The sequence below is a fragment of the Elephas maximus genome, chromosome 1 (assembly GCF_024166365.1).
Source record: "Elephas maximus indicus isolate mEleMax1 chromosome 1, mEleMax1 primary haplotype, whole genome shotgun sequence".
NCBI lineage: Eukaryota > Metazoa > Chordata > Mammalia > Proboscidea > Elephantidae > Elephas > Elephas maximus.
This window is the reverse complement of record NC_064819.1, coordinates 240,632,154-240,775,454: the sequence shown is the minus strand read 5'-3', so window position 1 is coordinate 240,775,454 and position 143,301 is coordinate 240,632,154. Positions and strand designations below refer to the sequence as shown.

The 143,301-nt window shown below is 48.4% G+C and overlaps 2 protein-coding genes across 9 annotated transcripts; one reads left to right on the top strand and one right to left on the bottom strand.

Moving 5' to 3' along the window:
• The first annotated feature begins 49,442 nt into the window (after window positions 1–49,442).
• FRMD1 (FERM domain containing 1) lies at window positions 49,443–118,111 on the top strand. 8 transcript variants are annotated; one of them, XM_049905677.1, is made up of 15 exons: window positions 49,451–49,527; window positions 55,533–55,697; window positions 56,534–56,638; window positions 71,831–71,941; window positions 76,558–76,648; window positions 100,003–100,082; window positions 100,583–100,659; window positions 101,251–101,437; window positions 101,832–101,987; window positions 105,036–105,101; window positions 105,308–105,376; window positions 106,606–106,780; window positions 109,185–109,475; window positions 110,393–110,472; window positions 110,935–118,111. In XM_049905677.1, exons 4-15 carry the CDS (start codon window positions 71,837–71,839, stop codon window positions 111,166–111,168), a joined length of 1,611 nt encoding a protein of 536 aa, XP_049761634.1. In that variant the 5' UTR covers window positions 49,451–49,527; window positions 55,533–55,697; window positions 56,534–56,638; window positions 71,831–71,836; the 3' UTR covers window positions 111,169–118,111. The 8 variants fall into 8 exon arrangements, with proteins under 8 accessions (XP_049761624.1, XP_049761634.1, XP_049761654.1 ...); XM_049905667.1 differs by lacking the exons at window positions 55,533–55,697; window positions 56,534–56,638 and having other exon boundaries at window positions 49,443–49,527; XM_049905697.1 differs by lacking the exons at window positions 49,451–49,527; window positions 55,533–55,697; window positions 56,534–56,638 and adding an exon at window positions 49,688–51,852.
• Window positions 118,112–119,073: 962 nt separating this feature from the next.
• Window positions 119,074–142,175, bottom strand: KIF25 (kinesin family member 25). The gene is made up of 7 exons (XM_049905715.1): window positions 139,668–142,175; window positions 136,274–136,423; window positions 128,415–128,591; window positions 123,933–124,084; window positions 122,009–122,197; window positions 121,017–121,172; window positions 119,074–119,391 (listed from the first exon to the last, which is right to left on the bottom strand). The coding sequence occupies exons 1-7, from the start codon at window positions 139,838–139,840 to the stop codon at window positions 119,234–119,236; spliced, it is 1,155 nt and encodes a 384-aa protein (XP_049761672.1). The 5' UTR covers window positions 139,841–142,175; the 3' UTR covers window positions 119,074–119,233.
• Window positions 142,176–143,301: the final 1,126 nt, after the last annotated feature.

Genomic DNA, 143,301 nt, shown 5'->3' with positions numbered 1-143,301 from the left:
CCCTTCGGGCACTGCTGGTAGGAATGTAAAATAGTGGAGCTACTACAGAGAAGGGTTTGGTGGTTCCTAAAAAATTAAACATAAAACTACCATATAACTCAGCAATTCCACTCCTGGGTGTAGGCCCAAGATATTTGAAAGCAGGGGCTCCCACACATACCTGTCCATCAATGTTCATGGCAGCACTATTCATATAGCCAAATCCAAATGTCCATCAACAGATGAGTAGATGAAACAGAAAGTGGTGTGTCCATACAAAGGGATATTATTCAGCCATAGAAAGAAAGAAAGTGTTGATTCATGCTACCACATGGACAAATCTTGAAAACATTATGCTGAGTGAAATAAACCTGACACGAAAAGACAACATTGTGTGATTCCATTATATGAAATCTAGAATAGGCAAATGCATAGAGACCAAAGTTTATTAGATGTTAAAAGGGTTGGAGGGAGGAGGGAATGGAAGTCTTTCTGATGGAATGCTGAGTTTTTGTTTGAGGTGAAGTCAAACTTTTGGAATTGGATGGTAGCACCACGTTGTTGTTGTTGTTAGGTGCCGTCATGTTGGTTCCAACTCATAGCAACCCTACCTACAACAGAATGACACACTGCCCAGTCCCGCACCATCCTCACAATTGTTGCTAGGCTTTAGTGCATTGTTGCATACATGTCTTTGAGGGTCTTCCTCTGTCTTGCTGACCCTCTGCTCTACCATGCATGACGTCCTTCTCCAGTGACTAATCCCTCTTGATAACATGTCCAAAATATGTAAGACACAGTCTCACCATCCTTGCTTCTGAGGAGAATTCTGGCTGCATTTCTTCCAAGACAGATTTATTCTTTCTTTTAGCAGTCCATTGTACAGTCAATATTCTTTGCCAACACCACAATTCAAAGGCGTCAATTCTTCTTCGGTCTTCCTTATTCATTTCCCAGCTTTCACATGCACATAAGGCAATTGAAAACACCATGGTTTGTGTAAGGCACACCTTAGTCTTCAAGGTGACATCTTTGCTTTTCAACACTTTAAAGAGATGTTTTGCCGCAGATATGCCCAGTGCAATGTGTCTTTTAATTTCTTGACTGCTGCTTCCATGGATGTTGATTGTGGATCCAAGTAAAATGAAATCCTTAACAACTTCCATCTGTTCTCCATTTATCATGATGTTGCTTATTGGTCCAGTTGTGAGGATTTTTGTTTTCTTTATGTTGAGGTATAATTCACACTGAAGGCTGTGGTCTTTGATCTTCATCAGTAAGTGCTTCAAGTCCTCGTCACTTTCAGCAAGCAAGGTTGTGTCATCTGTATAATGCAGATTGTTAATGAGTCTTCCTGCAATCCTGATGCCGCGTTCTTCTTCATATAGTCCAGCTTCTTGGATGATTTGCTCAGCATGCAGATTGACTAAGTATGGTGAAAGGTACAACCCTGAAGCACACCTTTCCTGACTTTAAACCACTCAGCATCGCCTTGTTTTGGAAACCCTGGTGGTGTAGTGGTTAAGAGCTACAGCTGCTAACCAAAAGTTTGGCAGTTTAAATCCACCAGGCAGTCCTTGGAAACTCATAATGACCCCATAGGACAGGCAGTTCTACTCTGTCCTATGGGGTCGTTATGAGTTGGATTTGGTTTTGGGGGGTTTTTTGTTTGTTTTTGGTATCCCCTTGTTCTGTTCAAATAACTGCCTCTTGATCTATGTACGGTTACAATTTCCTTATGAGTACAATAAAGTCTTCTGGAATTCCTATTTTTCACAATTTTATCCATAATTTATTATGACCTACACAGTGGAATGCCTTCGCATAGTCAATAAAACATACGTAAACATCTTTCTGGTATTCTCTGCTTTCAGCCAGGATCTATCTGACATCAGCAATGATATCCCTGGTTCCATGTCCTCTTCTGAATTCAGCTTCAATTTCTGGCAGTTCCCTGTCCATATACTGCTGCAGCCACTTTTGAATGGCCTTCAGTAAAATTTTACTTGCATGTGATATTAATAACATTGTTTGATAATTTTCACATTCAGTGGAATTGCCTTTCAGCACAACATGGTGAATATAATTGTCACTGGATCGTACACTTAAAAATGGTTAAAATGAAAAAGTTTTTATTATATACATTGCACCACAATAAAATTTTTAAAAATAATGTTTAAAGAATATAACTGACAGGCTCATGGAAAGGGAATTATACCAATGAGTTTGATAATGACTAAGGGCTTAGAGAGTCCTTAGCAGCTAAACTCAGGGGCAAATGGTTCCTGGGCCCTCTAGTGGCTGCTTCTAAGGAGAACCTGAAGTATTTTCATGGCTTCAGTGCTTTTCTAGTTCATTCCAATTATCCAGCTGATTATCCCGAGTTGTCTATGAGTGAGTCTGTCAGTCACTTATTGCTCACCAGTTACAGACCCGTTCACTTGTCCATTCATTTCAACAGTCTCTTCACTGAAGTCCTGTAGTGAGTGAAGTCCTGTGGTGAGTGAAGTCCAGTGGTGAGTGAAGTCCTGTGGTGAGTGAAGTCCTGTGGTGAGTGAAGTCCAGTAGTGAGTGAAGTCCTGTGGTGAGTGAAGTCCTGTGGTGAGTGAAGTCCAGTAGTGAGTGAAGTCCTGTGGTGAGTGAAGTCCAGTGGTGACTGAAGTCCTGTAGTGACTGAAGTCCTGTGGTGAGTGAAGTCCTGTGGTGAGTGAAGTCCTGTGGTGAGTGAAGTCCTGTGGTGACTGAAGTCCTGTGGTGACTGAAGTCCTGTAGTGAGTGAAGATCTGTGGTGAGTGAAGTCCTGTGGTGAGTAAAATCCTGTGCTCAGAATCAGCATAAATAAGGTATAGTTGACGAAGCTCATGTTGTAAAGGCAAGAGTTAGATGCAAATAGATAACTAAGGTAACATTGTTAAGTTATACAAAAAATATATATACAATTACTTTGAGACCAAACAGGAGGAAGAAACTTAAGCCAAGTTCCCGGGATGATCAATAAGAATTTGCTGGGTGCGGACGGCCCTTCCACACTAGGCTATGGTGCTTGGACGGATGTGGTCTGTCTGATGGGCAGTGAAGAATCTGATGTGGAAGAAGAGGAGATGAGAGATGGCAGAGGTCAGGACGGGCAAATTTTATAGAATCTTCTGACTTAGGAAGATTTAGGTCCTATTCTATAGGAAAAGGGGGTCCAGAGAATATTAAGCAAGCACAAGAGAGACTTGAACAGATCGGAGCGTTTATAAAAGAAAATCCTGGAGATGAGGTAGAGTGTGGGTTTGGGAGTGGAGGGAAGAAAGCCTGACATGGTGGTTAGGCGACTCTTGGAAAGGCCTGTATGGGAGACCACAGAAGCCAGCAAATGCAGAGGAGAAGCCATGATTTTACATACCAAATCATTCCCATAGCAACAGCAATGAAAACAGAGCTGTATGCTCCTCCACCGCTTCCCCAGAGCCCGCGGCGCACATATTTTGCTGTGTAGTGGAACGTGGGATGGTGCCCTACAGCAAGCAAAATCATTTAGTACAAAAAGAGGAAATCTGAACACAGACATGTTATGTAAACTGAGATTGCTGGGGGCTAATCATGACATGACATATTGGGGGGTTGTAGAGACTTCTGGAAGGAGAACATCAAGTATCCAATGAGCAATTTAGTGGCCCGTGGATAGCAATCAAACACTTCAGCTTTAATTGTAAAAAATATATATATGCATGATGCAGTGATAACTCTATATAAACATGCAAAAGAAAGCCTCTCAAATGAGCCAGAAGTTTTATACAGCAGATTGTTTTGTGAGTCCAACGGGAGAGCATCCATGCTCAATTCAAAAGGAACACGTGACTTTCCAGAAAAACCCAGTCTCTCCCACAGCCTAAACCATGAGGTTTGCTTTTGACTTTGGCACGGCACAGTGTGAATGAGCATGCGTATTCCTGATACAGCCCGTCAGGTTTCTCCCATTCTGTGTCATACCTGCTCCTTTTATACTCTATTATGACACAAGCCATCTTGTCAACTCTCAGAGTGTGGGAACAAGAATACAGGAATCAGTGGCTTTTGCCACATGATGATAAAGTACCATTGGCTTTGCGCCCAGATTAAATGAGTCACAAAGTACCCAGCATAGTCCTGGGCACATAAAAATTCTCCTTTTTTTCTCTATTCCCCAGCTTTGCCCTAAATACAGGCATACCTTGTTTTATTATGCTTCACTTATCTCACATCGCAGATAATGCGAATTTTACAAATTGAAGGTTTGTGGCAACCCTGCGTCAAACAAGTCTACAGGCACCATTTTTCCAACAGCATGTACTCATTTCGTGTCTCTGTGTCACATTTTGGTAATTCTGTCAATATTTCAAACTTTTCCATTATTGTTATATCTGTTATGGTGATCTCTGATCGGTGACCTTTGATGTTACTATCGTAATGGCTTTGGGGCAGCGCAAATCGCACCCATGTAAGATGGCAAGTTTAATTGATAAATGTTGTGTGTGTTCTGACTGCGCCACCAACCTTCCGTTCCCCTGTCTCTCTCCCTTTCTTTAGGCCTCCCTATTCCCTGAAATATGACAACATTGAAATTAGGCCAATTAGTAACCCTACAATGGCCTCTAAGTGTTGAAGTGAAAGGAAGAGTCTCACATCTCTCAGTTTAACTCAAAAGCCAGAAATGATTAAGCTTAGTGAGGAAGGCATGTTGACAGCCAAGGCAGGCCAATAACTAGGCCTCTTGTCCCAAACAGTTAGCCAAGTTCTGAGTGCAAAAGAAAAGTTCTTGAAGGCAATTAAAAGTGCTACTCCAGTGAACACACGAATGATAAGAAAGCCAAACAGCCTTACTGCTGATACGGAGGACGTTTTGGTGGTCTGGATGCAAGATCAAACCATCCGCAACACTCCCTTAAGCCAAAGCCTAATCCAGAGCAAGGCCCTAACTCTCTTCAATCCTGTGAAGGCTGAGGGAGGTGAGGAAGGGGCAGAAGTAAAGTTTGAAGCTAGCAGAGGCTGGATCATGAGAGTTGAGGCAAGAAGCTGTCTCCATAGCATAAATTTTCGAAATGAAGCCGTAAGTGCTGATGCAGAAGCTGCAGCAAGTTAAGTGATGATGAAGATAAGTGACGAGGGCGGCTACACTGCACAACAGGCTTCGAATGTAGATGGAACAGGCTCGTGTTGCCGAAGATGCCATCCAGGACTTTCACAGCTGGAGAAGAGAGGTCAGTGACTGGTTTCAAAGCTGCAAAGGACAGGCTGACTCTCTTGTTAGGGGCTAACTGAGCTGGTGGCTTCAAGTGGAAGCCAGTGCTCATTTACCTTTTGAAAATCTAGGGCCCTTAAGGATTACACTTAATCTACTCCGCCTGTGCTCTATAAATGGAACAACAGAGCCTGGATGACAGCGCATCTGCTTACAACATGGTTTACTGAATATTTTAAGCCCACTGTTGAGACCTACTGCTCAGAAAAAAAGACTCCTTTCAAAATATGACTGTTCATTGGCAATGTACCTGGTCACCCAAAAGCCCTGATGGAGACATACAAGGAGATTAATTTTTTCATGCCTGTTAACACAATAACCATTCTGCAGCCCGTGGATCAAGGAGTAAATTTTGACTTTCAAGTCTTATTACTTAAGAAATACATTTTGTAAGGCTATACCTGGTGGCGTAGTGGTTAAGTGCTATGGCTGCAAACCAAAGGGCTGGCAGTTCATATCCACCAGGCATTCTTTGGAAACTCTATGGGGCAGTTCTACTCCGCCCTATAGGGTCGCTGTGAGTCGGAATCGACTCAATGGCACTGGGTATGGTATGGTATGGTAATGGTATAGTAATGGTATGGTGTGGTGTGGGGGTGGGGTGGGGTGGGGTGGGGGTGTGGTGTGGTGTGGTGTGGGGGTGGGGTGGGGTGGGGTGGGGTGTGGTGGGGTGTGGTGGGGTGTGGTGTGGTGTGGTGTGGTGTGGTGTGGTGTGGTGTGGTGTGGTGTGGTGTGGTGTGGTGTGGTGTGGTGTGGTGTGGTGTGGTGTGGTGTGGTGTGGTGTGGTGTGGTGTGGTGTGGTGTGGTGTGGTGTGGTATACCTGCCATAGATAGATTCCTCTGCTGGATCTGGGCAAAGTAAATTGGAAACCTTCTGGAAAGGGTTCACACCTTTCAAAATGCCATTAAGAACGTTCGTGATACATGGGATGAAGTCAAAATATCAATATTCACAGGAATTTAGAAAAAGTTGATTCCAACCCTTATGGATAACTTTGAGGGATTCAAGACTTCAGTGGAGGAAGTAACTGCAGATGTGGTGGAAATAGCAAGAGAACTAGAATTAGAAGTGGAGCCTGAAGATGTGACTGAATTGCTGTGATCTCATGATAAAACTAATGGATGAGGGGTTGCTTCTTATGGATGAGCAAAGAAAGTGGTTTCTTGAGATGGAATGTACACCTGGTGAAGGTGTTGTGAACATTGTTGAAACAATGACAAAGGATTTAGAATATTACATAAACTTAGTTGATAAGACTGCAGCCTTCAGTATGGATTATACTTCAACATAAGGAAAACAAAAATTCTCACAACTGGTCCAATAAACAACATCATGATAAATACAGAAAAGATTGAAGTTATCAAGGATTTCATTTTAGTTGGATCCACAATCAACACCCATGGAAGCAGCAGTGAAGAAATCAAACGACACATTGCAATGGGCAAACCTGCTGTAAAAGACCTCTTTAAAGTGTTGAAAAGCAAAGATGTCATCTTGAAGACTAAGATGCGCCTGACCCAAACCCTGGTGTTTTCAATAGCCTCATATGCATGCAAAAGCTGGATAATGAATAAGGGAGACTGAAGAAGAACTGACGCCTTTGAACTGTGGTATTGGTGAAGAATATTGAATATACCACGGACTGCCAAAAGAATGAACAAATCTGTCTTGGAAGAAGTACAACAAGAATTCTCTTTAGAAGCAAGGATAATGAGAGTACATCTCACATACTTTGGACATGTTGTAAGGAGGAATCAGTCCCTGGAGATGGTCATCACACTTGGGTCAGTGAAAAAGAGAGGAAGACCCACAAAGAGATGGATTGACACAGTGGCTGCAACAATGGGCTCAAGCATGGCAACAATTGTGAGGATAGTGCAGGACCGAGCAGTGGTTTGCTCTGTTGTACAAAGGGTCTCTACGAGTTGGAACTGACTTGATAAAGTTGATAAAGCATTGGCAGGGTTTGAGAGGATTGACTCCAGTTTTGAAAGAAGTTCTACTGTGGGTAAAATGCTATTAAACAGCATTACATGCTACAGAGAAATCTTTCATGAACGCAAGAATCAATCTATGTGGCAAACTTCATGGTCACCCCAACCTTCAGCAGCCACCACCCTGATCAGTCAGCAGCCATCAACATCAAGGCAAGACCCTCCACCAACAAAAAGATTATGACTCACAGAAGGCTCAGATGATGCTTCGCACTTTTAGCAATAAGGTTATTTTTTAATTAAGATATGTACTTTGAAATTTTAGACATAATGCTATTGCACACTTCATGGATTGAATTGTGTCCCCAAAAAATATGTGTATCAATTTGCCTAGGCCATGATTCCCAGTATTGTGTGATTGTCTATTTTGTCATCTGATGCGACCTTCCTGAGTGTTGTAAATCCTATCTCTATGATGTCAGTGAGATGGGCTTAGGGGCAGTTATGTTAATGAGGCAGGACTCAATCTACAAGATTGGATTGCGTCTTGGGCCAATCTCTTTTCAGATACAAAAAAGAGAATCAAGCAGAGAGACATGGGGACCTCATACCTCCAAGAAAGCAGCCCTGGGAGCAGAATGCATCCTTTGGACCTGTGGTTCCTGCTCAGGGAAGCTCCTAGACTAAGGAAAGATTGGTGACAAAAATCTTCCTCCAGAGCCGGTAGAGAGGGAAAGGCTTCTCCTGGAGCTGGCACCCTGAATTCAGACTTCTAGCCTGCTAGACTGTGAGAGAATAAATTTCTCTTTGTTAAAGACATCCACTTGTGGTATTTCTGCTATAACAGCACTGGATAACTAAGACACCCCTAATATACTACAGTATAGTATAAACATAACTTTTATATGCACTGGGAAACCAAAAAGTTCATTTGACTCACATTATTGTGGTGGTCTGGAATCAAATTCGCAATATCTCAAGGTATGCCCGTACTTGGTTTTGGAGTAGGCAATGTTAGAATGACTTTCACGAGAAGTAATATTCTCTTTTAGCAGATTTTACAGGGCACAAAAAAAATTATTATTATTTTTTTTTAAAGCAGCCTACAAAAACTTTGAATTTAAAGGTTTTGCTCTAACACCCACCTTTAAAACTTAAAGCCTTTGGAAGAACATACGGTTCGTGAGATATATACTGGCTTCTAAAATAGGTTTCCAATAAGTAAATGTCTTTGATACACAAGGGGAGACCATGGATTGGCAGCTGTTCTCCATTATGACTTTGCTCTGAGATCACTGGCCTGTTTTCCCAGTTGTTAAACTGGAGTTCAGACCTCTTGTTGTTAGCTATCGTTAAGCGACCCCATGCACAACAGGATCAGGCCACTGTGAGCCACAGGGTTTTCATTGGCTGATTTTTCCGAAATTGACTATTAGGCCCCATGGTATCTACAAAATCCCTCTCAGTTGAAAATAAGAATAGTGGCGTCAGTGAAGCGAAAGCATCAGGGCTCCTCACATGGAGGGTCTCTTCCAAGGCCCTTGGAGTCACCAGCAATGTGTCCGTAGAGTTGTAGGCCTTCGTAAACTTTGGAAAGACGCTGTTTTAACTGCAGTTGGTTATGACAGCTGCGTCTCTCCCTTTAATCTTCTCTGCCACTCTCCCCTTGTGTCTGCTGGGTGGAGAGATCATGAGCATTTTTAGGACCTCACTTAGGTAAAGGTGAATTAGAAATACATTTCATTTGGGTATGACAAGATATTTCATGATTCACAGCCACTTCTGTGAACAGGTGAGTTACTGCCAGTCTCCCAGTGCAGAAATGACTTCTGAGAAGATCCTACCTTCTAAGTCTCTCTTCCCTGGCACCGTGACGCAAATGGGCAGGGCTGGAGGCAAATCCCAGCAAGGATACAACCCTGACGCACACTTTCCTGACTTTGAACTACTCAGTATTCCCTTGTTCTGTCTACCAGAAGGAGGTGGGTAATGGAGGAGGAACAAGTTTCTAGAAGCCATTCTGTGGAAAATTCTTTCAATTATCATCGATTATGAGCAGAGCTTACTATTTTCATCAAAGCCTAGTCAAAACCGAATCATTTTCTGCCAAGAATATTCTCAAGAATTCAACATATAAAATTGTAAATACACAACATATACATATATAATATATAACCAGTATAAAAAAAAAAACAGTATATATATAAAATACATAAACCCACTGCTGTCGAGTCAATGCCAACTCATAGCGACCCTATAGGACAGAGTAGAACTGCCCCATAGAGTTTCCAAGGAGCACCTGGTGGATTCGAACTGCTGACCGCTTGGCCAGCAGCAGTAGCACTTAACCACTATGCCACCAGGGTTACCAAAAAATATATAATATATATTAATTATATCTATATAATTGTACAGCAATTATACATACAGAATTTACCAGAATTCCAGTAACCACAGGCCACAAATCTGAAATAGTATTACAAACAGCAAATATTTCCGTATATGAAATCACATATTTTATGGGCACCAATTGTCGTTGTTAGGTGCCGTTGAGTCTGTTCTGACTCATAGTGACCCTATCTATGTACAACAGAACAAAACACTGCCTGGTCCTGCACCAACCTCACAATCATTTCGATTGAGCCCGTTGTTGCAGCCACTGGGTCAATCTATCTAATTGAGGGTCTTCCTCTTTTTCACTGACCCTCTACTTTACCAAGCATGATGTCCTTCTCCATGGATTGGTTCCTCCTGATAACATGTTCAAAGTATGTGAGATGTAGTCTTGCCATCCTTGCTTCTAAGGAGCATTCTGGCTGTACTTCTTTCAAGATAGATCTCGTTTCTTCTTCTGGCAGTCCATGGTATATTCAATATTCTTCGCCAACACCACAATTCAAAGGCATCAATTCTTCTTCAGTCTTCTTTATTCATTGTCCAGCTTTCACATGCATATAATGTGATTGAAAACACCATGGCTTGGGTCAGGCGCACCTTAGTCTTCAAGGTAACATCTTTGCTTTTTAACACTTTAAAGAGGCCTTTTGCAGCAGATTTGCGCAATGCAATGCGTCTTCTGATTTCTTGACTTCTGCTTCCATGAGTGTTGATCGTGGATCCAAGTAAAATGAAATCCTTGACAATTTTAATCTTTTCTCCGTTTATCATGATGGTGCTTATTGGTCCAGTTGTGAGGATTTTTGTTTTCTTTATGTTGAGGTATAATCCATACTGAAAGCTGTGGTCTTTGATCATCAGTAAGTGCTTCAAGTCCTCTTCACTTTCAGCCAAGGTTGTGTCATCTGCATAATGCGGGTTGTTAATGAGTCGTCCTCTAATCCTGAGGCCACTTTCTTCATATAGTCCAGCTTCTCAGATTATTTGCTCAGCATACGGATTGAATAGATACAGTGAAAGGATACAACCCTGAAGCACACTTTTCCTGATATTAAACCACTCAGTTTCCCCTTCTTCTGTTCAAAGACTGCTTCTTGATCTATGTACAATTTCCTCATGAGCATAATTAAGTGTTCTGGAATTCCCATTCTCTGCAGTGTTATCCATAATTTGTTATGATCCACACAGTCAAATGCCTTTGCATAGTCATTAAAACACAGGTAAACATCCTTCTGGTATTCTCTGCTTTCAGCCAGGATCCATCTGACATCAGCAATGATATCCCTGGTTCCACGTCCTCTTCTGAAACCGCCCTGAATTTCTGGCAGTTCCCTGTTGGTGTACCCCTGCAGTTGCTTTTGGGTGATCTTCAGGAAGATTTTACCCACATGTGATGCTAATGATGTTGTTTGATAATTTCCACATTCGTTTGGATCAACTTTCTTTGGAATAGGCATGAATTTGAAACTCTGTCTGTTGATTGGGCCAGATAGCTGTTTTCTTAGTCATCTAGTGCTACTATAGCAGAAATACCACAAGTGGATGGTTTTAGCAAAGAGAGATTTATTCTTTCACAGTCTAGTAGGTTACAAGTTCAAATTCAGGGTGCCAGCTCCAGGGGGACAGCTTTCTCTCTGTTGGCTCTGGAGGAAGATTCCTTGTCATCAATCTTCCCCTGGTCAAGAAGCTCCTCAGGGTGCAGGGATCGCAGGTCCAAAGGACTCACTCTGCTCCTGTTGCTGAGTTCTTGGTGGTATGAGGTCCCCAACTCTCTGCTTGCTTCCCTTTCCTTTTATCTTTTGAGAGATAAAAGGTGGTGCAGGCCACACCCCAGGGAAATACGCTTTACCTTGGATTGGGGAGGTGACCTGAGTAAGGGTGGTATTACAATCCCACCCTGATCCTCTCAACATAAAATTACAATTACAAAAAGTAGGACAACCACACAATACTGGGAATCAGGGCCTGAACAAGCTGATACACACATTTTTGGGGGGACGTAATTCAATCCATGACAGCTGTCTTCCAAATTTCTTGGCATAGACGGGCGAGCGTTTCCAGAGCTGCATTCATTTGTTGAAACATCTCAGTTGGTATTCCACCAATTTCTGAAGCCTTGTGTTTCGCCAATGCCTTCAGTGCCAGTTGGACTTCTTTCTTCAATACCATCAGTTCCTAATCATATGCTATCTCCTGAAATGGCTGAATATTGGTCAGTTTTGGGGGGTATAGTGACTCTGTGTATTCCTTCAATCTGTTTTTGGTGCTTCCTGCGTCTTTTAATGTTTTTCCTGTAGAATCCTGCACCAATTAATAATAATAAATTTCAAGCAATTATGGTATTGCCATAGAGTTGATTTTGACTCATAATGACCTTGTAGGACAGAGTAGAGCTGAACCATAGGGTTTCCAAGGAGCGGCTGGTGGATTCGAACTGCCAGCCTTTTGGTTAGTAGCTTAGTTCTTAACCACAGCAATTCAAATCCACCTTATTCATTTTGCTGTAGAATCATTCAATATTGTAACTCAAGGCTTGATTTTTTGTTTCAGTTCTTTCAGCTTAAGAAATGCCAAGTGTATTCTTCCCTTTTGGTTTTCTAAATCCAGGTCTTTGCATATTTCATTATAATACTTTACTTTGTCTTCTCGAGCCGACTTTTTGAAAGCTTCTGTTCAGCTCTTTTACTTCGTCATTTCATCCGTTCACTTTAGCTACCCTATGTACAAGAGCAAGTTTCAGAGTCTCTTCTGACATCTATTTTGGTCTTTTCTTTCTTTCCTGTCTTTTTAATGACCTTTTGCTTTCTTCATGTATGATGTCCTTGATGTCATTCCACAACTCATCTGGTCTTCAATCATTGGTGTTCAGAGTGTCAAATCTATTCTTGAGATGGTCTCTAAATTCAGGTGGGATATACTTTGGCACTTGTGGGCTTATTTTAATTTTCTTCAGCCTTAGCTTGAATTTGCATATAAGCGTTTGATGGCATCTTCCACAGTCAGCCCCTGGCCTTGTTCTGACTGATGACATTGAGCTTTTCCATCTTCTCTTTCCACAGATGTAGTTGACTTGATTCCTGTGTATACCATCCAGTAAGGTACACATGTATAGTTGTCATTTATGTTGCTGAAAAAGGTATTTGCAATGAAGAAGTCGTTGGCCTTACAAAATTCTATCATATGCTCTCTGGCATTGTTTCTATCACCAAAGCCTTATTTTCCAACTACTGATTCTTCTTTGTTTCCAACTTTCAATAACCAGTAATTATCAATGCATCTTGATTGCATGCTTGATCAATTTCAGACTATAGAAGTTGGTAAAAATCTTCAATTTCTTCATCTCTTCTATAATGTATTAAAAAAAAAAAAAAAAAAAAGCTCATTGCTGTGGAGTTGATTCCAACTCATAGCAACCCTATAGGGCAGAGTGAAACTGTCCTATAGGGTTTCCAAGGCTGTAAACTTCACAGAAGCCTACGACCACATCTTTCTTCCGAGGAGCGGCCGGTGGGCACAAACAGCCCGTCTTTTGGTTAGCAGCTGAGCACTTAACTACTGCACCACCAGGGCTCCTTACTATGGTATATATCAGGCATTACTTAATAAAAACTTTGTTATTTTTATGTGCAGTTTGCTGTTTAGAGAATTTGCTGTCAGAATTTTAAAAGGCATAACTTGTTGAGATTTATTTTCACGTTACACCCAAGTGTTTCCTTTTATAGCTCATTTCCTGTTTGCACTGTGCTATTGTTTTTCTTAAGGAGCGCTCCCTAAATCATTGAAATGCCAAGCTCACAAAACCTGAATCTAGCCTGAATGTGGTCACATAACTGAACGTTTATCAGATATTTAGACACGGAGAGATGTCTTACAGGGGCTTAAAATGACTTGTTTTACACCGCAGTTATGTGCATAAATAATGGGGTTAGTGCTTTTGGAATCCCTTTATGAGGTAACTGTAAAGCATCTAAAGGAATTACGGAGAGAAGTTAAACGGGAACAGAAAGTTTGGCAACATCAAAATCCTCTCTTTTGCAATGAGACGGCGCCCCCTGGTGTGCAAGCTTCATACTTCACCCAGCTCACAGTCCGTGGGGCAGCCTTCCCACACACCCGTAGGATTTTAGTAAAGCTGAATTTATCTGAAAAAATTTTGAAGGCACAAATGTGGTTTTCTTTTGTTTTGGTGGGAGGGTTATTAATTGTTATTTATTGTTTTCTGAGCCATGCAGCCATCGCTTCCCTTTTTTCTGTTTGTCCTGCGTATTGAAGCTTTCTTCTGCGTCCTTAAGTGTTTGGTGTAAAATCTATGGTCATATTCTCCAGGATGGGGTTACAGAGCTAATTGCCTGGAGGCGGCTGCTCAGGGAAAGGAGAATCAAGGAGACCCTGAGAGGGTGTCAAGGCAGAATGGCCTTGCCCAACTGTTGACCCTGCATCAGTCGGCTGCAGGAGCCTTGGTCTTTCTTCCACTCTGTGCCCTTCTGCAGATATACAGCTTTAAGCCCTGCAGTTTTAAATCCTAGAGTTTCAGATCCTTTAACCTCCTAGTCTCTCTTTGGTCCCAAATCACCAGGAACTCACTAGTCCAAATAAGAGAGGATTTGGAGTCAGGAGATCTGGGTCTTACTCATGTTTCCTTCACTTGCAGGGATTTGGAAAAGTGACTCTTTTTGAGTCTTTTTTTTTTTTTTAAATAGGGTAAAAGTCTTACCTTTCCAAAGGATTGCTGTGAAAGTCAAGAGAGAACTCATGTGGGAGGTCTCGAAAAGTCAGCATCGCTCTGTCTTTGCGGTGTCTCTTTTCTTGGGCCACCATCAAGACACGTGTGTTTCCAATCGTATGAAGAGCCATAGGTATACCTGGGCAATAGACAATGTAAAAGAATGCCACAGATACAATGTAGACATCAGCCTGTGGGCGTGCTATGCCCAGGGGTATCTGTTACTCCAGTGGCATCGCTGTTAGCAAGCAGAACATGTGTGCTTTGTTTCCGGAGTCGGAGTTCTGGAACGCCATTCCTGAGTCATTAACGATGCTGGCCAAGGTCTTTTGGGGACAGCGGTGGCGACCCATGACTCTTTTCTCCGGTGACAACATGACTAGCACCACCCAGTAACAAAGAGCCCACTGATCCCCGCTGAACAGAGCACTCTCAGCCAACAGCTAGTGGCTCTGCCTTCTCATTTTGTTAAACGTAGATTCATAACTCTGTATTTACGGCCCGTCTGTAGCTTGTGCTACCCCACGGTGCTTATTCCCGTCTGGCCGTAATATCACAGGAACAACAGTGCCGTTGATGTCGATGACTAGATTTATCACTTGAGAGGTGGGGAGGAAAAGCCGTAACTGTAAATAGAAAAATGCACTCTGGTGGCATTATTTATGAGTTGCTGACCCGAGACAGAGCTCAGTTTCCAGTAAGCAGTAGCTGTGACCTCATCAGGCCCTATCCCAGGTGGTAGCTGGCTGTTGGAGGCTGTGGTCGGCGGGTAGCTGGTGCTGCCCACCTCACCCTGGTAGTGTCTGTGGCCAGAGCACCATCCTTCCACCCTGACCTCACACGCTGGTCATCTGGCCCGATGTTTGCAAGACCAACCACCCCAACACTCCTCCAGAGCCAGTGGGGCCAGTTCTGCTTTCTCATTGGTCCCCACACGGGAGAGAGGATTCAGAAATAACCCTCAGGACTGATGACTCAAGAGCTGTTTTTATTTTTCTGTATCTAGTGAGGGGCCATCTTAGACAGTCTGTCAACAGGACAGTGTCCACACAGGCCACACTAGCAACGATGTTCAGGCCCACCCTAGCTCAGGGTCAGGCAGGTGGATCGAATTCTGTGCATATCTGTGGTTTATTTTTCTCTCTTTTTCTTTTTCCTTTTTCTCTTCTCTTCCAGTTTCAAAAAAGGAAAGTTAAAATGCATGACACACTGCCAGTTGTTTACAAGAAAGTAAAAATGCACAACACTTACTAAAAATACTGTTTAGACTTTCCTTTTGCATTGCAACTGGTGGTTCTTCTATACCAAGAGGAGAGCTCTTTCCTGGCAAACCAACAGGTTTAGCTGTACTGAAAAATGGGCAGATTTAGTGGCAGGGAGGTTTGTAGAGTTAGTAAACACTTAAAAGGTGATTCACGTCCAAATTCAGCCTTCACATAATCAAAATGATGTAACGGTCAGTAAGAAATATCCCAGGACATGACTTCAGTCACAGTGATCATGCTGTCATGGATTGAATTGTGTCCCCCCAAAATATCTGAGATGTAAAAGAGAGAAGTGAGCAGAGAGAAATGGGGACCTCACACTACCAAGAAAGCAGTGCTGGGAACAGAGCTCATCCTTTGGACCTGAGGTCCCTGCACTGAGAAGCTCCTAGACCAAGTGAAGATTGATGACAAGGACCTTCCTCCAGAGCCAGCAGAGAGAGGAAGCCTTCGCCTGGAGCTGACGCCCTGAATTTGGGCTTGTAGCCTACTAGACTATGAGACAATAAATTTCTCTTTGTTAAAGCCATCCACCCATGGTATTTCTGTTACTGCAGCACTACATGACTGAGACGCACACACTGAGAGTAAACAATGTGAGTTTTGTGCTCTGTTCGCCACGGGACACCTCACATTTTGAAACAGTCTGGAATCACACGTGCCTGACCTCCTTCCCTCTGGTTTTGTCTGGTTACTCATCTGTGACTTTTGTTTAACTTCTTCCAAAAGAAAACCCACACACTTATATCCTTGCTCTGTTTTCGCAAGCCTTCATCACTCAAGTAATGTTCCGTAAGCATGCAAAGCCCCTGGGTGCTGCAAACAGTTAAGGTCTTGACTACTAGCTGAAAGGTTGGCAGTTCGAACCCATCCAGATGTCCCTCAGAAGACAGGCCTGACAATCGGCTTCCGAAAGGTCACAGCCTTGAAAACGCTGTGGGGCAGTTCTACTCTGCACCATGGGGCTACCATGAGTTGAAGTTGACTGTACCGCAACAAACAATGCCAACAAAGCATGAGAAGAGATGTGGTTCACAAGTACGGCCCAGAGCCGCCCCCAACGTTCCGGTCAGACACAGACCCCACATCCAGGGGCTGCACCGTGGAGGCCCAGAGCCACCCCTACACGTTCCGGTCAGACACAGACCCCACTTCCAGGGTGGCTGCACCGTGGAGTCCCTGCTCTTCCGCAGTGCTCTCTTCTTGTGGACGACAGGGCGTAGACTGCCAACAGCACCAAGCCCGCCTCCAGTGGCTGCAGCTTCCTGCGCCTGCTTCCTCTCTGCCTAGGTGCCCTCCCCACTTAAGATGCCGAGGTGGCCCAGCTCCCAAAGGCTAACCCACCTTAGGACAGGAATGAGCTCAGCACCTACTCATCTCGTCCACACTTGGGGGCTAAGACCCCAGGTCCCGGGAATTTCAAGCCTCGTAGCCCCAACGCTGTCAGGAATACTTGGTCTCTGGTTAGTAATGCGTTTATCTTAGTCAAGATAGGGTGGGAAGTTTTGTCTTCTTTTATTTTTCGAAGGTGCTATGTGATGAAAAGATCTTTGGTCCTTGGATCCCAATCTCACATAAGAGCAAATTTGCTTTTATTCATCATTGTTATGCTCCCACAATGGTGGTGGTTCTGTGGTAGAATTCTCACCCTCCATGTGGGAGACCTGGGTTCATTCCCCAGCTGATGTGTTGCTATAATGCTGAGCAGGTTTCAACGGAGCTTCCAGACTAGGAAGAAAGGCCTGGCAATCTATTTCCAAAAATCAGTCTATGAAAATCCTAGGGATCACTGCAGTCCAATCTGCACCTGATGGTGGGGATGGCGCAGGATTGGGCAGCATTTCGTTTCATTGTGTATGGGGTTGCCATGAGTCAGGGGCCAACTCAACAGCAGGACACCATCTGTCTCTAGCAAGCTCACTTTCCTTGTCTCTGGATGACAGTTTCCCCACTTCTCTCCACTGTCACCTTCTCCCCAGCCCATTCCCATCGTGGCCCACCACCCGTCTCCATGGCCTTCAGTGGATGCCTTTCTGCTGTACCTTACGTGACCGCTCTGGTCCACCATTGCCCACTTTGTCGTCCCTGAAGTACCCTGATCCGTGGCCTTCACAGGCCCACACTCACCTTCACAGGCCCATGTCCGCCTCCATGAGCCCACACCTGCCTCCACAAGCCCACACCCGCCTCCACAGAGCCCAGACCCACCTCCACGAGCCCACACCCGCCTCCAGGAGACCACACTAAATGCCTTCACGAGCCCACATTTGCCTTCATGAGCCCACACTCACCTTCACGAGGCCACCCCCACCTCCACGAGCCCACACCTGCCTTCACGAGCCCACACCCACCTCCACGAGCCCACACTCACCTTCATAGCCCAGACTAAATGCCTTCACGAGCCCACACCCACCTCCACGAGCCCACACCCACCTCCATGAGCCCACACTCACCTTTATGAGCCCACACTAAACACTTACACGAGCCCACACCCACCTCCAGGAGCCCACACCTGCTTTCATGAGCCCACACCTGCCTTCACGAGCCCACACTCATCTTCAGCCTTTTCCTTCTCTGCCCCCTCCCTCTCTATGTTCTTCAGGCTCTTCTTCTCCTCTTTCTGGCCACCCAGTGGAAATCCTCAAGGCGCGGTCCTGAATGTTCTCTCTGGCCTTCATCCCTGGTCTCAGGGTGCCAGGTGTGACCTATAGCTCGAGCCCACCTGCATTCGGATCTCACTCGGAACCTCGGCCCTCAGCCCCAGGCTTGTGAGCTCAGATGCCATCTTGGCATTTCCAGTTAGACACCAGCCAAACGTCGCAAACTTAGTACTTTCAAAAGGCCTGTCACTGCCCCAACCTGCTCCTGATGGTTGTGTTCTCGGTAGAGACTCCATCATCACCTATTGCTTGAGTTCCCCCCCCGCAGTCAGTAACAGCAACCACGTCACCAACGCTTGCCCCTCGGGGGCCCATGGCAGCCATCCTGCTCCTCACACCAGCTCCACCAGTACATGGTGTTGTCCCAGTTTTACAGAGGACAGCAGGGCACAGAGGGATGAGATGGCCTGACCAGCACCTGTTGTTGGGTGCCGTGGAGGCAATTCCGACTCATAGTGACCCCATGTGACAGGGTGACACTGCCCACAGGCTTTTTTTTTTTTTTTTTGGCTGTAATCTTTACAGAAGCAAATTGCTGGGTTTTTTCTCCCATGGAACCACTGGTGAGTTCAAACTGCGGACCTTTCCATTTGCAACAGAGTGCATTACCCAGAGGAAATTGTGGGCCCTGGTTCGAATTCAGGCAGCTTCTCCCAGAGTCCACTCTCGGCCTCTGTGAGCAACTGAGTCCTGATGATGGGCAGTCCCATCGTTTCTGCTTTCAAACCCTCCCCTCCTTCACCCCCACCCAGACTCAGCTTGTGTTTTTCCTGCGGGCCCAGCAGGAAGGGTCTCCTTCCCAACCCCCTCCTGTCCCCATCCCTTGAGCTTCGCCCCCTCATGGCCTGGAGTAGGAACGTCATGACAGGGCCCTTCCTCCCTCACCTCCTCTGGCCCCTAGCTTCTCAGTGCCCACCCAGGTGTCCACCCACCAGCCACACTTGCCCACAGTTGCTTACCTGTGCTGGAGCCATAGTCCATCGCCAAGTGGACCAGCCCAAGGCCCATGTCCCTATGGAGAACAGGTGGGCACACGGGGAGCACATGGGGGGCCCCATCCTGAACCTTCTGATTGAACACCAGAAGCCCCACCCCCCAGAAGAGAGAGGCCTGGCACCCCCCGAGGCTGCCCTGGTATCTCCCAGTGATGGCGCTTGAGGCCAAACCCCCAGTCCTGACCCTTTGCCTCAGCAGCTCAGTGCAGGTCTGCCCTCAGACACCCTTCCCCTAGAACCTGGGACAGAGCCAGAAACGAAGCCTCAGTGAGCCAGGAGGGCCTCCTTCCTCACAAAGCTCCTAGAGGCTGCCCTGCGGGCGGGGTTTAGGAGCAGGTGTCCTCCTCCCAGCCTTCTAACCTTGGTCCCTCGTCTGCACCGTGTGGTCACAAAGCGGTGCTCTAAGATCCCACAGCGCCACAAGCATAACACTTGGTGTGAGAGGCAGTTTCCCAGCTCTTTAGAGTCAGGTGGGGATGGGGCAGCTGCAGGGGACAGGGCACTTGAGCTACAGGAGCCTGGGTTGGAGGGTCACGAGGCAGCTGAGTTCTCCCCCAGCTCCACAACCGTCAACCACCAGGGGTCATGGGCACCCACCAGGAGTCATGAACACTCATGGGGAGGATTGTGGGCACTCAGCAGGGGTCATGAGCACCCACTGGGGGTCATGGACTCTCACTGGAGGTAGTGGACACTCACTGGGGGTAGTGGGCACCCACGGGGGGTAGTGGGCACCCAAGGGGTGGTCGTGGGCAACCACAGGGTGGTCGTGGGCACTCACGGGGGGGTGTGGGCACCCATGGGGAGGTAGTGGGCACCCCTAGAGGGTAGCGGGCGCCCACAGGGAGGTAGCAGGCACCCACAGGGAGGTCGTGAGCAACCACGGAGGGTAGTGGGCACCCACAGGGGGTTGTGGGCACCCATGTGGAAGCGGTGGGCGCCCACAGGGGAATAGTGGGCATCCATGGGGAGGTAGTGGGCACCCACGGGGGGGCAGTGGGCACTGGCTTAAGAGGGAACGAGGCAGGAGGAGGCAGAAGTACTGAAAATAGGGAGTGTTTGGGGGGGAGTTTCTCAGGTAACCGAGAGCTTTGGGCACATTGCATATTGATATTCTACTGTATAAAAAAGCTTGTTGTGTTGGTGCCATCAGGCCTATTCTGACTCGTAGTGACCCCAAGTGACAGAGTAGAACTGCCCCATATGGTTCCCTAGGCTGTAATCTTTATGGTAGCAGGTCACCCGGTCTTTCTCCCATGGAGTCACTATGTAGGTTTGAACCACCGACCTTTCAGTTAGCAGCTGAGTGCTTAACCGTTGTGCCACCAGGGCTCCTTATAACAACAGCTCTCCTCATTCCTTTATCTCTCTTGAAAATCAATGCACCCCCTTTCTTTAAGGTGAGAGTCCCCCACCCCACCACCAACATGGCCCCCTGATTCACCCAAAGGCAATGCTTACTTGAACACGGCTGCCCCAGGCACCTGAGCGCTCAGACACCCCCAGTCCCAGCGTGGCGTCAGACCCTCATTCACTCTCCTGCCCTTCCAGACACCAGGCTAGAGGAGACTCAGGGAGACATGTGAGGTGGCTTTTACCAAGTTACAAAAGATGAACCAACGAGTCGGGAAGGTATCAATTCCCATCCTGAGTCTAAGGGGTTAAGAGATGTCCACCCAGATTACTTGACATTGAAAAAGCCAAAGGAACCCATTGTAGCTGCGCCGACTGTGAGGCATGGTGACCCCATGTCACAGCAGAGCTGCTCGGTAGGGCTTCGAGGCCGTAATCTTTACGGGAGCAGATCGCCAGCTTCTCCTCCTGGGCGGTCCAACCACCCGACCTTTAGGTTAGCGCTCGAGCCCAAATCACGCCATAAACCAGAACCCACTGCCGCTGAGCTGATTCTGACTAACAGAGACCCTGTAACAGAGTAGGCTGCCCTATGGGATTTCCAAGACTGTAGTTTTTTACGGAAGCAGACTGCCACATCTTTGTCCCGAGGGGCGGCTGGTGGGTTCAAACAGCCGACCTTTTGCTTGGCAGCCGAGCACTTTAACCACGGTGTCACCATAGCCCTCTTAAGCCTATTTGGTGAGGGCTGGGAGAGCTTTGTCCGATGAGGCATTTTGAAAAATCATCAGAAATCTCTGTGGGGACACCTGGTGGATGCTCCTTCCCTTTCCTGTGTCTACACACGCTTTCTGTCTTTTTATTTTAATCTTTGTACTGTGCAAAATAATCTATGAATGAAGTTAATCACTGCAATCAGGTTTATGCAAGCTAAGGGTGGACACAAGCCAGATGTCCGTCAAATAGTGGATTGGCTAAACAGCGACGGACAATTCAGGTAACGAACGCGCTACAGCAACACACAAAGGAAAGAACATAGGACGGGTACAAAAAAATCTCTAGAACATATTGTTGAGGAAAAATGAGAATATGTATTTGTATATAGTCCTGTAAAGAAGCAAGGGAAAGGCTCGTAAGACACGAATAAAACTGGTTACTCTAAGGGCGGGATAGATGGAAATTTCACGATACATACCTTTTCAGATCAATTTAAACTTTGAACTGTGACTGTATTAAAAAAAAAAAACTACAACATGGGAACAGGCTGCAGAGTGTCCGTAACCAGCTCATTCCCCAAGATATAATCTGCACTGTGGATCCTTAGGAAATGGAACTTTCTAGAAAAACTCCATCAGATTTGACAAAAAGTGCCTGAGCACACCATCAGCACTCACACACAGGACCCGAAAATCAACATCCGCCTAGTCTTTAAAATCGGTAGAGCTGGTGCAATGCATCGAATTCTCAGTCATTGTGAGGCTGGGGTGGGCAGCTGCTCGGGGCTGGGGGCACTGGCGGATGGGGACATGAGATCACAGGACACCAGCGTCCCTTTTAAACCAGACCAGCCTTTGTCCTGCAGGTTCCAAAGCCCTCGGCCCAGAGGCAAATGGAGCAGTTTTGAAGTCGGAGGGTCCTCATGACAGTGCAGGTGGCAGACAGGTGGCACCGCAGCCCTGGGATGGGGCTTCGTGGATTTAACCGTGTCCTCAAAAATGTCTGCCCACCTGGCTGGGTCACGATTCCCAGTATTGCGTGATTGTCCATCATTTTGTCATCTAATGTGATTTTCGTGTATGTTATAAAATAAATCCTACCTCCATGATGTTAATGAGGCAGGACTCAACCTACAGAACTAGAATTTGTCTCAAGCCTAGATCTCTTTTGATATATAAAAGAGAGAAGCTAGCAGAGAGACCGGGGGACCTCATACCACCAAGAAAGCAGCACCAGGAGCAGATACTGTCCTTTGGACTTGGGATCCTGCATGGAGAAGCTCCTAGACTAGGGGAAGACTGGTGACAAGGACTTTCCCCCAGAGCCCACAGAGAGAGAAACCCTTCCCCTGGAGCTGAAGCCCTGATTTCGGACTTCTAGCCTACTAGACTGTGAGAGAATAAACCGTTTGTTGAAGCCATCTACTTGTGGTGTTTCTGTTATGGCAGCACCGGATAACTAAGACAGGCAGGTTGGGGCAGTGTCTGTCCAGAGAAGGCAGAGCTGTGAGGGCAATAGAACCTTCTGAGACCAACACCCTCAGAGAGAAAGGCCACCTCTCCCCACAGTGAGCAAAGGGGTCCCGGAGAAGGGACGTGTTGGTGGGGGGGGGGCTCAGACATGCCACCCACAGCTACCTCACTGAGGGTGCCCCACGGGAAGGCCAGGGTCTGCCCAGGAGGGGAAGGGGGAGCTGGCTGACAGCCGCCTTCAGCCCACCCAGCCTGCACAGTCTTCAGAAGGAGGGTGCAGTGGGGTTCCTCACCCACCTCAGTGGTAGCAGTCTGGCTGACCGCAGCAGCCAGGGGGCCGAGAGCAGCGTCTGCACCCCTCCAAAAGATGCACAGTGCAGGCTGCCCTGGGAGCAGAGACAGGGGGCCCTGTGCTGCCTGCCACATGCCCTGCATTACAGCCTGCGTGCTTGAAGTGGAGGTGTCAGGGGCAGCTGTGCAGTGGCTGCCCCCGGAGCCTGGCCTCAGTGAGCTTCTTCCCACCACCTGCTACAGGTAAATCCAGGGGGTAGCTTGGTCAGGAAGTGCAGCAGACCTCTGGTAGGGGGTGGGCAAAGGACAAACCAAGAGGATGGGACACTCACAGCATGTTAAGCTCCACACAGGAACTGTGGGCCAAAGGTGTTCCCCAGAGAGACATGCTAAGGTCCCTGTGAAGGTAGCTGTGAAGGTGACCAGGTCTGGTTATCAGTTACTTTTCTAGTAACCCCCTCTCTCTCCCTCTCCTCCTCTCTCTTTCTTCCTCTCTCTCCCTCTGTCCCTCTTCCTCTACCCCCCTTCCTTCCCCCTCCCTCTCTCTCCCGTCCTTCTCTCTCCCTCCCCCTCCCTTTCCTCCTCCTCCTCCCTCTTATAGGAGGCCAGACTGGACTCGGATGGTCCTGATCCAGCAGGAGTGGTGTTTTATAGAAGAGGAGAAGAGACCCAGAGATGGGGAGATGCCTTCTCAAAAACATCCACAAGCCAAGGAACCCCTGAAGCACAGGAAGCTGGGGAGACTAGGAAGGACCCTCCCTCAGAGCCTCCAGAGAGAGCACATTCTGGCTTATACCCTGAACCCAGACTCCAACCTCCAGAGCCCAGAAACAATTGGTATCTGTTCTTATAAGACACCCAGTTTGTGGTGCTTTGGTTACGACAGCCCGTGGCCATGACACAAGGACTATGATGACATCCAGACAAATGAAATACTGGAAAAGTAAATTACCTGGATCAAAGAGCTGTGTCTCTCCCTCCCTCTCTCCCTCTCTCTCCCTCTCCCCCCTCCTTTCTTCCTCTCTCTCTTCCTCTATCCTCCTTCCCTCCCCCTCCTTCTCTCCCCCTCCCTCTTTCCCTTCCCTCTCTCTCCCCCTTCCCCCTTCCTCCCGCTCAGTCTCTCTATCCCTTCTCTCTCCCTCCCCTCCCTCTTTCCTCCCTCCTCTTCTCTCCCCCCTCCCTCTCTCCTCCCTCCCCCTCCTCCTCTCTCCCCCTCCCCCTTCTCCCTTTCTCTCTTCCCCCTCCCTCTTCCCCCCTTCCTCTTCTCTCTCTCCCCCCTTCCTCCCCCTCAGCCTCTCTATCCCTTCTCTCTCCCTCCCCGTCCCTCTTCCCTCCCTCACCTTCCCTCTCCCTCTCTCCTTCCTCTCACCCCCTCCCTCTCTCTTCCCCTCCTTCTTTGTCTCCCCCTCCCCCTCTCTCTCCCCCTTTCCCTCTCTCTCTCTCTTTCCCTCCCTCCCTCTCCCCCTCCCCCCCCACAGTGCTGGATTGTGAGGTTACCAGCTGCAGTGATAAGCATGTAAACCAAACAAAGAAACCCTTCAGAGGACACCTGTGGGATTTTTAGGCCTGGGCTTGGCCAGACAGGGCCAGAGGCAGGGTAGTTTCCAGGAGCAGGGGGGGCATGCTTATCTGCCACCTGAGCGCAGAGCCAGCCACTGGGTGACTCCCAGAGACCCTCCAAGAGTGGCCCCAGAAAGCTAGCAGGCCTTGAGGTGTTCCAATTAAAGGAAAAACTGTTCTGCACCAGTGCTGGTGTTGCGAAGAGGAAATGCCTGTACAGCAGAGCAGCTGTTCCTTTTGCAGGAGGGAGCTAAGGGGGCAAAGGATTCTCAAAGGAGGTCTGGGGCGCTTCAATACTTACAGGGCTTCAGGGTTGACTCTTTTTTGGCCCTTGTTTCTCTTCCAAGCTGTTTTTTTTCCCCCTCTTGGTTCAGGCATTCTGCAGAGAGGAAAGGCATGTGAACAAGCAGGAAAATGCTATTGCCCAACAGAGAATGCCTCAAGAAGGAATTGTGGAGAGAAGGCAGCAAACCAACCTGAGAGAAGAAAATTGAGAAACTCAAGTAGCTTTGCATGCTGCCACCAGGGGGCGCCAGAAACTCAACCATCTTGGTTCCTTTGGGTAATTTGCAAAATTATAATCCTTTCTAGTGACACTGTTCGCAACTCAATAAAACACAACATTGTATTAAAGGCCCATAATTCCATAAACACCGAGTGTGTGCTTCCCTTTTGGTTTTCCATCTCCAGCTCTTTGCACTTGTCATTATAATACTTTACTTTGTCTTCTCGAGATGCCCTTTGAAATCTTCTGTTCAGTTCTTTTACTTTGTCAATTCTTCCTTTTGCTCTAGCTGTCAATTCTTCCTTTTGCTCTAGCTGCTCAATGTTCGAGAGCAAGTTTCAGAGTCTCTTCTGATATCCACCTTGGTCTTTTCTTTCTTTTCAATGACCGGTTGCTTTCTTCATGGATGATGTCCTTGATGTCATTCCACAACTCATCTGCTCTTCGGTCACTAGTGTTCAAAGCATCAGATCTGTTCTTCAGATGGTCTCTAAATTCAGGTGGGATGTACTCAAGGTCACATTTTGGCTCTCGTGGACTTGCTCTGATTTTCTTCAGCTTCAGCTTGAACTTGCATATGAGCAATTGATGGCCTGTTCCACAGTCAGCCCCTGGCCTTGTTCTGACTGATGATATTGAGCTTTTCCATCATCTCTTTCCACAGAGGTAGTCAATTTGATTTCTGTGTGTTCCATATGGCAAGGTCCATGTATAGTCGCCATTTATGTTGGTGAAAGAAGGTATTTGCAATGAAGAAGTCGTTGGTCTTGCAAAGTTCTATCATTCGATCTCTGGCATTGTTTCTATCACCAAGGCCATACTTTCCAACTACTGATCCTCCTTCTTTGTTTCCATCTACCGCATTCCAATCGCCAGGAAGCATCAAAAGAAGATGGAAGGAATACACAGAGTCATTATACCAAAAAGAATTAGTTGATGTTCAACCATTTCAAGAGGTGGCATATGATCAGGAACCGATGGCACTGAAGGAAGAAGTCCAAGCTGCTCTCAAGGCATTGGCAAAAAACAAGGCTCCAGGAACTGATGGAATATCAATTGACATGTTTCAACAAACAGATGCAGCACTGGAGGTGCTCACTCGTCTATGCCAAGAAATATGGAAGACAGCTTCCTGGCCAACTGACTGGAAGAGATCCATGTTTATGCCTATTCCCAAGAAAGGTGAGCCAACTGAATGTGGAAATTATAGAACAATATCATTAATATCACACGCAAGCAAAATATTTTGCTGAAGATCATTCAAAAGCGGCTGCAGCAGTATATCGACAGGGAACTGCCAGAAATTCAGGCTGGTTTCAGAAGAGGACGTGGAACCAGGGATATCATTGCTGATGTCAGATGGATCCTGGCTGAAAGCAGAGAATACCAGAAGGATGTTTACCTGTGTTTTATTGACTATGCAAAGGCATTCAACTGTGTGGATCATAACAAATTATGGATAACATTGCTAAGAATGGGAATTCCAGAACACTTAATTGTGCTCATGAGGAACCTTTACATAGATCAAGAGGCAGTTGTTCAGACAGAACAAGGAAATACTAATTGGTTTAAAGTCAGGAAAGGTGTGCATCAGGGTTTTATTCTTTCACCATACCTATTCAATCTGTATGCTGAGCAAATAATATGAGAAGCTGGACTATATGAAGAAGAACGAGGCATCAGGATTGGAGGAAGACTCATTAACAACTTGCATTATGCAGATGACACAACCTTGCTTGCTGAAAGTGAAGAGGACTTGAAACACTTACTAATGAAGATCGAAGACTACAGCCTTCAGTATGGATTGCACCTCAACATAAAGAAAACAAAAATCCTCACCGCTGGACCAATGAGCAACATCATGACAAATGGAGAAAAGATTGAAGTTGTCAAGGATTTTATTTTACTTGGATCCACAATCAACAGCCATGGAAGCAGCAGTGAAGAAATGAAATGACACATTGCATTGGGTAAATCTGCTGCAAAGGACCTCCTTAAAGTGATGAAGAGCAAAGAAGTCACCTTGAAGACTAAGGTGCGCCTGACCCAAGCCATGGTATTTTCAATCACATCATATGCATGTGAAAACTGGACATTGAATAAGGAAGACTGAAGAAGAATTGACGCCTTTGAATTGTGGTGTTGGCGAAGAATACTGAATATACGATGGACTGCCAAAAGAAGGAACAAATCTGTCTTGGAAGAAGTACAACCAGAATGCTCCTTAGAAGCAAGGATCGCGAGACTGCATCTTACATACTTTGGACATGTCTGGAGGGATCAGTCTCTGGAGAAGGACATCGTGCTTGGCAGAGTACAGGACCAGCGGAAAAGAGGAAGACCCTCAACGAGGTGGATTGACACAGTGGCTACAACAATGAGGTCAAGCATAACAACGATTGTAAGGATGGGGCAGGACTGGGCAGTGTTTCGTTCCGTTGCGCATAGGGTCGCTATGAGTCGGAACCGACTCGATGGCACCTAACAACAACAACAACAACAACCACAATTCTATAAAATGGTGCTGATTTTTAAAAAGATACATGTGTCACATCAGGTCATAATACACCTTACCTCGTTCATCTACGTTGTTGTCCATTGTAACCTTGTTCATCTGCGATGTTGAGTCCATTGCAGTCTGTGTTTTATTTTCAGTCAGTCTCTCACAAACTCTGTCTGTCTTCATTTCAGTTTGTAGTTCACCATGGTCAACATCAGCACAAAATATGCCCTCAGTTCCAGTTTTGGCCATGGGAAGCATCCATCTGTGTTGAGTTTTGCATATTTTATTAGCCATTATCAGGTACTAAAAATCAAACCTACTTGGTTGAGTCAGGGACCGTGATCACGGTGTCATCCCACCCCGCCCCACTCATGAGGATGCTTTCGGCCCTTGGCTGAAGGTGCTCTTGTTGAGAACAAGTTTCAGCATGTGGAGGTGGCTTCTGCCTCTGGCTTCATGGAAAAACCGGATGTGAAACTGTCAGCAGTGACCAGATAAGCTTGCTAAGCAGGACAGCAATGCCCTGAGGCCTTTCTGGGGCTCGATGGCATTCATAATAACAGCCTGGGAGAGACCGGAAGTGTAGTGACAACAGAAGCCTGGTTCCAGGCAGCACCACCATCAGCACAGTGCTGGAAGATGAGACAGTGCTGTTGTGTGTCATCAAGTCAATTCCAACTCATAGCGACCCAATAGGACAGAGTAAAACTGCCCCATAGGGTTTCCTAGGATGTAGTCTTGACTAGAGCAGATCACCAGATCTTTTCTCCCTCTGAGCAGCTGGTGGGCTCGAACCACTGACCTTTAGGTTAACAGTCCAGCGCTTTAACCGTTGTGTCAACAAGGCTCCTTGAAAAGATGAGATGGATGCTCATAATAACAGCCTGGGGGACATTAGAGATCCAGTAATAACAGAAAGCTGGTTACAACCAACCGCACCGTCAGTACAATGCTGAAAGATGAGATGGAGGGAGAGGGCGACCCTCTCTCTATTTACAAGGAACCTGGAGCAAAATGTAAAGTCTCGCCCTGGATGGGGAACTGGACTCAGTAGCGATGGGGCCAGGGGAGAAGGCAGAGTACTCGCCCTAATAAACATAACTGTGTATACAAATCGGAGTATTTCCACGTGCCCGATGTGACTTGAGGAACAACCTCGCTGGCTTACAGACCCTGCCCACCAGCCATCCACACGGCTGACCTGCCTCCACAGTGAGCCTTTGGCAGCTGAGCCAGGAGACTGCTCAGGCTCCTTCACCTCTTGGGTCCTCCCAGTTTACTCTCAGGTACAGTGAGCATCCAACAAATGACAAAGTCTAATTGCTTTCTGTCTTAGCCCCATGCCTGGCACATCACATACACCCAATAAATGTTAGAAAGCAGCTCTATCAAGTTACTTTCTAAGCATGGTGTAATGGAAAAATCCCAGCGCTTCCACTTACTGGCTGTGTGAGTTTGGGCAAGTGGTTTAATGCCCCTGAACCTTGATTTTGTCATAAGTAAAGTGAAAACAGTAGAACCAACCACGAGAATTAGTGTAAGAATTAAGTATGACTTGAACAGATATATATTGTTAGTTTAAGCTTCATGGGATATTAGTAAAAGTATTTAGCTACATGCCTGTTCTAGACATCTATGACTACATTGCATAACACAGCACCCCAAAATTTAGTGGCTAAAAGCAACAAAGTACTGCCGTCTTTCGCAGTTCTGTGGGCTAACTGGCTCAGGTGAGAGGTTCTCCTCTGGGATCGCTCGTGGTTGAGATCACATGGCAGCTGGGAGGGACTCATCCAAAGGCTTGCTGGAGTAGATGTCCAAGATGGTGTCCTCTTCCCCTCCCTGGGGCCCCAGGGCGGGGGTCTGCATGGCCTCCTTCTCTAGCGGAGTGGGCTAGCAGTCCTGATATCTCAGGACCCCAGGAGACCATGACTGTACACAATTTGATCTGACACAGCGCTGCTTCCCCACATTCTAGGGGTCAGAGCAGTTGCAGACCCCCCAGATTCCAGGGATGAAGAGGAAGACTCTACACCCTGATGGGGGATGATGTGGTAGAGGAGAGAGCGGGGTGGGAGCTATTGTGCAGCCGTCTTCAGAAAACACAATCTGTCCCAAGACGAAAGGGAACTGTTGTTTTGACACTGACTAAACTAGACAGGCTCAATTCTTTCAAGGTACATGTGGAAAGACATACGTACCACAAATTCCACTCATTTACCTCAGTCCCTCAAGAAGGCTTCTAAAGAGCCAGCCTGGCTTCTAGCATCATCCTTAGAAGCAAGGGTAGTGAGACTTCATCTCACATACTTTGGACATGTGGTCAGGAGGGACCAGTCTCTGGAGAAGAACAGCATGCTTGGTAAAGTAGAGGTCAGTGGGAAAAGAGGAAGACCCTCAACAAGACGGATTGACACAGGGGCTGCAACAATGAGCTCAAGTGTAACAATGATTGTGGGGATGGTGCAGGAGCTGGCAGTGTTTCATTCTATTGTATGCAGTGTCTCTGTGAGTCGGAAAAGGCTCAACGGCACCTAAGAGCAACAACTTGAGTAAGTCTCATGTCCCCTCACAAGGAATGCAGTTCTGTCATGTTTATATATACCCCCGCCCCAGGAGACATATTTATACAATGTCTCAATAGCAACGCTAAAAAGAACTGAATTTCTTGGGTTAAATGAAGTGATGTGTGCTCTAGAATTTGCCTTCTAATTTGTTGATATTTTCAGTTCTGAAGAGAAAAAAAAATCTGGAGACTATTTTTAACCAAAAGCTACAAATTTAGACTACAAAAATAAACAAATAAATAAAGTTGCCCTTTGTGACTGTGGGATTTGCCCTTAGGAACCACAGCTGGGACGGTTACCCGAGCACACCGTCTAGGTCCTGCACTGAAGCTGCTCCCTGCAAGGCCCTTGGCTGGATGACAGAGGAGAAGCAGAGACTCGAAGCTGAAAAGGGTTCCCCAGCAGACAGAGGGGAGGCATGGAGACACAAAGCTAACAAGGGCCAGCCAGCCATTTGTGCTCAGTCATCAGGACTGGCCATGCAAACAACACGCTGAATTCCTGCTTCCCTGAGCATCTGTTGGGGAGGAAGTCCCAGGGGCCAGAGCACAGGTGTCGCCCTCATTTCTCAGAGCTGAGAGCAAGGCCCCTGGATATCTCACCTGTGTAAGAGTGGGAGTTTGGTATAAGGAACCTGAGAGCGACTTTGGTGTGGTGAAAAACACGTGAGCTTGTTCACTACAGATTAGCAAGGGCATAAGTAAGCCTGTGCTTACCTTGCTGGCTGGGTCATCTGCCCTCGTCAGGGACTGTGAATTTGAACAGAGGCTTTGAGTCTGGGGGAAGGTGCCGTGGGGTTGGGAAAGAGACAAATGCCAACCACACCTAAAAGCAGAGTCTTTGACGTGAAAAAAAATGTGGAATTGTTCACTACAAATGGTCAGGTAAGCAAAGTAAGCACTGTGCTTACCTTGCCTATTGGGTAATCTGCCCCTGGCCACACCTACAGCACCTGACCCCCTCAGCATACACTGCGGATTGGGGAAGAGAGGAAGTGACTCCAGGGAATCAGACTTGTCCCTACAAGTTGTGGACTCAGATCTGAATGTGAACTCCTCTGGCCTTCCCTCAAGGCACCATGAGTCTGTCAGGTAGAAGCTGAGCACAGTCTTTCTAGAAATAGTAGCCCGACAGTTTACTTCACAGCATCAGCCACATACCTCCCAGGCCCTTCCACAGACAGAAGCCTCAGGAAAAGACGTCCCAAAGCCCGGTGTCCCCAAAGAGCCATTCTTGAGGAGACTCCATTGCATCCCATTTGTAACGTTCAGCTCTCTGAGCCCGAGGCCCCCGAAGACTGACATGTGCTGGAACAAACACGGAGCTGGCCGGAGTGTCAGGACCTGAGGGGGACCATGGCAAGCAAGCAGAGGGCCATATTGTCTCCTGTTTTGTTCTGGAGAACCTCTTCCCTAGTGAGGGGTGGCAGGGCACAGGCAGTGGAGAGGTGGTCCCTAGGAAGGGGTTCTGCACAGAGGGGCACACAGAGGGGCAAGCACTTCCACGGTGAACCAGGTGTGCTCCCCTCTCAGTTGCGGCCCTTTCTCAGGTTGTGCTCCTCTCTCAGGTTGTTCTCCTCTCTCAGGTGTGCTGTCCTCTCAGGTGTGCTCCCCTCTCAGGTGTGCCCCTCTCTCAGGTATGTTCATCTCAGGTGTGCTCCCCTCTCAGTTGTACGCCTCTCTCAGGTGATACCCTTTCTCAGGTGTGCTCCCCTCTCTCAGGTGTGCCCCTCTCTCAGGTGTGCCCCTCATTCAGATGTGCTCTCATCTCAGTTGTACCCCTCTCATGTGTGCTCCTCCCTCATGTGTGCTGCTCCTTCAGGTGTGGGTGTGTCCCTCCCTCAGGTGTGCTCCTCCATCAGGTGTGCCCCTCTCTCAGGTGTGTTCCCTCTCAGGTGTGCTTTCCTTTCAGGTATGCTTCCCTTTCAGGTATGCCCCTTCTTCAGGTGTGCCCCTCTCTCATTTGTGCCCCCTTTTTTTAAGGTATGCTCTCCTCTCAGGTGTGCCCCTCTCTCAGGTGTTCTGCTGGAATGATGTGAGGCTTTAAAAACAAAACAAACAAGGAGAGGTACTCCCTGCGAGGCAGTTAGGACATTGCCATTCCAACATGGAAACCAGAGCTGAGATGAAATGTGGGCCTTAAAAGAGAGAATGCGTTGAGCACTTTTTCCTTTCTTTTCTTTGTTTGTTGTAAGTGGCCCATTTCTGTCTACTGAAGCACACCAGAACATTCTTATGTTCCTTCCCGGCCAGGTTCAGCCACACCCTGCTCAGCAGCTGCAAAGCCAGGATGTGGCGTCTCCATGTCAACTACAAACCCCGTGGGCCATGGCCAGCTGTCCATTGTGTGGCGGCTGGGGATGCTGCGTGGGGTGATGTCATGGGTGTATGCAAACGAGGACAGGCTGGTGGTGGGTTCTGAAAGCTGCCCACAGCTGGCCCCACAGCCAACACTGTACAGGTGGGCCTGCCTGTCCCCATGGAGCGTTTCCAACCCAAAACACTTCACTGAATGTGAGGGGGTTTTGTTTTAAATTCTGTGCTCCAGGTAGAAGGTTCTCGCCTCCTCCAATTCAGTGGTTTCCAGACTTCAGAATGTCAAAGGACAGGGAAATGAAATGGGGGGGGGGGGAGGGAATAACATTGATTGTTAACTATTTTACCAAACACAGACATAAAAAATAGAACTATTTACTGTCACAGACATTCCTTAGAGCAAATTTTAAATGGAAAGATGTAATCTCAGAATAAAGGATCGTCTAAAAGGGTGACCTAAAATATATATTGTGTGCATGTGTTTAACGCATTAATGTTCTCCATTTTGCCAAAGACTGCTGGTAACTTGACCTTTGACCCAGACTTGTTGGGGAGCCGCTGCACCTGGGAACACAGAGCTAGCCTCTGGACGCTTGCTTCCCCAGGTATGTCAGGGTCTGAAGGCCCTCACCTTTATCCCTGTCACCAGATGTGTCAGGGTCTGGGGACCCTCACCTTTATACCTACTCCCAGCTGTTTCAGGGTCTGTGGGAACTCACATATACACTTGCCATTTTGCCAATCAGAGTTTCAGAGTTCCCTCTGACTGAGCACCTGAGTCTAGGTCAGACCTGCATACAGGTGGCACCAAGTGAGGCCTGGGCTTCCCTGGGACAGGCGTCTGGTCAGAGAGAGAGCTGTTGTCGTACCTACTACCAGCAAAGGCCTTTGACCGAGGGGAAGAAGACAGGACCAGGAAGCCAGGTTTCCTTCCTGATGTTTGTAGGTGTGCTCCCTGACCCAGGGCACGTGGCACAGCTCCCCGGCTCCTTTCCTGTGAACAGCAGGGAAAATTACACTTGACCTTCACCTGAGCCTCTGTGACATTAGGAGAATCAAGAAAATTCTCCGAGAGGTCTGTGAAAAATGTTAGCTCCAAAGTGATAGGTCCTACCTGAATGTATAGAAAAATAGATGATAGTGTCTTAGTCATCTAGTGCTGCTGTAACAGAAATACCACAAGTGGTTGGCCTTCCTCACAGTGAAGTAGGCTAGAAGTTCAAATTCAAGGCGTCAGCTCCAGGGGAAGAATTTCCCCCTCTGTCGGCTCTGGAAGAAGGTTCTTGTCCTCAATCTTCCCCTTGTTGAGGAGCTTCTCAGGCTCAGGGACCCTGTGTCCAAAGGACGCGCTCTGCTCCTGGTGCTGCTTCATGGTGGTATGAAGTCCCCAACTCTCTGCTTGCTTCCCTTCCCTTTTATCTCTTGAGAGATAAAAGGTGGTGCAGGCCACACCCCAGGGAAACTCCCTTTATATTGGATCAGGGAGGTGACCTGAGTAAGGGTGGTGTTACAATCCCACCCTAATCCTCTCAACACAAAATTATAATCACAAAATGGAGGGCAACCACACAATACTGGGAATCATGGCCTAACCAAGTTGATGCATACATTTTTGGGGGGATATAATTCAATCCATGGCAGATAGATGGATGGATGGACGGACGGACGGACTGACAGTAGTTGTTTGTTGCCATAAAGTCGACTCTGATTCATGGCAACCCCACATGTGTCAGAGCAGAGCTGCTCCATAGGGTTTTTATGGCTGTGACCTTTTGGAAAAAGATTGCCAGGCCTGTCTTCCAAGGCACCATGTTTGAATTGCCAACCTTTAGGTTAGTGCTTAATCATGTATGCCACCCAGGGGCCCCACAAATGGCCTCCAGTTCCTTCCAAACCTAAACCACCTTGATTCCATCTCTAGCAATAACAGCCTCACCCCACTACTTCATAAAGGTGTCCATGCGACCAACCCTGATCCCTGTTCAGGGTCAGCATCCACACTACAGCCTGCCTGGCTGCCCTAGGCTGTGTGTTCATTCCCATTTAACCAATGATTACCCAGGAGGAAGAAACCCCAGGGCACTGCAGCAGATACAGGGGCGATGCTGTCAGAGCCTCTGCCCTCAGAACTCGGGGTCCTGTGGGGCAGAAAGCACATGGCACAAAGCCATCAATAATTTAATATGGAGAGACCCTGACAAGGGCTGCAAAAGGCACAAACACAACATGATGGACGTTTAGAGTGCTGTAAATGCATTCTGTTATGGGGACACGATTTCTACCCCACAGCTGGGGATCCCTCCTGACATGTGCGTGGAGGGCTCCTTGAGATCACGGCTCCAGGTGAGGATTCTCCAGGAAAAGAAAAAGTGTTTCCTTTGGCCCAAATCCCAGCCACAGAGGGTGTGACACGGACTCAACTCTGGCCCCAATCAGGCAGCTGTTCTCTGGAAGGAAATGGCGCCTATCCACTCACCTGCGTGGGTGCACGTGCCAGGAGGGCTCTGGGGTGCCCCTGAGTCCTACAACCTGGCTTGAGAGGTTGCTATAATTGGCCCCGCTAATTCTATCCTTGGTATCTCTTTACTTTTCTTGTAGACTTTTTTTGCATTTATTCTTTCCTGCTGCCTCCTGGGAGATGCCTCGTTCTAACGTTCTCCTTTCCTAATTCGTTCTGTTCATATCCTGCTGGGTGTTGACACAGCGGCCGCAACAGCAGGCTTAAGCACCACAGTGATTATGAGCATGGCGCAGGACCAGGCAGTGTTTCCTTCTGTTGTACTTGGGGTCACCGTGAGTCGGAACCGACCCAACCACACCAAACAACAACAGTTACTCCATCTCTTGTGTTCTCTGTTCCACCTGCTCTGTTTTTCATATCAAACGTTTCCACTTGGCCCTCTTTTATGGTTTCTTATTGTTTCATACTCATAATATCTTCCTTCATCTCTTCGGTGGATTTATCATGATGATTTTAAATTCTTGGTTGGTGTACTTTAATAACTCTGCTTCAGATGATAATAGTGACCATTTCGGGGTGGTGCCTAGCCCATGCTTTTCTTAAATGTAAAAAGGTAACCCATCCCTAAGTAAACCTTTGTTACATTAGTGCATTATTTATTCCTCAATAACTAGCGTGAAACATAAGGCCTCTATAAAGTATGCAAACCAAATTATTAAACATGAAATAGATATTTGAAATCTAAATGCAATAACCAGAAACTCTAAGTTGCTGGATATATGGTTGTTGAAGTGCCATCGAGTTGATCCCGACTCATAGCTACCCTATAGGACAGAGAAGAACTGCCCAGAGGGTTTCCAAAGTTGTCATCTTTACGGGAGCGGATCACCAGGTTTTTTTCCCATGGAGCAACTGGAAGGGTTTGAACCGCCGACCTTTTGGTTAGCATCCACGTGCTTAATTAGGATATATTATTTTGTTGTAAAGAATGTCTTGCTTTCATAGTGACTGAATTCTTCAAGTCCATTTCATTGTTTACTTGCTTCAGTGTTGTATTTCTTTTAATTTCAACTTGATTTGATGGTCTTTTTTATGACACTGTAGATCACAAACAGTTTTAAATATGTTTCAAGAAGCCACGCTTTCCACTAGCAAAAGATGCTACTGACAAAGTAACAGATGTCCTGCGGGCTCCCAGAGTAGTTAGAAATACACCCAACAACAACTGCTGCAAATAGGGCACAGCGCTGTGACTTGCAGCTTTCTCACTCAGTTTCAGAAAACCACCTGCGGTTTTTGAGCTTCTCATACAATGGCGCCCCACCGTTATCACAGCCTCACTGTACTCATCAGAGCAGCGGTGGTCCAGCGGTAGAATTCTCACCTTCCATGCAGGAGACCCAGGTCTGAATCCGAGCCAGTGCCCCTCAGGCATAGCCACCACCTGTCTGTCCCTGGAGGCTTGTGTGTTGCTGTGATGCTGAACAGGTTTCAACAGAACTTCCAGACTAAGATGGGTTAGGAGCAAGGGCCTGGCTACCTACTTCCCAAAATCAGCCAGTGAAAACCCTATGGACCACAACCATCCAATCCACAACCAATTGTGGGGACGGTGCAGGCGGTATTTTGTCCTGTTGTGCATGGGGTCACCGTGAGACAGGAGCCTACTCAATAGACACTAACCACAATGACAACTATATTCATCAATCAACTTCAAGAGAAAATTTTATGTGATGGCAGAATTTCTAATACGTCTAACTTTCCTGAAATCCATACTTCATCTGGAAAACTATAAAAGCCATAAAATTCTTTCAGGATTTCAAAACTTTAAGTTTGTATTGTTAATTCTGATATAGAAAATTATTCATTTTGAAGCTTCGGTGTGTTTCAAAGAACGGCCGAGTATAGGCTATGCCATTAGAACGCGTCTTCCTTTTCCTCTTCCTGTTATTTTCTTTTTTGGCAAAACTGGCATCAAACTCAAGAGCCTTTGTCATCTTTACTTTAACATTAATAACATGGCTTTTGGATAATATCATCTCTTTCTTTTTCTTAAAATAATTTAATCCTTCGGTGGTTTCCAGGCCATTATGTGCACTGCAATTTGACTCTTGCATAATTTTGCGCTAACATTCATTTTATTTAAACCAGTATCCCAGATTAGTACAGAGCACATGAACTAAAAGTGAATAAAAAGTATGTTTTTGACTTGTGTTGTGAAGTCTTTATCTTTATTACTATCTTCAATAATTTCCAGAACATTGCAGACTGCCTCAAGTTGAGTCCCTAGTGTTATGATGACACCAAGGTGACTTTCCATTTGTAGGTCCAGCCGAGGTTCCAATTTTATATTTGATGAATATGTTTTTAATACCCTCCAGCATTTCAATGAAGTCAAAAAATAGTGGCATAGTATTGGATGATACCTAAAAACAAACAAAAAAACAAACAACCGTGTCAGATATTTTGGGAGTATGTCTTACACTGACAAGTTTAAGCTATTTTTGAGGCACCCTGGCGACACAATGGTTAAGTGCTTGGATGCTAACAAAAAAATTCACGGTTTAGAACCCACCAGCCACTCCTCAGGAGAAAAGACCTGGTGATCTGCTCCCGTAAAGATTAGAGCCTAGGACTCCCGATGGGGCAGCTCTACTCAGTCATGCAGGGTCGCTATGAGTCAGAAATGACTCTATGGCACACAGCAACAACAAAGCTATTTTCAAGGGTTGTTGTTGCCATCGGTTGTGTTCACCGTACCTATTTGTGGCATTGTCATATCCCTGGCTACTTAAATTATTTTACTCTGGATTCATTTGTTGTAAAACTCTGAAAAGTGTATTTTTTTTTTTTAATCTGCTTATGTCATTGACTAGGCAAAAAAAAAAAAAAAAGATGTCGGTATGCAACCTATTTGCATATTGGAAGCTCATTTACCAAAGACTTGCATCTGTACTACCTGGATCAGGTCAGCAGGTGGGTCTCAAGTAACTGAGTCGTGTTTTGCATTCTTTACCTTTCTTAACCCCCCCTCCCCCCCCCCCCCCGCCAGTGCCATGGAGTCGTACTTAGAAGGATGTTATTCATCACATCTGGTGTTCCTGTTGGTATTCTATGTAAATGTTCTGCTGTAAGGCCATCAGACACTCTTAGAGTTTCTTTCTTGTGAAGGAAACCCCTACGGGAACCCTCAGGGAGTGTGTGGATGCTCCCTGGGCACTAGATTTTGCTCCGACACATACTGAAGCATGCACAGAGCACATTCACAGTGTACCAACATATCCTTCCCGTGTTCACGGTCTTGTCTGCAGCTTTGCTAGTTACGGATATTTCCTCAAATCAGGTTTAAATTTTGAGTACAAAGCATTCCCACCAATGCACATTTCCTTTCTTCATGTTTACTGAGAATAGGTGACAACCTTCACCCGCTGTCATTCTCCTGTCATCCTTGTCCACCCCCAGAGTTTGCAAACAGGCAAAATGCAAAATCGCTTGAAGGAGAATAAAGTCACACGTGTTTAAGTGATATTTTTCACCTTTGGTGAGAACATGTATAAGTATCCACAAACTTCCCATCTCTACTATCTTTCAGAATGTAAAAGTGTCTTAAAAGATGAGGTAACTTTTAGTAAGACTATCCCACTATTTAATATTGAAATTATATGACCAGACCTGGCTCACCTACCAGAATATTCAATTTCATGAATTCTTGAGAGTGTTTTTGTTACCAGTTTTCTAGATGTTTTTCTTGATTGAATTGTGTCCCCTAAAAATGTGTTGTAAAATCCTAACCCCTGTGCCTGTGGTTATAATTCTATTTGGGAATGAGTTGTCTTTGTTATGTTAATGAGGAAGTATTAGTGTTCTGTTTGTCTTAAGTCAATCTCTTTTGAGTAATAAAAGATCAAACAAGCAACCAAGGAAGCAGAGATGGGGAAAGAGGTGTGCCAAGCCACATGAAGATCACCCAGGAGCGGAAGCTCAAGAGACAAGGACCTTCCCCCAGAGCCAACAGAGAGAGAAAGCCTTCCCCTAGAGCCAGCGCCCTGAATTTGGACTTGTGGCCTCCTAAACCGTGAGAAAATAATTTTCTCTTCATTAAAGAAATCCACTTGTAGTATTTCTGTTATATTTCTGTTATAGCAGCACTAAATGACTAAGACACTTGAATTTTGTCAGTTAAGGTTGATCAGAGCTGACGTGAAATTCACCATCTTCATGATCATTGACATGTTTGAGTTCATTGTTGCAGCAATATTGTGTCAGTCCATCTCGTTGAGGTTTTCCCTCACCTTCGCTGGCTCTCCGCTTTACCAAACATGCTTTCCTAGACTACACATCGGTCTTACCTGATGATGCATCCAAAGTAAGTAAGTCAAAATCTTGGACAATAAAAATAATCTGTGATCCACAGGGTTTTCATTGGCTATGCCTACATGCACACTTAAAACCAAAAAAGCCCATAAAACCTTCGAGTCAATTCTGATTCATAGCGACCCTATAGAACAGAATAGAACTGCCCCATACGGTTTCCAAGGAGCACCTAGTAGATTTGAACTGCCGACCTTTTGGTTAGCAGCCCAGCTCTTAACTGCTATGCCACCAGGGTTTCCACATGTATACAAAAAAAGGGGGTATTATGCAGCCATAAAAAACATGAAGTTTTGATACATTCTGCGACATGGTTGGGCCTTGGAAGCATTAAGTGAAAGAAGCCAGAACAAAAGGACAAATATTGTATGATCCCTCTACATAAATTATCTAGAGTAGGCAAATGCATAGAAGCAAAGTTTATTGTAGGTTACCAGGGGCCAGGGGGTGAAGGAGTGTTACCCTTTTAGGGTCCATGCCCTGGAGCAGTGGACCAATGAAATATACTCCAAGTCAGAAAGAGTGAGAAAGTTTATTAAGGGTATCTATACATCATTTTTTTTTTTTTTTTTTTTTTTATACATCACTAGGGACCCAGCAGCACACAGGCTGTCTCTATGGAGTCCCAAAGAGCAATTTTACATTAGAGCTTATATAGACTCTTACAAGGATTTGAAGTGTCTTTGTAGTTACTTGGCCAGAGGTATGGTCAAGAGGAGTTATTCGTTACAGGAGAGTGACAAAAGATACCTGCCAGACATCTCTTTATTAAAGATATACATATCAGATACCTAGGCTCCAACTTTCCTGTGGGGATTGTAAGTCACAGGTGGTCCAACAGAACAAAACAAAGTTATTTGCATCAGTTTAAAACAAAGTCATTAACATTAGCTCAAAACAAAGTCTTTAACAGAGGTATGCTAAGGAGGAGGCAGGCAGAGCAAGGAGAAGAACTTATAGGTTCATCATGCATTAGTTATGTCAAGCTCTCAGTCACCCATTTTGAAAAAGGAAAAAACATGCTGGGGAGTATTAGGGTCACAGGAGGAATGGAGAGTTATTGCTGTTTGGGGTGATGAGGAAGTTTTAGAAATAAACAGTGGTAAGGGTTGTTTTAAGGGTTGTACAAGATGGTGAATGTACTTAACGCCACTGACTTGCACACTCAAAATGGTTAAAATAGCAAATTTTATGTTATGTATATATTTTACCATAAAAAAAAAATCCATTGCCGTCGAGTCAATTCCACCCCATAGCGACCCTATAGAACAGAGTAGAACTGCCCCCATTGGGTTTCCAAGGAGCATCTGGTGGATTTGAACTGCCGACCTTTTGGTTAGCAGCCCAGCTTTTAACCACTGCGCCACCAGGACTCCATATTTACCATAATAAACTTAAAATTACAAAAGCAGAGGTGTGGAATTGAAGTCAGTGGTGGTAGAATAATTCAGAGAAGGACGGTGAGAATATTTGCACAACCTGAAGAATGTAATCAGTGTCAATGAGTTGTACACGTAGAAATTGTTGGCCTGGTGTATGACTGTGAATATTTTCACCAAAATTAAAAAAAAAAAGAAAGTAGTGCTGCCAGGTAATTTCATAGAAATAATTTTTGGTATTCATCTAACTTTGGAAAAGTACTATCATTTGTGTATGTATTCCTGAGGAAGAGAGCTGGGAGGGACCCCAGAGCCCTGGCCCACCTCTGCTCTGGCCCCAGCCACCCTGAGTCAGCTGCCCAGCATAGTGGCAGGTCCTGGGTGGGCGGAGAGGTTGTTGCTTAAATTAGGAAGGAAACGTTATAGTTTCAATTCCAACTTTGCCACAAGAATGGCTCATTCTTGACTTTATTGTCTCAGGAGATGCCTGGCTTTCTGGTTTGAAGTCACCTGCTTTTCACCTCACAAGATACAGACTACGCTGGTTACATACCTAAAGGAAAAAAGCATCCACAGTGTTTGATTCTGTTAATTTGGGATGTTATCACGAGGACAAGCTGCAAAAGTGAGGAAGGTGGTCATTGTTAGGTGCCGCTGAGTCGATTTTCAACTCACGGTGACCCCCGGTGACAGAGAAGAACTGCTGGCCCCATAGAGGTTCCTAGGCTGTGATCTTTAGCAGCAGGCCAGGCCGAGGGGAGCAAAATAAAACCCTGCTTCTTGGACTGATGGGATTTATTCTCCCTGTTTTTAGCTAAAGCCGGAGTTGGCAGCACTGACACCAAGAGTTGGGTGTATCTACCTGTGATTAACGTTTACAATCAGCCGATTGCTCTCCATTATGTGGGTGGGCCTCACCCAATTAGGTGAAGGTTTTAAAGGCAAAGACGGAAGTTTCCAGAGGGAGGGGTTCTGGCTCAAGACTATAAACAGATTCCTGCAGGAATTTCCAGGCTACTGCCTGCCCTACAACTTTAGACTCAAGACTACAACAATTAGCTCTTCCCTGAGTTTCCAGACTGCTGACCTCCTGTATGGAGTTTTGGACTTGTCAGCCCCACAAATATTTGAGGCAGTTACTTAAAGTAAACCTGTCTCCCCTCCCCTCCCCTCCCCTCCCCTCCCCTCTCTCTCCCTCTCCCCAGCTCCCCCTCTACCCGCTTCTCTCTCTGACACCTGGTTTGTCCTAGACCAGGTTGGCCGTATTTTCTAGGAACAAGCCTGGCTTCTGACCCAGCTGAGCCCAAAAATTAATTGTAAAAAGATGACTTGCCTGTCGATGGCACTTAATCCTAGGATGGAGCCGGCTGCCTACTGGCCTTGCATTAATAATAGGGGGTGCCCACCTTTCCTTTCCATTCGCCCCGTGCAGGCATAGGGTAACACTTCAGCTGAGGGACACAGTGACACTATCAGCAACATCAAATACTGGTAAGTGCTCACCCTCCTGGGGTAACAGTTCAAAGTGAAACTTAAGACCCATTAAGGCAATGGGGCCAACTTCTCAGCCGCTCCAGTGTGAGGGTCAAAACAAAGGAAGGGGGCTCCTATTTATGGTCTTCTCAGTAAACAAAGAACAACATTAGTTTGGGACGGGTATCAGAGGTCTCGTTGAACTGAAAAAACAAACCAGCTGGAACTAACCTCTATCTCCATATCTAGAATTTAAAACATTACAGTAATGTATCCCTGGGACATTAAGTATTCCAAGTGAGCAAATGTCTAAATAATATTCAGTCACCAAAATTCAAAACTTTAAGAATATTGCCCATTATAAATGGATATATCTTTGTAAAATGCAAGGTACATCTTTCTGCCTACCGAAAACACAGACTAAACGCATTTTAACATTTTTCTGGATTACTCAGGCTTTTTTTTTTTTAATTTGCCGTGAAGATGGCACATTTTGTGCAATCTACGTTTGGAGTGGAAACCCTGGTGGTGTAACGGTTAAGTGCTACTGTTGCTAACCGAAAGGTCAGGAGTTCAAATCTACCAGGCTCTCCTTGGAAACTCTATGGGGCAGCTCTACTCTGTCCAATAGGGTTGCTATGAGCCGAAATTGACTGGACAGCAATGGGTCTGGTTTTCTTCAACAGAGTTGCTATGACGGCAACAAGGACACAGCGACAATATTTATACCACCTTCTGCTTCAGCATCGTCTGTGGATGTGACCGTCTCCACCTCTTGGCTACCGTGAATCCTGCTGCAGTGAACCATGGTGTGCAGGTATCTGTCTGTCTAGTCTCTGCGTTCAAGTCTTTTGGGATATACCTAGGAGTGGACTTTATGTGTGGTATAGATTGAATTGGGTCCCCTGAAAATATATGTTGTAAATCCTAAAACCCTACCTATACCTGCGGATGTAATCCCATTTGGGAATAGGGCTTAATTTTTTTTATGTTAATAAGGCCGTATCAGTGTGGGATGTGTCTTAAACCAATCACTTTTGAGATATAAAAAGAGCACATTAAGCACAAAGAAGGAAGCCGAAATGGAGGGGAAGATACAAACATGTGGAGATCACCAAGAACCAAGGAACAGAACCTAAAAAGAGGCAAGGACCTTCCTCCAGAGCCAACAGAGAGATAAAGCTTTCCCCTACAGCAGGCGCCCTGAGTTGGGTCTTCTATCCTCCTAAAGTGTGAGAAAATAAATTTCTATTTGTTAAAGACACCTACTTGTGGTATTTCTGTTACAGCTTGCTGTTGTGATGTGCTGTTGAATTGGTTCCAACTCATAGCAACCCTACATACAACAGAAGGAAACACTGCCCAGTCCTGCGCCATCCTCACAATCCTCGCATGTTTGAGCCTGTCGTTCCAGCCATTGTGTCAATCCATCTCATTGAAGGTCTTCTTCTTTTTCCCTGACCTTACCAAGAGTAATGTCCTTATCCGAGACTGATCCCTCCTAATGTCCAAAATATGTGAGGCAAAGTCTTGCCATCCTTGCTTCTAAAAGGAGCATTCTGGGTGTACTTCTTCCAAGGCAGACTTGTTCGTTCTTCTGGCAGGGCTAAGACAGTGTGGTATTTCTATGATTAAGTTTTTGAGAAACTGACAAACTGTTTTTCACACCAGTTATGGTGGTACCTTAAAGAGATCTAGTTCTACCCCAGCATCAACATCTGTATTTCAGCACCTTCTGGTAAAAGGAGGCCACCACAATCTCAGCGTGTTGTACTGTGGGGGTTTGCGTGTTGCTATGATGCTGGAAGCTATGCCACCGGTATTTCAAACACCATCAGGGTCACCCAGGGTGGGCAGGTTTCAGCAGAGCTTCCAGACGAAGACAGACAAGGAAGAAAGGCCTGTTGATCTCTACTCCTGAAAATTAGTCATTGAAAGCCGTATGGATCACAACAGAACATAGTGCTGGAAAATGAGCACCCTAGACTGGGAGGCATTTAAAATACACAGTGGCTACAACAATGGACTCGAGCACACCAAGGATGATGAAGATGATGCAGGAGCAGGCAATGTTTCGTTCTTTTGTGCCTAAGGTCACCATGAGTCGGAGCCGATACACCAGCACGGAACTGAGACAAGTATGGTGAGGACTGATAAAACTGTGCGTCTCGTAAGCTAGACCAAGTAGATCAACTGTTGCCCAGTTACTGTGACACTGGAAAGGGTCATAGTTAAATTCTAATTCACTGTCTGTATGTAAAATAATTGTTGCTCTGTATGATCACTTTTTGGAGCCCTGATAGCACAGTGGCTAAAAGCTCAGGTACTAACCAAAATATCAGCAGTTCGAATCCACCAGCTGCTCCTTGGAAACCCGATAGGGCAGTTCCACTCTGTCCTAGAGGTTGCTATGAGTCAGAATCGAATTGATGGCAACGAGTTTGGTTTCTTTTTTTTTGGGTTTATAATCACTCCTTCCGTGCATTAACATCAACACTTGGCATTTTATGACACCTTTATATCAGGTTTTTACCAAACAACCTGATATTCAGTTATTACATGAAGGGCATATGGTGACAACTCAGAGAACAAAGAGTCTCAAGGGAAAGGAGGTGACCTCGAGCTACTTTACTTGGGGCAGAGGTCATGGCTAGTTTCAGATGTGTGGCATTTGGAGCTTTACTCAGAGGATTGACGGGACCTGTCAGCCCACCCCACTGATGGAGACCCCTCACATCCTGTGAATTGTGACATGACAGACTCTGAGACAAGATGGGAAAGAGCCGCTCGACAGCAAGGGTGGCTAGGTCAGGCTGTATAAACACTCTTCAGAAACACGTGGGACAGACATGATGTCCAGGCATCAATGACACTGAGGAGCCCAAGCCCTTCTTCTGGATCTCGCTGGCCCCTGACCTCCTGTCCCTGTGTAACCAAACGAGGGTTCTTGTCCTGTCCTATTAGCCGATCAAAATAAGACGGACGCCACAGCACCAGTTGCAAGGGAAACAGAAGGTGGAAATTTACTGTCTGCGCAGACAAGGAGCAACGTGGGGTCTAGTGACCATAAGGCCACGTGCTCCTGGTCTAAGGGGCTGGGGAGCTTTTTGCTTCCAGTGGTGTCGGGGGTTGGGTTTGGCACCTGGAACTCTCCACCCTTAGCCCTCCCATGCCCATACTTGGAGGTCTGGATAGTAAATCATCTTCCGTTGGATGTGCGTGTAGTGGGACCCCTCGCTTCTAAAATGGAATCGGGTGAAATCATGGACTGGGAAATATCGTTCTTTCTGGTGCACTCGGGTCCGGGTGGGTTGAAGGCCGTGGTCTCTTCAATCTGCGCATGCTTCAAGGTGTAGCTTGGGCTAGTTCAGTGGATGGAGCCACTACCTGCTGCGACTTCCTGAAAAATGTTGCTCAAAACAAGCTTGTGGTTAGCAAGACAAAGAAAGGGGGTGGGGGGAAGGGGTGTTGATTGGGGTTTTCACCTCCATGTCCCAAGGCCTTTACCACCCAGTAAGTCCTGAGCACACACACCGGTGGATGGCTTGGACCATTGTTGCAGGTTGAAATAAAACTCCATTGCCAGCAAGTCAATTCTGACTCATAGCAACCCTGTAGGACAGAGTAGAGCTGCCCCAAAGGGTTTCCAAGGCTGTGAATCTTTAAAAAAGCCGACTGCCACGTATTTCTACCACAGAGCGGCTGGTGATCTTTCAGTTAGCAACCGAGCACTTAACCACTGTGCCATAAGGACTCCTTATGGGTTGAATCATGCCCCCCAGGAAAGATACATTGAAGTCCTAACCCCTGTACCTATGAACGTGGCCTCATTTGGAAATAGGATCTTTGCAGATGTCACCAGTTAATACAACATGAGGCAGTGAGGAGTGGGGTGGATCCTAATCCCATCTGCGGGCTGCAGTTATAGAAGAGGAGAAGAGACACAGACACACAGGGGAGAAGGACACATGAAGATGGAGGCAGAGACTGGAGAGATGTGGCCACAAGCCAAGGTGAGTGGGGGACAGTGGATGGGGGGTGCAGGCAGACTACCCGGCAGCAGGGTCCACTGCAGGCTGGTGACCACAAATTCAAGGGAGGCAGTCCCTGTGGCAGTGTGCTTCTGTGGTCAGAACATAGGTATCCCATGAGAATCCTGTTGTAGCGAGTTGTGAGAAAAGGAGTTTTCAGTGACTTAGAGGTAGAATGTGGTAGGAAGGGCAGAGGGAGTCGGGGGAATAGGAAAAGAGCGGGGATGAGAAACAACAGCGAAATGATGAGTTTGCGGAGGGATGGATCTCTTTTCTGTGGCCTTTCTAGCCATGGTCTTATAACTCCCACCCAAGTGACTGGGCGGGACTGTGTGGTGGGATAATGGTGGCCCACTAAGGGAACTGGTCAGTTTTGCCACCCTCCTGGGCTTGAACTGAGCCACCCCAGAGGCAGAAGAGAGAGGATCCCACCACCAAGGAAGAAGAGCCAAGAGCGGAGAGCATGTCCTTTGGACCCAGGACCCCTGCGCTGAGAAGCTCCTGGAACAGGAGACGGAAAGAGCAAGCTATATCCCTGAAGACGGTGAGAAGCAGTGGGCAGGAGGGGTCAGCAGGGGACCGCAAAGTGGGCTTCCTGGCTTACGGAACAAGAATGCTGAGTGCCTGGGGTACCTCTGGGGGCTTATTGGCAAGGGCTAAAAGAGCTTTGTAACACTTGCTTGAGCAGGGTAGAGGCCTAGGCCAGAAAGAGCACAGCTGAAAAGAGGCTGTCCTGATGAAAGAGCTGTATCCTGAGTGTTCCCAAGCCTGAATTGTAACCTGTAATTGTGAGGGTGGTCCATGAGTTCTGTGTGGCCTTCGCAGTGAATTATGAAGCCAGCAGAGAAGCAGAGAGTGCTGTGGGAGGGACGGCTGGTGTCAGAATTAGTAAAGATGGTAGAGAGAGGAGGCATGTCTGACCTCCGCCTCATGGGAATCAGCCTTGGCCTATTGATTCTCCTTCCCCCTTGTGAGGTCAGAGGAGGTCAGACTCCACCTCCACTGCCGGTTTGTTTTCTTTTTCCTCCCACAAGTTGAAGAAATAGGTTAGCACCCGATGTGTGTGTGTGTGTGTGTGTGTGTGTGTGTGTGTGGTGGGGCAAAGGGAGGGTCAGGAGAGACACTACAAACAGGAACAGGACATTTTATTTAAAATCTCCAGAAGTTGTGGATTGCCCTCTAGCTTGCATTTCAATAAGTCTTACAGAATCAGTGATGTTTCTCAGGACAGTGGCTGGGTTAGTCCCCCTACCCCCCAAAAAACAAAACCTGTTGCCATCAAGTCGATTCGGACTCATAGCCACCCTATAGGACAGAGTAGAACTGCCCCACAGAGTTTCCAAGGAAAAAGAGAAGGAAATTGGCCACATCAGAGAACGGAGCCTGGTAGATTCGAACTGCCAACCTGTTGGTTAGCAGCCGTAGCTCTTAACCATAGGCCACCAGGGCTTCCCATCAGTGTCCCAGCAGCTGGGAATCTGAAGTTGGTACCAAATGGGGTGGGAATGTGGGTGGGCTGTAGCCCTCCCACAGTCTTGCCCAGTGTTCTCTGCTCCATTCTCTGATGTGGCCAATTTCCTTCTCTTTTTCCCCAAACTAAAATAATGTGCTTTGAGAACACAACTTCAAAGCTCTCTGGCCAAAGCTCCTGTAGGGAATTTGAGGACCCTGTTGGTGGTTTTCTTTTTTTCAATCCTTTCTCTCAGTTCCAATGATCGCGCTACCTCAGTTTGGCCTGGGTTTTAGTGCGTGCTTAGGAGGACAGCAGAGTCTGCCTGGGGCTGCCTCTACAGGGAGGACACAGGCCCAGGTTCTGAGGTCCCAGGTGTCCGGGCACAGGTTAGATGGCCCTTACTGACCAACAGCACAGGAATCTGCACAACGACGTCCCCAGCAAGGCTGGCTCTGGGTTTGGAGCCACGCGTACATGTCCAGTGTGAGTTCGGGCCACACCGTGAACAATCTGATCACTAGGGTACTCTAACTAGTAAACCAGGTGCTGTTGAGTGGACCCCGACTCATGGCGACACCGTGTGTATCAGAGTTGAACTGTGCTCCATAGGGTTTTCAGTGGCTGATTTTTTGGAAGTAGATCACCAGGAAAAAAGGTGCCTCAAAATCTGTTGTTGTTGCATCAATTCCAACTCATAGCAACCCTATAGGACAGAGCAGAACTGCCCTCTAGGGTTTCCAAGGAGCAGCTGGTGGATTCGAACTGCCGACATTTTGGTTAACAGATGAGCTCTGAACCACTGTACCACCAACCTTTCAGTTAGCAGCAGAGTCTGTTCACCATGTGAAGCACCCAGGGGCACCTAAGTTCTCTACAACTTAAAAAACCCATTGCCATCTATTCCAACCCATAGTGACCCTGTAGGACAGCGTAGAACTGCCTCACAGGGGTTCCAAGGCTGTAATCTTTACGGAAGCAGACTGCCACATCTTTCTCCTGCAGAGAGAAAGGTTGAACTGCCAACATTTAGGTTAGCAACCGAGCACTTAACCGCTGTGCCACCAGGCCTTCTTACTTATTGGGAAAAGGTGGTCAAGTCTTAGTCTTTGCTAGGAAAGAGCACTCCCTCGAGGAAGCACCTGACAGCCTGGACACATGAGACAACAAATAAAGCGTGGACATCAGCACCCTCATCCCGGCTGATCTAGACCGACTCCAGCCTCTGCCTTTCTCTAAGGCCTGGTATGTCTCCATGGCCTTTGCCCTTGCTGCCCTTGGTCTGGGAAGTCCTGCCCCAGATCTCCACAAGGCTTCTCCTGAGCTCCTTGGGTTTCTGCTCCAGTCAGGTATCTCCCTGTGTGGCTCCCGCCCTGACGGCGCACACTGGCCAGGAAGCCCTCGAAGGTTCAGGCCCATCATGTCCATGGCGCCTCCAAGGCCCCTTGTCTAGTTTTGTAGCCTAGCATCACACCCCTCCCTAGAGGCCCCATGCTGCAGAAACACCATGCCCCACGAGGTCACCCCCATAATCACAGGGCCGCCCTCTCTCCAGCCCCTTGCTCGGGGCAGTCACTGTCGCCCTCACCCGAAAGGCAGAACTCTGCCTGGATAGCTCCCCGCTTCGCTCCCAGATCCTCCGGGAGGGGCGAGGGGCTGGGGCGCGGCCGGGCTGGGAGGGAACGGGACCCGGAGCCCTCGCGGGGCCCCCACGGGCGGGCCCTGGCGGCGCGGGGTGGGGCGGCGCCGGCCAATCCCGGTTGGGACGCGTCACCGCCGGGGTCAGGCCGCTGCTGGGGTGCCAGCGAGAGGCCGCTAAGCCGCCACAGGGGTGAGCCTCCTCGCAGCCGGAGCAGGAGGTGGGCGCGCGTGTCCGCGGGGAGAGAGGGGCGCGTGTCCGTGGGGTGGGGGGATGCGGGGCGCGTGTCCGCGGAGGGGGGAGCGCTGTCTACAGGGAGAGGGGAGCACTTGTCCGCGGAGGCGACGGGGCGCGCGTGTCAGCTTGCGGAGGGGGTGACACTGGTGGGGTGTGGCAGGTGGGCGCAGAGTGGGCGGACTGTCTCCTCGCTGCCCCTTGCAGGGTCCCCCAGACCCATCCTGAGCCCCCCTCGAGCGTCCCTCTGCGGCTTCCTGACCTGCAGCCGTTTGTCTGGCCGCATCCTGCAGCAGGGACCCCGCCTGCCCCAGCACCCTTCCGGGTCCCTATCCCTTCGGGAGCTGAGGCAGGTACTAGGCACGCGGGCGCAACCCCTCTCCATCTGCCTGTGCCTGAAAGTTGAGTTTTCCAAGTGTGTCTCCAAAGAGGGCTCAGCCTCTGTCTAAAAGCTGGGAAGGTGGACCTGAGGATCGGGTGAGTGCGGTCTGTCCCTGGACAGCCTGTGCGCCTGTCTTCTTGGCTCCAGAAGTCCTGGTGTGCGGTTGGGTGCTCAGTCACAGCCCGCACTCCTTGTTGCTGCCCTGTGTCTCCAAAGCCCCAGGGAGTAGTGATGAGGGCCTCTGACCTGTCCCTGCCTCACCTGGCCACACCTGATGGATGCTGGGACAGCTTCCCGCCTGTCCAGTGGGCACGTTTGTGTGACTTGTGTGTGAGGGAAGGAAATAAGGTGGGAAAACTACACTCACACTTAATGAAAAAGTGAGCACAGTGCACTTCTGCTCCACAAGGTCTGCTGAAGTTCCTCCTCTCCTCCTGCCCCAAAAGAAGGGTGGTGTGCAGTGAGCAGAAATGGAACAGGGGAATGCAGGAAGGGTGCCAGGGGCTTTGGGGTTGGAGTGTGTGAGTGTGAGGTATGTGAATGTGTGAGTGGGTGTGTGACTGTAATTGTGTGGGTGTGTGCATATGGGTGTGTGCTTCCTCCTGGCTGGCCTCTTCACCGCCATCATCAAAGGTAGGTAGCCAGGCCTTTCAAGCAGGAAGGTGAGCTGCCTGGGGGACATCGTTGACCAGTGCTGACCCCTCCCAGGAGCAGTCAGGGCTCCCAGCCCTCTGTGGCATCTGCTTTGGTACCTCCCTGGGGGCCTAGGGAGCTGTCCCACACCTACCCAGCAAATTCCGAGGGGTGGGGGAGCCTCAGCAAGAGGGGAGGAGAGAGAGAAGAGGGAAGAGGAGAGGAGAGGGAAGAGTGTCTGGGAGCCCAGGCCTCAGGAGCTAGCTAGAGAGCCAGCCACCTCAGGGCTCTGAGACTCACAGTGGGCGCAGGTGGGCCAGGGCTGTGCACAGCCAGCTACTGCCTGACAAAAGGAGGCTCAGCAAGCCACCTCCCAATCACTCTGTCCTGTTCTTGGCCTCGGCCTTTGTGGGGCTTCCTGGTGGCCAGGACCATGGGACTTCATAGCTGGACAGGGAGTCCACAGACTCCCTGAATCCCATGGACCCCTGTGTCTGGGGAGGGTTGAAATGGGCATGGGCTGGGGTGCCCCATGGGCATTTGTAAGGCTCACAGTTCTGGAACGTATCCTAATGGGGGTGCCCCAGAGGTTGGGTTTGGAGTAGGGGTTGCCACTGCTGTGTGTGTGGACTGGGGGAGCTACAGCTTATCCAGACCTCACTGAGAACTCTCCAGAGAGAGCAAATGTTTTCAACTGCTGACTCCCCAGGATTCTGATTCAACACCTCCCAACCCCATAAGCCAGCCTTTCCCTGGGCAGTGCAGATGGTGAAAGTGCCACGCTGCTAACGGAAAGGCTGAAAGTTTGAGTCCACCCAGAGGCACCTCGGAAGAAAGTCCTGACAATCCACCTCCAAAAAATCAGTGATTGAAAACCCTTCGGAGCACATTCTACTCTGGCACACGTGGGTTCGCCATGAGCCAGAATCCACGCCATGGAGACTGATTGGGTGGTTCTTTTGAACAAGAGACATGAGCTAGCCCCCAAGAACTTCTCATTCCCCAGTGGTCAAGGAAGACACGGCCCACTAGGAAGACATGGCCCTCAGGATTTTGGGCGTGTCTCAGCAGAGCGTGATGGGCGTGGAGGCCTGCTCACCTGGGGCCCGGGTGGCTCTCTGGTACCATTTCCAGAGCCACGCACCCCACACTCCTCCTGACAAAGACTGGGGAGGGTCATAACTGCACTTCCGGGAAGAAGGAGTCCTAGACACTGGGATCCAAAGTCGTGTCTGCAGCTTGTGAGGGGCGGCAGGCGGGTGTTGCTGGCTGGTGCAGAGGGCTGAGCTCTCCACAGTAAGTCCTGAGACAAGCGAGGGGTCTAGTGCCTTCTAAGGACTACCCAGCACTCGCGTGCTCGCTCACTTAATCCCCTGGGCACAGTGGGCAGTGTAGTAGCTGGTGCTTTATCAATCAGTGGGGGCCTAGCAGTTTGGCAAAAATACCGCTCAGAAACCAAGGGGAGGGGAGGGAGCGGGCGGGTTATGGTTTTAACAATGCAGACTTTGTCTGATGTTTCAAAAATACTTTCTTTGAGTGAGGAGTGGCGTAGCTAGCTATCTTACAACTAAAACCTGTCTGGTGTGTTTGGAGGTTTCAATACCCCAACAAGGCCCTGGTTCCCCGAAAGACAAGAACTTCCTTGCCAGGGTCGCTGTCTTAGGCTCTGTGTGAAGGACCCACACTAAGATGCAGATGTTTTCATTCTCCTTGTGAAAGGACTAGGTGTGGAGTGGGGGTCAGACCCCGCTTCGGGGTGGGAGCACAGCCCAGCTGCGCCTGGGGGCTGCTCCCATCACACCTCTTGTCCCAGTGGCCTTGTCAGCATGGATCACCCAGTCTGAGCTCTTCCGCCTGGGGTGGGGTGGAGGGTGGGGCCGTCGACCAATCCTCCGCACTCACCGTTCCCCTGGCCACCGTGCCTCACCTGTGCCATAGCTGGTGGGGGGGAGGGTGTCTAAGGCAGGGCCAGCACTTGGCCAGACCCCCAGGTGAGTGTCCCTCTGCAGACACCTGGTGATTACTCCTGTTCATTTGGGAGGGATGAGCGGGTGGGGTTGACTGGGAGGCTGGGAGACTAGCAGGAGAGGCCCCCAGGCAGCGCAGTGGGCAGATGACCGGTGATTCTCAGTGTTAGAATCTATACAAAACCAAAAAAAAAAAAAAAAAAAAAAAACCCAGCTGCTGTCAACCCTGACTCCTGGTGACCCCATGTGTGTCAGAGCAGCTTCAGGTTTACAGAAAAATTCCACAGGAAGCGCGGACAGCTCCCAGATTCCGTCTCCCTCCTGCAGGCCTTCTCCTGTTACTAACACCTTGCGTGTTGCTATGTTGTTATTTTAATTGTAGCAATTGAAATCCGTAGTCCATATGGGGGCCCAGGCTTCCAGTTCTACCATTTGTGGGCTTGTTACAGAATAACTTCCCAGCTGTCACTTCAGGCAGCAAGCAGTCCTGTGCCGTGTGAGTGAGTGTGTCTGTGTGAGTGTGGGTATGTGTACATGAATCTGTAGGTATGTGTAAGTGTGTATGTGAGCATGAGTGTCTGGACATGTGTGTGAGTGTGGGCACATGTATGAGTGTAGCGGGGTGTGTGTGTGTGAGTGAGTGTAGGGGTACATGTGTGGGGGCACATGTGAGTGTAAGCATGTGAGTGTGTGTGTAACTGAGTGTGTGGGTACATTGTGAGTGTAAGTGTGTGAGTGTGTGGGTGTGCGTGTAACTGAGTGTGTGGGTACATGTGTGAGTGTAAACATGTGAGCGTGTGGGTGTGTGTAACTGAGTGTGTGGGTACGTGTGTGAGTGTAAGCATGTGAGTGTGTGTAACTGAGTGTGTGGGTACGTGTGTAAGTGTAGATGTGAGAGCATATGTGTGTTTGTGGGCACATGTGTGAGTGTAGGTGTGTGTAAGTGTGTGAATGTGTGTGCGCATGTGGATGTGTGTCCATGTATGTGACTATGATTGTGTGGATGCATGTCCATGAGAAGGGAAGGACCTGGCATTGACAATGTTGCTGCCCTGTGCTCGCCAGGCTGCTGGAGGTTCACTTTGTCCCCAGTGGACTAGGTGCCCACGTCCTTCCTTAGTCACTGGTCTTCGATGTGCAAATTCACAGCATTAAGCCCCTCCTGTGGGTTTTTGGGGAGACAGGGGTTTGCTTTGCTCATGGTCGCAGTGCTTGGGACAGCTCTACATTCCCTGGTTACTTTCTCTGGTCTAGAGCTGCCAAGGCCCAGGCTTTAGAAGCTGGAGTGACTGGTGGTGTGAGAGGCCAGGATTGTGGTTCTGACTCCATGGACTGGTTCTGTTCTTGGGCAATTCTCTTACTCCTTTTGGACCTCAGTTTCCTCCAACTATAAAATAAAAATATCGTGAGACTTTCATCGTAAGGGATCGTGTCTATGAACATACTTGGGAAAGTTTACAGCACCGTACAAATGTAAGATCTTAGCCAGGTCCCCTAGGAAGTTAAAACTTGGATGAGAAGAGGGTTTGAAGGAGCAGATCGGGTGTAGACAGGCTTTGCTGAGCGGGGAGGGGCTTCAAGGGCAAACAGTGTGGAAAAGCAAAATGAATTGGCCAAGACCACCTGGCTCATGAGTGGCCAGGCAGGGACCCCAGCACCTCTAGAGCGAAGGCAGCCCCTGAGAGTGCCCCACACTGAACGCCTGAGCACAGAGCGCTGCAGTTGAGAATCTCAACACAAGCTGGAATGACACACACACGGAAGAAAGGCACAGGTCTCCATTCTGCCTGACAAAAGAGCTCTCTGTAGGAACCATGTGTACCAGGACTCACCTTCATGACTGCAGAAGGGGACATTCCTGGTGATTTATTGTTTCTGGTTGCCATCGAGTCAATCCCAACTCATGGCGACTCCGCGTGTGTCCGAGCAGGAGTGTGCTCCATGAGGTTTCTAGTGGCTGGTTTGTTGGAAGCAGATCACCAGGGATTTGTTTTGAGGCTTCTCTGGCTGGAGTCAAACCTCCAACCTTTCAGGTTAGTAGCCAAGCCCATTAGCCATTAACACCCCCTAGGGGTTCCACCGATGACTTTGAAGAGCAGCTATTCAGTTGGTTGTTCAGAGAACCTAATCTTGAAGGTCAAGATCAAATTTATTCTGCTCCGAACAAATGTGCAATTAAGAGTCTCTGAGTAGTTCCAAAGACATTTTGGCCTTGAAATCCTGTGGTTTGCTTGCTCCGAAAGATCTGAGAACCTTATTAGACTCTTATGTAAAAGGACTATGAGTTTGTCTTGGTCATTTTTGTTCACGTTTCTAAGATACAGCTACAAATGAACACCTGGGATCGTTCTAGGAAATTGGAGTCACCTTGCAAAAGTTAAGCAAATGTGTGAACTTGGAAGGATCCTTGTCCTGTTCAACCGTGACATTTCTCGTTGGAGCTGGTCACGGCCAAGTATGAGGCAGAGCTTGTGTTTCCTTGTAGTTAACGGTGCTTCTCTGCAGGGCAGCAGGGCCACGGCCAGGTTGTTGGACATGGGTTGGGAGTACTCTGGGCCACAGGTGCCCTGTTCAGTGACCAGGTGCTGTGTGCAGTGGACATGGGTTGGGAGTACTCTGGGCCACAGGTGCCCTGATCAGTGACCCGGTGCTGTGTGCAGTGGTAGAGGCCAGTCACCTTAATCCACCTCACTGCCTCCCGGGACAGCTGCTGTGGGGTTCACCCTGCTGTCACTGTTGTCAGGTGCCATACAGCGAGCTCCGTCTGCCTCCCGGGACAGCTGCTGTGGGGTTCACCCTGCTGTCACTGTTGTCAGGTGCCATACAGCAAGCCCCGACCCGCGGCGACCTCGTGGACAACAGAACGCAATGTTGCCCAGTCCTGTGCCCTCTTCGTGGTTGTTGGTTGAGTCCATCGTTGTGGCTGTTGTGTCAATCCATCTCATAGAGGGTTCCCTTCATTTTCACCGCCCCTCCCTCTGCTTTACCAACTGTGATGTCCTTTTCTAGGGACTGGTCTTCCCTGATGATGTAGCCAAAGGACATAAGGCAAAGTCTCGCCATCTTCACTTCTAAGAAGCATTCTGGTCGTACGTCTTCTAAGCCAGGTTTGCTCATTCTCCTGGCAGTCCATGGTATCTTCAGCGTTCTTCACCAGCACCACAGTTTTAATGGGTCAGTTCTTCCGTCTTCCTTATTCATTGCCTAGCTTTCACAGGTGTATAAGGCATTGACAAGACCATGACCTGGGTCAGGTGCACCTTAGTCATCAATGTGGTATCTTTGCTTTTTAAAACTTTAAAGAGGTCTTTTGCACCAGATTTGCCCAATGTAATATGTCATTGGATCACGGCGCATCTTAACTTGATAATATCTGCAAAGCCACTATTTTCAAACAGATCCGCATTCGCAGGTACTGGGTAGGGATTAAGACTTCTACATATCTTATTGGGGACACAATTCAGCCCATAACGGGGGAGCTCAGAGGGTGTCTTCCTAGTGGGAGGTGGGAAGGCAGGGTGGCTCAAGGCAGAGGGTCTGTCTGTCTGACTTCTCCCACTGCCCTGGGCTGTAGGTATGGGGTGCAGAGCACCCAGGCCTCCTCCCTCTGGTCCTGTAGGCTGGGGCCAAGCACCAGCTCCTGTGTACTTCGAATTCCTTCCTCCCTTTTAAATCCTGACTGTGTGGTCAGGGAGCCAAGGTTCAGCCAGCTAGTGTTTACCCCAGAATTCAGATCCACAGAGGCGTCTGCAGGGAATTCCAAGAATGCTGCTATCTGGGTCGAGGAGGGGAAAGTCCTCTGAAGCTAAGAGAGCAATAAAGGGCTGGATGGGCGGAACTGCAAATACACTCTCCTCCCTGCGCTAATTAACTGGGAGGCCAGGCTCACCTCCCTCCTGCCCTCCTCCAGGCCTGCACCTTCTCTCCAGTCCTAGAGGTAGCTCTCCCCCAGTGGCAACTCTGAGGAACTGGCTAAGAGCAATCCTGAGGGTTCTGCCCTGTCCCTTCAGGACTTGAGAAGCATTCAGGTGGTTTATGGCCACCGTGCTCCCTGTAACTCCCAGAGGCACATCAGCTCCTAATTCTGCCCTGCCACCTGACTGCGCTGACCTCAGGTAAGCAGGGCTCACTGAACCTCGGTTTTCTTACCTGTAGAATAGGGATGCAGATGACCCTTGCCGTGCAGATTGTTGGGGTGGAGGGCGCTCAGGTGAAGGGCAGGCCAGGAAGTGGGTGTCCTTCATGTTATTCAGAGGTTGCTGGGATGTCTAGGGAGCCCCTCTTGGGGGGGCCTGTATAAATAATGGGTACCCAGGTGCTGAGGAGCACCCTAATCTTAATCCTAGCCTTAATTATACCCCTAAACCTAATCGATACCCTAAACCTACACCTACACCTACCCTTAAAGCTAACCCTAACTTTAGCCCTAGCCTTAACCCTAGACCGTAAAGCTAACCCTCAATCCAGCCCTAGTCCTAACCATAGACCTACCATTAACCCTTAAGCTTGCCCTAACTTCAGCCCTAGCCATAACCCTAGACCTACTGCTAACCCTAAAGCTAACCCTAACTCCAGCTGTAGTCCTGAGCCTAGTTTCTAGCCTAACCCTATTTCTACCATGGCCTCTGTCCCAGGAGGGCCCCTCCTTTCTGGGTGTACCTCTGAAATAGACAACAACAACAAAAAAAAAACCAAACCTGTTGGCGCCGAGTCCATTCCGACTCACAGCAACCCTATAGGACAGAGTAGAACTGCTCAATAGGGTTTCCAAGGAGCTGGTGGATTTGAACAGCTGACCTTTTGGTTGGCAGCCGTAGCTTGCAGCCACCGTGCCACCAGAGCTCCTAACACACGCCTCGTTGTTAGTTGCCGTTGAGTGGGTTCTGACTCAGGCAATCCCGTGCACAAGAGAACAAAACGATGCTCTGTCCTGCGCCGTCTTCACGACCGTTGCTGTATTTGAGCCCGTTGTTATGCCTGTTGTGTCAATCCATCTCATGGAGGATCTCCCTCGTTTTTGCTGACCCTCTACCTTACCAAACATGACGTCCTTTGCTAGCAATTGGTCTTTCCTGCTGATACGTCCACAGGTAAGTGAGCTGAAGCCTTGCCAGCCTCACTTCTAAGGAGCATTCTGGCTGTATTCCTTAGGAGACCGCTTTGTTCTCTGACAGTCCACGGTATGCTCTGTATTCTTCGCCAGTATTCTTCGGTGCTGGCGATGAGTTCCTTAGAGGGAACTGTTTTAACGTCGGTGAGATCTGAGTTAACGGAACATGGCGATGTTGGTAGGAGGCTCTGTTTGTATCCTCATTCTGCAAGAGAAATGATTTGAGCAAGTTTACAAAAATCCTTCCATTAAAGATAAAAATAAGACCAAAAGCAGTGGTCGAAAAGAAGGTGAGAGGAAAATGAGGGAGGGAAGGTAAGTCACTGAAGGGGATTCGGTATTCCAAGTGCAGGGGTCACCAGAGGTTGCCCAGGGTTGCCTGAGGTCAGCAGGGTTCACCCAAGGTCACCAGAGGCTGCCAGGGTGGAAACTTGCTGAGCAGGTTTCCGTGGCTCTTCCAGACAGATGAAGAAGAAAGGCCTGGCAACCTCCTCCCACAAAACCAGCCAGTGAAGGCCCTGTGTCTGAAGCACAGCTCTACCCTGGCAGACACGGGATCACCGTGAGTCGGCAGCTGGCTTGGTTACGCGGGGACTTAGGCGAAGGCTTGGTCAGCCCATCCGCATGTTACTTACTCTCAAAATCCACTTTTAATTCCGGTTGTGGTTCTCAGACATTTCTCCTGTTCAAGTTAATTCATTTATTTCGTCTTTTATCTAAGTGGTTTGGATAATTTTTCTGAGTTCCTAAGATCGTGTTCACTGTGGTTCATTTCTCTGGAACATGACCTGTTCTGTTAAACACACACTAGAAGTGGAGATCGCTAAGATGTAATTTATCTCTTATCCTTGTGAGCACCCTGCTGCCCATTTCTTTTGTGTTCCCCTTTTCTGGAAGGCACCAGGACTCTGAGAAGGCAGGTGATGGGAGGGTACCCTGTGGCACGTCTGTTACAGTTAGATCCCACCCTTGGTGGGCGTGTGGGGCCAGAGAAAGACCCACCGGCCTGGCGACTGGAGAGGAGGCCGCAGCAGAGCAGGCTTTGTCTCAGGCTGTCCTGGGGCCAAAGTTCAGAGGGCACGTCAGCGGGCAGCAGGTCTTGATATTAGAGGACTCAGCAGATACCTGCACAGTCCTAGGGCCCGAACTTTGCTGTGTGTCTGTGAGGCCCCTGTGGCCTGTCCCTGCCCCAGGCAGACCCTGCTTTGCCCTCAGGGCCCCTGTACCCTTCTCCTGTGAAGCCACCACCTCCAGCCCAATGTCCCATCTGGTGTGGCTGCGTGTCTCAAAGACCCCATGGGAGTCCACCGTGACCAAGTCTGCGATCGTCCCCCCATGGGACTTCCCGTGATGCTAGTCACATCTCGCTTCCATCTGAGCATCGCACACTGGCCCTTGGCACCATGGTGGCACAGGGTGCCATGCACATGTGGCTGTGGGTGATGTGAGGTCAGGGCTATGGTGACACAGTGACACAGTAACACCATGCACACGTGGCTGTGGGTGGTGTGAGGTCAGGCTATGGTGACACAGGGACACCATGGTGACACAGGGACACCTGTGGGTGGTGTGAGGTCAGGCCGTGGTGACACAGGGACACCAAGCACATGTGGCTGTGGGTGGTATGAGGCCAGTGCTGTGGTGACACATGGATGCCGTGGTGACACAGTGACACCATGTACCTGTGGCTGTGGGTGGTGTGAGGTCGGGCAGTGGTACAGACCCCTGGGAGGCAATTCCGGCCAGTGAGGGGGGGACCGCAGGCTTTGCCACTCCAATGAATAAGGAACACTCCAATCCAGGCTGGCCGAGGGGGCACTGACATCCTGAGATGTGTCACTTTGGAACCCCAGCCAGTCAAACAGGACAGCAGGTCACAGACTTGGTCACAGTGGACTCCCATGTGGTCTTTGAGAGACGCGGCCACAACAGATGGGACATGGGACTGGAGGTGGTGGCTTCACAGGAGAAGGGCACGGGGGCCCTGAGGGCAAGACAGGGTCTGCCTGGGGCAGGGACAGACCACAGGGGCCTCACAGACACACAACAACGTTCGGCCCCTGGGACTGTGCAGGTATCTGCTGAGTCCTCTAACACCGAGACCGGCCTGCCCCCGCTGACCTGCCCTCTGGACTTTGGCCCCAGGACAGCCTGAGACAAAGCCTGCTCTGCTGTGGCGTGCCCTCCAGTCACCAGGAAAGCAGGTTCCTCCTCAGAGGCAGGTGACAGGCTGGACCTTGCTGACCTGTGTTTGTGGGGTTGGGGCCTTCATTGAGGGGGACATGGTGGGGGTCTGGGCACACCTGCCTTGGCTTGCTCAGCAGGGAGCACAACCCTAGCCACCTTTGTCATTCTGTCTGGGAGCTCTTAGGACTCCAAACAGAAACAAGAAACTGACCACCGCAGGCCAGTGACACTGCACATACTGTCGCCTGTGCCGTGTGGACAGGGCTCAAGGTCCTCAGCCCGATGCCGCCCAGGGGACCGAGCACCTGCCCACCTGCCCACCTGCCCACCTCAGACCACTGCGACCCCCCCCCAGGCTCTGCCTGGCCATGCGCTTGGTGTCACAGAAGACCAACCCCACCAAATCCCCAAACCTGACCTCCGTTGTTCTAGGGTGTGGACATCACGACTGGAGTTTATCACAACAGTGGGCTCCTCCAATATGGTTCAGGGGTCTCTAGGCCTGGAACAGCATCAGCCCAGGGCCTGAAGGATCACAAAGCTGCCCTGGCATCAGTTTCCCTACTTCTGACTTACGCACACCGCTGCATTGTCCAGCACCCTGCTCAGAAGGACTGTGAGAGCGAGAGAAGCTTTATGGAGCAATTTGGGAAGGACTCTCGATGCTGAAGGATGGAAATGCCTTACCTGGCTGTGGGGGAGAAGTGGGTGGCATTGAGCTTTTTTCAGTGTATATAGTTTTTTTTTTTTTTAATGGTTTCAAGAAAGTGGACAGGTGGCAAAAGGGAAAGGGCAGGACCTTGCAACCATTTGCTGGTGGCCATGAGGTACCTTTAGGTGTGGGGTGAGCGTGGAGTTTGCAGGGAGGCTGAGTTGGATGTCACCTGATTGAGCAGTTGGGCCTCTGAGCTCGGATCTCTCATCCATAGAAGGGGCTGTCGTCTCTGAGAAGGGCCCAGCGTGGGTGTGGGGCATGGGGAAGGACCAAGCCACGCCAACACCTGCGGGGGAGGGGGCAGAGGAGAGACTGGCAGCCCCAGTGCCCTTGGCCATTAAGGCTACACCATGCACACACACCTGCACACGCACACACACACAAACATCACACACTCAGACACACATGTCCTCATGCACACATGCTACACATATTGTACGCACATGTTTGTGCACATATACACCTGCACACACATCACACACTCAATGCATACACACACACACCTGATGGAAAGGGTCAGAGCTAGGGCAGGTGGCTGAGTTCCATGACATACACTGAGTGGCTTTCTGTGATGTTCTTGGAAGACAGCTACCAGGGCAACCAACTGGAAGAAATTCATATTTGCACCCGTTCCAAAGAAAGGAGATCCAACAAAATGCAGAAATTATCATTAATATCACAAGCAAGTAAAATATTGCTGAAGATCATTCAAAAGCAGCTGCAGCAGAATATCCACAGGGAGCTGTCAGAAATTCAGGCCGGGTTCAGAAGAGGACGTGGACCCAGGGGCGTCATTGCCGATGTCAGATGGATCCCGGCTGAAAGCAGAGAATACCAGCAGGGTGTTTACCTGTGTTTTATTGACTATGCAAAGGCAACCAACTGTGTGGATCATAACAAATTATGGGTAACACTGCAGAGGATGGAAATTCCACAACACTTAATTGTGCTCATGAGGACCCTATGCATAGACCAAGAAGCAGTCTTTCAAACAGAGCAGGGGGATACTGAGTAGTTCAAAATCAGGAAAGGTATGTGTCAAGATTGTATCCTTTCACCATACCTATTCAATCTGTATGCTGAGCACATAATCCAAGAAGCTGGACTATATGAAGAAGAACGGGGCACCAGGATTGGAGGAAGACTCATTAACAACCTGCATTTTGCAGATGACATGACCCTGGTTGCTGAAAGTGAAGAGGACTTGAAGCACTTACTAATGAAGATCAAAGGCCACAGTCTTCAGTATGGATTGCACCTCAACATAAAGAAAACAAAAATCCTCACAACTGAACCAAAAAACAACATCATGATAAATGGAGATAAGATTGAAGTTGCCAAGGATTTCATTTTACTTGGATCCACAATCAACGCCCATGGAAGGAGCAGTCAAGAAATGAAACAAGGTATTATTGCATTGGGCAAATCTGCTGCAAAAGACCTCTTTATTTATTTATTTTAATTTTTATTGTGCTTTAAGTTTTGAAGTTTACAAATCAAGTCAGTCTCTCACACAGAAACTTGTATACACCTTGCTACACACTCCCAGTGGCTCTCCCCCTAATGAGACAGCCCGCTCTCTCCCTCCATTCTCTTTTTGTGCCCATTTCACCAGCTTCTAACCCCCTCTACCCTCCATCTCCCCTCCAGGGAGGAGATGCCAACATAGTCTCAAGTGTCCACCTGATCCAAGAAGCTCACTCCTCACCAGCATCCCTGTCCAACCCATTGTCCAGTCCAATCCCTGTCTGAAAAGTTGGCTTTGGGAATGGTTCCTGTCCTGGGCCAACAGAAGGCCTGGGGGCCATGCCCACCTCCTAGTCTCAGTCAGACCATTAAGTCTGGTCATGTTCTGCATCCCACTGCACTCCTGCTCCCTCAGGGGTTCTCGGTTGTGTTCCCTGTCAGGGCAGTCATTGGTTGTAGCCGGGCGCCATCTAGTCCTTCTGGTCTCAGGCTGATGTAGTCTCTGGTTTATGTGGCCGTTTCTGTCTCTTGGGCTCATAATTACCTTGTGTCCCTGGTGTTCTTCATTCTCCTTTGATCCAGGTGGGTTGAGACCAATTGATGCATCTTAAATGGCTGCTTGCTTGCGTTTAAGGCCCCAGACTCCACTCTCCAAAGTCGGATGCAGAATGTTTTAATAGATTTTATTATGCCAACTGACTTAGGTGTCCCCTGAAACCATAGTCCCAAACCCCTGCCCCTGCTACGCTGGCCTTCGAAGCATTCAGTTTATTCAGTAAATGTTTTGCTTTTGGTTTAGTCTAGTTGTGCTGACCTCTCCTGTATTGTGTGTTGTTCTTATCTACTATCTAATTAGTGAATACCCCTCTCCGACCTTCCCTCCCTCCCCACTCTCATAACCATCAAAGAATATGTTCTTCTCTGTTTAAACTACTTCTTGAGTTCTTATATTAGTGGTCTTAAAAAAAAAAAAAAATTTTTTTTTTTTTTGTACAATATTGGTCCTTTTTCAACTGACTATTTTCACTCAGCATAATGCCTTCCAGATTCCTCCAGGTTATGAAATGTTTCACAGATTCCTCACTGTTCTTTATCGATGCGTAGTATTCCATTGTGTGAATATAGCATAATTTATTTACCCATTCATCCGTTGATGGGCACCTTGGTTGCTTCCATCTTTTTGCTATTGTAAACAGCGCTGCAGTGAACATGGGTGTGCATATATCTGTTCCTGTAAAGGTTCTTATTTCTCTAGGATATATTCCAAGCAGTGGGATTGCTGGATCATATGATAGCTCTATTTCTGGCTTTTTAAGGAAGCGCCAAATCGATTTCTAAAGTGGTAGTACCATTTGACATTCCCACCAGCAGTGTATAAGTGTTCCAATCTCTCCACAGCCTCTCCAACATTTATTATTTTGTGTTTTTTGGATTAATGACAGCCTTGTGCATGTTGGAGTGAGATCTCATTGTAGTTTTGATTTGCATTTCCCTGGTGGCATAGTGGTTAAGTGCTACGGCTGCTAACCAAAGAGTTGGCAGTTTGAATCCGCCAGGCGCTCCGTGGAAACTCTATGGGGCAGTTCTACTCTGTCCTACAGGATCGCTACGAGTCGGAATCGACTCGATGGCACTGGGTTTGGTTTTGGTTTGTAATGGCTAATGATCGTGAGCACTTACTCATGTATCTGTTAGCTACCTGAATGTCTTCTTTAGTGAAATGTCTGTTCATATCTTTTGTCCATTTTTTAATTGGGTTATTTGTCTTTTTGTAGTTGAGTTTTTGCAGTATCATGTAGATTTTAGAGATCAGGCGCTGATCGGAAATGTCATAGCTAAAAACTTTTTCCCAGTTTGGGCAATGGTTTATCAATTTTGTTGATTTTTTTAGAGAACCAGCTTTTGGTCTTGTTAATTCTTTCAACTGTTTTTCTGTTTTCTATTTCATTTAGTTCTGCCCTAATTTTTATTATTTGTTTTCTTCAGGTGCCTGAGGGTTTCTTTTGTTGCTCTTTCTGTTTGTTCAAGTTGTAGGGATAATTCTTTGATTTTGGCCCTTTCTTCTTTTTGGATGTGTGCATTTATTGATATAAATTGGCCTCTGAGCGCTGCTTTCACTGTGTCCCAAAGGTTCTGATAGGAAGTGTTTTCATTCTCATTGGATTCTCTGAATTTCTTTATTCCATCCTTAATGTCTTCTATAATCCAGTCTTTTTTGAGCAGGGTATTGTTCAGTTACCAAGTGTTTGATTTCTTTTCCCTGCTTTTTCTGTTATTGATTTCCACTTTTATGGCCTTATGTTCAGACAAGGTGCTTTGTAATATTTCAGGGTTTTGGATTTTGCTAAGGCTTGCTTTATGACCTAATATGTGGTCTATTCTAGAGAATGTTCCATGTGCACTAGAAAAGGAAGTATACTTGGTTGCTGTTGGGTGGAGTGTTCTGTATGTGTCTATGAGGCCAAGTTGGTTGATTGTGGCATTTAGATCTTCCGTGTCTTTATTGAGCTTCTTTCTGGATGTCCTATCCTTCAACGAAAGCGGTATGTTGAAGACTTCTACTATTATTGTGGAGCTGTCTATCTCACTTTTCAGTGCTGATAGAGCTTGTTTTATGTATCTTGCAGCCCTGTCACTGGGTGCATAAATATTTACTGTGGTTATGTCTTCTTGGCATTTTGTCCCTTTAATCATTATATAGTGTCCTTCCTTATCCTTTATGACGGATTTAACTTTAAAGTCTATTTTGTTCAGAAATTAAGGTTGCCACTCCTGCTCTTTTTTGCTTGTTGTTTGCTTGATATATTTTTTCCATCCTCTGAGTTTTAGTTTGTTTGTGTCCCTAAGTGTAAGGTGTGTCTCTTGTAGGCAGCATATAAATGGATCGTGTTTTTTAATCCATTCTGCCACCCTCTGTCTCTTTATTGGTGCATTTAGTCTATTTACATTCAGCGTAATTATGGATAGGTATTTTTTTTTTATGAATTTAGTGCTATCATTTTGATGTCTTTTTGTGTGTGTTATTGACAGTTTCTTTTTCCCACTTAATTTTATGTGCTGAGTAGATTATATATTGTCCTTTCCTCATATTCATTGTTGTTGATTTTGTTTCTGCTGAGTCTTTTTTTTTTTCTTGTGTTTTATTTTGATATGTAGGATAGTTTTACTACTTTGTGATTACCTTATTATTTACCCCTATTTTTCTAAATTTAAACCTTACTTTTATTTCCTTGTATTGTCTTATCTTCCTCTCCATATGGAATATCTATGACTACGTTTCGTAGTCACTGTTTATTAATAGTTTTAATGTTATCTTCCTTTACATAATAACATCGCCGTTACCCTGTTTTGAGTGTTTTTTTACTCTTGATTTATTTTTTTGATTTCCCTGTCTGGGTTGACTTCTGGTTGCTCTGCCCAGTGTCCCTAGTCTTGAGTTGATACCTGATGTTACTGCTTTTCTAACCAAAGAACTCCCTTTAGTATTTCTTGTAGTTTTGGTTTGGTTTTTACAAATTCCCTAAAATTATGTTTCTCTGGCAATGGCCTATCTTCTCCTTCACATTTGAGAGACAGTTTTGCTGGATATATGATTCTTGGCTGGCAATTTTTTTCCTTCAATTTTTTATGTAAGTCATCCCATTGCCATCTTCTTTCATGGTTTCTGCCAAGTAGTCTGAGCTTTTTCTTTTTGACTCTTCTTTGTAGGTAACTTTTCGTTTATCCCTGTTGTCATTCTTGCTGTTAGGTGCCATTGAGTCAGTTGTGACTCCTAGTGACCCCATGCACAACAGAATGAAACACTGCCCCGTCCTGAGCCATCCTTACAATCGTTGTTATGCTTGACCTCATTGTTGCAGCCACTGTGTCAATCCACCTCGTTGAGGGTCTTCCTCTTTTCCGCTGACCCTGTACTCTGTCAAGCATGATGTCCTTCTCCAGGGACTGATCCCTCCTGACAACATGTCCAAAGTATGTAAGGCACAGTCTTGACATCCTTTCTTCTAAGGAGCATTCTGGTTGTACTTCTTCCAAGACAGATTTGTTCCTTCTTTTGGCAGTCCATGATATATTCAATATTCTTTGCCAACACCACAATTCACAGGCATCAATTTTTCTTCAGTCTTCCTTATTCATTGTCCAGCTTTCACATGCATATGATGCGATTGAAAATACCATGGCTTGGCTCAGGCACACCTTAGTCTTCAAGGTGACATCTTTGCTCTTCAACACTTGAGAGAGGTCTTTTGTAGCAGATTTACCCAATGCAATGCATCTTTTGATTTCTTGACTGCTGCTTCCATGGCTATTGATTGTGGATCCAAGTAAAATGAAATCCTTGACAACATCAGTCTTTTCACTGTTTATCACGATGTTGCTCATCGGTCCAGTTGTGAGCATTTTTGTTTTCTTTATGTTTAGGTGCAATCCATACTGAAGGCTGTGGTCTTTGATCTTCATTAGTAAGTGCTTCAAGTCCTCTTCACTGTCATCAAGCAAGGTTGTGTCATCTGCATAATGCAGGTTGTTAATGAGTCTTCCTCCAATCCTGATGCCCTGTTCTTCTTCATACAGTCCAGCTTCTTGTATTATTTGTTCAGCATACAGATTGAATAGGTATGGTGAAAGAATACAACCCGTATATGCACCTGTCCTGACTTTAAACCACTTAGTATCCCCTTGTTCTGTCCGAACAACTGCCTCTTGATCTATGTAAAGGTTCCTCATGAGCACAACTAAGTGTTGTGGAATTCCCATTCTTCTCAATGGTATCCATAATTTGTTATGATCCACACAGTCGAATGCCTTTGCATAGTCAATAAAACACAGGTTAACATCAGAAGTAAACTGCTGGGTCCTTCTTCCTAGTCTGTGTTAATCTGGAAGCCCAGCTGAAACCTGTCCTCCATGGGTGATCCTGCTGGTGTCTGAATACCAGTGGCATAGCTTCCAGCATCACAGCAACATGCAAGCCCCCACAGTACAACAAACTGACAGACACGTGGGGCTTCATTTGTCCCTAAAAAAAAAGATGCTCTTAAAATTCTCTGTTTATCTTTGGTTTTGACAAATTTCATTATAATATGTCTTGGTGACTTTCTTTTAACATCTACCTTATTTGGTATTCAATAAGCATCTTGGATAGATATCTTCTCATCTTTCACGATATCAGGGAAGTTTTCTGCCAACAAATCTTCAACAATTCTCTCTGTATTTTCTGTTATCCCTCCCTGTTCTGGTACTCCAATCACTCGTAGGTTATTTCTCTTGATAGAGTCCCACATGATTCTTAAGGTTTCTTCATTTTTTAAAATTCTTTTATCTGATCTTTTTTCAAATATGTTAGTGCCAAGTGCTTTATCTTCAAGCTCAGAAATTCTGCCTTCCACTTGCTCAATTCTGCTCCTCTGACTTTCTATTGAGCTGTCTAGTTCTGTAATTTTATTGTTAATCTTCTGAATTTCTTATTGCTGTCTGTCTATGGATTTTTCCATGTTATTAATTTTTTCATTATGATCCTGAATAATCTTTTTAATTTCTTCAGTTGTTTTATGTGTGTGTTCCTTGGCTTGTTCTGTGTATTGCCTGATCTTCCTGATGTCTTGAAGGGTTCTGTATATTAATCTTTTTAATACTAATTCTTCATTTGTTAATTCCAGGAAGGCACTTTCATCTAGAAGATCCCTTGATTCTTTGTTTTGAGAGCTTGTTGAGGCGATCATCGTCTGTTTCTTTATGTGACTTGATATTGACTCTTGTCTCCGAGCCATCTATAAGTTATTGTATTAGTTTATTTTATGTTTGCTTACTGTGTTGTAGCTTCTTTCTTTGTTTTGTTTTGATTTGCCCAAATGGGTTGCTTGAGTGAGCTAGCTTGATTATTTTTACCTTTGGAGCTCTGACATCCTGTCCCCAGATGGCTAGAGCTGTTATCAGGTGTATCAGTCTAGGAGTCCATTCACTTTTCTTGTATGAATTCAGCTCAGATGTCCAGGTATCTGATCATCAAGTGTGTGGTACAGGCTCTGAACTACAGTCTTAGAGGGGCAGGGGCGATTGCTGTAGGTACTGGTATCTGGTTGCCACACTCTGAACAAGGCAGGGGGCTGAGAATTGTCCCCCACGTGTCTCTGAGGAAAGTGTATCCCTGTTCTCTAGAGTGTACAGGTGGGTGGGTTCTGTAGACGGACCATGGGCACCCAGTGTTTTTGGTTATAAGGACTGGGAGGTACCAGTTATCCTTGGACCCCTGTCGCAGGCGGCTGGGTGACCTGAGTGGAGCTAGCAGTCCTTAGGCCCCTGATGTAGGTAGGTAAGGACCCTGTTTAATAGGCAAAGCAATGTCAACCACACAGCTGAAATGGTTGGAGTCTGCCAACAAGGGCCTATTCTCCTGAAATAGGCCCACACAGGTCCATGCAGAGGGGAAAGGTACTCAAAGTCCATAGGCCGTTTATGCCTAGACAGGAGCCACTTCTGTCCTGAGCTGCCCTGGTTAGTGGAGCTGGCAAAGTATCTTTTCCCCCAGTTGCAAATTTATTCCTTCTCCAAGGCTGGGAGGATGGCTCTAGGTGCTCTACAGGGCCTATCTCAGGCCCAGGGAAATCAGCCACACAAGATGGCTTGGGAACCAGGGGGAGGGGGTTATGGTAAAATATACACAAGTACTTAGTTTTTGCCGAGATCGCTGTTCTCTGGTTCTGGAAGTGTGAGTAGGCTGGCTGCTTCTCCCTGAGGAAACTGCTGCTGAATGCTACCAGCCCCCCACTGCTGCTCCCAGGAATGGTCCCTGAGGACTCCCCGTGATTCAGGTCCGGTAACTCCTCTCTGCTTCTGAACCGTCTGTTCCTCTCCCTGCCCCTCAGTTTGTTTTCTAAGCTTGCCTTTGATATTCAGGGGTCCTAGCTTGTCATAAATATACTCTTTTCACTTGTTTTTTTGCGTCTTTGTTGTAAAGAGGGCTCACCGGAAGCGTCTATCTAGTCCGCCATCTTGGCTACACCTCACTTGAGATTCAAAAGACCTCTTCAAAGTGTTAAAAAACAAAGATGTCACTTTGAGGACTAAGGTACACCTGACCCAAGCCATGGTATTTTTAATCACCTTATATGCATGCAAAAACTGGAAAATGAATAAGGAAGATCAAAGAAAAATTGATGCTTTTGAATTATGGTATTGGTGAATGTTGAATATACCATCATCTGCCAGGAGAACAAATACATCTGTCTTGGAAGCAGTTTGACCAGAATGCTCATTAGCAGCCTGGATGGCGAGGCTATGTCTCACGTACTTTGGACATGTTACCAGGAGGAAGCAGTCCCTAGAGAAGGACATCATGCTTGATAAAGTAGAGGGTCAGCGAAAAACAGGAAGACCCTCAAGGAGATGGATTGACACAGTGGCTGCAACAGTGGGCTCAAGCATAGCAAAGATTGTGAGCATAATGTAGGACTGGGCAATATTTTGTCCTGTTATACACCTAAGAACAACAACAACACTACTTTGTAACTTTTTAGGCACTTTTTACTAGTTTCTTGGCACCGTTCTACTGTGTCACATAGGGTCACTATGAGTTGGAACCAACTGGACAGCATACAAGAAGAACATTGAGGTATATGTTATATACCATAAAATATGTTTGTTTTAAGTGAACAACTCAATAACTTTTAGTAGAGTTAAGAGTTGTGCAACCACCACACAACCCATTTGCCTTGCACCTGCCTTTGCCACCTCCAGTGCCATCAGTGGCAGGTCTGTTTTCTGTCTCTACATATGTTCCTTTTGTGGACGTTGCCCAGAATGGACTCACATAAAATGGGGTCTTTGTGTCTGGCTTCTTTCTCTTAGCACAATGCGTTTGAGATTCATCCACGTATCACTACTTCCTTCCTTTTTATTGCTGAGTCCTATTCCTGCCTTGCTTTCTCAAACCCGTATTTTATGGACTTATGTTTCAGAAGCTTTCATTCTAGGACTTTCTTAGTAGCCTCATCTAGTGATAGAAAATGAAAATCAAATATCCAGAGGAAAAGACACTGAGTAGAGAAGAAAGTATCCATGGCATCAGGACGACCCAGGGTTAAGCTCCGTGGCGTCTTTCCCCCTTGGCTACCCCACCCCAGACCTGAAATCACAACCTTTCTGCTGGGCAGATTCGCCTCAGGAGATAACGGTATTTGTAAGTGGTGTTTACTTCCGGGGCCATGCCACATTTCCTTTCTGTTTCTCAGAGGATGGGAGGGTGTTACCTGCCTGGCTGAGCCAGAAGACAATGGCTTTGAGTTTTGACTCCTCAGGCAGGTGAGGTGAGGCTGGCAGAGGAAGGGGAGGGAAGGTGACCCCAGAAAAGTGAGGTCCAGCACCTGAGACACACCCATTGTGGCTTGAAGCCACTGAGGCTGCTCAGGAGGTGACTTCACTTCCCAGGACTGCAAACGTGAAGTCACTCCCACGCAGGATCGCTTGAGCCTTCTCGGAGAGGTCACACCACAGTGGGGTCTGTGACGCCGTGGGCTGGAGGGAGGGTTCCAGCTTCTGCACGGACATGTTTACTGCATCCGTCAATAGGATTACAAGTGTTTCTTTTCCTCCTCCTTTCTCCTCACCGGGGCTGTTTGGGGCTCATATCCAGACAACACCACCGGCACCCACACAGGTAGGGGCACAGTCACCCCATTTTATAGAAGGAAAAACAGGCACAGAGTGCCAAATGCACCGCCAAATGCACTGTTGAGCCCTGACAACAGGCCTAGAGGAGCAGGGACCATTGCGAGCTTGGCTCTCTCGTTCCTGGGGAGTAGCTTCCTTCCTCCCTTGCCTCCCTCCCACACAACTTCAGGGGTTGCTGCTCCCCAGTGTTGAGCTGGCTTTGCATCATGCTTTGTGAAGTTCGTGCTCCTTCATCTGTGGCGTCCGCCCTGTTCCTGCTCAGATACTCTTGCAAAGAGCTGCCCCCACTGTCCTTTATTGTGATAGAAAGTTGTGACCTTTACTGGTGATACCAGGGCATCAAAGCCAGTGAGGCAGCATCTAAGAATGAAGGTGCCATACCTTCTAGGATGGTCCAGCAGGTGTCCAGACTCCTGGGGACCCAACCCTGCCTCCCCTGGGGCAGACATGGCTCACCAGGACCCCATTTGCCCCCCCAGCAGCTACAGGTGACCAACAGCCAGTCAGGGAGGACAAGTCGTCATGTGGCCCTCAGGGTCAGCAGGGACCCTGCGAGTGGCGCCTCTGCTTCAGAAGCTGGTGTGACCCATCTGACGTCCTTGCAGCAGATGGGAAGTGGACAGGGTGGAGGATGGGACAGTGTGGGGGAGGGTTTGACGCCTCTCTTCACGTCCTCTCCCCGGGCACCCAGCTCAGGCACCTTTCTGCTCGCCCCACGTCTCCACTTACCGGGGCAGCAAGCGGGGTCCTGCTCAGCCGTGATGCCCCTGCTCCCGGGCCTGAGAGGAGAAGCCCTGGCCAGAGGCTGCTCGGTAGATGGGGCCAGCTGGGTGTCCCCTGCCCTCTGTGAGACGCCGTGTGATTCCCGCCGTCCCTGCTGAGCACCAGGAGCGGTCTTCTGACCCTTGCCCTGCCTGCCCCACCCACTCAGGGCTTCTGCAGCCATCCATCCAACTGTCCGTCCATCTGCCCATCAGTCATCCCAGCCAGCCCAGGGCCATGTGTCCCCATGGCTAAGCAGCTTTGCTGCCAGAAGCAGGCACTTCACGGCCCTGCATGGCTCTACCCTCGGGCCTGGCGACACCACTGATGGTGGACACTGTCCCTCCTAGCTCCTCAGCCCGGCCCCCAGCTGATGACGACCCTGTGTCTCCACAGGGGGTGATGGCCGACACCCCGGCCCTGAGCCCTGATGGAGAGACGATCTCAGAGCGGCGCAATGTGGTCGTGCTGCTGCCCACGCAGGAGCGACTGCGGCTGGCCATGGGGGTGAGTGGGGGCCCTGGGGGCTGGCCATAGGGGTGAGTGGGGGCCCTGGGGGGTTGGCCATGGGGGTGAGTGGGGGCCGCGGGGGCCGCGGGGGTGGGTGGGGGCTGTGGGGGGCTGGCTGTGGGGTGATTGGGGTCTGTGGGGGTGAGTGGGGGCCATGGGGCTGAATGGGGACTGTGGGAGTGAGTGAGGGCCCTGGGGAGCTGACCATGGGGGTAAGTGGAAGACCCTGGGGTATGGCTGTGGAGTGAGTGGGGGCCCTGGGAGGGCTGGCTGTGGGATGAGTTGGGGGACTCGGTTTGGGGTCCACAGGATGCAGGCATGGGCACAGTGGGGCCGTGTGTGTCTTGGGCGAGGCTGCAGAGAGCTGACATGGGGGCGGTGGCAGGCTGTGTATCCTAGGTTGGGGGTAGGGCCCCCACAGTCACCCACGCTCACCTCCCCAGGGTCCCCCCCACAGGCCAGGGAGGTGTCAAGTGCTCTTTCATTGTGAAGTGTGCAAGGCTGGGTACTTGGTCTGTTGGCTTCTCCCCATTTGACAGATTGTCAATGTTTTTTCTTTTCCTACCTCACTGGCTGCCCCACAAGACAGAGACACTGCCCCCCTGGCTCCACCACCCTTAAATCTTGTCTAGTTCCCTCCTTCCTGGCCACTCTATGCTGTCCTTTTCCCCAGCTCCTGGGCCAGCCCTGCTCAGCGGAGGGACCTGTGCTCCAGACCACTTTCCCTGAGCCTCCTTCTGGGACCCTGGGTGTGTAGGGATGTGGGGTTGGCCCTGCCCTGGATGAAGGAACATGAGACTCAGAGATAGGACTCAGGAGACCCACACTGGTCTCTAGTTTTCTGTGGGGGGCTTTGTGATCTGTGGTAGCACCACCTCCCCACCTGGGAACGTGCAGACAGCTTGCCAGAACCAACTGGCTAGCAAAGGCCAACCCCAGTCACATGTCTGAGAAGCTTAGGAGAAGGTGTGCAGTGACAGAAAGTGAGGCAGTATGCTCAGGGGTCACAATCATCCCCAAAGGCTGAGGCTGTCCCATACGAGAACAACCATCTGACTCAGGCATTCCTGGAGAAGTGTGTCTGCCTGTGCCCTTGGACTTGTTGCCTTTGTGTTCTGCCATCACCACCAAACTGCAAGTCCACCAAGCTTCCTTGTTCAGCTTCCATTCTCTCCCTGTTGTTGTCAGCTGCCGTCAAGTCGGCTCCGACTCATGGCCACCCCATGTACAAAATGCCGCCCAGTCCTGTGCCATCTTCGTGATTGTTGGTGTGCTCGAGTCCATTGTTGTGGCCACTGTGTATTTTGAGTGTCTTCCAACCTAGGGGGCTCATCTTCTAGCACTGTATCAGACAGTGTTCTGTTGTGATCCGTAATGTTTTCATTGACTAGTTTTTGGCAGCAGATGGCCAGGCCTTTCTTCCTAGTCTGTCTCAGTCTGGAAACTCTGCTGAAACCTGTCCACTGTGGGTGACCTGCTGGTATTTGAAGTATGAGTTGCATAACTTCCAGCATCAACAACATTTAAGCCACCATAGTATAACAGACAAATGTGCGGTGGGTTCTCTCTGGGTCCCCAGCATCCCTGACTGGGTCTGGGTAATCAGGAAGTGTCTTCTGTGTGGTACACCTCTTGAAGTCTTTTGTCCTAGCCCCCACCTTTCTCTCAGTCTCTCCTACATGTTCTCTGCCACTGACCCCCCCCCCCGCCATCACCCTCCAACAGACATGGGGTGCTCCCATGAAGTGTGCTGTTGAATACAGGGCTCTGACTTGCCTGCATAGCCTCCCTGGTGGTGGATCCCAGACCACAGGTGGGAGGTGCCAGCATCAGCTTGCAGACAAAGTTGAGGGCCTCAGCCCCAGCCAGGGACCTGTGCCCCCAGGGGCTGCTAGCCTTTCTATTGGGAGGACGTTCACTCAGTGCTGGGCCCAGAGGTCAACAGAAAAGTTAGGATCCCTCTAATCCTTTCTGGTAAGAGGGCTCCATTTGGGCGCTCCCCGGTATCACATTATTCAGAATTTCCTTCAGTGAGACATGTTAATTAAATCATTCGTTTATTCAGTCGGGCCCTTACCGAGCACCTATTAATGAGCACTTTGGGTAGATGCAAGAGGAGACCAGAATACTGACTCCTTGTGTTGGTCTTGCTAGCTGGGGCCCCGTTAGTCATGACAATTACCAGTAGACTAATTGCAGTGGAGTTGATGTAGACCCTGTGTGTCAGAGTAGAACTGCACTCCACAGGGTTTTCAAGGGCTGATTTTTCAAGAAGTAGATTGCTAGGCCTTTCTTTTGAGGCGTCTCTGGGTGGACTAGAACCACCAACCTTTTGATTATCAGCTGAGTGTGTTAACCATTTACACTACTGAGGGACTCTGGCCACAATCAACCCCTACAAAATCTTTTCTAAAAATATAGATTAAAAAACAAATTGTAATAATTTTTTTGCAGGTTGACATCCAAACAAAGGTGTAAGCGATGGGTCTGTCACAGCTTCTTGGCAGAGCTGATGGAAGTTTCTATCCAGTTGTTCAAACATCCCAGAGGGATAACTAGGAAGTTGCTCTTTGTCTCATCAGAGTCTTCCAGTATTTACTTAGACACTGAGGAGCCCCGTTTCTATCAGGGCCAACACACCCATGGAGACGTGGCTAACTAAGCCCTCTGTGTGCACAACCTAGATTCTTTACGAAGTTGACCGTCTCGCTCTCCTAAGGCTGCTATGACTGAAAAACCACAATGGGGGCCTTTAAAGAGCAGACATTTATTTTCTTACAGTTCAGGAGGCTAAAGTCCCAATCCAGGGCACCAGCTCTAGGGAAGGTTCTGTCCTTCGGCTGTGGGGGAGACACTGGTCCCAGCTTCTGCAGCCTCGAGGTTCCTGGATCCCTTGGAGGTCTGCACGTGGCGTCTCTGCCCACCATTCCTGCTGCTTGCTTCTGCGTCTAATCTGCACTTTTTATGGCTCAGAAGTGATTGGCCTTAGGACACACCCCACACTGATATACAAAACCCTCTTCCCTATGGGCTCCCATCCTCAAGCACAGGGGTTAGGATTTCCTCACATATTTTGGGGGGACACAATTCAACTCCCATGCTATAGGTCACCCCAAGGATACAGTGATCCTCACATCATCATTCCCAGGCCCCCTGTGGTCACAAGGGACACAGCCTGGAAGCTGACCCCACTCCCGTCAGAGTGGACCTGACTTTGACTTTTGCAGGAGCTGGCAAGTGACGAGAGGGAGGTGGGTGGGGGTGTTGGTAGAGAAAGTCCCCTGGGCAGGGTTTGGAAGGAGCAGTTGTTTGGAAAACTGGGGGTGCGGATGAACCCCGTGTTCTCAGTCAGGTCTTGCAGTGCTTGGGGACCAGTTGGAGAACAGAAACACCTGTGGGCCCCTATTGGATGTAAAGATGGGAGTTCATTCACTGTCGCCGTGTGGGTGAGTTAGAGCTGGGGCCCACCCTGGTCCCACAGGGGGCTCCCTACCCAGAGGCTCCAGGGCCCAGGTGCTAGTCTTGCACAAAGAATGGGGGACAGGCAGGCTGGACGTTTGACATGTGGCTCTGGGCACGTGTGTGATGACTGACTGAAAGAACAAATCAGCTAAAAAAAAAAAAAACTTTTTTTTTTTTAGGCTCGGGGTTTTTGGTTTTGACTTTTGGTTGGGGGTGGTGACTCCTTTCTGAGTCTTCTGAACTAATACAAGTACTGGGGGCCCATCTGGCTTCTCTACAGTTGGCTCTCCTAACAGAGTTCTTATTGCCTCCATTTCTGCAATGCTGTACGGAGACTCAGACCACAGGCTCTTAAAATTGAGCGGAAAAAGAAATGCCTTGCAAATTCTCCTAATGCCAGCCAGCTCTAGTGCCCACCTTGCCAGCCTGTCGCTCTCTCTGGAAGTTTCTGAACTGTATGGACAGCTCAAGGTGGCTTGCAGCCAGTTCTCCATCAGTCAATGCCATAAAGACGGCTCTCCTTTCTTACATAGATGGTGGCTGTGCAGCGCGCCCTCTGCTGGGCATTGTGTGTATATTACCTCATGCCCCGCCCCCCACCCGCCCCCGACACACCCCTCAACCCACACACACACCCCTCAACAGGGCAGCAACTAACTACTCAACGGCAACTGCTTTTTTACAGCTCAGCTAAACTCACGAGTGGAAATACCGTTGACCACAGCTCAGCGCCTTCTTACGTCCCTTCCCCATACCGGACCACTGTGGGGCCTGGGAGGGAGTGGCGGCCCCTGGTAACGGGCTGACCTCCGCTGGCCGGGGGCCCACTTCTTGCTGCCGTGCACAGCACCTCCGCCCTGTCCACGGTTCACAGACCCTAGGCCCGGCGTTCAGGAGCGGCCTGGGCAGGGGGCTGAGGAGGCCGTGGAGGCTTGGGGGCTGCCCGGCATGCCCAAGTGGCCTTTGAAAATCGAGCACCAGGCCTGGACGCCCGCACTGCCCTGCCCGGCTGGGGTCATAGACAGTGTGCAGTCCCTCGGACTCTTGCAGAGAAGTGGCGAGTGTGCTGCCTCAGTCTCGGTGGGCAGGCCTGCCGGCAGGGCCAGGTGTGCAAGGCCGTCTCCTGAGCCTCCTCCCCACCTCTCTTGCAGGTGAAGGCCACGGGACGAGAGCTTTTCCAGCAGGTGTGCGACCTGAAGAGCATTCGAGAAGCCCACTTCTTCGGCCTCAGTGTGGTCAGAAGTAAGTGCTGCCCTTCCCCCCACCCCCCAGTGCCCACACTGCCGAGTGCTTCCTGCACCCTGCTCCCCCAGGGGGTCCCTGGGGGCGCTCCGGCATGTGAGCCAGAAACCCTAGACCACACCTAGCTAAGAAAGAACTTCCCGTCCCGCTGCACTGGACGTGCGCCGACATGCACCCAGAGGCTGTGTGTGGGGATTTTGTAGTAAATCTGTACACGCGTGTGCACACACACAGACTCACACATGCACACACACAGACTCACAGACTGACACATAAACTCACACAGGCACACATGCATAGTATGCACTCACATTCACACACACGCACACTCACACATCCACATATGCACACACACATGCATTGCATACACTCACACTCACATGTACACACTCACACGTGTGTACACTTACACACAGTCACACATGCATACTCAGCATGTACACACATGCTCACATTCACACACAGATATGCACATACACTCACGTACACACACTTGCACACTCACAAACTCACACATGCATATACACAATCACACACACTCACATGTACACACTCACATGTGTGTACACTTACACACAGTCACACACATGCATACTCAGCATGTACACACATGCTGACATTCGCACACAGATATGCACATGCACTCACTTATGTACACACACTTGCACACTCACAAACTCACACATGCATATACACACTCACATATGTACACACGTGCTCACTTTCACACTCATACACATACACACACACCATGCACACACTCATACACACTCACATATGTACACATGCTCACACTCAGACACTCAGTCACACACAGACATCCTCTCTTGTCCCCCCCTGGAAAGAACAGAGTCTGCTCCCAGCCTGGCCTCAGTGTACATCTAGGTCTGCAGGTCTGGGCCCCTCATCTCCCACCCTTTGTCTGAAGGCCTCTTACCTGGAATTCTATTAAAAACACCCAAGTGGAACGTGCTGGTTGACGGGGGCTGGAGCCCTCCCCTCCCCCCATGAGGGGCTTCCCTACAGCCCAGCCAGCCATGGGCTTCCACATGCACCCAGAGCCCCCGCCCCCAACCGCACACAGCCTTGAGCAGTGTTGCTCCTCCGTGGCCCGCCTGGGGGATTCCTGTGGGAAGCAAGGAAGTCCCACCTACACCAGGGCTCTCTGTCGGGCACTGCAGTCCCCCACCAGTTGAGACTGGATGGCTGCGTAGTGGGCAAACCGAGATGTACGTGCCACTCTGAACCTGGCAAGTCCCGAGAGTGTGCGGCCAGACCCTGGTTCCCTGGGCTCCCATGCAGGGACAGTGGGTGCAGGCTTCCCGGGCACAGCAGAAGGAGCCCACCCTGGGAGTCCCAGAGTTGAAGGACCCAGAGGAGAGAGGGCGCAAGGCCTGAGGGCCTCTCAAGGTGACGCTGAGGCTGAGTGAACGTCCCTCGCTCCTTGTGATGACTGCGGCAGCTGTGTCCCAGCACCGAGAGTGTAGCACGCAATTCTAGAGTCATGCTGGGAGCCGACACATCTCACTGCAACCACCACCCAGTGTCCTCTGTCTCCACCCAGCACTGTCCTCTCCTAGCGTGGCTGGTGTGAGGGGGCCAGCAGAGAGGCAGGTCCATGTGGATCCCACCTGTCCCCTCCGTCTGTCCTGTGGGGGGACTAAGGCCGTCTCCTGCTCTTGCCAGTGTGGCTTTTGTCACCTCCTCCTGCAGATCTCCCCTTGGACTCAGACTCATGGTGACATCGTGTGTCAGAGTAGAAAACCGTGCTCCGTAGGGTTTTCAGTGGATTCAGATTCATGGTGATATGGTGTGTCAGAGTGGAAAACTGTGCTCCTTAGGGTTTTCAGTGGCCGGTTTTGGGGAAGCAGATCACCGGGCCTTCCTTCTGAGGCACCTCTAGGTGGACTTGAACCTCCAGCCTTTTGGTCACCAGCTGAGTGCATTGACTGTACCACCCAGGACTCCTTAGAGGCAGGCCACTTGTTCTATCCCACAGGCCATGCTGAGCAGCCACGGCGGGAGGGGGTGGGGAGAAGGGGTGCGGGTGCAGCTGGGGCTCCAGGAATGAGGGCTGCGGGGAAGGAGAGCCTCGTAGGGGAGAGAGAAAGAACAAGAGCTGTGGAGGGGGACGCGTAGGCTCTGAGCATGTTTGTGCAGACTCCTTTATTTCACAAAGGACATGGAGCCGGCATGTGGTGGGTGCCCTTAGAGGACCAATTTGGGCTTTCGTGGGGAGGGGCCCAGCAGGTGGGCTGGCCAGAGGGCGTGAGGTTTGAGGAGGTGCCCCCTTCTCTGCTGTGTTTGTCTGCGGCAGCCCCCCAACACTGGGCCTCCAGATAGGACTCCCAGGCACTCAGGACCCTGGGCATCAGGGAAAGACTGCTCTAGAGGGCTGGGGGGAGGGCGGGGCGGGGCAGTCCCCTCTGTGTCCTTGGAGTAGAGATTTTGGCCTCGCTGTTAAATGTTAATAGTGGTGGACTTTTCCCAACTGGCTGGGAAGCTCAGTTAATGGGTAGCTTTGTCCCATTTAAAGTTTTGTTTAAAGTTTTATAACCATTGGATGCTTCTGTAATCAGCAAATCCAAGGACTGGCAGCCAGTAAATATTTACACAACCAGCCGGTTGCCATCAAGTCGGCCTTGGCGCCCCCATGTGCGTCAGAGTAGAGCTGTGCTCCATAGGGTTTTCACCGACTGATGTTTCAAAAGTAGGTCACCAGGCCTTTCTCCCAAGTTGCCTCTGGGTCGGCTTGAATGTCCAACCTTTCAATTAGCAGCCAAGCATGTTAACTGTTTGCACTACACGGGGTGTCTTAGTCCGGGTTGTCTAGAGGAGCAAAACCAGTGAAGCATATATAGAAATATATGTAGAGAGATTTATTTCAAGGAAGTGGCTCACACAATTGTGGAAGCTGGCAAGACCCAAGACCCTTCTCCTGACTCACGTGGTAGCAGGGGCTGGCAAATCCAAAATCGGCAGGTCAGGCGGCAGGCTGCTGGCTCATGTCCCAAGAACTGGAGGTCAGAGGACGACGAGGGAGAGTGAGCTTTGTCAAAACATCCATTTATATTGGATGCAGGGCAGGCTGCACTCCTAAGGAAAATCCTCTTTGAACTGATTGGCTGCTCACATCAGGTCACACAATGGAGGATGTTTACATAATGTCTGACAAACCACTGAGACTCATGGCCTAGCCACATAGACACACAACCTCAACCATCACAGAGGGCCTCCTAATATTTATAAAGGAATGTGATTTATGTAGAAGGAGGGTTTTTTTACTTCATATCTTTCATCTTATTCTGTTTCTTCCCTAAAATTGTCCCCAGTTTCTGCAATAGAAGTGACTCTGTGTACTCCGCGGTATCTCAGAAGGAGCCCCCCACCCAGGGCTGTGGCTGGAGAGTTGAGGGGAAGCAGCAGGGAGAATGTGCCCTGCAGAAGAGTGACCAGGCTAGGGGCGCAGCAGAGATGCCTTTCAGGCACCTACACACCTCCGTGTTGTAGGACCAAGCTCACCCTTCTATACAGCACGCTCTACAGAGAGGGGGTTTCAGCAAACCTGGTGGGTTAACGCTGGGACATAGTTTAGTCCTGTGGTGAAGGACGTGGGTGCACACTCTGGGAACACGGTGGAGGTGATGGTCTTCTAAACCTTAGCCACCCTCTATCTGGTCCCCCCTTGACCCTGGACCCCCTCCGCCCTGGCCCCCCTCCACCCTGGACCCCCTCCACCTGGCCTCCGTTTACCCTGTCACCCTCCACCCTGCCCCTCCCACCCTAGTCCCCTCCATCTTAACCCCCCGACCCTGTCACCCTCCATGCTGTCCCCCTTCTCCTTGACCCCCCTTCCCCTTAGTCCCCTCCCCCTTGTCCCCTTTCCCATGATTCCCCTCCCTCTGGCCCCCTCCCCGGCCCTCCTACCACCTGGCCCCCCTCCCTCTGGCTCCTCTCTTCCCTGGTTCCCCTTCCCCTTGTCCTCCCTCCACCCTGGCTGCCCTCCCCTCTGGAGCTATCTAATCTCTGAACCCAGAGAATGTATGTCTCAGCCCTTTGTGGGTGGCTGGGTTAACAAGCTTCTCCTCCTTAGGGCTGCTCCCTCATCCTGGGCAGTTGACAACCCCCAGCCCCATATCCGTCCCACTGAAGGGCTAAGACCATGATGCAGCCTCCCTGGCCCCCAGGCCTCAGGGCAGGACATGTGTGGACAGGCCTGAAGGGTAGTCCCAGCTCAGAATACTTCAACACCATCAAAGGGAAACTGGGTGGTAGGTTTTTGTGCTGGATCCTTTCTTGGGCCCTAGACAAGGAATGAAAACTACCGCAACACTTCCACCCCCGACGAGAAGCTATGTCAGTGAGCCGCGGCCAAGCTGCCTAGGTCTCAGGGCCCTATTGCTCCAAGGGAAAGCTGAGTTGAGTTAGGACAGGAAGCTGCGCCATTCTTATTCTACTTGCTCATTGGATAAATGAATTCACCAGGGCTGTTCCTTCAAACAGCAGTGACATCACTGAGAAGTGGCTATAGTGTCCTTGGGGGGACCACTTTTGTCCATGGTTCTGTGGGTGGTTCATCCCCCATGATTTTGGGAATGAAGAAAAAATCAACCTCAGGAAATTGGCAGGAGAAAGTTGAGGTATCTCAACTCAGTTTGTAGCATCCTCTATTACTGAGTCTTCAACAAGTCTTTAATAAAAAGTAGTCAGGAGAGGAGTTTTTGGGGTGCACGTATCTGTGAGTTTGTCATACTCTGGGGGCTTGCATGTTGCTGTGGTGCTGGAAGCTATACAACCAGGTATTCAGATACCAGCAAGGTCACCCATGGAGGACAGGTTTCAGCTGAGATTCCCGATTAAGACAAACTAGGAAGGAGGACCTGGCAGTCTTCTTCTGAAAAGAATAAGCCAGTGAAAACCTTACGAATATCAGCGGAACACTGTCTGATACAATGCGAGAAGATGAGCCCCTCAGGTTGGAAGGCAGTCAAAATACAACTGGGGAAGAGCTGCCTCCTCAAAGTAAAGCCTACCTTAATGAAGTGGATGGAGAAAAGCTTTCGGGACCTTCATTTGCTGATGTGGCGTGACTCAAAATGAGAAGCAGCAGCTGAAAACACCCATTAATAATCGGAACCTAGAATGTACAAAGTATGAATCTAGGAAAACTAGAAATCATCAAAAATGAAATGGAACACACAAACATCGATATCCTAGGCATTAGTGAGCTGAAGTAGACTGGTATTGGCCATTTTGAATCAGACAGTCATATAGTCATGAAGACAACTTGAAGAGAAATGGTGTTGCATTTATCATCAAAAATGATATTTCAAGCTCCATCCTGAAGTACAATGCTGTCAGTGATAGGGTAATATCCATACGCCTACAGGGAAGACCAGTTAATACGACTATTATTCAAATTTATACACCAACCACTAAGGCCAAAGATGACGAAACTAAAGATTTTTTATCAGCTGCTGCAGTCTGAAATTGATCAACCACGCAGTCAAGACGCATTGATGATTACTGGTGATTGGAATGCAAAAGTTGGAAACGAAGAAGGATCAGTAGTTGGAAAATATGGCCTCGGTAATAGAAACCATGCTGGAGACTGAATGATAGAATTTTGCGAGACCAATGACTTCTTCATTGCAAATACCTTTTTTCACCAACATAAACGGTGACTATACACATGGACCACACCAGACGGAATACACAGGAATCAAATCTACTACATCTGTGGAAAGAAACTATGGAAAAGCTCAATATCAGTCAGAACAAGGCCAGGGGCCAACTATAGAACAGATCATCAACTGCTCGTACACAAGTTCAAGTTGAAACTGAAGAAAATCAGAGCAAGTCCACGGGAGTATATCCCACCTGTATATAGAGACCATCTCAAGAATAGATTTGATGCATTGAACACTAATGACCAAAGACCAGACGAGTTGTGGAATGACATCAAGGATGTCACACATGAAGAAAGCAAGAGGTCATCAAAAAGACAGGAAAGAAAGAAAAGACCAAGATGGGTGTCAGAGGAGACTTTGAAACTTGCTCTTGAACATCAAGCACCTAAAGCAAAAGGAAGAAATGATGAAGTAAAAGAACTGAAGATTTCAAAGGGCATCTCAAAAAGACAAAGTATTATAATGACATGTACAAAGAGCTAGAGAGAGAAAACCAAAAGGGAGGAACACACTTGGTGTTTCTCAAGCTGAAAGAACTGAAAAAAAAATTCAAGCCTCAAGTTGCAATAGTGAAGGATTCTATGGGGAAAATATTAAACTACACAATAAGCATCAAAAGAAGATGGAAAGAAAACACAGTCATTATACCCAAAAGAATTAGTCAATGATTTCAACCATTTCAAGAGATAGTGTATGATCAGGAACTGATGGTATTGAAGGACGAAGTTCAAGCTTCACTGAAGGCATTGGTGAAAAACAAGGCTCCAGGAATTGATGGAATATCAGTTGAGATGTTTCAACAAACAGATGCAGCGCTGGAGGTGCTCACTCGTCTATGCCAAGAAATTTGGAAGACAACTACCTGACCAACGGACTGGAAGAGATCCGTATTTATGCCTCTTCCCAAGAAAGGTGGTGCAACCAAATGTCGACCTTGTTGAACAATATCATTAATATCACACCCAAGCAAAATTTTGCTGAAGATCATTCAAAATAGGCTGCAGCGGTATGTTGACGGGGAACTGCCAGAAATTCAGGATGGATTCAGAAGAGGACGTGGAAGCAGGGATATCATTGTTGATGTCAGATGGATCCTGGCTGAGTGCAGAGAATACCAGAAGGATGTTTGCCTGTGTTTTATTGACTATGCAAAGGCATCTGACTACGTGAATCAGAACAGATGATGGATAACATTGTGAAGAATGGGAATTCCAGAACACTGAATTATGCTCATGAGGAACCTGTGCATAAATCAAGAAGCAGTTGTTCGGACAGAACAAGGGAATACTGAGTGGTTTAAAGTCAGGAAAGACGTGAGTCAGGGTTATATCCTTTCACCGTATCTTTTCAATCTATATGCTGAGCAAATAATCTGAGAAGCTGGACTATAAGAAGAAGAAAGGGGCATCAGGATTGGAGGAAGACTCATTAATAACCTGCATTGGGCAGATAACACAACCTTGCTTGCTGGAAGTGAAGAGGACTTGAAGCACTTACTGCTGATGAAGATCAAAGACCACAGCCTTCAGTATGGATTACTTTATGTTATAAAGAAAACAAAAATCCTCACAATTGGACCAATAAGCAACATCATGAGAAATGGGGAGAAGATTGAAGTTGTCAAGAATTTCGTTTTACTTGGACCCACAATCAACAGCCATGGAAGCAGCAGTCAAGAAATCAAATGACGCACTGCATTGGGCAAATCTGTTGCAAAGGACCTCTTTACAGCGTTGAAAAGCAAACATGTCACCCTGAAGACTAAGGTGCATCTGACCCAAGCCATGGTATTTTCAATCACATCATATGCGTGTGAAAGCTGGACAATGAATAAGGAAGACCGAAGAAGAATTGACGCCTTTGAATTGTGGTGTTGGCAAAGAATATTGAATATACCATGGACTGCCAAAAGAACGAGCAAATCTGTCTTGGAAGAAGTACAACCAGAATGCTTCTTAGAAGCAAGGATGGCAAGACTCCATCTTACATACTTTGGACATGTTGTCAGGAGGGATCAGTCTCTGGAGAAGGACATCATGCTTGGCAGAGTACAGGGTCAGCAGAAAAGAGGAAGACCCTCAACGAGGTGGAGTGACACAGTGGCTGCAACAACGGGCTCAAGCATAACAACGATTGTAAGGGTGGCTCAGGACCGGGCAGTGTTTCGTTCTGTTGTGCATAGGGTTGCTATGAGTCGGAACTGACTCGAAGGCACCTAACAACAACAATAACAACGTGGCTTGGGTCAGGTGCACTTTAGTCTTCAGGGGACATCTTTGCTTTTTAACACTTTAAAGAGGTATTTTGCAGCAGATTTGCCCAATGCAATGCATCTTTTGATTTCTTGACTCCTGCTTCCATGGGTGTTGATTATGGATCCAAGTAAAATGAAATCCTTGACAACTTCAGTCTTTCTCCATTCATCATGATGTTGCTTATTGGTTCCGTTTTGAGGATTTTTATTTTCTTTATGTTGAGTTATAATCCATACTGAAGGCGGTGGTCTTTGATCTTCAACAGTAAGTGCTTCAAGTTCTCTTCACTTTCAAGCAAAATGTGTCATTTGCATAAAGCAGGTTGTTAATGAGCCTTCCTCCAATCTTGATGCCCCACTCTTCTTCATATTGTCCAGCTTCTGGGATTATGTGCTCAGCGTACAAATTGAATAGGTATTTTGAAAGGCTACAACCCTGATGCCCACCTTTCCTGACTTTGAACCACGCAGTACCCCCTTGTTCTGTTCGAACAACTACCTCTTGATTTATGTAAAGTTTCCTCATGAGCACAATTAAGTGTTCTGGAATTCCCATTCTTTGCAATGTTACCCATAATTTGTTATGATTCACACAGTGAAACGCCTTTGCCTAGTCCATAAAACACAGGTAAACATCCTCTGGTATTCTCTGCTTTCAGCCAGGATCCATGTGACATCTGCAATGAGATCCCTGCTTCCACGGCCTCTTCTGCATCTGGCCTGCATTTCTGGCGGTTCCCTGTCGATATGCTGCTGTGGCTGCTTTTGAATGATCCTCAGGGAAGTTTTACTTGTGTATGATGTTAATGATATTGTCCAATAATTTCCACATTCGGTTAGATCACCTTTCCTGGGGATAGGCAGAAATATGGATCTCTCTTCCGGTCTGTTGGCCAGGTAGCTGTCTTCACATTTCTTGGCATAGATGAGTGAGCACCTCCAGCGCTTCATCTGTTTGTTGAAACATCTCAATTGATATCTGTCAATTCCTGAAGTAGTGTTTTTTGACAATGCCTTCAGTGCGTCTTGGACTTCTTCACCTCAGTACCCTTGGCTCCTGATTATATGCTACCTCCTGAAATGGTTGAATGTTGACCAAATCTTTTTGGTATAGTGTCTCTGTGAATTCCTTACACCTTCTTTTGATGCTTCCTGTGTCGTTTAATATTTTCCCCATAGAATCCTTCACTATTTCACCTTGAGGCTTGAATTTTTTCTTCAGTTGTTTCAGCTTGAGAAATTCCAAGCACGTTCTTCCCTTTGGTTTTCTATCTCCAGTTCTTTGCACATGTTGTCATAATAGTTTCTCTTCTCAAGCTGCCCTTTCAAATCTTCTGTTCAGCCTTTTTTCATCATTTCTTCCTTTTGTTTTAGCTGCTCGACGTTCAAGAGCAAGTTTCAGAGTCTCTTCTGACATCCGTTTTGGTCTTTTCTTTCTTTCCTGTCTTTTTAATGACCTCTTGCTTCCTTCACGTGTGATGTCCTTGATTTTATTCCACAACTCGTTTGGTCTTTCGTCATTAGTGTTTGACGAGTCAAATTTCTTCTTGAGATGGTCTCTAAATTCAGGTGGGATATACTCAAGGTCGTACTCTAGCTCTCGTGGACTTGCTGTGATTTTCTTCAGTTTCAACTTGAACTTGCATATTAGCACTTGATGGTCTCTTCTGCAGTTGGCCCCTGGCCTTGTTCTGACTGATAATATTGATCTTCTCCATTGTCACTTTACACAGATGTAGTAGATTTGATTCCTGTGTATTCCATCTAGCGAGGTCCATGTGTATAGTCGCCGTTTATGTTAGTGAGAAAAGGTATTTGCAAAGAAGAAGTCAGTCTTACAAAATTCTATCATTCGATGTCCAGCATGGTTTCTATCACTAAGGCCATATTTTCCAACTACTCATCCTTCTTCTTTGTTTCCAACTTTCGAATTCCAATCACCAGTAATTATCAATGCATCTTGATTGCGTGGTTAATCAATTTCAGACTGCAGAAGTTGGTAAAAATCTTCAACTTCTTCATCTTTGGCCTTAGTGGTTGGTGAGTAAATTTGAATAATAGTCATATTAACTGGTCTTCCTTGTAGGTGTATGGATATTATCCTATCACTGACAGCATTGTACTTCAGAATAGATCTTGAAATATCCTTTTTGATGATAAATGCAACACCATTCCTCTTCAAGTTGTCATTCCTGGCATAGTAGACCATATGTTTGTCTGATTCAAAATGGCCAATATCAGTCCACTTTAGCTCACTGATGCCTGGGATATCAATGTTTATGCGTTCCATTTCATTTTTGGTGATTTCCAGTTTTCCTAGATTCATACTTCATACATTCTAGGTTCAATTTTTAACGGATGTTTGCAGCTGTTTCTTCTGATTTTGAGTCGTGCCACATCAGCAAATGAAGGTCCTAAAAACTTGACTCCATCCACATCATTAAGGTCGACTCTATTTTGAGGAGGCAGCTCTTCCCCAGTTGTATTTCAAGTGCCTTCCAACCTGGGGGGCTCATCTTCTGGCACTGTATCAGACTGTGTTCTGCTGCTATTCGTAAGGTTTTCACTGACTAATCCTTCTCAGTAGTAGACCACCGAATCCTTCTTCCTAATCTTTCTTAGTCTGCAAGCTCAGCTGAAACCTGTCTGCCATGGGTGGCCCTACTTGTATTTGAATACTGATGGCATAGCTTCCGGCATCACAGCAACGTACAAGCCCCCACAGTACGACAAACTGAGAGACTAGTGGGGTTTATCTAGTGCCGCTGTAACAGAAATACCACAAGTGGAAGGCTTTTACAAAGAAATTTATTCTCTCACAGTTTAGGAGGCTAGAAGTCTGAATTCAGAGTGCTGGCTCCATGGGAAGGCTTTCTCTCTCTGTCAGCTCTTGGGGAAGGTTCTTGTCATCATTCTTCCCCAATCAAGGAGCTTCTGTGCCCTGGGACCCCAAGCCCAAAAGATATATTCTGCTCCCAGCGCTATGTTCTTGGTGGTGGGAGGTCCCTTGTCTCTCTGCTGGCTTCTCTCTTTTATATTTCAAAAGAGACTGACTCAAGATACAACCTTATCTTGCAGATTGAGTCCTGCCTCATTAACGTTACTGCCTCTAACCCTGCCTCTTTAACCTCATAGAGGTTATGGCAGCACTAAATAACTAAGACACAATACATAGGAAAATCACAATAATAGGGGTAGGATTTACAAAATGTCATGGATTGAATTATGTCCCCCCCAAAATGTGTGTATTAACTTAGGCCATGATTCCCAGTATTCCGTGGTTGTCTTCTATTTTGTGATTGTAATTTTATATTAAGAGGATTAGGGTGGGATTGGAACACCACTCTTACCCAAGCCACCTCCCTGATCCAAGGTAAAGGGAGTTTCCCTGTGGTGTGGCCAGCACCACCTTTTATCTCTCAAGAGATAAAAGGAAAGGGAAGCAAACAGAGAGTTGGGGACCTCATAGCACCAAGAAAACAGCACCAGGAGCAGAGTGCTTCCTTTGGACATGGGGTCCCTGTGCCTGAGAAGCTCCTCGACCAGGGATAGATTGAGGGCAAGGATCTTCCTCCAGAGCCGACAAAGAGAGAAAGCCTTCCCCTGGAGCCGATGCCCTGAATTTGGACTTGTAACCTGCTAGACTGTGAGAAAATAAGTTTCTCTTTATCAAAGCCATCCACTTGTGGTATTTCTGTTACGGTAGCACTAGATGACTAAGACACGATACATAGGAAAATCACATCAGATAACAAAATGGTGGACAATCAAACAATACTGGGAATCACAGCCTAGCCAAACGGACACACATTTTTAGGGGACATAATTCAATGCATAACAAGCACGTTGGTGGTAGGAAGTGTTGGAATTTTGGGACTGCTCACCATGAAGCCAGAGCCCAGGGCCTGGACACATTGGCCGACTTGGCATCCTTCTGCAGTACCTGGTCGGGGCAGCCTTAGTCTGGGAAACAGGAGGGGCCGAGGAGGGGACTGTGGGGGAGGGAGGGGCTTTCTCCCAGACACGCTTCAGCACCGTGGGGTCACAAAAGAGGATTGCTGGGGTATTGGCAGCTGGTGTTTTCTGTGAGAAGGTGTGTTCTGTGAGAAGGTGTGTTCCTGCTGCTGAGCAAGTGCCCAGGTGGATGATCTGACACCTGGAGGCAATCACAGCTGCCACCTCCTCCTGCCTGGGACATCTGAGATGGCCATGGCTGAGCCCAGAGTGTGAGATCAGGAGAGGAGTTTGGGGCTACTGTGACTTGCAGGCGGAGCCCAGGACTCGCTTCTCTGAACAGAGGGTGAGGCCAGAACAACCCTGACTGGGTGCCAGTAAGGTTGTAAGGGTTGCCATGGTACTCAGCACAGACCTCCATCTCTGCCTGGTCACAACTCACGCCCCCAAGCCGGAAGCCATCTTGGCTCTGGGCTGGACTCCTGACACAGAGAGCTAGGCTTCCTAAACAGGAAGGCCTCAGAGCCCCTGCTTCAAGAATCTCATAAAGTGTCCTCTGTGCAGATTCACAGACCTGGGCCTTTAGTCACAAGCATGATTTGGGGAAACAGAGGCAGGGCAGAGACAAACCTTGCTGTAGAGTTGATTCTGGCTCATGGTGACCACATGTGTGTCTGAGTAGGACTGCGCTATGTAGGGTTTTAGGGGCTGATTTTTCAGAAGTAGATGGCCAGGATTTTCTCACAAGCTGCCTCTGGGGAGACTCGAGCCTCCAACCTTTTGGTTATCAGCAAGTGCATTAACTGTACCACTAGGGATTCAGGGGCAAAGACGAGACTTCAGAGAGGGCAGCTGGTCGTGTATGGTCCAAGCTGAGGAACACATGCCCAGCTATATTCCCTGTCACATGAGCTGGGTGGCCTGATGTCCTGTCCCCTGAGCAGCCCATCAAGCCCACACTCCCCTTCCCTTGTTGTTGTTGTTGTTAGGTGCCTTCTAGCCGGCTCTAGCTCATGGTGACCCTGTGAACAACAAAATAAAACACTGCCTGGTCCAGCACCATCCTCACCATCTTTGCTATGTTTGAGCCCACCGTTGTAGCCACTGTATCAACCCATTTCGTTAAGGATCTCTCTCTTTTTTGCTGACCCTCTGCTCTACCAAGCCTGATGTCCTTCTCCAGGGGCTGATCCCTCCTGATAACATGTCCAAAATATGTGAGATGAAGTCTCACCATCCTCCCTTCTAAGGAACATTCTGGCTGTAGTTCTTCCAAGACAGACTTATTTGTCCTGGCAGTCCATGGTATATTCAATATTCTTTTCTAACGCCACAATTCAAAGCATCAGTTCTTCCTTCTTTCCTATTCATTGTCCAGTTCCCCTGCCCTTACCCCTGGGTTTGAATGGCATATGGCTTCATGGAGGGATTGGGGCCTTTATACAGTCCACAGGTGTTCATGGATCCCTGTGCGTCTGGAGCATGCACTCATGGCCAAGAAGATAATCTGGCTGGGAGAGAGCTGGGGGTCTCTGAGGGTGTGTGGCCCCAAGTGGTGATGATGATGGTGGCTGAGTTCTGAAGGCCAGTAGTCCCATTTGGTGAGGGTGATGTTGCTGCACTCTGAGGGAGTGTGGCTCCTGTGGTGACGGTAATGGTGTCTGAGCTCTAGGGTCTGTGGCCCTGTGTGGTGAGGGTGATGGTGTCTGAGCTCTAGGGTCTGTGGCCCCGTGTGGTGAGGGTGATGGTGTCTGAGCTCTGAGGGCATGTGGCCCTGTGTGGTGAGGGTGATGGTGTCTGAACTCTGAGGGCATGTGGCCCCGTGTGGTGAGGGTGATGGTGTCTGAACTCTGAGGCCATGTGGCCCCGTGTGGTGAGGGTGGTGGTGTCTGAACTCTGAGGGTGTGTGGCCCTGTGTGGTGAGGGTGATGGTGTCTGACCTCTGAGGGTCTGTGACCCCGTGTGGTGAGGGTGATGGTGTCTGAACTCTGAGGCCATGTGGCCCCGTGTGGTGAGGGTGATGGTGTCTGAACTCTGAGGGTCTGTGGCCCTGTGTGGTGTGGATTATGGTGTCTGATCTCTGAGCACATGTGGCCCCGTGTGCTGAGGGTGATGGTGTTTGAGCTCTGAGGGCATGTGGCTTCGTGTGATGAGGGTGATGGTGTTTGAGCTCTGAGGGCATGTGGCCCTGTGTGGTGAGAGTGATGGTGTCTGAGCTCTGAAGTTAATGGACCCGTGTGTTTTGGATGAGCCCGAGGCTGATCTCTGGCAGCATCAGGCGGGGTAGCTATCCTTCCCTCTTACCACATGTGACAAGCCATCCTGGAACAGAGATGGGCCCTGAGGGACCTGTCCGAGCTTGAGAGTGTAACACTGACCTTCTCAGGGCCCTCTCCTGCCTTGTACCCCAGCCCTCTTCTGTCTCTCAGTCGGTCTGTCCCTCTAGTGGCTCCCCCTTCATGAGTCCTATGTGTCTTTTTTCGAGGCACAGCCATGGTTCCCAGGCCCCTGTGTTCAGAGAGGGCAGGTGGGCGGGCACAGGGCTGCCATGATGGTTGGGACAGGGACAGCACAGCCCTCACTGTTGACCTTTGGCCCCAAGTGAGGAGCAGATTGCAGCTCCAGCAGACCTTCCTTGGGCCTCACGGTCCCCCAGGGGAGGTGGCCTCTCTGGGCCAGATGAGGGGGTGACTTTGTCCTCCTGGCCCTGGGATTACAGAGCATCAAATTCCTGGTTGAGCATTTCATTAAACCTGGAATGCAGGCAGAATTCCTGAAGGGCAGAGCCTGCCTGGGTCATGCCCAGTATGTGGAGGACGAGCTCCCTGGTACCAGGTGTGCGGGCAGGCAGTGATGGAATCCACCCTCCTCTAGGCCAGCCTGGCCGCTGGGCCAGCAACCTGGCCCCTGGGGTGGCCAGGTCCTCTCAGGGCCTCTGCCCATGGCTCCTGCGCGGAACATGGCGGAAACCACTGCGCTCTGTCTTAGATGAATTATTTTTTAACCCATAGTGACCAGGGGCGCATTAACCAGTAAGCCAGGTATGCACGGGTTTACAGAAAGCAAAATATACACGGGCTTAATTGCGTTTACTTAGTAATTTGTAGGGCACAGTCTCAGATGACATGGTGAAAAACAGATGAAACTGTGCCCTACAGATTAGTAAGGAAGCACAGTGAAGGCCATGTGTACCTGGCTTGTTGGGGAATCTGTCCCTGTGTGCAGGAAACCTAGTGACTGTCTTTACTATATTTGCGTCAGCTGGAGGCAGGTTAGCCCTTAGCCCCCTCAGTGACTGAACTGCAGGTTTGTGTTCTTCCTTCCTATTGGGTGGGCTTTAAGGATTTTGAGTCTATTATCTGCCTCCTGCAAGCGGGAAGCTGAGGCTAGAGAGGAGGCGGCTTTGTCAAGGCCAAGAGCCATGCGCGCAGGGAAAGTTTCTCATTCTCCCTGTGTGTGGTGCCCCTTGCCTTGGCTGGAAAAGAGAGGCAGTCGGTCCCCAAGTGCTTGGTGAGTGGGGGCAGGGTGGGTAGACACTGCCAGGCCTGGGGACACTGGGTATCCCTGCCCCTCTGAGCCCTGGTGTCCTCATCTGTGACGTACGAGCATGGAGCCAGAGCTTCGCCGAAGGGAACAGCTGCTCTCAGCACTGGCATTGGTGTTCCTCACCATGCATGCTTTGACCTTGGCCCTCAATCCCTGCCACAGCATCCTCCCCAATATGCTCAGGAGAACCTGAAGGCATGGGGGCAGGGAGCCCAGACTGGGGGACTCAGCCATGTTCCCCCCCGACCTTTGTTTTTCCAAAGGCAGCCTTCAAGCTTGGGCTGCTCCGTCTGTCTCTGGGGGCTCCTCATTCCCTGGCCCTGTAGAAAGCCCCCCCATCAGGCATGTTAGAAGTTCTGAGGGCCCAGTGCCCACTTACCAACAGACTACCGACCCCTAGGTTGAGCACGTGTGTTAACTTGCTCTGCTGGTTCCCTGGTTCTACTTGTTACCAGTGGAATTAGGGATTGTCACTGGCCCCAGAAAAGGGTAAACCAGCCTCAAAGAAATAAACATGTCGTGCTGCACTAATCTACAAGACCTTCTGCCAAGCAGGCTCAGATATCTGGGGTCTGACTAGTCCTGCAGGCAACGCCTCTTTGGTTTTTCTTGAGTGTCCGTTTACCTCTTTAGTTTATTCCAGACAGGGATGGATTATCCAACAAGTAAGGTAAGCACATGATTAGGGCAGCAACAGAACAGGGGCACCAGTTGTCCACAGCAAAGACCCATAGCTGCCAAGCAGACAGGACTTAAAGAAAAGTGAGCACCACAATGGAAGGGAACTGGCTGGGCACTAAATGACATTGATGCCAGCTCAGTGCTTGAGAACCTGCCAGGTGGAAATAAAGCTCATGCAGGGTCACAAGGGTGCCCACGTGCAAGGCTGTATAAGCTACAGGGCCCCTACCACTTCCACGCCTTTGTTGACATCTGCTGCCTTCGGTCCCCTCATGTGTAACTGAAACTCCTTATCTAGGCAGGTCTCTCGGAAGTATACTATTTCTTTCTAATAAACAAGCGATGGGGGTGGGCCGTCTAGTCTAATTCTTGCTGCATTCACCCCATATGAAACAGGATCCTACATGAGCGGTTACTGGGCAAGGACAGATTGCATTAATAGATAACAGGTCTCTGATTCACTTTGAAAGAACCGTCTGATACACCCACATCTCTGGTCCAGCAGCTCCAGCCAGGAGGGCCAGCACTGCTCTCTGCCATGACACAAACACAAGGGTGTTTGCACATCTTCTGGTGAACAGCCAATAGGGACTCCAGACCCAGCTGACGGTCGAGGAAGGGAACGTGGACGAGGTCGCCACTGCAATGCGTTCATCCAGGGACTCCGGCCCCAGATGACACACAAGGAAGGGAAAGCAGATAAGGCCGCCTCTGCAATGCATCCAATCAGGGTGCTTTTTATCTGTATAGCATTTACTTATAGTTATGTCCTAACTTTTATAAACAATAATATTTATAAACTTAAAGCATGCTTGGCATATAGGCAGACACAATTTAGCATACACGTAATATAATACTAACGGGGTAATAATTTAGTATAATACTAGCATAGCAAAAGTCAAAAAATACTGGAAATATTAGTATTTATCTAACATGAACAGTTTTGATTTATGTATCAAATGAGTTTCATTTCTTATTATCTGTTACCCAGGACACAGTGCTTGATATCCCTCTATATGTACTAATAAATGAGGTATTAGGCATATTAAGAGAATGCAAAATTCAGTATTTATCATGCAAAATATGTTTCTGTTCTGCAACAGTGAGTTTTGTTTCTAAATTTGTCTTCAAGAAAGCAATGAAGGGCGTTTATCAGAACATTACATTTATATTTTATCAGAATATTTAGGTATCTCTGTGTAAGGAAATTGAACTGTTCCTTGAGGAAATAAATTGAATATTTAGGTAATAAAAATTATATAAATATGTTTTATTTTCCATTTCCCTTCAGACTGACTTTTAAGAAATTGATTGAATTGTTGTGACTCATGAAACAAACTTGCTGACACAGAAGTGGGTGCTATTGTTACATCAATTACATACATGTCTCCAAATACGGGAGTTAAACAATTCCACAAAGAAAGAAACTGCCGTTTTATAGATTTTGTATATGATAACAATTATATTTTCCTTTTTTCATTTTGGACCAATTGGGTATAACCTCATCTTCAGTTCTCTCTCTGAGTGGCTGTGATCACATGACTGGTGACATATCTGGTCCTGTCCTGCCCAAAGTGAACAAACACTCGTTTTCAGATTGAGCGCACCTTTGTAGTTCATGCGCTTTGCAACTGCTCTCACCCCCGTTAGGTATTAGCAGTAGTCCAACAAACTGTGAAGACATAGCATCAAAGTACAGAAAGTGACTCCACAAGTTCTTAAGTATTTTTTGAGATGAAAAACATCCGTGCAGTTCTGCAAAAGACCTGCCAACATTGTATGGCGAATGAATGAAATCATTTCCGACTGTCTAGTATTATTTCTTTTGACTATGTCAGACCTGAAGAATAAAGTTACATGTTCCATATCAATTTTTTTTTACTTATTAATTTTCAAATTAGTCAGGAAAAGTGTGCATCAGGGTTGTATCCTTTCACCATACTTATTCAATCTGTATGCTGAGAAAATAATCCGAGAAGCCGGACTGTATGAAGAAGAACGGGACTTCAGGATTGGAGGAAGACTCATTAACAACCTGTGTTATGTGGATGACACAACCTTGCTTGCTGAAAGTGAAGAGGAGTTGAAGCACTTACTGATGAAGATCAAAGACCTCAGCCTTCAGTATGGACTACACCTCAACATAAAGAAAACAAAAATCCTCATGACTGCATCAATAAGCAACATCATGAAAAACAGAGAAAAGGTTGAAGTTGTCAAGGATTTCATTTTATTTGGATCCACAATCAACAGCCATGGAAACAGCAGTCAAGAAATCAAACGACACACTGCACTGGGCAACACTGCTGCAAAGGACCTCTTGAAAGTTTTGGAAAGCAAAGATGTCACCTTGAAAATAAAGATGCACCTGGCCCAAGCCATGGTGCTTTCAATTGCCTCATATGCGTGTGAAAGCTGGGCAATGACTAAGGAAGACCGAAGAATAATCGATGCCTTTGAATTGTGGTGTTGGCGAAGAATATTGAATATACCACGGACTGCCAAAAGAACAAACAAATCTGTCTTGGAAGAAGTGCGACCAGAATGCTCCTTAGAAGTAAAGATGGCAAGACTTCATCTTACATACTTTGAACAAGTTATCAGGAGTGATCTATCCCTGGAGAAGGACATCATGCTTGGTCAGTGAAAAAGAGGAAAACCCTCAATGAGATGGATTAACCCAGTGGCTGCAACAGTGGGCTCGATCATAACAATGCTCGTGAGGATGGCACAGGACTGGGCAATATTTTGTTCTGTTTTACACAGGGTTGCTATGAGTTGGAACCAACTCGATGGCACCTAAAAACAACAATTTTCAAATACAAATATTTGTGTTAACATCCCAATTTGAACATAAATTTTACTTTATAAATTTTATTTATTTTCAATTATTCAAATTTATTTTCTATGGTAGAACCAAATTTTAAAATGACATAATTTTAGATCCAGGTAAAATGAAAAGGCAACAACTAAGTGGAGAGCAAAAAGTGAAAGCTCACAGAAGATAAAAGGATTTGTGAATCCCTAAAGACAAATCCAAAATTAACTTCCTTTTTAAAATGTAATGAATCAGAAGAGACCTCTTCAATTGAACATTTGAGTTTAATGGGTACAAACAGTTGTACTAGTACTGCTAGCACTGTAACTACTAGTAGCAATACAAATGTAATAGAATTTGTTCCAAATTCTGCATCCATTCTTTCTGTATTAAAAAAATAATTAATAATGGCCTAGAAAGTGAAACTATTTTAGAATCTGAAATTGTTGCATCTGGAGACCCCATAAATGATAGAAATACAGATCCTGCTTTAAAGAATAATTTTTCTTCCAATGATGTAAACTATTAGATCAAAAGAGGGCCAAGAAATTGTCAACATCACAGCAGTCCATATGAAAATTCATGCCAAAAATTTCTGGATGATAAACAAGATTCTATAGCCAGAATATATTTCTGGAATACAAAACTACTGGTGAAAATTATAAGAGGGAGTAGCTACTGTATTCTCCATCAGTTAGCTCTGCGTATTTTTTTTTTTTTTTTGCAAAATATTCGGTCCTAAATCATTTAATTATCAATTTGCTACAAATGGGATTAGCTATTGGTGCAACTTGAATATGATTGATAAACATGAAACAATTCAATTCACAGAGATTGTATGTTGTCACATTTAAACTGAAGTCATGGTTTTGGCTTAACTCATGAACTGGGAACACAAAGCATCAGTATTGGAAAGCTGTTTTGCAATGCATTGTTGCTGTCATTACAATTGCTGAACATAGACTATCTTTTGGAGGAAGAAATTAGTGTTTGGTTCCTCACAAAATGGAACTTTTCCAGGTTTACTTGAACATATTTCTTAGTTTCAGCAGGTCACATCTCAAAATATGGTAACACAGGAAAGGGCAACCCATCGTATATGTCTAAAATGTGAAAATTTAATAAACTTAATAGGTGAGAAAATTAGATCAACTATTTTCAGTGAAATAAGTACAGCTTGATATTTCAGTTTATCTGTAGATTCCACACCTGATCTTTCTCATACAGATCACCTAAATATTGTTTTAAGATACTATCTCCAACAAATGGAAAACCTGTTGAGCAAGGTGTCACATTTACTAGCACAAAAAGTCATACCAGTGAAGAAATTACAAATCAAGTACTTCACTATTTATGTGAAGTTTGCAAAATCGATTTTTCTAAGTGCAGAGGCCAGTCCTATGACAATGCTGCCAATATGTCAGGGCATCATAAAGGCATGCAACAGAAAATTTTAGGACATAATGAATATGCCAGTTTTATGCCATGTGCTGCACATTCGCTTAATCTTATAGGACATAGTGCAGTAGTGTTGTCCAGAAGTGGTTGGTATTTTTTTCTACTGTTCAGCTACTCTACACATTTTTTTTTTGCTACCTCAACCCCCAAATGGGCAGTTCTTAAAACATATTTAGGCAATGATTGAGTATTAAAATGTCATTCTAATACACGTTGAGAAGCTTTATGCTCTAGCAATGGGTGCAATCCTGGAATCATGCACTCAGATTCTAGATGCTTTAGAAAATATTGCTGAAGACCAGACACAAACAGGAGATACCAAAAGATGCCAAAATGCAAACACTAGAGTATGATGGCTATGTGGAATATTACATTGCAGCATTTTCATCAGAAGAATCAGGCTTTCCAAGATTCAGAAGTAAATTTAAAGACATGCGTAGACTTAAAGAGAAGATTTTCAAAGTTTTGAAAACACAACAAAACAAATACTGTTTATCAAGCAGTTCACCATCGTGGAAACAAAAAGAGACAAGTAAATGATAGAAGTGTTCCAAAAGTACCATTGAGTGCCAGAGATCAATGTCATGTAACCACATATACACTATCAGTAGATGCACTTGAATCTTACATGAAGAGAAGGGCAAAAGTGTATGAAGTTCTTTCAAATAGCTTTTCCTTCTTAAACAATGCAGATATACCTGTTAAAGAATGCCTGGAGGCATCCTAGAAATTAGTGCAGGTTTATCTCGATGACTTAAATACAAACCTTTATGGAGAGGTGCAACAATTTCATTCTCACATGAGAATTAATTTACAGATTCAGGAAAGACGAATTCTACTCATGTAGGCATGTAGGATTCCATAATAGAAGATAAAATACTATGCATAATTCCCAAAGTTGAAATTGCTTTAGGCATATTCCTAACTTTAATGATCACAAACAGTACAACAGGATGCTCATTTTCATCCCTAATGAGACTCAGAAACCCTCAACATGAAACAATGATTGAAGAAAGACTTGAGTTGTCACCCTTATTATGTATGGAAGTAGGTATTGTTCGGCAGCTTGATTGTGATGAAACCTTTGAAGAATTTGTAAGAGCAGAGAATAGAAAGAAATGTTTTTAATTATAGCATGTTAGAGATGAAAGATCTATCTAAAAATAAAACATAGTAATTTGTTGTAATTGTTTCCTGGCCATTGATTTTTCTTTTATGACATCTTTCCATTTGTTCACTTATAGCATTTGTCATGAAACAAGCATCAACATTGAAGTATGAGCCATTTAAAGCAAAAGGGGTTAAAGTCAATTTTTTGTTGTGGGAGATCAACAGAATTTTACGTTGATTGTTCAAACAACTAAGTTCACGGAATCATTTTCTTTGTTGTGGAATATGTGGAATATTCTTTTTGTAGAAAGTGTGGTATATAGTAAAAATCTTAGTACCCTGCATCCACTAAAAATTTTATAATCCAGTTCATCTCACTTTTGCATTCAATTGCTAATATTATAGTTGCATTTGAAAAAGATGTTACATTACGGACAGCTAAGATGCACACACACAGAAATACATATACACGTGTATATATACAACTCATGTATACTGTTGGACCGTGTGAGTAAGCAGAGGAGAGGGCATCACAGGTTATTAGCATTTAGGGCCCTCACATGCCTCAATCCAGCTCTGATTCAAGGAGCTGTATACAATCTCAGTTCTGAGCACCTAACCTTTCAAATAACACCAGTCTGTCTAGGGTTCCTCTTTCTCTCCAGGATAATTGTTTAATCGTTTCCAGCTCATAAAGAAAACACATGGTTGTGATACTCCAAAGACACAGAAATGCATAATTTAAAAAGTAGCATCTCTGGTAATCCCGCCCCTATTGTAACCAGGATAGCAGTTTAGAGCATGGGTTGTTGACTTTAAGTTGGTTGAATTGGTACTGGATTTATAGATATAGTTTATTCTCTTTATCCACGGTAGTTATATTCTATAAAGTCACTGCCAACATTCAATTAGCAAATGCCGAAAACCACTACTCTGAGGGAAACCCAGGGTTAGGTTCCTGCAAGCCTCTGGTCACAGCATTTCCATTAACCGTCAACACCTAATCATGTTCTGTGTGTGTTTCTGTTTAAAAACACCTACTTAATATGTATCGTTGATTCATTAGCATGGAACTCACGGCCAGCAGCACTGTGACTCTTGCCTGAATGAAGCTTATCTAACATGTGCATTTTCTCCATAAGGTTTGTCTCATCCTTCTTGCACTTAGGCTCACTAGACAGCACTTCAGCACTATGCGTGGGGCCATTTCAAGCAGTGAAATCATGAACAAAAATGCCAAAAACCTGGCACTATGTTAGACTGTGACAAGGACCCTTGTCTACAGCCTGAGAGCTGACGTGAGAAGGCACAGTGCCTCCATGTTGGACTTCGGCTGGGAACATGTGTGTTGTGTGACTCAAAGTTTCCCCTCCTCTGCACGTGTCTGCAAATGATCACCAAAGCAAGTGCGACGGATGTTGACTTTGGGGTGACAGATAAATTTTAACAAGCAGGTAAATTCACGAATAATGAGGATCAACTGCATTGCTATTGTTAGATAACTTATTCTGCAGTCGGGAGAGAGACATTGGGCCAAATGAGGTTTTTGGACACATATTGCCAAGTTGTTTTCACAGAGGTTGTACCCAGTAGCACATCTCAGTTTCAATATTGTCTCATGATACTCCTACATTTTGGAAAATCCTTTTAGTAAAACAGGCAGTGTTTCACATCTGGAAATCTCTCCACGTGCCTTTTATGTTGTCAGCTTAAGAAAGCAACCACAAGCTTCATTAGTTTGATGTAATTTTCTGTTGTTCATGAGTTGATTCTCAGCCAAACCCAGTTGTTAACTTATTGGGAGGCTCTGATGAAAGCTATTTTTCTTTTCTTTTCTTCTTAGACAATGAGTATATATTTATGGACTTGGAGCAGAAGCTCAGCAAATACTTCTCAAAGGACTGGAAGAAGGAAACACACAAAGTAAGCATGAGGTCACATGGCTTGGGGTGGGGAGGGCTGGGTGGAAGGCTTTAGGGTTAGGTAGGAAGGCCTGGCTGCTAGGCCAGCTCACAATGGGTGTCCAGTGGTCTGGGACAGTGCTGGGGGCAGGATGGTCCACTTGTCTAGGTGACTGTCCCTGTTGACCAGGTTGTCTGTCTGGGAAACACCCTGCTCTGGCCACCATCCTCAATGTCCTCCCTAACATTGTGGAAGCTTGATGTGGGAACAGCAGGTGAACCAGCTCCACCACCAGGTGGTGAGAATGCCCTTGACTGCACACTTTTTTTCTTTTTCTTTAAAAAAAAAAAAAAGTAATGAATTGCCATTTTTTTTTTTTATAGCTGTCAATACAGAGCGTAAGCATTGAGCTGGGTATAAAATAATTTCAGGCTGACTGCTCCCTGGTGGTAATTGTCTAGCTGTCAACCCTTCCCTGGGCTCACACGAGTGACCTCCTTTCTCTTTCTCTTGCCCGACAGGGAGGTGGGAAACCCCATGCCCCCTTTGTTGCCTTCCTCCGAGTGCAGTACTATGTGGAAAATGGAAGGGTCATAAGGTAACTTGTTACTGATTTCTTAAAGGGCATTACCTGGAACAGTGAAAATCCATCAGGGCAAAATATAAGTCCTATGAATGTAAACATTTAAATTTGAGTTTATTCTGGAAAAAAAAAAGAACATTATACTTGGCTGTTTGGTTTGTTCATTTGTCTGGGAGGGGAAATGATAATTCCTTTGGCCTGAAATATGAAAAAACTGTTTTATGAAGATGAGATTTCTCCAAACACAGGACATTTTTATTCCCTATGGTGGGTATTTTGTCAGGAAGGTACTGGGAGGTGCCGAAGGGCCCTATGTTAAACTGGAGCTGGGCGGTCTGCAGGGGTGTCTCCTTGCTCTTGGCTGCACATGCTGCTAGTGGTTGGGCCTGGCTGCGGGGTGGGGGGTGGGGGGCGGCGGGGGTTGTGTGCAGGGAGTGGGTCGTCTACAGGCCTGGATGGGTTTCATTCTGAGGGAACCCTGCAATGCAGGGGTCCCCGAGAGGCTCTGGGAGGCCAGGGTGGTTGGGACCAGGGAGGTGGTGCCCCTCCCAGGGCCTGCACAGGCAACCCCTCACCACACCCTGTCTCTCCCTCCCCACCCCCCAGGGACAGGACAGCCCAGCACCTGTACTACTGCCACCTGAAGGAGCAGGTGCTAAGGTCCGAATGTGCCCACCGGGAGGAGGCTTACTTCCTGCTGGCGGCCCTCGGGCTGCAAGCCGACTTGGGCAACCACCGCGAGGCGGCCCATGTGGGCCGGTACTTCGAGCCACAGGCCTACTTCCCGCAGTGGGTAAGGCCTCTGCTGTGCCTCTCAGGATGGGGACCCCGGAACCCACTCTGCAGCTCCCCTCGGGCTGCACAGAGTCACTGGGTGTTTCCATAGGGCGAAGAGGGGAGACAGCGGGAGGAAAGGCAGCGCACCGGGAACGGAGTCGTACCTCTGCCTATCCTCCAGGAGGGCACGAGGCCACCGCCACCTCCCCACCCCACGAAGATGTGTACCCCCTATCGCCCACGAGGCTAGCTGAGGGGGCACAAGGTGGGCAGCACAGGATTTTGACTTAGGCTGGCCCTGTCCTTGGCGCGCACTGCAGAGACTGGTGCCCACTTGGGGGTTGCAGTGCCCTGTGAAGCAGCTGGCAGGGATGGGCAGGGCCAGCGTCTGATGACTGGTCCCCCCACAGATCCTAGCCAAACGGGGCAGTGCCTACCTACTGCGGCACACGCCGGCTATGCACCGGGAGCAGCGGGGCCTGAACCCCCGGGAGGCCGTGCTGCGCTTCATCAGGGAGGCCTGCCGCCTGGACGACGTGCCTGTCCACTTCTTCCGGCTGCACAAGGTCAGGGGGCCACCCTGGACGTCGGGGCTTGGGGGGTTGTCACAGGGCAGGCCTGCCCCCACCCCCTCCCCTGCTGACACGTGAGGACACTTGCTGTGGGCCACACCCCGTGCACAAACCCAAGCAGTCCTGGGAGAGGGCCATTAGCCCCAGACTACAAGTGGGTAAACTGAGGCTCGGGGGGGGTCATGTAGCTTGCCCAAGGCCACACCACCAGGAGCCAGTTTCAGGCCAGGTCCACTGACCCCGAGCCCAAGCATGAGGCTGCCAGTGGAGCATCTTCAACCTTGGGTCAGGGTGGTCAGTCAAGGTTGGAGGAGCTATGGATCCCATAACCCGGTCTCCAAGTGTGTGGGGGGGTCCTCGGGAGCATGGAGCTCCAGCTCAAAGGCTGTCAAATCTCCCCATGATGATTCCAGAAAGAGGAGCTGGGGGCAGGGGGACCAGGAACAGCTAGGCATGGAGACTGAAGCTCCAGGAAGAATGTATGTGTGCATGTGTAGGTGCCTGTGTGCACATATGTGTGCATGAGAGTGTGTGCGTGTGCATCTGTGCATGTGTGGATGCCTGTGTGCACATACATTTGTGTGTGTAGGTGTGTGTGCATGTGCATGTGTACAGGAGCATCTGTGTGCGTGTCTGTGCACGTGCATCTGTGCACATATGTATTTGCGTGCACACGTGTGGGCATGTACATCCATGTGCATATGTGTGTGCATGAACATGTGTGTGTGCATATGCATCCACGTGCATGAGCATCTCTGTGTGTAAGTGTGTGTGCACACTTGCTTCTTGGGCCACCTGGGCGATGTCCTTTCCGTGGCAGGGAGGGTAGACCACCTTGGTCCTTTTTGGCACCTGCTGGAAGGACTGACCTGGGAAATACTATCCCTTCCCACTGGGACCTGGGGCAGGGCTCCTCAACTGGGTTGAGTCTGCTTAGATGCAGGCACTTGTCCATTACCCTTCATGGGGCAGAGGAGTGGCTCAGCAAACTGTCCTTTCTGCCTCCCCCACCACACGCAGCCCTGTGAATGGTAACCGCCCTCCTCTCTTCCACACGCATCTCCTAAAGGGTAACCACCCTCCTCTCTTCCACACTCATCTCCTAAAGGGTAACCGCCCTCCTCTCTTCCACACGCATCTCCTAAAGGGTAACCGCCCTCCTCTCTTCCACACGCATCTCCTAAAGGGTAACCGCCCTCCTCTCTTCCACACGCATCTCCTAAAGGGTAACCGCCCTCCTCTCTTCCACACTCATCTCCTAAAGGGTAACCGCCCTCCTCTCTTCCACACGCATCTCCTAAAGGGTAACCACCCTCCTCTCTTCCACACTCATCTCCTAAAGGGTAACCGCCCTCCTCTCTTCCACACTCATCTCCTAAAGGGTAACCGCCCTCCTCTCTTCCACACGCATCTCCTAAAGGGTAACCGCCCTCCTCTCTTCCACACGCATCTCCTAAAGGGTAACCGCCCTCCTCTCTTCCACACTCATCTCCTAAAGGGTAACCGCCCTCCTCTCTTCCACACGCATCTCCTAAAGGGTAACCGCCCTCCTCTCTTCCACACTCATCTCCTAAAGGGTAACCGCCCTCCTCTCTTCCACACTCATCTCCTAAAGGGTAACCGCCCTCCTCTCTTCCACACGCATCTCCTAAAGGGTAACCGCCCTCCTCTCTTCCACACGCATCTCCTAAAGGGTAACCGCCCTCCTCTCTTCCACACTCATCTCCTAAAGGGTAACCGCCCTCCTCTCTTCCACACTCATCTCCTAAAGGGTAACCGCCCTCCTCTCTTCCACACGCATCTCCTAAAGGGTAACCGCCCTCCTCTCTTCCACACGCATCTCCTAAAGGGTAACCGCCCTCCTCTCTTCCACACGCATCTCCTAAAGGGTAACCGCCCTCCTCTCTTCCACACGCATCTCCTAAAGGGTAACCGCCCTCCTCTCTTCCACACGCATCTCCTAAAGGGTAACCGCCCTCCTCTCTTCCACACGCATCTCCTAAAGGGTAACCGCCCTCCTCTCTTCCACACGCATCTCCTAAAGGGTAACCGCCCTCCTCTCTTCCACACGCATCTCCTAAAGGGTAACCGCCCTCCTCTCTTCCACACGCATCTCCTAAAGGGTAACCGCCCTCCTCTCTTCCACACTCATCTCCTAAAGGGTAACCGCCCTCCTCTCTTCCACACGCATCTCCTAAAGGGTAACCGCCCTCCTCTCTTCCACACTCATCTCCTAAAGGGTAACCGCCCTCCTCTCTTCCACACGCATCTCCTAAAGGGTAACCGCCCTCCTCTCTTCCACACTCATCTCCTAAAGGGTAACCGCCCTCCTCTCTTCCACACGCATCTCCTAAAGGGTAACCGCCCTCCTCTCTTCCACACGCATCTCCTAAAGGGTAACCGCCCTCCTCTCTTCCACACTCATCTCCTAAAGGGTAACCGCCCTCCTCTTTTCCACACACATCTCCTAAGGTGTAACCACCTCCCCCCCCCAGTGTGCAGCCCCCTAAATGACAACACTGCCCTCTGGGCCCCCTAGAAGGAAGCCCCTGCAGGGATCTCTCTGCTGCCATCCTCAGTCCAGGGCTGTGCGGCCCTGAGGACATGACCAGTGTTCAGTGTGGTGGCAATGACACCAGATGGTGGTTCTGCCAGGGAACGGCCACTGTGGGGCTGCTGTGAGTTGGGAGGCGAGCTGAGCCTCAGGAACGGCCCAGCCCCACCCGCGTCTCCTGATCCAGGATGGACGTCTGTGAGAAGCTATCCTCATGCTTTCCACAGGCGTCCACCCCAACGCAGCTTCCTCTCAGGGATGCATCCCTGGGAGCTTGGAGACTGGGGTTTGGTCCACTGGGGCAGAGGGAGAGAAACCATGCTGGCAAATGGATTCAAATTTGAGAAGGTGGATGGGGGCAGGGACAGTGGGGACCACAGTGAAGGAGGGCCCTGGGGCTCAGCCCATTTCAGGGGGCTGGGGCATCCTGGCCAGGTGGGCCCCTCCTTAGGCGTATAGCTCTCCCCTCTCCATTCTTGTGTGTTTAGGACAAGAAGGAAGACCAGCCCACGATTGTCCTGGGGCTGACCCTCAAAGGAGTTCACATCTACCAGGTGAGGGGGCTGTCCGCCACCAGGAGCCTTCCTCCCCTTCTTCTCTTCCTCCTCCCCACCTCCCCCATTCTTCCTACTCTTCCTCTTTCTCTCCTTCCTCCTTTCCTCCTCTCCCTCCTCCCCCTCCGGCCAGCAGCACCCCCCTCCCCAAAGCCCTGGACATCTATTCCTCCTCCACTCTGACATTCCCACTTCCTGTGTCTCAGGAGGCGAACCACACCCGGCAACTGCTCTATGACTTCCCCTGGTCTCGGGTCGGCAAGCTGGCGTTTCTGGTGGGTGTCTCCGGGGCACAGGGTCACATTGAACAGAGCCACGGGCGGGCAGCTATGTGTTTTGCCACCACAGCAGTCCCCTGGGACTTGACACTCCCCCATGAGGCACACACAGCCAGGCCCCCAGGTCCCTGCTGCCACAGTGAGCACAGGGACTTGTGGCCAAGGCACTCTCCAGGGCTCCATGCCGGCCCTCTGCAGGAGAGACGGGAGACAGGCTGACTCAGGCGTGTCTCTGCCACCCTCCCAGCACTGCACACTCACGGTTCTGGCAGCCGTGCCTGCCACCAGACGGCTCTCTGGTCCCACCCAGAGAAGGTGAAGGGGGAGCGATAGTCAGTCACAGAACGGCACCTGTGCAGGCTGCCCGGCTTCTAGACACACCTGCTGTCATAGCGAAGTCCCTGGGTGGCATGAAGAATGTGTGCTCAACTACTAACCTAAAGCTTGGAGGTACCGAGGAAGAAAAAGGCCTGGTGATCTGCTTCTGAAAAGTCACAGCTTGGAAACCTTCTGGAGCAGTTCTCCTCTGCCCACATGAGTTGGAGTTGATTCCATGGCAGCTGGTTTGGTTTTGGTTCCCATAGCGAAGGCCTCACCACGGTCCCTGGGCCAAGGGTGTGCCGGGGCACCGGACCACTGGAGGCAGGACCCTGCTCACTGCTTCCTGTGAAGAAGGGATTTCAGAGCTCCAGGTACGAGGCCTGGTGCTTTGTCTTCCGTGTGCAGCTGTAGGCTGACGTGAAACTTTCTAGCGTAGGAAGCTGCCTCCTCTCAAATATTAAAACCAGTCGCTGTCAGGTCAACTCTGACTCGTGGCGACTCCACATGTGTCAGAGTAAAACTATGCTCCCTAGGGTTTTCAGTGGCAGATTTTTCCTGTATAGATCACCAGGCCTTTCTTCCGAGGTGCCTCTGGGTGGACTCAAATCTCCAACCTTTTGGTTAGCAGTCAAGCAGGTTAACTATTTGCCCCACCCAGGGGCTTCTCAGATATCAAGGGGTGGCCTTTTATGTTGTTCTCCTCATAATTCAGCACAAAGCTGTGTGTTCCCTGGATTACAGCATCTGCAAACATCTGCGTGCACGTGGAAACCAGATTTGCAAAATGAAAACAATGTGGCTTTCCAATGGGGCTATGGTGGGCGGCTGGACTACTTCCTTCCAGTTGCTGCCTTGGTTTCCAGTGTTGACCTGGGGCAGGTTACCTGTGCTCTGTCTTCATCCAGGGGCAGAGGTTTGAGATCCAGCCAGATGGGTTGCCCTCAGCCCGGAAGCTGGTCTACTACACAGGCTGCCCGATGCGCTCCCGGCACCTGCTGCACCTGCTCAGCACCAGCCACCAGCTTCACCTCAGAGTCCAGCCTGTGTTGCGGCAGCTTCGGCAGCTGGAGGAGGCAGAAGGTGGGTGTGGGGCAGGCCGGTCGCTCAGGCGCTGGGCAGCTGCAGGTGGCAGAAGGTGGGGACGGTGGGCAGCTTGGGGCCTGGGGGGGCACCGGGCAGGCAGGTCGCTCGGGTGCTGAGGGGCTGCAGGAGGCAGAAGATGGGCATGGGGCAGGCAGATGGCTTGGGTGCTGGGCAGCTGGTGCCATCACCCTCCCTGTGGGGGCCGGAGTCTGGCTCCATGTCCCCCAAGTGTTCTGGGTGGCGGGAGGCAGTGACCCCATTTCCCCAGCTCTGCTTGGAGCAGTGCTCTAACACGGGGAGCTGGGCGGGGTGTTCTGAGTCCTGGGGCCCATGGTGAGTAGTCAGTCAGCATTGTGATGGCCCCCTACATGCCTGTCAGAAATGCAAGTCCCTGTTTGGCCCCCTGATCCTCCTCATGCATCTGTCAGCCCAGGCACAATCAGAAATGCAAATAAGGAAGGCTTGGCCTTCAGTTTACCCACTGACTGGGCCTCCTTCCAGTTCTGTTTCAAAGTCTTCACCTCAGATTCCTGGAGACGGTACATAGAGTCCCATCACATGTGTGAGTGCGTGTGTGTACACATGTGTGATATGAGTATGTGTCTGCATGTGTGATGTGAGCAAGTGTGTGTGCACTGTGATGTGAGCATGTGTGTGCATGTGTGTGATGAGAGCATGCATGTATGTGCATGTGTGGTGTTAGCATGTGTGTGCACTCTGATGTCAGCACATGTGTGCACATGTGTAGTATGTGCGTGTGTTGTGAGCATGTGTGTGCACACGTGTGATGTGTGTATACACATGTGATGTGTGTATGCACGCATGTGTGTGCACGTGTGTGATCTGATCATGTGTGTGCCCACGTGTGATGTGAGCATCTGCGTGTGCACATGTGTGATGTCAGTGTGTGTATGCATGTGTGGTGTGAGCATGTGTGCATGTGTGTAATGTGAGCATGTGTATGCATATGTGTGTACATGTGTGTAATGTGAGCATGTGTGTGCGTGTGATATGAGCATTGTGTGCATGTGTGTGATGTGAGCATGTGTGTGTGAATATGTGTGAGTAGTGTGTAAATCTGTGTGAGTGTGCAGTGTGAGCACGTGTGTATATGTGTGCATGTATTTGATGTAAGCATGTGTATGGTGTGTGCATGTTAGCATGTGTGCACATGTGATGTGAGCGTGTGTACAAGTATGATGTATGTGTGCATGTGTGTACGTGTGTGTTTGGTGTGTGCATGTGTGTGCAAACATGTGTGTATGTGTGAAATGTGTGTGCATTGCATGATGTGAACATGTGTGTGTGACTGGTGTGTGTGACGTGAGCATGTGTGTATGTGTGTGTGACTGGTGTGTGCATGTGTGTGATGTGAACATGTGTGTGTGCATGTGAGTGCATGTATGATGTGAGCATGTGTGTGTGACTGGTGTGTGTGACATGAGCATGTGTGTGCACATATGTGTGAGTGTGCATATGTGTGGTGTGAATATATGTGTGTGATGTGAGCATGTGTGTGTGGTGTATATGTGTAGTGTGTGTGGTTGGCATGTGGTATGTTTGTGTGTGTGGTGTGTGTAAGAGTGTGATGTGTGTATGTGAGTAATGTAAGCAAGTGTGCATGTCAGCGTGTGTATGTGTAGGGTGTGGGGTGTATGCATGTGGGGTGTGTGCGTGTGTGCATGTTGTGTATATGTGTACTGTGGTTGGTGTGTCATGTGTGCATGTGTGCACGTGTTGTATATGTGTAATGTATATGGCTTTTGTGTGTATATGTGTAGTGTATGTGGTTGTGTGTGATGTGTAAATGTGTGTGTGTATGTGCATGTGCTCCTACACACCTGGAGCACTCTACTGCGTCTCCTGAGCATTAGCGCCAACTTGGTGTTGGTACGCAACTGACAGCAGCCCAAGCCAACATGGTCAGGTCCTGCCTTTGGGTGCCGCCTCTGTCCAGCTCCCAACACCTCTCGTTTTCCTCTCTCACTTCCTCTCGCACTGCCTCTCCCACTACATCTCCCACTTCCTCTCGCACTGCCTCTCCCACTTCCTCTCCCACTTCCCCTCCCACTACCTCTCCCACTTCCCCCAGTTCCTCTCCCACTTTCCCACTTCCCCTCCCACTTCCTCTCCCACTACCACTCCCACTTCCTCTCACACTGCCTCTCCCACTTCCTCTCCCACTACCTCTCCCACTTCCTCTCGCACTGCCTCTCCCACTTTCCCACTGCCTCTCCTACTTCCTCTCCCACTACCTCTCCCGCTTCCTCTCGCACTGCCTCTCCCACTTTCCCACTTCCTCTCCTATTTCCTCTCCCACTTCCCCTCCCACTTCCTCTCCCACTTCATCTCCTATTTTCCTCTCCCTGCTCTGCCTGGCTGGCACCTGTCCCCTGCACAGAGAAGAAGTGCTACTGCGAGTCCTACATCAGTGACACACTGGAGCTGGACCTGCGCCCAGCCGACCAGCACTCCCAGGGCAGCGACAGCAGCGGTGACAGTGGCCACTTTGCCAACAGCCGCGGCAGCTCCCACATGTCCAGCATTGAGGACGATGCCCGGCGCATGCCAGAGGAAATGTCTGTGGATGAGCCCTTTGAGACCACAGAGGGCCACGGCAGCCACGCCACCTCCAGCTTGGATAGTGGCAGTCAAGGCCAGGTCAAGGGGGATACTCAGGACACAGGGGACGGTGAGTGTGTGGCCGTCAGCTCCCTGCAGTGGGTCCCTCACAGCTCTGTGGGGCCCTGCCCCCACATGCCAGTCACCATGGGAGTGGCCAGGGCCATGGAGCCAGATTCTCGGTAGGACTTTCCAGGGAGCAAGCTAGGAGGAAGGTCGGGTAAGCTGCCTGTGATCTTGGTGCACCAGTCACCTGGGGTCCCTATCACAATGGAGCAGAGCTTGGCCTGGGGTGTCAGAGACAAGGCACGGGCCCTTTCTGTGAGGGCGTGTGGGATCAGGGCTGTGTGGGGTTGGGGCATGGGTGGGGTCGGGACATGCATGGAGTCAGAGCACCATGGGTCCAGACTCTGCTGGGGAAAGGGGTGCACTTGCTGTAAAGGACTCTTAGTCTCAGCACCCCAGGGCCGTAGCTGGGTGGTTCTCTAGACTTAGAATCCCCGCGTGGGAAGGCAGAGCCCCTGGCCCAGGTAAACAGGGGTGGGGGCCTGACCCTGGGCAGATGTATGGGTACTGAGGGGTCTGTCCCGGGGCAGGTGTGTGGGTGGGGGCCTGTCCCAGGGGCAGGTGCATGGGTGGGGGGGCTGTCCCAGGGGCAGTTGCATGGGTCGGGGGGGCTGTACCAGGGCTGGTGTGTTGGGGGTACTGTTCTGGGGTCAGGTGCATGGGTGGGGGGTACTGTCCCAGGGGCAGGTGTGTAGGTGGGGGGGCCGTCCCAGGGCCGGTGTGTGGGTGGGGGGGCCGTCCCGGGGGGCAGGTTGTTGGGGGGAGCGTCCAGGGGCAGGTGTGTGGGTGGGGGGCTGTCCAGGGGCAGGTGTGTTTGGGGGGCTGTCCTGGGGCACGTTGAGGAAGTATTGAAGGTAGCTGTCCCCTGTGCCCACGGTGGCGACATGGCTGGCCCACTCACTCACCCCCCACCACACACAGCCTCTCTCCGGGAGCCCTTGGCAGTGGTGCAGATCACGCTGGTCAAGATGAGGGACCAGAGCGCTGAGGCCTTGCACCAGGTACAGGTGGGGGGCGGGTGTGCTTCAGGCCGGGTCTCCCTTGTCCTCCTCCCATCTCCCCCAGGCCACACTGAGGCCTGGCTCTCTGAGGCTTATGGGACACAGCACAGGCCCGTGGGGTCAGGTGAGGTGCTGGCAGAGAGGCCTGCCACTCTCCATGCAGGTGGGGAGTCCAGAGAGGGCCAGGCTGGGGCCAGGGAAGATGTGGGGGAACACGTCATGGGAGCGGGGCCCAAGTGGCCTAAGAGTCACGTCACATCAGTGGTTAAAGGCTAATCAGGCAACAGAATTGGGGGCCAGGCCTTGGCAGGCGGCTGTAGCTTTGTCATGAACAACTCTGACCGGAGTGAGGTTGGGGGGGAAGGGTTGTGGGCAGGGGCCATGCTTGAGGGGAATCGGGAGGGGACGGGGTGCAGAAGCAGGTGGGGTGTCTCAGTTCCCTTCCTGTGCTCTGGCTCGCAGATCCCAGGGGCCGGCGCCCAGGGTCCTGCCGAGCGACACAGCTGGAGCATGGACAACGTGTGGCACAGCCACCTGGCAGCCTCGCCCGTGCACAGCTACACCTTTGGCTCCGCCTGGGGGGACCCTGCAGCAGGCCATACGGCCAGGTCCACTCTCCACGGCAAGAGGTCCCTGAAATGCCTATCTCTGGACCTCCTTGGGGAAGGCCAGCCATCTGAGGAGTTTGTGGTGTAGCGGGTGCCTGCCTGGAGATCCCTGCTGGCCCTTGCATGACACAGATGCGCCTACCACAGAGCCGCCCCCACCACGGAGCAGCCCCCACTACCAAGCAGCCACCACCACGGAGCAGTGAGCACAGGGCTGGGGTCCCGGGGCATCTGGTCCTCAGTGTACACACCCCCGCCCTGCCCACCAGAGGACAGAGGCAGGTGTCCCCTCTTACAGGTCAGCGTTCCACATATCCCCACCTCCTGCTTGTCTACTTGTACCCAGGGTGCCTCCCTCATCTGGCACCAGCAGATCCGGGAGAACCTGGGCCCCAGCCTCCTTGGTGACTCAGGGGATCCACATTCCTATTTGGTGATTTTGGGGAGGGGTGTCTTTGTTGGGCTAGGGCACTGGACAGGGGCCGTGGATATGGGCTCTCCTTGCTCCACCTTGTCCAGAGACGGTCTCTGAGGGTCAGACCTAGTGCGAGCCCCGGAGCCCTAGAGGTCAAGGTGGTGGTGTCCGTGGGGGCTGCAGCCGCTCACATGCCCCCTCAGCATGGCCCTGCGCCCCCCGGAGCCTCCCATGTCCCAGAGCCGCTGTCTCGCCCTCACCACCACAGAGGCCCTCCATCACCACCGCGGATCCACGGGCTGACCACGGGCGGTCAGTGCCGGCTGACCCTGGCCTCCCCGACCCCACTGTGGAGCCATAGGGAAAGGGGCCACTACTGCCTGCCAGGTGACATCTGCCCCTGTACCTGCCACCTGTGTGGCCCCACGCGCCCGAAAGAAGTCCACCGGGGGGCCCAGGAGCGGCGTTCGCCCAGGGTCTGAAAGGCGCCGTGAGGCCAGGGGTCCTCTCCACCTCCGCCCCCAAATACACTTTGCGGAGGCGCCAACCAAGGGTCCGCCTGGCGTCGCAGGGGCAGGGGGGCCTCGCCACCCCACCCCCTCCCTGTTGGGGGGGAGGGTCCGCCCACGCCTCCCTCCCTGTATGGGGCAGACCCCCATCCCCGCCGGCTGGGGCGGGGCAACGTGTTAGCCTGTATGGCGGGGCTGTGGGGCTGCAGGTCTGCCTGCGGGGGCTGCTTTCAGCGTGAAGGCGCGAGGGGCGGGGAGCAGGTGCACGCTCAGGCCTCAGACCCTGCAGCGTGGAGAGGCGGGCACCCCCGGGGTCCGCAGCTCAGAGACAGCAGGTGGGCGGCTCTGCAGGTTCTGGGAAGCCGGCTGTGGTCCGTGCGGAGTGTCCCTTCTCGAGGTGACACCCACAGACCCGGCTGCCCAACCACCAGGCGCCCCGGGCTTCTCCCCACCCCAGGCCCCAGGTTCTCCTCCTCTCCTTGGTGGCCACAGCCAGTCACCTGCGCTGTAGCCAGGTGGCCGGAGGGGAGAGGTGATCCTGCAGGCGGTGCCCAGGCAGCAGGTGGGCAGGCAGAGTCACCATCTGGCTGGCGCCACCTGGAGTCTGGGGGTCTCGGGGTCAGCCCTGGAGCAGGTAGGGCTCCGTGACCCTCCGCCTGGAGCGCAGTAACCCAACCCCTGGTGACAGTCCCTCTGGGCTCTCTCATAAGCAGCCCTCTGTCCTCAGTGTCCAGAGGGCATCCACTGCCTTCACTGTTTTATCAGCCTGGGCATCAACACGGAGTCGCTGTGGACAGACATGTCCATGCAGCGGCCTGTGTCCCAGGGTCCTCTGTCCCGGGAGGGCCCTTCCCTTCTGTGTATATACATCTGGGAGAGACCAAAAACAAAAACAAAAAAATTGCCATCGAGTGGATTCTGACTCATAGCAACCTTGTAACACAGAGTAGAACTGCCCCATAGGGTTTCCAAGGAGCAGCTGGTGGACTCAATTGGCAGACTTTTTGGTTAGCAGATGAGCTCTTAACCACTGCACCACCAGGGCTCCGGAACAGATGAAGCCCTAATAAAGAACGTGGGTGGCACTGCAGGCTGACACCTGGTAGCAGCCTACCGTGTGCAGTGCAGGGAAGCTGGGCAGACAGAGGGTTGGGGGCACGGCAGCACAGCGGAAGCCCCGTTGGGGGCATCTGCTGATCCCATGTTCCCTCCAGAGAGTGGCCCTGTGTGTAAGCAAGCACTTCAAAGACAGCGGGGTGGAGAGGGGACCAGGAGAGGGCATGGACCGAGACATGGAGCTGGGGAGAAAGCCTCAGCAGTGTTGTGACACTAGGAGGGCAGGGCGGTGGCAGTGGGGCTGCTCCCTGCAGTGAGAAGCAGGCAGGTGGTCCCATGTCTAAAGGGTGTGACTCTCTTGAGGAAGCATTTGAGAAAAGAAAGAGACTCAGGGACTGAGTCTCACACCAGAATACACTCCTTTGGAGGGCTGCTTCTGTGACGGGGTGAAAATGACACTGTGTGACGTGGGGCATACGGCACACAAATGCGCATGCATAGACTCACACACTAACATACATGCACGACACAGACTGACACACATGCATAGACTCACATACATGCACCACACAGACTGACACACATGCATAGACACTCACATACATGCACCAGACTGACATGCACAGACACATACATGCACCACACAGACTGATACTAACATGCATGCACACGTGGACACCGTAACACACACACTCCTGTGTGCGCCCAGGCAGAGGCAGGCAGGCCCTGCGTGCACTGAGCCCCCTCCGTGAGGGAGGGAGAGTGTGTCCTGAGCTCAGAGCCCTCCCCGTCGCAGGCTGCCCAGGGCAGTGGTGTCTCTCCGCCAAGCCCCCTGAGGGGTACGCCCCCCACCCTGATCCCCACAGGCCCTTCTCCTCCCTTGTGGAGTAGGAGTCACAGCAGCACCAGCCCTTCGGATTCCTCCTGCTGTGCGGGGCCAGGAGCGCACGGGGGAGGGGTGGGGAGGGTCTCAGCTGGCCCTCCCTGCCTTCACTCCCGACCCCTGTGCTATGTGGCCCTTTGAGCCCTGGCTTAGAGTGGTGGGGACCACAGAGATCACTGTCTTCACAAAGCCTGAATATCTGTGTCCTTACCACGGGAATTAAGGTTGCTCCTCTTTGCCCCGGGTCACTGTGTGGTGCTTTATTGGTGGGCCAAGACCCCGACTCGTGCACCCCACCCCCTGCAGCTGTACCAATTAGCCCCATGTGCCCCCAGGAGCCTGGATTAGACAGAGCGGACGTGGCCCCTGGATATGGTCGTGACCCCTGCTGACCGCTATGACTCTGTTCCTGTCCTTCCCGTGACCCACAGATGGGGACACTGTGCCAAGTGGTTGACCACCAGGCAGCACTGGCCAAGGCTCACATTTCCAGTCTCCAGGGTAAACTGGAGGTGGAGCAGGCAGCTGCTCTTCCCAGAGGTCAGACGAGGTCAGATCTTCCTCCACGTGGCCCCCCGCCTCCTTTTCCATCCACACCTGGAGGAAGTGAAGACAAACCCCAAATACCAGAATGGGGTCCGGACACTGGGAGCCAGGACCTTCCTCCCAGGGCAGGAAGGAGGTGGAGAGTCAGTTTTTTGGAAAGTCAGTAAGTCAGAAAAAATCTCATTTTGCATAGATCAGGGCATTTTCCAGGAAAACAGTGTTCACTAGGAGGAAGTAGGGGTGGTCTGTGGAAAGAGACAGAGGGAGAGGCCAGAACCAGCTGACTGCGGCCACAGACAGAGGCCTGTAAACAACACAGACAGGCTGACCCCAAGGATGGGTGACACCATTCTGTGGAGGAGGGTCGTTTGGCTTCCCAGGGCTGAGTGTGGGCTGAAGAAACCTGCCCCCTCCCCCTGCCCCCGCCCCCGGGTTCACTGGGACATCCCCATGGGTGGGCCAGCAGCTCCAGGACGCCTGAAATGACCACCCCCTCACCTTGACGAGCCGCAGCTCCCCGGTGGCTGGCCAGGTCTGTTGGGGAGGGCGGGGTTGAGGCTGATAGTGGCCGAGAAGCTAGAAATGACCTTTTCAACAGTTCTGCGCTGATCTGTGTCCTTCAAAGACGTGTTCGCATCCTGACCCCCGTCCTTGTGTGGAAATAGGGTCTTTGAAGACGTTGTCAATTAACATGAGGTCGGACTGGAATAGGGTGGGCCCTGACCTATAATAGAGACAGAAAGAAGCCGACCAGGTGACAATGGGGGCAGATATTGACGTGAGCACCATGCCTTTTCTACGAGGTGCCTCTGGCTGGGCTTGAACCTCCAACTTGTTTGGTTAGCAGCCATTTGTGCCACCAGACTCCAAACGGTGTGCAAACCAAACCCACTGGGTTCACCGACCCCATGTGAAAGAGTAGAGCTGCCTCTTTGGGTTTCCTAGTCTGTAATCTTTACAAAAGCAGATGACCAGGTCTTTCTCCTCTGCAGCCGCCGGATGGGCTCAAACTGCTAAGTTTTGGTCAGCAGCTGTGCCTTTAACCACTGTCCCACCACGGCTCCTTCAAATAGAGTGCAAGAACCCCTGAATTATCCTGAAATGAACCTGCAGATACACAACTCTACCAGAGCACACTTTTCTAAAAAGAATCGACATGCTGATGTAATGGAAATATAATGGAGAAATAAAAAGTGTTGTGTAATTGTACACACACACACGTACACGTATATTTGAATTCATAAAAGTTTTAGAAACTGCTCTCCAAACCTAGTGAAATAGGTAACGTCCACACCCTTAGAACAAATGAATTTGGCTATGAGAAGAAAGGCAGTATTCCATCTACAATCTTATAATAAGGGCTAAATAGATGTGGCGTGTGTGTGCGTCCCTGCTTGTGCACGTGTGTGTGTGTGAAGGGGAGACCGGCCTCGCTGTCTGTGATGGTCAGGTTTACACACACACTGGCACTGGGTGCGGACCGTCACCCTAAGAGCTGGTTGCCACAGGTGGTTTTAATGGTGCATAATTACGGCATAGATGAAGCCTCTGAAAAGCCGAAGAGAAAGATCGTGTTATAGATTGAATTGTGTCCCCCTAAAATGTGTGGAAGTTCTAACCTGTGCACCTGTACATACGACCCTGTTTGGAAATAGGGGTTTTCCTTTGTTACGTTAATGAGGTCATACCCGAGTAGGTTAGGTCCTAAACCTAATCACTCCTCAGTGGCATCTTAAAAAGAATTGAGGCAGAGATGCACGTGGGGAGATGGACTCCAGGGAATGCCAAGAATTCCAGCAGCTACCGACAAGGAAGGGCCCTCCTGGAACTATGCGCTGAAATCAGAGTTCTAGTCTCCCAACTGTGAAAAACTAAATTCCTGTTCAGTAAGGTCCCCCAGGAAACACAGAAATGGGAGATCAAAAAAACAAAATAAACCTGTTGTCTTTATCCCAGACTCAGAGAAAAACATCAAGCTCCTGTCCGTGGTGAGGATCTCCACATTCAGTAGCTCAGTTGAGCTTCACGAGACCTTTCAAGGTATTTACCTGCGTGGCACAAGCAGTCAAGTGCTCAGCTGCTTACTGAAAGTGGAGGTTCCAGTCCACCCAGAGGCACCTTGGAAGAAAGGCCTGGCAATCTATTCTGAAAAAATAGCCATTAAAAAGGCTGTGGAGCATGGTTCTATTCTGACACACTGGGTTGCCAGGAATTGGAGTCTTCTGACTGCAATGGCTTGGCTTGGTTTTCTGGTGCAGTGTTTGCACACAACGGAGGCATTTGTTGACAGGTCTGACAGGCCTGGGGCTGCGCTCCAGCTCACTGCAGCCCCTGGGGCTGGTCTGAATCGAGCTGTGCCGTGCGTGTAAGGCACAGCTTCCGGAGACTTCCCACAAAGACTGCAATGTATCTCATACTTTTATATTGATTTTGTGTTAAAGTGATAATATCATGAACATATCGGGCTAAGTAAAATAACGATCACAATTTCACCTGTTTCTCTACGTTTTCAGTGTGGGTTACTAGAACATTTAAAATTCCGTGTGCTGCTCGATTCCTGCCTCTGTCGGGAGGAGCAGCTGTACTGATGGGGGGATGTGGGTCTCCTCAGCTCCGTGGAGCCCACCAGTCCAGCGGCCCGCCTGCTACGTTCTGCCAGTCCAGGCCTCGTTACAGCAGCCTGGCACCCTAACCAGGATGTGGGTGCAGGGATCCCCGTCATTGCACAGGCGGTTCACCGGTTTCTAACCAGCTACAATCCCAGATGCAGCTCCACCTCCACGGAACCAGTGTCCCAAGGCTGTGCCAGAGTCTTACCCACTGTTATGAACTGTGTCCTCCAAAAATATGGTTATAAATCTTAACGCCTATACCTGTGGATGTAATCCCACTTGAGACCGAACTTTCTTTGTTGTGTTAATGAGACGGTATCAGTGTAGGGTGTGTCTTAAACCAGTCACTTCTGGGATAGAAAAGGAGCAGAGGAGGCACAGAAGCAAGCCACGTGGAGACCACCAGGGAACAAGGAAATAAGCTGAAGGGACCAGGCCCTTCCCCAGGGCCCACAGACAGAGCGCCCTCCCCTAGAGCGGGCGCCCTGAGTTGGGACTCCTAGCCTCCTAAACTGTGAGAAAACAAGTCTTTGTTGGTTAAAGCCCCCCGCCCCTGGTGTTTGTGTTGCAGCAGTGCTAGCAGGCTGACACCCATTCTCTGCAGACAGTGACAATCCCGCAGCACGGGTTTAAATCCTCAGTGCCAGGTTTCACAACGTGGTTATCACAAAGATGACAGGTTAGTGTCTCTCTTTAAAGCACAGTGTCACACGTCCTCCACCTTCCACGAGCACCATTTCTTCTCTGCCCACCACCAGGTGAGGGTTGGCATGCACAAGTGGGAGCAGGTCAGGAACGCACCAGTCTCCCCTTGTCCCTTAGGGAAGGAATGACATAGGACAGCAGGTGGGGAGTGGGCCTGGGCAAGAGACTGTTGTAGAACTTTCTAGAAGAGCTTTGCTGCTCAATTCCAAGAGTGATGTGAAGTCGTCTAACACAGGCTGTCATTTGTGTCTTCCCAGATGCTAGGACCACACAGTCATATTCTGCCTGTGGATGGTTGCCGAATTCTGTACAATGACTGGGGGATGGATACTGCGGAGGGAGGGGGTCAAAGCCTGAGGCCCAGGCACCTCTCCTGGGAGGAGGGGGCGGGGGGCACCGGGCAGCCGAGCCAGCAGGCTGTCACAAGGATGAACAAACACAAAATGCAAGATTCGCACTGCCTGCCCGTCCCGGCTCAGCGATGCACACGCTCACTGAGGGCCCCCAGCCTGCACTGCTGACCCCCGCCATCGCTCACTGAGGACCCCCAGCCTGTACTGCTGACCCCCGCCGTCGCTCACTGAGCACCCCCAGTCTGTGCTGCTGACCCCCATCGCTCACTGAGGGCCCCCAGCCTGTGCTACTGAGCCCCACCATCGCTCACTGAGGACCCTCAGCCTGAGCTGCTGACCCCCCGCCATCACTCACTGAGGGCCCCCAGCCTGCGCTGCTGACCCCCCACCATCGCCACCATCTCCAGACCAGGGCGGGCTCACAGGGGACAAGTGCTGTTCAGCCCTCTGCCGGGAAGGGAGGGCCACAAGGAGACCCAATCTGCTGATCCAGTGCCATGTTTCCCTGCCCTGTCCCCTGGGACAGCCTCCCTGTGGTGTCACCCGGGACACCCCACCCCACCTAGTCATTCAGGACACCACCCCACCCAACCCTGTCACCCGGGACACCCCACCCCACCCTGTCACCGAGGATGCCCCACCCCACCCTGTCACTGGGACAACCCCTTCACCCCCATCACCCAGAACCGCCCCCTACCCCATCACTCGTAACAGCAATGCCCACCCGTCACCTGGCATGGCTCCCCCCGCCCTGTCAACCAGGACATCCCCCCCTCCACCCCATCACCTGGAACAACCCGCCGGCCCCCACCCTGCACACCCACAGATACGCATTACCCTCATGCTGGGAGCTCCACAGACTGTCCAGCACGGTCACCAGCCTCCACTCTTTTGTCAGGAGGCTCTGACCGTGGTTCCCTGTAGCCTACTGCTCCTTGAGGGTCCCTATGTCCCACATCTGGCCTGCGGGGACGACGCCCTGGGACAAGGCAGGCTCGCCCACGCTGGGTGAAGTGATTTATTTCCCACTTGGTGACACGGTGACAGCAGCACACCCTGACCCCCACACCTCCCTCACGTGTGCTTCCTGGCGGCCGGGGGGCCTCTCCTTCCCACGCAGCCTCGCTGGACCTGCCGGGCTCGTGCCCCAAAGCTCAGGCTCTGCAGCGTCGCCACCAGGTGCTCCTGGCAGGGGGACACACACAGGACCACCAGCAGCTTTGCATCGCCTCCTTGAAGAAAGGAACAACGTGGAGTTGAAGAGCCTGCGAGGAACAAGCAGCACCTCGAGTGCTGGGGCAGGCTCCGCTGAAGGGAGCTCCTGAGAGCACCCCAGGAAGGCTCCATGGACGGAAGGAATGGAAGCTTCCGTGGGCAAACCCATGCTTTGGGAATTGGGATGGAAACAGTAATCAATCACTTCTGGTAAGGTGAGACTGATGGCCTCACACCTGTGACCCCTGGGCCACAGGGCACAGAGGCGGACGTCACAGCCCCCAACCCAACACCCTGTGGAGCAGGCTTCTCTGGCCCATGGGACCCTGGCTGGTCGGGTGCTTCAGAGGACAAAACAGAAGGAAAACCAGAAATGAGGAAGAGGAAGGAAGAGCTGAGGGGGGGAGGGGGACAGACACTGCAGGCAGATGCCACCTGTGACCCCTGGTGCTGCATGCCGTGGGGACCCTGCCAGCTCTACAGGACCCCCCTCTCTCCCTGCCCCTAGGAGACTCCTGGTGTTCAGGGCCCCCTTCCCTCCCAGGAGGCCCCTGGTGTTACAGGACCCTCCCTGCCTCCAGAAGACCCCAGGTGTTACAGGACTCCCTTCCCTTCTTGCCCTCAGGAGACCCGTGGTGTAAAAGGACCCTCTTCGCTCCCAGGAGACCCCTGGTGTTCAGGGCTCCCAAGGATGAGAGGCCCAGGTGCTGCTGGCAGCCTTGTTTCTCCTTGTGGGGAGGAGGCCGCTCTCCGGTGAGAGAATTCAAGAAGGTGAATGAGCCCTGAGACAGCCACCCTCGGGACCCCTGAGCTCAAGCCCTGCAGCAGGAGCCCCAAGCCCCACGTGCTGACATACGAGTCCCCCAGGAGGGTGAGTCACCTCATGCTTATCAGAGCAGCAGACGTGGTGGGGACACTGAGGCTTGCCAATTGCACCCCCAGCTCTGCAGAGGGAGAGCCTTCCGGAGCCCGCCTGCCGCCCAGCGCCCAACTGCCCAACGCCCGGACCTGTCCTGGGGTCTGTTCATGACAATGGTGCTGCCACCTGCTTGTGGCAGCAGCTGTCTTGTAACGGGTGGGGCTGAGGTGTGGTCAGCCGCCTCAACCCAGTGCTGCTCCAGCCATCATGATGGCCACCCTCTGTGATGCCCGTGCCTGGCAGCTCCCACGGCCTTATCTATGCAGTCTGGTTCCCGGCACCTGCAACCAGAGTCCCAGCAGATGCCTGGCCTGGGCAGGACACGCTGGGGCCTCAGGCCCCCCCTTCCCCGATGCGGCTGTGTGGGGAGCCACCAACACTGGGCATTGAGCGCCCCCCACACCTGCCACCAGAGGACGCAGGAGACAGGGAGGCCGCCTGAGAAACCAGCAGGCCAGGAGAGGCCAGTCATACACCCAGAGAATTGTGCAAACCCCAGGACAGAACCCACACAGGATAAATTACAGAATGATGGTGTAGATGCATTGAGGGGTGGGGGTGTGACAGGATAAGCAACCAGGGAGCCCTGAGGAGGTGAGGACCAAGGGCAGAGGGCAGTAGCTCCCACCCAGAGAGGGGTGAGGTGAAGGAACCCGCAAGGTGGGCGGACCTCCCTGAACGGCAGCAGACCTCTGCGTCCCAGGGGAGCAAGGGAACCCTCACCAATGGCGTCCTGAAGAAGGTGAGTGAGCTTGCTGTTGCGGTAAGGAATGTGGCCCCGGCCCTCCCACAGCGCCCCCAGGACATCCCCGAGGGCAGCCAGGCTCCGGTTGATCCATGAGGCCTCTCGCAGGGCGGGCCCCGTCACACCCGACATGCCTGAGGACAGGGGTCAGCAGTTAGAACCTGCATCCCGCCCTCTGAGGCACTGGGGAGTGAGTTGTAGTGAAAATGAGGTTCTGAACTGGTGGGCAGGGGCAGGGTCACAAGTCACGTTCACTCTAACTGGTGAGCGGGGGCAGGGTCATGTTCACTCTGGTGGGTGGAGGGCAGGGTCACAGGTCACATCCACTCTAACTGGTGGGTGGAGAGTGGGGCCACAGGTCATGTCCACTCTTACTGGTGGGCAAGGGCAGGGCCACATTCACTCTGGTGGGTGGAGGGCAGGGTCACAGGTCGTGTCCACTTTAACTGGTAGGTGGGGGCAGGGTCGCAACCACTCTGAGCCTCTAACAACCTGTAAGGCAGGAACACTGAGGTTCTCTTGCTATGAGGCCATTACTGTGGGCACCATTTGGGATGGACACACAGGGCTGCGAGGCCAAGATAGCTAACCCACCAGGGTGTCACAGGGATGTAAAGGTTATCCCCAGAGAGGGGGAGCTCCTGGGATGGCCTGTTTATACCTGGTCTGGGCTCCCTCCAGACCCCACATCACAACCTCTGCTGTGCTCTGCTCATGTCAGTGCATGGAGACCCTCCAGGTGAGCACTCCCCTCCCAGGGAGCACCCTGCTCACTGCAGGAGCACTCCCCTCCTGGGGGAGCAGCCTACTCACTGGAGGAGCACTCCTCTCCCGGGGGGCACCCTTCTCACTCAGGGAACATCCTGCTTGCTGGGGGAGCACCCTGCTTGCTGGGGGAGCACCCTTCTCACAGGGGGGAGCACTCTGCTCACTGGGAAGCACTCTTCTCACCAGGAAGCACCCTCCTCACCAGCACACTCGCTGCCTGCCAGGTCCACGAGCTGCAGCCGGGCCCGCACCTGCTGCAGGTGAGCCGGGGAGTCCCCAGGACCTGCCCCCAGAGGCAAGTCCAGGCTAGAAGCTCTCTGTTTCTCTCTGACCATCCGCCGAGGTGAGCGGCAGGTGGGCATGCTGTCCAGTGTGTGGTCTGATGGGCAGCCTGAGGCAAGGGGATGACAAACAGAAAATAGCAGGGTTCCACAGTGCCCCTTCACCCACTTCAGTGCCAAGAGCACCCCTAGGGGGCAATGCGTCAACACTTCCCCTAAATACAGACAGGAAAGGGGCTCTCTAGGTGAGACAGCAAAGAAGGAAGAAGGAAACGTTTTCACCGTTGAAAGGTGATCCGACCCTCAGTTTGTCCCTAGAAAATAGACGAATGTTTCTTAGGAAGCACTGGTCACCTTGCCAGTTAAGATCCATCAGGACATTGTGATCACTCAGAAATGAATTCCACAACTTCCGTGTCCGCATCCTCCACAGAAACCCTGACAAACGTTTCTGATGTGTGGCCAGTTTCGTCATGTGTTATTCCTAAGGAATAGTCCCACACAGACTTCTTAAGAAGATTTCCGAAAAAGCCTAAGTGGTACATACTCCACGTGGAAAACACAGAAAACCCACATAAGGAAATAGAAAAGGAAGGTGCAGGACGCTCGCCCCCTAGCCCAAGGTAGCACGGGCACCTCACCTCACATGCTGACTCTCTGGGTGGCCGGTGTTCCCAGGTGGGGCCAGACCCTGTGACTGGCCATAAGCCACCATGACATCTGTCTTGGGCTGGCTGCAGCTCCCCTACGCCTCACCTCTCAGCCCAGCTCCGGAGCAGCCACATCTTTCACCTGGCATCATGATGAGAGGGACCAGGAGCACTGGCCACACTGGACCCACAGTGAGAAGTGCCCATGTGGCATCATGATGAGAGGGACCAGGAGCACTGGCCACACTGGACCCACAGTGAGAAGTGCCCATGTGGCATCATGAGAGGGACCGGGAGCACTGGCCACACTGGACCCACAGTGAGAAGTGCCCATGTGGCATCATGAGAGGGACCAGGAGCACTGGCCACACTGGACCCACAGTGAGAAGCGTTGTTGCAGTGCTAACCTGCTTTGACCTGGCTCATCTGTTGGTGCTACATGGAGTTGAGGTCCCAGACCAGTGGTTCTTAAGCATGGCCCCTGGGGCAACAGCTCGGTGTCACCATGAACTTGCCAGGATGCAGGTGACCAGTCCCATCCCAGACCTGCTGGGTCCACCCGTAGGGCAGTGTCCAACAAGCTGTGTCTAACAAGCCTTCAGGGGCCGCGAAGGTGAAGGATGAGCACCGCTGCCCTGGACTCACTAACCAATGAAGACTCACAGGCATTCATGACACTGGGTTGTTTCCCACACAGTGGGAATATTTTGTCTACCGTTTATAGCTTTCCCTTCAAGGTAGAGTGACATTCATAGTTTCATTCATAAGGAGCGCATCATATTCCAAGGCACAGAGATGCCCTGTTAACCAAAAGGCTGAAGATTCTCGTTCACTCAGAGGCACCTTGGAAGAAAGCCCTGGCGACTTCTAAAAAATCAGCCACTGAAAACTCTGTGGTGGCAGTTCTCTTCTGATGCACGTGGAGTCACTATGAGCTGAAGTCGGCTTGGTGACAACTGCTTTTATTAGATTTTATTTAACAAAGGGTTTCCGTCCTCCCATCCTCTCTTCCCCATTCTCCCTAGCTGGGCCCCCAGGGCCTTTGGGTTTTGGTCCCAGACCGTCAAAAGATGTGGCTCAAGTCCTACTCTTGGGATCTGTGCACTCACTGCCTTGGGATCCTGCCGGTGCACTGGCCTTTTTATTCTAGTGATTTCTACAATTTGCACCTGGCGGATCGCTGCTAGCAACTTACCACTGCTGTCAGGAGAGGTGGCCATGGGCAGAGTCACCGTTATTATCAGGTGGGACCTGGAAGAATCCGCATGCACCAGGGTGGGGTGTTTTACCCTGAGTTGCAGACCTGCTTCAACAAGCCTCATGAATTCCGCAGCGCTGTTCACCAACCTGCAATTATGGGAGCACAAGAAGGTACGGCATGTCTCACAGATGATGCACACAGATAACGCTCACAGGTAACGCACAGGTAAATGCACACAGGTAACCCCACTTCCCAGCTTGACAGGGGTGAGGGGAGGCCCCCTGTCCTCCACCTTCTGACACTCTGGCTAGGCAGTAACCTCTCACATACACGAAACAAGTGCAACCACCTGGAGAACGCAGGCGGAAGCAGATCTCAGGCAGAATAAAGCATGACAGAGGCAAACTCTCCATCTGGGTTTCTATTCACAGTCTATGCACAAACATTCCTCCAACTCACAAAGTCGGAGTTGATTCAAGCCAACTGTGGGTGTGTGTTTAATTGACCTATTGTATTTCTTTGCTTATTATTTTAGACAATATTCCCCTGCTATTCATAAGGTTTTCACTGGCTAATGCTTTTCAGAAGTAGACTGCCGGGTCCTTCTTCCTAGTCTGTCTTAGTCTGGAAGCTCAGCTGAAACCTGTCCTCCATGGGTGACCCTGCTGATACCTGAATACTGGTGGCATAGATTCCAGCATGATAGCCACCTGCAAGCCCCCACAGTACGACAAACTGACAGACTTAGTATGGATTACACCTCAACATAAAGAAAACAAAAATCCTCACAACTGGACCAATGAGCAACATCATGATAAACGGAGAAAAGACTGAAGTTGTCAAGGATTTCATTTCACTTGGATCCACAATCAACAGCCATGGAAGCAGCAGTCAAGAAATCAAAAGACGCATTGCACTGGGTAAATCTGCTGCAAAGGACCTCTTTAAAGTGTTGAAGAGCAAAGATTTCACCCTGAAGACTAAGGTGCGCCTGACTCAAGCCATGGTATTTTCAATCACATCATATGCATGTGAAAGCTGGACAATGAATAAGGAAGACCGAAGAAGAGTTGATGCCTTTGAATTGTGGTGTTGGCGAAGAATATTGAATATACCATGGACTGCCAAAAGAATGAACAAATCTGTCTCGGAAGAAGTACAACCAGAATGCTCCTTAGAAGCAACGATGGCGAAACTGCGTCTTGCATACTTTGGACATGTTGTCAGGAGGGCTGAGTCCCTGGAGAAGGACATCATGCTTGGCAGAGTACAGGGTCAGCGGAAAAGAGGAGACCCTCAACGAGGTGGATTGACACAGTGGCTGCAACAATGAGCTCAAGCATAACAACGATTGTGAGGATGGGGCAGGACTGGGCAGTGTTTCGTTCTGTTGTGCATAGGGTCGCTATTAGTCAGAACTGACTCCAGGGCACCGAACAACAACAACAACATTATTTTAGAAGCAAACCAGCCTTTCCAAAATCAAGTATTCATTTATTTATCATGCTCTCATGGACTTCCAAGTTTTAAAAATATTTTGTCTAACAAACTGAATTTGTGAAGCACATTTTAGTTACTGAGCTGTGGTGGCTGCTTGGAGCTTGTGAGCACAGGAGAGCATGTTCTGATTCTGGTCTTCTCATAAAGAGCTTAAAGCTCTGGTTACCTTGCGCAAACTTATTGGGGTCAAATGCAGGCTCTTCCTTGGGCTTTTGAAGTACTGACAATGGTGCAGACACTTCCCTGACTGGCTCCGAGAACCTAGCATCGGGACCTCCCCTCATCCTGAGCACCCTGCTTCCCTCTCCATGTGACCAGCCTGAGTGTGTCCCTGCGGGAGCAAGCTGGGTACCAAGCACATGGGTTTAGAGAGCCTGGAACTGTGAGGGGAATGTTTAATTAACAGGAGGGTCCTCGCTGTCACAAGATGATTCTAATTCCATAAATTCTGTCTGTAGGAAACGTCTCAGAATCACGCCCCTCCCCCAAGGAGGGTGCACGCTGCAACGCAGGGTCATGCATCTTGTGATGTATGAGAGCCAATTACAACTTAAATCTCCAAATCTGAAATAAATATAATCCTGCTGCAGAAGGCTCTGAGTTCACATGAGATGCACACTCTAGCCTCGAGGCTGCAAGAAACAAGGGCCCCCTCAGCGGCTCAGGAGGGCAGCAGTGACCGCCAGGACACATGGGATGGACCTGGAAACCGCCAGGGATGGCTGCCCTGCCCGTCCTTCCCAGGCCACCACAGCTTGCTTCCTGCATCCCCGCAGCCCTCCCCACCTCTGCCCTGTCCACCCCATCTACCAGCAGGCATCTCCACGGGCAGAATGTGCCTGTACAGCCCACCCAGCCTCACCCACACCCTGGGCACTGCCTCCTACTGCTCAGGCCAGGTTCCTGCTCTGGTTTGCTCCCACTCACTTGCACACAGTTCCTGTCCCCAGAAGCCTGCCGCTAACCAGCAGGAACAAAGGAGGGACTCTCTAGACCCAGGGCTTGCAGTTTTCTGAGCCCGCCGGTGGACCAGTTGGATTTTCTCTCTTAGAAATGTTGAGAAACACATGAAAATGGGCAGGGGTCAGGTGCTGAAAGAGGTCAAGAAAGTGACAGAGGAGGGGGAGGTGTGAGCAGGCAGAGAGACAGAAGCCCTTGCGGTCACCAGGTCCTCATCCACGGGGATCCTTACACAAGCTGTGTCCCTGAGATAACAAAGAGAATCTGTTACCTGAAACCAAAGAGTCCACCACAAAGAATTACAAAGGGACACACAAGGACCATTTCTGTGATCGTTAGTGGGCTCTGCAGTCAGGGAGGCCTGGTCAACCCCTCACCTGTACTTAGCTCAGTGGTCATGGGCAAGTTACTTACCTTGCCAAGCCTGTTTCCTCAGCTGTCATGTGGGGATGGTACCTGACCCACAGGCTCTTATCAATATCTATTTTTATTGTGGTAAAACATACTTAACAAAACATTTGCCATTCCAACCATTTATGGGCTCAAACAGCAACAATTGTGAGGATGGTGCAGGACCATGCAGTGTTTCATTCTGTTGTACACAGGGTTGCTGTGAGTCGGAACTGACTCCATGGCACCTAACGATAACAATATGGGAGCAGATCACCAGGTCTTTTTCCCTCAGAGCCCCTGGGTGGGTTTGAACTGCCAACCTTTCAGTTAAAAGCTGAGTGTTTAACTGATTGCACTACCAGGCTCCTTAATTAATGTCACCATTTTGTTGTTGTTGTTGTTCGGTGCTGTCAAGTCAGTTCCAACTCATAGCAACCCTACGTACAACAGAACGAAAGATGACAGCCTAGGGAACCCTGTGGGTAACTTCTACTCTGTCACGTGGGGTCACTATGAGTCAGAATCGATGAGACGGCACCTAACGACAACAGCCAACCATCACCACTACCCGTTTCCAAAGCTTTTCCTGCCCTTCACAGGGACTGAGTGGCTCCCTCCCGCCTCTGGTACCCAACAGCAAACTTTGCTTTCTATGCATTTGCCTGTTCTAGACATTTCATGTAAGTGGGATCATACAACACTTGTCCTTTTGTAGCTGACTTATTTCACCCTTTGAGGTTCATCCATATTGTGGCATGTTATCAGGACTTCCTTTCTCTTTATGGTTGAGTAATATTCAAGCCTTGTTGAAAAGCAAAGATGTCACCTTGAAGACGAAGGTGTGCCTGACCCAAGCCATGGTATTTTCAATCGCCTCATAGGCATGTGAAAGCTGGACGATGAATAAGGAAGACCAAAGAATTCACATCTTTGAATTATGGTGTTGGCAAAGAATATTGCATATACCATACACTGCCAGAAGAATGAACAAATCTGTCTTGGAAGAAGTACAACCAGAACGCTCCTCAGAAGCAAGGATGGCGAGACTGCATCTCACACACTTTGGCCATGTTGTCAGGAGGGATCAGTCCCTGAAGAAGGACATGATCCTTGGTTAAGCAGAGGGTCAGTGGAAGAGAGGAAGACCCTCAACGAGATGGATTGGCACGTAGCTGCAACGATGGGCATAAGCATAGCAACAATTGCAAAGATGGCACAGGACCAGGCAGTGTTTTGTTCTATTGTACACAGGGTCGCTATGAGTCGGAATTGACTTGATGGCACCTAACAATATTCCATCGTGTGTATGGACCACATTTTGTTTGTCCATCATCTGTGGATGGACACGGGTTGTTTCCACCTTTTGGTGACTGGGAGTAGTGCTACCAAGAACGCTGGTAGACAAGTATCTGTTTTCAAGTCTTTGAGGGTAGAAAATGACCATTTTTAAAAGCAAATTGAAAGTTGTATAACACATACTAAGCACTAAAAGTCATAGCGTGCATTCCGCTGATGAGCAGGAGTGGCTTGGCTGATGGGGTTGGTTTTCCTGGAGCCTCTAGAAGCTACGAGCTGGCCGTAAGAAGTACCCATTCCTAACAGCTCATTACACAAAGTACTCACTCCGAGGTCGGCAGGAAGAGCTCCTTCTTCCCCTCTTTGGCTGCAATCACGTCACGCTTGGCCCCAGGCACCGCTGGAGAAATGTCTTTGGCCAAAAGGTCAAAAACTTCGTTATTATAAACTTCCACTATGGAAACTTCAACCTCTGGGCTCTGAGGAGGGTTTTCCGAAATAAGCCTGGTGGAAACACACAAGAGAATAAAACAACCGGGGGAATTTAAATATCCCCTAAAAAAAGGTGTCAACACAATGACTTTCAATGTGAGCTGATTATGGCCCTAGAAAATCCTATGTAAAACTCCACAGTCCATGAGCAGAGGGCGGTGTCCTTGCTGATGTCTAACTTACTCAGAAAACAGGGAACATCCTCCTTAAATTGTAGGGTAAATTATTACCTGGGGGGCAAAGTTACTTTATCTGCGTTATACTTAAATCAATTATTTTTGCAATAGGAAACCTCAGGATCCCGAATACATTAGGTAAAAAAAGCATTTAGAATAGGTAGCCTTGATTCAGAAATTACAATGCCTGAGTTTTCACAGGACCCAGAAGTCTAGAGCAAATGGCAAAGATGTTTAAGGACTGTTAAGCTTTCTCCAATAACGGGGCTTGTTTATTTTAAATTTATTCTATTTCAGGGAAGATCAAATCCAGAATTCTTTACTTTTCTTAAAGAGATCCAAATTCCACTTGAATACTGCCTTTCAACTGAGAATGTCCCATGACTTCCCTAAAACCTACCCAGGCTCTTTAAAACACACAAAAAAGAAACTACATGTCTTATTTTGTTTCATCTTTTAAGGTAGTCTGACTACAGAAAAATTTAAAAATAAAAACTCTATATACTTATAGGAAAAAACACCCACATCCCACTACAAGAAAAAGCTGTTGATACCAGGGGATTCTTCCCGCCCTCTCTATCCCTGCTTCATCTCTTTAACACACTCTCCAACCCATCTAACAACTGCTCCAGGGAACAAAGACACTGGGAAGCCTCTGTTTCTGGAGACACTGCTTCTCTCTACGCGTGCGGCCAAGTTTGACTCTCGTGTTGTTCTTCGTGAGATATTCTGAGAAGTGGGCTGGGAGTCTTGGTGGTGGGGTGTCATTTGTACTCAAGGAAAACTGCAGCCTGAATGTTGCCTGCTCAGAAATTGCTGACTTTATTAGTTCTTCATCCAGACCCAGAAGAGAGTTAGGGGTGAAATAAGCAGCTAGTGTTTCCTAATGATGAACAGTTAAGAAAATTTTTCAAAAGACGGACGGAAATGAAAGAAAAAGGAAGTTAAATTCTCAGATAAGGATATCTATTGGCAAAAGTAAGATCTGGCTCCTTCTCAGCTTTGGGGCCTGCTGGGAACACCTCAGGGATAGGAACCGTCTCAAAAGTGTGAAGTCCACTTAACTACCCTGCTGATTCACTTTGCTTTTCTCGAGGTCGAGCCTTTACAAATGATACGATATGATTTTTTTTTTTTTTTTAGATTCTCCTTCCCCCTATATAAAGGAGCCCTGGTGGCACAGCAGTTAAAGCAGTTGGCTACCACCCGAAAGGTCTGCAGGAGAAAGATGAGGCAGTCCGTGCGTCTGTAAAGATTTATAGCCTTGGAAACACTATGGGGCAATTCTACTCTGTCGTATAGGATCACTACGAGTTGGAATTGACTTGATGGCAGTGGGTTTGGTTTTTTTGTTTTTCCTATGTATGTCAGAAAAAAAAGGCCCCACATACACAATAAACTTAGTCTCAGTATTTTGTCCTGTTCTTTATAGGATAAGTTATATCTTTGAATGTCATAAAACCTGAATTAGAGATTTCTCATTTACACAAGGCTCTGCTGGAAAAAATACACCCAGAGTGCTCCTTGGAAGCGAGGATGTTGAGACTTCATCTTACATACTTTGGACATATTATCAGGAGGGACCAGTCCCTGCAGAAGGACATCGTGCTTGGTAAAGTAAAGGGTTAGCAAAAAAGAGGAAGACCCTCAGTGAGACGGATTGACACAGTGGGTGCAACAATGGGTTCAAACATAACGACTGTGAGGATGGTGCAGGCCTGGGCAGTGTTTCGTTCTGTTGTGCACAGGGCCGCTATGAGTCAGAACCGACTTGACGGCACCTAATAACAACAACATCTACACAATACCAAGGAATTAATTTGAAAGACTATCTTCCGTTACATTGATTACTCAATTTGAGGAGTGTATCGATCCATTCATCCCACACATACTGAGTTGTGGCTAGATTCTAGGAACAGCACAGATAACTACAGTCTTTGCTCCTTGCCTTCAAGAAGCTGAGGGCTCAGGAGGCGGGACAACATGTGACTAACCAACCATCCCGGCGCGGTATGGTGGACCTCAAGATGACATGGTGCACAGGGCCCAACAAGCTACAGAGGAGGGCACCGAACCAGGGGGAGGGCAGGGCAGGGATAGGGGCTGCTGCTGCCTCCCTGACCCTCCAGCCACCTTCTGCCACTGTTTGTCCTGTCCTCCTGTTCCTGCATGTCCCCTGTGGTCATCAGTGTCTGTGTTTCTACTGTAGATTTTCTGGGGGCAGAAAATCAGTCATACTCATTTTTGTAATCCTTGTGCCTTTGGCAGTGCCTGGTATGGAGGGAAACATAAGACAGTCCTAATAAGTGCACAGCTGAGGCAACCTACAAGGGTGAGGTGTCAGGCCAAGTTTGCAAGGAAGATGAGCAATTCAAAGAGTAACTTAAAGCAGAAAGAGTCCTCAGTGTGGCATTTTAATTTACCTTATTTTAACCTAATTTTATTTTATACTATTTTAACCTAATTTAGTTTAATTTATTCTAATTTTATTTTCTTCTACCATGTTTAATTTGTATAATTTCATTTTCTTTAACTTAAATCACTTCATTTAGTTTTTAATATATTTTAATTAAAAACATTTTCTTTTATTTATTTGGTTTAGTTTAATTGTATTTAGTTTAATTGTTTAACTTATTTTGATTTTGTTTAACTTAATTAATTTTATTTTAATTGTTGCTGTTAGGTGCCATCAAGTCGATTCTGACTCACACCATCCCTACATACAACAGAACAAAACGCTGCCCCATCCTCACAATCACTGCTCTGCTTGAGCCCATTGTTGCAGCCACTGTGTCAGTCCATCTTGTTCAGGGTCCTCCTCTTTTTCGATGACCCTCTATTTTACCAAGCTCAGCTCTTTTACTTCATTGTTTCTTCCATTCGCTTTAGCTACCTACATTCAAGAGCAAATTTCAGAATCTCTTCTGACATCCATTTTGGCCTTTTCTTTCTTTCCTGTCTTTTTAATGACCTCTTGTTTTCTTCATGTATGATAACTTTGATGTCACTCTACAACTCGTCTGGTCTTTGGTCATTCCTGTTCAATGCTTCAAATCAATTCTTGAGACGGTTTCCAAACTCAGATGGGATATACTCAAGTTTGTATTTTGGTTCTCATGGACTTGTTTTAATCTTCTTCAGCTTCAACTTGAACTTGCAAATGAGCAAGTGATGGTCTGTTCCACAGTTAGCCCCTGGCCTTCTTCTGATGGATGATATTGAGCTCTTCCACCTTCTCTGTCCACAGATGCAGTCAGTTTGCTTCCTGTGTGTTCCATCTGGTGAAATCCACATGTATAGTCACCATTTACCCTGTCTAAAAAAAGTATTTGCAATGAATAAGTTGTTTGCCTTACAAAATTCTATTATTCAATCTCTGGCATTGTTTCTATCACCAAAGCCATATTTTCCAACTACAGATCCTTCTTGTTTCCAACTTTCTTTCACACTCCAATCACGAGTAATTATCAATGCATCTTGATTGCATGTTTCATCAATTTCAGACTGCAGAAGTTGGTAAAGATCTTCAATTTCCTGATCTTTGGCCTTAGTGATTGTTGCATAAATTTGAATAACAGTCATATTAACTGATTTTCCTTGTGGGCTATGGATATTATCCTATCACTGACAGCAATGGACTTCAGGACAGATCTTGAAATGTCTTGTTGACAATGAATGCAAAGCCACTGTCTTCAGCTTGTTATTCCCAGCATAGTAGACCATATGATTGTCGGATTCACAATGGCCAACATCAGTCCATTTCAGCTCACTAATGCCTAGTATATAGATCTTTATGCGTTCCAGTTCATTTTTGATGACTTCCAATTTTCCTAGATTCACACTCAGTACATTCCACATATCAATTATTAATGGGTCTTTGCAGCTGTTTCTTCTCATTCTGAGTCATGCCACATCAGCAAATGAAGGTCCAGAAAACTCGACACCACCTAAGCCATTAAGATGGACTCTACTTTGAGGAGGCAGCTCTTCCCCAGTTGTATTTTGAGTGCCTTCCAACCTGAGGGGCTCATCTTCCGGCACTGTGTCAAAAAATGTTCTGCTGCTATTCATAAGGTTTTCACTAGTCAATTTTTTCAGCTGTAGAACACCAGGTCCTTCTTCCTAACCTGTCTTAGTCTGGAAGCTCAGCTGAAGCCTGCCCACCACAGGCGATTCTGCTGGTATTTGAATATCGATACCATAGCTAGAAACATGAAAGCCACCACAATATGACAAACTAATTTGCTTTCATTTTCTTTTCTTTTTTTTTTACTATATTTTAATTACACTTTATTTTGTTTAGTTTATTTTTATTTTATTCTATTCAGTTTAATTTTTATGTTATTCAGTTACATTTAACTTAAAAAAAATTTAACTTAATTACATTTAAATGTTGTTAGATGCCATCTAGTCAGCTCTGACTCATAGCCACCCCATCTACAACAGAAGAAAACACTGCCTGGTCCTGTACCATTCTCACAATCATTGTTATGCTTGAGCCCACTCTTGCAGCCACTGTGTCAGTCCATCTTATTGAGGGCCTTCCTCTTTTTCAATGACCCTCTACTTTACAAAGCATGATGTCCTTCCCCAAGAACTCATCCTTCCTGATAACATGTCCAAAGTTTCTGAGAGGAAGTTCATTTTTCTGGTAGTCCATGGCATAGTCAATATTTTTCACCAACACCACAACTCAAAGGCATTAGTTCTTCTTTAGTCTTCCTTATTTGAAAGGCTTTAATTCTTCTTTGGTCTTCCTTATTCATTGTCCAGCTTTTCCATGCATATGGCAATTGAAAATACCATGGCTTGGGTCAGGCACACCTTAGTCCTCACGATGAAGTCTTTCCTTTTTAACAATATAAAGAGTTGTTTTGCAGCAGATCTGCCCGGTGTAGTATGCTGTTTGATTTCTCGAAGGCTGCTTCCATGGGCATTGATTGTGGATCCAAGTAAAGTGAAATCCTTGATGACTTCAGTCTTTTCTTCATTTATCATGATGTTGCTTATTAGTCCAGTTGTAATGATGCTTGTTTTCTTTATTCAATTTTATAAGTTGAATTTAATTATCTTATGTCATTTTATTTTAATATAATCTCATCTCATTTAGTTTAATTTTATTCAAATTTAACTGTTTTCTGTAATTTATTTTAATTTTATTTTGTTTAATTTCTAAGCCATGGTGTTTTCAATTGCCTCATATGCATGTGAAATCTGGACAATGAATAAGAAAGACCGAAGAAGAATTGATGCCTTTGAATTATGGTGTTGGTTAAGAATATTGAGTATACCACGGACTGCCAGAAGAATGAACTAATCCATCTTGGACGAAGCACAGCCAGAATGCTCCTTAGAAGCGAGGATAGTGAACCTTCGTCTCACATACTTTGGACATGTAATCAGGAGGGACCAGTCCCTGGAGAAGGACATCATGTGTGGTAGAGGGTCAGTGAAAAAGAAAAAGACCCGCAGTGAGATAGATTCACCCAGTGGCTGTAACAATGGGCTCGAACATACCAACGATTGTGAGGATGGTGCAGGGCTGGGCAGTGTTTCATTCTGTTGTACTTAGGGTGACTTTGTGTGGACTTGACTGCACCTAACAGCAATTTAACTCAACTTAATTTTAATACTTTTATTCAATTTTATTTTACTTGCTTAGTTTATTTCATTTAATTTAGTTTAAATGTATTTATTTTAATTTTACTTTATTTAACTGTTACTTTGCTTAATTCAATTTAGTTTAATTGTATTTTCTTTAGTTTAATTTTTTATTGTTTATTAATTCAATTTTATTTTCTTTAATTGGCCTTATTTTAATTCATTTATTTTAACTTAATTGTCATTTTGTTTAGTGTGCTTTAATATTATTTCATTTTGTTTAATTTAATTTTATTGCTTAATTTTGATTAAAATATTTTAGTTTAGTTTACTCATTTTAATTTAACTCATTTTATTTAATTTTAAAGTTGTTTGGTTTAAGTTCATTTTATTCAGTTCAATTTAATTTTGTTTAAATACTTTAGTTTTTTTTAGGTCAGAGCAGAACTGCCCAACAGGGTTTCTAAGGAGAACCTGGCGGACTCGAACTCCTGACCTTTTGGTTAGCAGCCATAGCTTTTAACTACTGTGCCACCAGGGTTACCCAATTTAATTTAATGAGAATTATTTTATTTTTACGGTTTTTTATTTTAGCATAATTTTATTTAAAACTTTTTAATTCTCAGTTTAATTTTAATATTTATTTCATTGTTTTATTTTTCTTAATTTATTTCATTTAGTTTAGTTCAATTTATTCTAATTCATTAACCTTGTTTTAATTTTCTTACAATTAATTTAGTGAATTTATTTTCATTTTGCTTTGTTTAATTCATTTTACCTTGTTAAATTTACTTTTGCTTAATTTACTTTTATTTCATATAATTTTAGTGTAATTGTGTTTTTTTATGTTGGTTTGTTTTAATTTTGTGTTTTAAATTTGATTTGATTAAATTTTTATTATTTTTTAATTTTATTCTATATAATTTCAATTTTACTTTTTGTTTATTACATGATGTTATAATTTAATGTAATCTAATTTAATTTAGTTTGATTTAATTCATTTTATCTTAATGTGATTTTGTTTAATTTAGTTGTATTTTGATTTATTAAGTCTAATCTAATTTTGTTGCATTTTATTTTAATTTCTTTCACAATGGCCGGGGAGTATGTGCCTTGGCTGGGGAGATACCCTCTCTGCCATGGGATGAGCGTGCGGCTCTCACAAAGCAGTGCACCTGTGAGTGTGGGGTAAGCAGTGAGTGTGGGGCTCTCACAAAGCAGTGCACCGTGAGTGCGGGGTGAGCAGTGAGTGTGGGGCTCTCACAAAGCAGTGCACCTGTGAATGTGAGGTGAGTGTGGGGCTCTCACAAAGCAATGCACCTGTGAGTGCGTGGTGAGCATGGGGCTCTCACAAAGAAGTGTACCAGGGAGTGGAAGTTGACGTCTTGCACAGTGACTGCTGCAGGCTGGGAGGTGAGACCACGAAACCAAGGGAACAAAATTACGAGAACATGTGTCATTCCATGAGCTGCCTATTAGTTGGGGAGGCATTTTATGGAAAAAGTCATGACAGTGGCAGTGGTGGCTGGGAAGGCATGGGTGGGATGGATAAAGTTGCTGTAACTGCTCAGACGAGAGCCAGACCTGTGTGCTCCTTGACAGGAGCAGAAGTCTGTCCCCTTACCCTCCCCATTTTAGAAGCTCTGCCCTCTGCCCATGCCTGTCTAGCTAAGAATCTCCTTCAAGAAGTTTTATGTTAAAGGTAATTTTAACGTAAATTTGTCATGAGAAAGTGTAGCATTCGAGTCAGTGATGTCTAGACATATTTAAATACTTAGTAGTAGTTAACGTGTTCTGATAAGAACACTAGGTTTGGTCGTCTTCTCGAAACGGTAAATCTTAGCTAATAATTTTCACTTTCCCTGCCAGCTGCTGTGAAAGGTTCTGTTGCTCATTCCCCGCCATCAGCAGAGGTACCTGAAGAGTTCTTCAGCAGCTTTGGGGATAACTCCTAAGTCACCCCGAGTTTCTAACAGCAGTGCTTCATGGTTCTTAGACTGTGGGCCCAGCATGGTGTAGCTTTTCCCGCTTCCTGTCTGTCCGTAGGCCATAATGCAAACATTGTACCTAAAACCCAAAACAGACCTCGGTATAGCAAAACACAGACCGGGTGAGTGCTTAACTGGAATCTGAGAAAATGTTTTACTTGAAGAATTTCAATACATTTCATTTTCTATTCCCCTGTAACTCCATTTCTTATAAATTAGGCTTTCGTTTAACTACCACTATCTTTTGCATAGGAGCGCTGGTGGTACAGTGGTTAAGCGCTTGGCTGCTAACCGAAAGGTCGGCAGTTCGAACCCACCAGCTGCTCTTAGGGAGAAAGATGTGGCAGTCTGCTTCTGTGAAGATTAGAGCCTTGGAAACCCTATGAGGCAGTTCCACCCTGTCATATAGGGTCACTACGGGCTAAAATCGACCTGATGACAACGGGTGGTTTTTTGCATACTTCACTGCTGTTATTTTGTTATCTGGTATTGGAGTAAATTATATTCACACCTGCTGCTGCTGTAGCTGCTGTTGAGTGGGCCCCCAACTCAAGACAAACCTGTGTGTTACAGAGTAGGACACCTCCATAGGGTTTTCTTGCCTATAATCTTTACAGAAGCAGATTGAGGGTCTTTTCTCCTGCAGCACAGCTAGGTGGGTTCCAACTGCCAACCTTTGGGCATACAGCAAGTGCTCCATTGATGCCTGTTTCTCCTTGGTATCTGACACCAGGTCACGGTACCACCTGACTCCTGACATTTCCTTTGCTGGTGCAGGGACTCCAACCTTAGTAACTCTCTCTTACATTCAAATTCCTTCATTTGAATTTTCAGTGTAGTTGCCTGATGTAATTTATACTCATAAAGCCAGGCTTGCTATCATGTAAACTAAATGATAGACAAGTTTGCATTTTTTCTTTTGATGTTCTAGGAATATATTCTTCCCCTTGCAGTGCCTAGGATACTTACATTTAAGACTATACAATGTATGTTTTTTATGCTTTGTTATTCCAAAGGGACTTTGGGGTCTTCATATTAAGTTACAGATTGACTTGTGTTCCCTAAAAAGATGCCGAAGTCCTAACCTCTGTACCTGTGAACGTGACCTTGTTTGGAAATAGGTTCTTTCTTTGAAGATGTTATCAGTTAAAGAGGTCATACTGGACTAGGGTGGTCCTAATCCCTTCTGAACGGTGTCCTTGTAAAACGGGAGGACAGACAGGGAGATGTAGTCACACACCAGGAAGATCACGTGAAGGTGCATCGTAAGCCAAGAAAGCCTGGAGCCACCAGAAGCTGGAGAGACAAGGAGGGATCTTCCCCCAGAGCCCTGGAGAGAGCAGGACGCACCCTGCTGGTGCCTGGAACTCAGACTCCTAGTGTGAGAGTAAATTTCTGTTCCTTAAAGTCACCCACTTTATGGTATTTTGTAACTACCGCCACAGGAAACTAAGACAACAGTTGGCCAAACATGCTGCGGCCCTCTATGCGACAGGTATTAACAGCCGCCTTGCAGTTCTACAAGTTGGAATTATTTGACTGCGGCGTATGCTGAAGAACATAAGGGCCGTTGATGGATCTCTGAGTTTTCTTCCAGTTGTGCTCTTTAGCCCAAGATACCAATGTGGAGACTGGAAACATCTGGGAGAGTATTTGAAGTAAGTGTGTGACACAAAGTGCTGTCTGAGCCTTTCAGGTGCAGATGAGTGCAGCCTGTGGCCCACCCAGGTGAGTGCCCAGCAGCTCCGGGTTCCAGGCAGGGCTTCACAGCCTGAATGCACGTTAGGGCCACCTGCGGAGTTTACAATCACCACACAGGGCCTGCCCCGAGACACTGATTCAACTGACCAGCCTCTAATCAGAACTACCCATTTAACCTGGCAGGCAGACACACAGCAATTGTCACAAATAAATGCTGTTATTTTGATGAAATGCCTTTGACAAAGTATTCTGATTGACTGACGTCTGACTCACACCTAGAAAGGTGGTCCCAATCCCTCCCTGAGACTCATTCCACAGGAAAGAGAACGGGAAGCACGTGTGAGGGCAATCAGAGGGAGGGCTGCAGACCCCTGCCATCACTGTCTTCCAGCTGAGAGGTCCGGGCTTTTACAACAAGACCCTGTGGCATCCCACTTCTCTGACACTTCCCTGAGTCCATCCATGTGCGTCTGTCCGTGTGGGAAACATTTTCTTTGCAGCAGAGGAGTGATTTCTTAAACGGACTGCTCAAACCATGTGGCGTGCAGAGGAAAAGCAGCCCCTGGTGATGAAGTTCAGGACCTGAAATGGTGCCATCTGTTTTCTGTTTACAGTGGCTGTTAACTGCGATGCCTTTCCATTTCTGGAATCTGCCCACATAGAGATGCCTACAAAAGAGAGACGCCCTGGAGCTCTTAATGGAAGAAGGATTTCCCAAGGGGGACGTAAACTCGCCAGTATTCCTGAGGAAGAGGTGAACAAGAGGCCGCCACACAATCGGAAGGATGCACGGTGCACTCGCGTGCAGTTGGGGACAGTGTGGGGGCCGTCCTGTATGGGCCACACTCAGCAGCACGGCCACTCCAGGAAGTGCTGGAAGTTCTGATGCCTCGTCCACCATGGCACTACGACAAGCTGTAATTACGGTTTCTGTCTTCTTGTAGATGGCTGCGCCTAAGTCTTCTTTGGGAAGTTTAAAATAGACTTCCCGGCAAAACTGAGATTCTTCCAAATGACCTGATGTAGAAAGTCTTGGAGGTCTGGTGGTGCAGAGGTTAAGAGCTCGGCTGCTAACCAAAAGGTCAGCTGTTTGAACCCAACAGCTGCTCCTTGGAAACCCTGTCCTGGCTTATTGTGTCTCAGTTAAGTGTACGAACCTGGTTCAGTGTCTTGCTCAATCAGTGGGATTTAGCACGAAATCCTTTTTTGGTCCCTTCCATGAACAGAAAGCTGACCCCAAAGGGAAAAAGATCCTTGATCTGATATTAATGTTCTTAACAGACCTTTACAAAATTCTCAACTGTAACAAGGATCCTGGAAAGAAAAGCAGCTGTTGTCATACCTGTAAACCCACGTGCAATGTGACTGAAATATAATTTGAACCTAAGGTATATGCACCTACCCCTTGACAATTATTCCTCAGGTCACTTTTACACCTTTTCCTAGCAGGGAGAATATATTCTCCGTGGATGGATCCTGGGTCACTGTCTGCCTACAGGTTTGCTCTATGGTCATACAAAATGCTGTGACTCTAACGTTATATCCTGATTCTGTAGCATGAATAAAATTACTCATATTTAAATGAAACTGCAATGATTGTCCTCAAAAAGACGTGCACTTACCCGTCTAAGAGGGACGTGAGCAGGGGACGCACGTCGGCGAACACCGCATCCTGTGGCTCTGCTGGGCCGTAGACCCTGGGTGGTGTCATGGAGACAGGCATCCACAGATCCATAGGAGAAAGACAGCAAGTCAGGGCCCAGGCACAGAAACTGGGGAAGGACCGCTCGCCCATGCACGGCCCACGAAGGCCCCATCAAGATCCGGAGGAAAATTGTTTCATCAACGAAAGATTAATTTGTATTACTTTTCAAGCTAACAGAGCTTAGGGAAGAGGGAGAGGCAGTAAGTATAAGCGAAGTTACAAATGCTTGCAGAGTTAAAAAAAGAAAAAAAAAGATACTGTGTAACTATCCGTAACTAAGCTAGCTCTTCTTTAGTGGATTCAACGACAATAACAAAAGTCATACGCTGAGCAATATCTGATTTGATTCTTATGTTCAATCTCTTAGAAATATTGATTTCTTAGGCCCCAGGTTCGTTCAGCAGAACTTGAATGTCTATGATGGGACTGGAATGAATGAACTCCTGTTATGAAAAATGGTAGCTGATGTGCCTCTGCGCTTGGGGGCAAGTAAGTCTACCCAGGAAGTACCTTCCAAAACACCAGGTCGCCCACCATGTCCAACAAGACTGGACAGCCACTGGACAGCAGAATGAGTGCCGGACCACCAGGTACATGAAAGCAACACTAGTGCTCAGCTGTATCTGAATTACACGTTGCTTTGGTTTTAAGCTCAGTTTCCTAAAATACAGGTTTTTATTTAGCTGGAACCAAATTTTTTTCTTCTTTCACCTGCAAAATGTGTCATAACGCCCACTGATCCATAGCATCTCTAGAAGCAGGGTTAATGTTAAACCTCAGCAACATTCTTATCTTACCATGCGTGACTAGGAAGGACATTTAGAGCAAGTGGGGACATGTGGGACTCTTACATTTTAATTTTCAACTTAAAAATATACCAAAATACAAAACTAGAAAGAATAATAGAAGACATCCAATACACTGATGTCAGATGGATCTTTGCAAAAAGCAGAGAATACCAGAAAGATGTTTACCTGTGTTTTATTGACTATGCAAAGGCACTCGATTGTGTGAAACGTACAGAACGTAGCCTTTTGGATCTGGCTTATTTTACTCAGCACAAGCCATTCGAGATTCATTCTGTTGTTGTGTATAACAATAGTTTGTTCCACTTTCATTTGCTGCCTAGTATTCCACTGACCGGACACACTGGTTGCCGAGTATTCCATTGACTGGACACACCAGTTGCCTAGTATTCCATTGTCCGGACACACCAGTTTGTTAAACAACTTACCAGTTGAACAGGACTTGATTGTTTTCAGTTCTGGGCAATTATAAATAAAGCTGCTATAAATATTCACTTACAGGTTTTTGTGTAAACAGAAATTTTCATTTCTCTTGGGAAAGTGTTCATTTCCCTAGGAGAGGGATTGCTGGGTCATATAAGATATGCTACTTAAAAGGGAAGAACAAACTTGGCACTTCTCAAGCTAAAAAAACTGAAGAAAAATTCAAGCCTCCACCTGCAACACTGAAGGATTCTACTGGCAAAATAGTGTAACGACCCAGGAAGTATCAAAAGAAGATGGAAGGAGTACACAGAGTCACCATACCACAAGGAATTGGTCCATGTTCAACCATTTCAGGAGGTGGCATATGATCAGGAACCAATGGTACTGAAGGAAGAAGTCCAAGCTGCACTGAGGGCATTGGTGAAAAACAAGTTTCCAGGAATCGACGGAACATCAATTGAGATGTTTCTGCAAACAGATACAGTGCTTGAAGTGCTCACTCGTCTATGCCAAGAAATTTGGAAGACAGCTACCTGGCCAATCAACTGGAAGAGATCCACATTTATGCCTATTCCCAAGAAAGCTGATCCAACCGAATGTGGAAATTATTGAATATCATTAATATCACATACAAGTAAAATTTTGCTGAAGATTAGTCAAAGTGGTTGCTGCAATAAATCAACAGGAACTGCTAGAAATTCAGGACAGATTCAGAAGAGGACGTGGAACCAGGGATACCATTGCTGATGCCAGATGAATCCTGGCTGAAAGCAGAGAATATCAGAGAGATGTTTACCTGTGTTTTACTGACTATGAGAAGGCATTTGCCTGGGTGGATCATAACAAATTGTGGATAACATTGAGAAGCATGGGAATTCCTTAACATTTAATTGTGCTCATGAGGAACCTGTACACAGACCAAGAGGAAGTTGTTCAAACAGAACAAGGGCATATTGCATGGTTTAAAGTCAGGAAAGGTGTGGGTCAGGGTTGTATCCTTTCACCATACTTACTCAGTCTGTATGCTGAGCAAATAATCTGAGAAGCTGGACTATATGGAGAAGAACGGGGCGTCAGGATTGGAGGAAAACTCATTAACAACCTGCAATGTGCAGATGATACAGCCTTGCTTGCTGAAAATGAAGAGGACTTGAAGCACTTACTGATGAAGAGTGAAGACTACAGCCTTCAGAATGGATTACACCTTAATATAAAGAAAAAATCCTCACAACTGGACCAATAAGCAACATCATGATAAACAGAGAAGAGATTGAAGTTGTCAAGAATTTCATTTTCCTGGATCCACAATCAACACCCATGGAAGCAGCAGTCAAGAAGTAAAAGAATGCATTGCATTGGACAAATCTGCTGCAAAAATCTGCTGCTACACCTCTTTAAAGTGTAAAAAGCAAAAATGTCACCTTGCGGACTAAGGTGCACCTGACCCAAGCCATGGTGTTTTCAATCAATGCACATGCATGTGAAAGCTGGACAATGAATAAAGAAGACCAAAGAAGAATTGATGCCTTTGAGTTGTGATGCTGGCAAAGAATACTGAATATACCATGGACTGCCAAAAGAAGGAACAAATCTGTCTTGGAAGAGGTACAACCAGAATGCTCCTTAGAAGAGAGGTTGGCGAGACTTCGTCTCACATACTTTGGACATGTTATCAGAAGGGATCAGTCCCTAGAGATGGACATCATGCTTGGTAAGGTAGAGGGTCAGAGAAAAAGAGGAAGACCCTCAATGAGATAGACTGACACAGTGGCTGCAACAATGGGCTCGAGCATAACAACGATCATGAGGATGGCGCAGGACCAAGCAATGTTTCCTTCTGTTGCACACATGTTTGCTATTAGTCAGAACTGACTCCAGGACACCGAACAACAACAACTTAAAAGTTATAAGCCCAATATTTTAATAAACTAAGTCATGTTTTGAGTTCATAATAAATCTGCCTAAGTAAAGGGATCCCATAGCGAGTAGTTTTACAAAGCAAATAATCCCTATTATGCAAATGGTGAACATGATCAGCTGCTAAACAAAAGGTTGGAAGTTCTAGTCCACTGAGGTGCCTCGGAAGAGAGGTCTGGCAATCCACTTCTGTAAAATCAGCCTCTGAAAACCTTGTGAAGCACAGTTCTACTGTGACACACACGGGTCACCAGGAGTTGGTCGACTCAACGGCAACTATTGTTTAAAGAAAGTGAACATGTAAACAAACCAAATACCAAAGACCAAATGTAACTGCAGTTAATCAGAGTGACGAGATTAATTGAGCAGTCTACTAATCAAAACCTAATGCAAGATTTATAT

What these genes read in the sequence shown, in the direction of transcription:
- KIF25 (XM_049905715.1), bottom strand. Translation starts at nt 139,840, where the DNA reads ATGGGCGAGCGGTCCTTCCCCAGTTTCTGTGCCTGGGCCCTGACTTGC. An exon ending in CTCACGTCCCTCTTAGACGG is followed by an intron (nt 136,424 to 139,667) that starts GTAAGTGCACGT and finishes TTTGGGTTTTAG; the next exon opens with GTACAATGTTTGCATTATGG. An exon ending in CACCTCTCCTGACAGCAGTG is followed by an intron (nt 122,198 to 123,932) that starts GTAAGTTGCTAG and finishes CCCTTGCCTCAG; the next exon opens with GCTGCCCATCAGACCACACA.
- FRMD1 (XM_049905641.1), top strand. Translation starts at nt 71,062, where the DNA reads ATGGTCCAGCAGGTGTCCAGACTCCTGGGGACCCAACCCTGCCTCCCC. An exon ending in AAGGAGTTCACATCTACCAG is followed by an intron (nt 105,102 to 105,307) that starts GTGAGGGGGCTG and finishes CCTGTGTCTCAG; the next exon opens with GAGGCGAACCACACCCGGCA. An exon ending in TACTCAGGACACAGGGGACG is followed by an intron (nt 109,476 to 110,392) that starts GTGAGTGTGTGG and finishes CACCACACACAG; the next exon opens with CCTCTCTCCGGGAGCCCTTG.